At 37.2% G+C, this 144,179-nt stretch overlaps 2 pseudogenes; one reads left to right on the plus strand and one right to left on the minus strand.

Annotated features, from left to right (window-relative positions):
- The first annotated feature begins 18,276 nt into the window (after nucleotides 1–18,276).
- On the plus strand, nucleotides 18,277–107,234 carry LOC131825014 (peroxynitrite isomerase THAP4-like; annotated as a pseudogene).
- Nucleotides 107,235–109,702: 2,468 nt separating this feature from the next.
- Nucleotides 109,703–110,181, minus strand: LOC131819788 (large ribosomal subunit protein eL8-like; annotated as a pseudogene).
- Between the last annotated feature and the right edge of the window lie 33,998 nt (nucleotides 110,182–144,179).

Consider the following 144,179-nt stretch of genomic DNA (forward strand, 5'->3'; position numbering starts at 1 on the left):
CACGTGTGCGCTGCACAGCACTACCACCTAAGGCCTTCCTACTTCTACTCCTAAACTCCTGCTGGTTTTGGTTTGAATTGCTAATCCACTTTTAGTCCAGAAACCCAAAAGCACTCCACTACAGACCTTAAAAGAGTCATGTGCCCAGACCTTGACACCATGTTCTTTCTGCCTGCACCCTGCCTTGACCTCCTCTGTGCCCAGTACCTCCTCTAGGATCTGTGAATGATAAACTTCTCTATTTCATTTTTCTTTGTGGTCATTTGTTGACCTGTCTCATCATCTCACAGTCCCCCAGGCTCTACTTAAGAAACATTAAAAAAAAATCACAACAGATGGCTGGTGCTTGGGGCTATTGATAAATTAGAAAAAGACAAAGAAAAGCTGAAGACCTTTAATCACCAGTGAAGGCTTTGTGATAGCCAGAGGATGTCCTGGGTCATATATAAAGAGATTCTGAGGTTTTGCAGCTGGAAGACAGAAAAAAGCTGAAGATAAAGCCCCTGTTTTTGTTTTTTTATTTTTAAAGATTTTATTTATTTATTTGTCAGAGAGAGAGAGTAGCAGCAGGCAGAGAGAGAAGCAGGTTCCCTGCTGAGCAGGGAGACCAATATGGGACCCGATCCTAGAACCTTGGGGTCATGACTTGAGTTGAAGGCAGATGCTAACCAACCGAGCCACCCAGGCACCCAAGCCTCTGGCTTAATGATCGTGACGCTCTAAAGAAAACTGAATTTTCAGCCCTGGGAAGTTCAGAACACTAAGTTCAGGGCAGCAATGAAGGAGTGGGAGTCTAAGATTTGAGTTAAGGCACTCAAAAAATCTTGAATCCCCAGATTCTCCTAAATGTTTTAAGCAAGAATAAGTGGCCCACTCCTTGCTGAGAGTCTAGAGCTCCTTGTTTATATTAAGATGATGCAGAGGCCTCTTGGCTGGTGACAACAGTTGTTCTTCTCAAGATCTCCCTGGCTCGCCACCCTTTGAACATCAGCAGTTGCTAGGGTGAAGTCCAAGCTGGACCTAGCCAGGGAAGTAACTGCAACTGCTAAGGTGAGAATAGGACTATACCTCAGACAAACTACAGGACCTACCCAATATATTTTAACAAGAGTTGAGAGAGTGTGTCTTGGACTATAACATCCTGAGAGTTCTAGATGAGAGGAGATGGAGTACAGAGTTGGATAAGGGAGCCTTTAGTGATATGGGACCGTTATTCCTGATAAAAATAACACTCTGACAAGAGCCTCGGGAGTCAGTGCTAACAGGCTGTTTAGATTACAAGTAGAAAGAAGGGTCCCCAGAAAAATGAGGACATAGCTTTCTCAACATAAGAAAAGTCATTTTGCCTCCCCCTCCACCCTGCCATCTTGTGACGAATGTTATAACAAAGAGCTGCTATCAGGCCAGGAGATACCTAATCATATTCAAAACTGAAGATTGACACGGTGGATATTCAGGAGTTATCTCTGCAGGATCTAAACGCCTTTGAGAATTCTGATACTGTACCAACAGGTGCCAGAGAATCGATGATGCTGACCCTGCCAGCCCTCCTGACTTTGACTGGGACTCAGCTGCCTTAAAATGACCTTTGCCCGATTGATTCTGTGCTATATTCCCCACTGCACCAGCTCCCTTATGAATATGCATGAACCCCTAGCTTAAAACTTCCCGATTTTGTCCTTCAGGGAGACGCTTTGGGAAAGATCCCTGGTGTTCTCCTTTACTTGTTGCAAGTAAAGTTCATCCTTTTCCTATTCTTTGGCTTGGTTGTGTCTTTTGGCTCAGGACCCACCAAGAGGGGAGCACAGTTTTAGATAACGAGAAGACTCTTAAAAACTTGGAAAAAGTGAAGTACTACATCAGGTGAAACAGAAATGCCAGAAACATTGCAGAGAGAGGGAGACAAGACAAAAAGAAAGAGAAATGAACATGTTAAGGAGAATGTACTATACAAGGCTGGAAAAACAACACATGTGCCTGGGAAACCTATTGGCAACTACATTCTATAGTAGGGTCCAAAGTATACTCTGTTTATTAAAGCAATAAAGAATGCACTTAGAGGAGGGACCAAAGTAATACTGAGAAGCCCACTGGCAGTGTCCTCTTTTGACCATGGCTGATGGTAAAACTGGGCTCCTTGATAGCAAAGGAGATTTTATGATCCTAAAATAACTATAGGTCAAGGGCTCAAGCTTCAGAAGAAAGATAGAAACAATTATAATGAATGGGAGTGTTATGATATTTATATCATATGGTTATTATCACCAGACCATATCCCTCATGTAATAGTCACTAAACAACCAAGTAGACAGAGTAATATAGTCAGTTGACATTAACCACTTTTTTGTTAGGGCATACCTTAGAACAAGCACAATGGATAAAAAACTGGAATTACCATTATGAAGGGATAGATAATATACATAGTACCCAAAATATGGACTCTCTCTCACTCAGGCTGATTTAACTATTGCTGCTGTCAAGTGTCCAACCTGTCAACAGTGGAAATCAACAAAAGATGAGTTTTCAGTATGATGAGTTCCATCTTTCTAGGAAACCAACTAGCTTTGGTAACGGGTTAATTATATCTGATCTTTTCCACCCTGAAGGGGTAGTAATTCATCTTAAAGGGAATTGACTTGTTTTACCTTTCCTGCTGATAGGACCTCATGCACCATTATCTAAAGACTTATATACTATTTCAACCATAAGGATTCTGCATACAGTTGCCTCAAATGAAGAGACTAACTTTATAGCAAAGGAGGTAGAGCAGTAGGCCTGTGCCCATAAGATCTCTTGGTTCTGATGAGATTTCATAGCTGGATTCCTCCATAGGAATTGTCCTCAATCAAAAGGTGCTGCTCCCCCAAATGTTCCTCCTCATCCTGCCCCCAACAGGGGCAGTCTGTTTTGTAGTTCAGGATGTCTCTGAAGAGCCTTCATAGGTCCAGAGCCCCTATGCCATTAGCCAAAGTGAGTTAAAGTTTAGCTTCTCTGTCTGATTCTATTTCTCTCACTCCCATGAGCCCTCCCCATTCAACCTTTTGCACACAAATTTAAGAGTTGTTTCCTGGGGAAACTGACCTGCATGGCCCTCATTTAGCATTTATTTTTGTGTGGTGTATTATAAGGATCTATTATTTTATTCTTTACAGAAAGTTGAGTGTTCTAAAGGTATTTAATATAAAAATCATCAAAAGATGGAAAGCCCCCCTGATAGGTAACACCAGTACTATTATACATCAAGTGGTATAGACACACCTTTCCCTTGCCTTTTCTATAGAATAAAAATAGATTGATCTATTTGTTTACTCCCATATTAATGTCACATAATTATAATTCTTATATAATTATAATAAATATTATTATCTGTTAGGGGAGATCTCTTGCCTTTGCACATTTACTTTAGATTTATCTTGAATGGAACAACTGGGTGGCTCAGTTGGTTAAGTGTCAGCTTTCAGTTCAGGTCATGGGCCCAGGAACCTGGGACTGAGTCCCTCATTGGTCTCCTTGCTCAGTGGGGAGCCTGCTTCTCCCTCTCCTTCTGTCACTCTCTTCTCTCTCTCTCTCTCTCTTTCTCAAATAATCAAATAAATTCTTTAAAAAAAAGATTTATCTTGGATATCCTTAAGCAATTATTATGCCACATACAATTTAAAATCCTGGTTTCAAGTTAATGAAAACATTGTTTGGATTCAAGTTATGAATGAATGGAATTTATAAATTAATAATGGTAAAAATTGACAGCTTTTAATATCGAATTTTCTCATCTGTTAACACATTCTAAATATATAAATGTATAGTTTCCTTTTATGTCCTCTCTTTAGTTCTTCATATCCTTTCTGATATTCCTACTGACTTCAGTGTTACGATTTGCTAATAGTGCCATTTCTTTTTCTTTCTTTCTGGATTTTTGTCCTCTCTTGAGAATTCTGTCCAAGACATTTACCCTGGCTGTTTACCTTCTGAAGGTATGCATAGTGGACTTACCTGACAATTCTGTATTTCTAGATATCTCCTTTCTTGTTCTAGTGAAGAACAGTCAAATTCTGGGGGAGAGTCAGGTTCATGGCAGGCTGGCAGATTGGTGGGATATAAAAAGCACTATGAGTTAGACTCACAGAGCATGAAATGCCACATCACTCAGCATTTTTAAGCAGCTGTACTGAATGTAAAAAGATTACATTACCTTACATCCATCTTGGTTCTTGAATATTTTGCTGTATTGATTTGATAGTGGCCCTTCTTTGATTTTGCAAAAAGAAATTACTGAGCAAAGAAAACTTAACATAAAACCAGAGAGGTGTCACCTGCAGTGAAATAAAGGATTTCTTTAGTGATCCTAGGTTCCATGTAATTTTAGAGAAGCTGAAATTGTTCAGAATTGATGTGTGTGGAGAAAGCCACTCCCTGCCACTCTTTTTGATTTGGTATTAAAATCCTTCAAAGGAGTAAAAATTAGCATGTAAAACAGCTGAGCCAGGATTTAGCAGTGGATATTGAAAGATGTGAAAGATTTTTTTTTCCTAAACCATTGTAGAATTAACACATATGGTGTTTAGATTCAAACTTAAAGTATCATATATCAAACTAAATTGCGAGTCAGATTTGTGCTGACTCAGAAAATATTTTATTGCTGTCTTCCTTGAGATGAGGAGGAAATCTGAAGCCCTGAAATACATACGTGGGTATATAAATCTTGTTTTAAAAGTTATTTGGAATTTTACTTCTGGTTATCCTGGAGTATAAGGGTCTGTACTTATCTTACTATCATAAATGACTAAGAAATGGGGCACTATAAGTGAAACTCTTTTCAAACATGAAACAAATGCCAGTTCAAGTCTTTGATCTCAGGAAAGGGGGAGGGGGAGATTAACCTTATCACTTTATTCTCCCAGATTTTTTCTTGGAAGAAATTATTAGCCAGTAACACAAAGAGTATATCAATAGTCTTGCTGAGTTGAAGAGACAAAATAGGAATTCAAAGACTTTGAGGCAGCTACATTTTTAAGGGATGTGTGCTATAGAGGATCACTATGCAGAAAAAAATCTCAAGAAATATACACAGACATCCTATTAAATCTTTGGACTGATAACATTTTGAACATGCATAGGCCATGAAACCAAGTGAAAAAATCCTAAGAAAGGAATAATTACTGAGGAAATGTGAGTTATTCTATTTTCAGAGTTTATGTATGATTGAAAATTAAGTTTCTACTATGTGTAATAGAGAAACTTGACTGGATATATAGGGAATTCAGTAAAGACTCCAGATGGTCATGCCTTAGTCATGGGCTAAACCAGTTCTAGAGAAAGATTACTCTGGTGCCATTCTAAAATGTGATTAATAACAAGCCTCAAAAGAGCAAAAGTATATTTAAATAACTTAATTGCCTGCTAGAACAAAGCCCAACACTTTTTAAGGAAATATAATTTTATCAAGCATTCAAAAATGTAAAAAAATAGTGTCTACCATACAAATAAAAATTTCTGGATATGCAAAGACCTAAGGAAATATGATCAATAAAAAAATTTTTCAATAGAAATGGTATTTAAGTGACAGATGATGAAATTAGCAAAGACTTCCAAGAAGCCATTATAAATATATTATACTCTATGCACTTGAGAATTTAAAGGAAAAAACAACATGATGAGAGGAGATATGAAATATATATAGAAGATTTAACTATAACTCCTATGATAAAAAATGCTCTATCTAAAATGAAAATATTTAGACGGCTTAATAACACATTTAGAGCCTATAGCAGCAAAGACAACATACTTGAAGATATAACAATATAATGTATCAAAAGTGAATGCAGGCAATAAAGATGTAAAAATTTAAAAATACAGCTTCAATGAGCCATAGGAAAATATCAAGAAGTCTAAAGGGCTGGAAAAACGTATTTGAAAACATAATTGTTCAAACCTTTCCAAATTTGATGGAAACTATAACACAATTCAAAGAATTTCAATGAGCCTCAAATAGGATAAGCAAAGAATAATCACAAAAATGTGCACTGCAATCACATTGTTGAAAATGAATAATAAAGAGAACATCTTAAAACCAGCCAGAGAAAAAAAGAGAAAAGTTTAAAAGCTACAGAATACAGGTTATGGGTCTGTTCAGGCTTTCTATTTCTTCCTGGCTCAGTTGTGGTAGTTTATATGTTTCTAGGAATGCATCCATTTCTTCCAGATTGTCAAATTTATTGCCGTAGAGTTGCTCATAGTATGTTCTTATAATAGTTTGTATTTCTTTGGTGTTAGTTGTGATCTCTCCTCTTTCATTCATGATTTTATTTATTTGGGTCCTTTCTCTTTTCTTTTTGATAAGTCGGGCCAGGGGTTTATCAATTTTATTAATTCTTTCAAAGAACCAGCTCCTAGTTTCGTTGATTTGTTGTATTGTTTTTTTGGTTTCTATTTCATTGATTTCTGCTCTGATCTTTATGATTTCTCTTTTCCTGCTGGGCTTAGGGTTTCTTTCTTGTTCTTTCTCCAGCTCCTTTAGGTGTAGGGTTAGGTTGTGTACCTGAGACCTTTCTTGTTTCTTGAGAAAGGCTTGTACCACTATATATTTTCCTCTCAGGACTGCCTTTGTTGTGTCCCACAGATTTTGAACCGTTGTATTTTCATTATCATTTGTTTCCATGATTTTTTTCAATTCTTCTTTAATTTCCCGGTTGACCCATTCATTCTTTAGAAGGATACTGTTTAGTCTCCATGTATTTGGGTTCTTTCCAAACTTCCTTTTGTGGTTGAGTTCTAGCTTTAGAGCATTGTGGTCTGAAAATAAGCAGGGAATGATCCCAATCTTTGATACTGGTTGAGACCTGATTTATGGCCCAGGATGTGATCTATTCTAGAGAATGTTCCAAGTGCACTAGAGAAGAATGTGTATTCTGTTGCTTTGGGATGGAATGTTCTGAATATATCTGGGATGTCCATCTGGTCCAGTGTGTCGTTTATGGCCTTTATTTCCTTGCTGATCTTTTGCTTGGATGACCTGTCCATTTCAGTGAGGGGAGTGTTAAAGTCCCCTACTATTATTGTATTATTGTTGATGTGTTTCTTTGATTTTGTTATTAATTGGTTTATATAGTTGGCTGCTCCCACATTGGGGGCATAGATATTTAAAATTGTTAAATCTTCTTGTTGGACAGACCCTTTGAGTATGATATAGTGTCCTTCCTCATCTCTTATTATAGTCTTTGGCTTAAAATCTAATTGATCTGATATAAGGATTGCCACTCCTGCTTTCTTCTGATGTCCATTAGCATGGTAAATTCTTTTCCACCCCCTCACTTTAAATCTGGAGGTGTCTTTGGGCTTAAAATGTGTTTCTTGGAGGCAACATATAAATGGGTTTATTAAAAATCTCCAAACAAACAAAAGCCCGGGCCAGACGGCTTCCCGGGGGAATTCTACCAAACATTTAAAGAAGAACTAATTCCTATTCTCCTGAAACTGTTCCAAAACATAGAAATGGAAGGAAAACTTCCAAACTCATTTTATGAGGCCAGCATCACCTTGATCCCAAAACCAGACAAGGATCCCACCAAAAAAGAGAGCTATAGACCGATATCCTTGATGAACACAGATGCGAAAATACTCAACAAAATACTAGCCAATAGGATTCAACAGTACATTAAAAGGATTATTCACCACGACCAAGTGGGATTTATTCCAGGGCTGCAAGGTTGGTTCAACATCCGCAAATCAGTCAATGTGATACAACACATCAATAAAAGAAAGAACAAGAACCATATGATACTCTCAATAGATGCTGAAAAAGCATTTGACAAAGTACAACATCCCTTCCTGATCAAAACTCTTCAAAGTGTAGGGATAGAGGGCACATACCTCAATATCATCAAAGCCATCTATGAAAAACCCACCGCAAATATCATTCTCAATGGAGAAAAACTGAAAGCTTTTCCGCTAAGGTCAGGAACACGGCAGGGATGTCCATTATCACCACTGCTATTCAACATCGTACTAGAGGTCCTAGCCTCAGCAATCAGACAACAAAAGGAAATTAAAGGCATCCAAATCGGCAAAGAAGAAGTCAAATTATCACTCTTCGCAGATGATATGATACTATATGTGGAAAACCCAAAAGACTCCACTCCAAAACTGCTAGAACTTATACAGGAATTCAGTAAAGTGTCAGGATATAAAATCAATGCACAGAAATCAGTTGCATTTCTCTACACCAACAGCAAGACAGAAGAAAGAGATATTAAGAGTCAATCCCATTTACAATTGCATCCAAAACCATAAGATACCTAGGAATAAACCTAACCAAAGAGACACAGAATCTATACTCAGAAAACTATAAAGTACTCATGAAAGAAATTGAGGAAGACACAAAGAAATGGAAAAATGTTCCATGTTCCTGGATTGGAAGAATAAATATTGTGAAAATATCTATGCTACCTAAAGCAATCTACACATTTAATGCAATTCCTATCAAAGTACCATCCATCTTTTTCAAAGAAATGGAATAAATAATGCTAAAATTTATATGGAACCAGAAAAGACCTCGAATAGCCAAAGGGATATTGAAAAAGAAAGCCAACGTTGGTGGCATCACAATTCCGGACTTCAGGCTCTATTACAAAGCTGTCATCATCAAGACAGCATGGTACTGGCACAAAAACAGACACATAGATCAATGGAACAGAATAGAGAGCCCAGAAATAGACCCTCAAATCTATGGTCAACTAATCTTCGACAAAGCAGGAAAGAATGTCCAATGGAAAAAAGACAGCCTTTTCAATAAATGGTGCTGGGAAAATTGGACAGCCACATGCAGAAAAATGAAATTGGACCATTCCCTTACACCACACACAAAAATAGACTCAAAATGGATGAAGGACCTCAATGTACGAAAGGAATCCATCAAAATCCTTGAGGAGAACACGGGCAGCAACCTCTTCGACCTCTGCCGCAGCAACATCTTCCTAGGAACAACGCAAAAGGCAAGGGAAGCAAGGGAAAAAATGAACTACTGGGATTTCATCAAGATCAAAAGCTTTTGCACAGCAAAGGAAACAGTTAACAAAATCAAAAGACAACTGACAGAATGGGAGAAGATATTTGCAAACGACATATCAGATAAAGGACTAGTGTCCAGAATCTATAAAGAACTTAGCAAACTCAACACCCAAAGAACAAATAATCCAATCAAGAAATGGGCAGAGGACATGAACAGACATTTCTGCAAAGAAGACATCCAGATGGCGAACAGACACATGAAAAAGTGCTCCATATCACTCGGCATCAGGGAAATACAAATCAAAACCACAATGAGATATCACCTCACACCAGTCAGAATGGCTAAAATCAACAAGTCAGGAAATGACAGATGCTGGCGAGGATGCGGAGAAAGGGGAACCCTCCTACACTGTTGGTGGGAATGCAAGCTGGTGCAGCCACTCTGGAAAACAGCATGGAGGTTCCTCAAAATGTTGAAAATAGAACTGCCCTATGACCCAGCAATTGCACTATTGGGTATTTACCCTAAAGATACCAATGTAGTGATCCAAAGGGGCACATGCACCCGAATGTTTATAGCAGCAATGTCCACAATAGCCAAACTATGGAAAGAACCTAGATGTCCATCAACAGATGAATGGATCAAGAAGATGTGGTATATATACACAATGGAATACTATGCAGCCATCAAAAGAAATGAAATCTTGCCATTTGCGACAACATGGATGGAACTAGAGCGTATCATGCTTAGCGAAATAAGTCAAGCAGAGAAAGACAACTATCATATGATCTCCCTGATATGAGGAAGTGGTGATACAACATGGAGGCTTAAGTGGGTAGAAGAAGAATCAATGAAACAAGATGGGATTGGGAGGGAGACAAACCATAAGTGACTCTTAATCTCACAAAACAAACTGAGGGTTGCCGGGGGGAGGGGGTTTAGGAGAAGGGGGTGGGATTATGGACATTGGGGAGGGTATGTGATTTGGTGAGTGCTGTGAAGTGTGTAAACCTGGTGATTCACAGACCTGTACCCCTGGGGATAAAAATATATGTTTATAAAAAATAAAAAAGCAATAAATAAATAAATAAATAAATAAATAAAAGCTACAGAATACAAAGAACTGCAGACTTCTCACAAAAAATTTTATGTCAGAAGACAATGAAATTAACCCTTTAAAATAATAAAAGAAATAAAAAGACCTATCTAGACATTAAAAGAGAAAAAAATTTATGTCAGAAGACAATGAAATTAACCCTTTAAAATAGTAAAAGAAATAAAAAGACCAATCTAGATATTGAAAGAGAAAAAAATAAAGAGTTAGAATGAATAAGTAGTAACTGTAATAAAGTGGTATTGTAAGGGCCTATTTAGCCAGCGTGGCCCCACCTCGGCTGAACAGCCATTTTGTTGTTTATGCAGTAAAACTTAAAATGACCGTGCCCCACCCCCAGGGGAACTTACTTAAAAGCAAGTCCAGGAAACCAGTCCCAGGTAATAAAGCCCAAATACAGGTCAGGTCAGGTGGAGATAACAGCCCGAATGCGGGGATAAGTCGGGTCAGGTGGAGACGTCCGTCCAATCAGTAAAGCTCGAATACTGTCTCCCTAGCTAACAAGGAGTGTGGGCCCCACCTTTTGGGTGCCAATTCTCACCAAGGTGATAGGCTAGTTAAAATAACTACTATGGGGTGAATTGTAATTCAGTTGGCCACCTAGCATGACTGTGCAGCTTTCTCTGTGTGTTAAATCTCATTGGCCACCTGTGTGTGGCCAGGTCCAACCATATGGCCTTTGCTCTATAAAAGTTCGTCTGTAAACCAGGGAGGGGTCACCTCTTTGCAAGAGACGGCCCTGGCCAGTCAGTTTGATTCTCAGTGCTAGGTGCAAAATAAAGCTTTGCTTGACCTTCGCTTTGTATCAGTCTTCCTCCTTTGACCATGGACCCAACAGTATAATAAAAAATATGCAACTAATTTTAAAAATTAAAAAAATAAAAGAGTAAAGAAGACACAAAGAAGACATGAAACAAATAGAGGAGAAAGATGCTTCATTTTAAGGAACTGACTCACGTGATTATGGGGGCTGATAAGTCCAAAGGGTGCAGAGCAGGCTGGCAGCTAAAGACTCAGAGTTGCTAATGTAGCTTGAGTCCAAAGGCAGTTTGGGGGCAGAATTCCCTCTTCTTCAGGAGACTTCAGGTTTTTTCTCCTACCCCTTCAATTGATTGGGTGAGGCCTATTCACATTATAGAGAGATTTCTGCTTTACTCAAAATGTACAGATTTAAATGCTATTCTCATTTAAAAAATACCTTCACAGAGACATCTAGATTCATGTACAGTACATATACTAGACTGATTTCTAGACCAGATATCTGGCCATCATGGCCTAACCAAGTTGACATATCAAATTAGTTATCCCAGATAGATTTATACTCAAAAAAATGATAATCACATTAAAATGTAAATTGGCTAAATACCTCAAGTAAAAGGAAGACTGTCAGATTGGATAATAAACACAACCCAGATAAATGGTATCTATAAGACATACTTTAAATATAAAGACATTGACTAAAAATAAAAAGGTGAGAAAAGGTATGCCCTACGAATACTATTTATAAGAAAGTAGAAGTGACAATATTAATATCAGATATAGCCAACTTTAGAACAGTAAATATAAATATTACCAGGGATAAAAGACATTTTATAATGACACTTTACCAAGAAGACAGAATAATCTTAAGTTCACTTGTACCTAAAACAAAAGCATCTATATACACGAGGAAAAAATTTGAAGGGAGAAGTAGATAAATAAACAACTGTAATTAGAAATGTCAATACTTTTCTATCAGTAATTGACAGAGCAAGTGGAAAGAAACTCAGATATAGAAAACTCAAATAATCAGCCTACACTGAAGGATCGAGAAAGCCTTTAGGTAATCTTGACCTATTGAACCATGGTGCTATGGTGCTTATGCCTTAATCCTATATTTTGTGATTATCAAAATATGTTAATGTTAATATGTATTTGTGATTAACAAATATGTTAATGTTAATATGTAATATGAGATTATCAATTATGTATGGTGTTAGCAGTACGTGATTACAGAGCAGAGTTGTTAAATAAGAGCTTAGAATTTAAACCAGCAGAATGGAGAGAAATGGTTAAAAAGACAAAAAGAAAAAAATGCAAAGAAGTGCATTGTAGTTAATGGCTTCCACCATTCAGCAGGGGGCATCTTATTTCAGTGGTCTTGGGCAGAAGTAGTTTCCCTCTGGTAGTAATCCCTTGTTCTGAAAATTTAGAGCTATCAGTTTACTAGGTCTTAAAATCTGTAAACTCTTTACTCCTGGAGATTCTCTGAGAATTTCACCTTATGGCTTCGAATAGTGTCATCTTCATCATTTTTAGAGTTGGAGAAAAGATCATGTTTTTGCCCAGAGGAATTTATGCAAGGATCAATCCCTTGCTACGTCATCTCCAGCAAGCGTGTTCTCCCATGCTGTTTTCAAAATACCCAATCTTTTGCTCAAAAATTATGTAGAAAATAATTAGATGGTTTCTTGGGAGGGCAGTTGGTATGTATGGATGATAGGACGAAATAGCACTGGCTAATTTATCATAACATATCATATCATAGCTATGTGAACAGAGGAGAGTGAGACTCTTTGCTGAGTTACAGCATGCAATTAGTTTGTTCTCAATGACTTTTTGGAGAATAAGGATGTTATAAAAACTGAGAACATTAACAAAACTTTTAGACCTTTAGTTTAGTGTTTTTTTTTTTTTTTTTTTTTTTTAGTATTAGGATTATGGTTGGCTTTTACTGAGAAGAGTAATTTACTGGAAGACAAATCTTTTTATAGACAATACTTCATGAGTCTTGAATATGAGTATGAGTTTTTTATGTCTGAATAGTACGCAATCATTGAAACATGCTTTACCACAGTTTACTTAGAGTTAAACTAGGAAGGCTGAATTCTTAATTTTTCAAATTATTTTTGATCCTAAATTTCATAAATAAAAAAGTCTCACAATAGTGTTGAGATAAGTAAAATTTGGAGAGATGGGGCAAACCTAATTATTCTTTTGTGTTGTTTTTATAAAATGAAGATAATGAATGGTTTGTGCTACTAATAGTCATTTAGGAAAATCAAAGACATTTTGTGCTAAAAAAAAAAAAGAAGAAACTGTGCTTTTTGTTTTAATTTGAATTTGGGGTCTGAATTAGATAGTAGCAAAATCCATAAGGATTTTTAGAGGAGTCAAGGTTTGACCATAAGTAACAAGGATTTGAAAGCAAGAAATAACTCTAGGAAATATATTTAAAAAATAAATTACAGTAATTAGTAGGAAATTTTATAAAAATGATGCAAGGATATGTTGAAAACACAGAGGATAGCAGAATATTTTAGTAATAAAAGAACCTCTGCTATCTGGGCACAAAAACCTGCAGTTTTGACAGAAAGAAAACCCAAATTCTGGTTTGGGTCTCTTTGTATTTCCTCTGTGTAACAATTGCAGTAAAAGATCCTTTTGCCTCATGAATAAGCCCATCATATTTATTTACCTTTGTCAAACATTTCAATACATTTTGTTCATTTAAAAATTATTATTTGTAGGTGTTACATTGCCAGGAAAATCATGTTCATTTCCCTTCAGACCTTAAGCCATCGAAATCATCCAAAAAATGTTTTCCAACCACAATGGAATGAAATTAGAAACAGTAACAGAAGGAAATTTGGAAAATTTGCAAGTGTATGGAATTTGAACAACACATTCCTAAATAATCAATGGGTCAAAGAAGAAGTCATAATGGCAATTAAAAACTACTTCGTGATGAATGAAAACACGTACCAAAATTTATTAGATGCAGTTAAAACATTACTTAGAGCACATCTGTAGCTGCAGATGCCTATATTAAAAAAGAATTAAGTTCTCAAGTCAGTAACTTAACTCTCCACCTCAAGAATCTAGAAAAAGAAGAGACCGCTAACCCTAAATGTTCATCTACTGAGTAATGGATAAATGAAAGGTAGTGTAGAGTCATATAAGGAATATTATTTAGCAATAAAAAGGAATAAAGTATTAATACATGAGATAACATGGTTAAATCTTTAAAGCCTTGTATTAAGTGAAAGAGGCTAGTTACAAAGAGTCATGTATTATACATACCCACTTGCATGAAATGTTGAGAACTAGATACCTTTATAGAGGCAAAAAGAGATCAGTGGTTGCTGCCCTGAAAGGAAGAGAACATGTGGAGGGACTACCAATGGATAGGGGATTTCTTCTGGGGATGATGAAAGACTACTGTGATCATGGCACAATTCTGAGAATCAACACCACTGAATTGTATACTTAGAAATGGTGAATAGAGCAGTAGTGAATTAAATCTCAACACACTTGTTAAAAACAAAACAAAACAAAAAACCCAAACCAGAATCCGCCCCTAGAGGTTCTGATTCAGGTTTGTGGTGGACTCAGATGAATCATGCTCTGTGGGAAGTGTGTGAGCTAATAGCTTGGCTATTGTGCCTTCAGAGGACTGCTGTCAAAATGAAAACATGGTATCTGGGAAAGTTAAGTTAATGAACACCTGCTATTCCATAGATATGAGTTAAATTATGAAGTTACCATCTGTCCTGTGGACTCTGAGCCATTGAAGTCCAACTGTGAGAATCTGAGTGGCAGGAAAGTAAAATACGGTTAAGATAAGTAGTTTAATGATGGGGAGGTGTGTAAAGGGGTCCTAGGAGAGACAGTTTGTAAGGGAGAGGAATTCTGGGATGACAGAGGTACCCGAGCCCACTCCTCTTGGACTAACCTGGTACCATGTGCATCTCAATTTAAGAATTAGGGAAAATGATAGCTAACATGTATTAATTACTTACTTTATAGAGGTCAATGTTGTAAATGCTTTTTTGTGGGTTTACTTTGTTTAACTCCTTCCAAAGACCTGTGAGATTGATATGATTTTTATTTCCATACTACAAAAGAAGAAACTGAGGCATAGAGTAGAGTGATTATTAGGTCTCAAATTACATAACTAACACTTGAAAAAGCCGGGATTCAGACTTGAAAGTTTGGCTCTAGAGCCTTATGACCACCCCCTGTCCCCAGGTTAGTATGTTGATGTCACCTGGCCGTCACCAGCCAAGGCAGAGGGCAGAAGGAGAGGGTGCCAGTTACTTTACCCATGGCTTCTTGAGGCCATGACCAGGCTGCAGTTACTTTAGAGAGGTTGGGTGACGCAATGTGGTGGTTCAAACAAGCACTAAAATGGATTTGGACCATCTTGAGTTTGAGCTCTAACTTTGCTACTAGTGTCTGGAAGATTAGGGGCATTTGATCTCTGTAGGCCAGAACATCTTAATATAAAAGAAAAAAAATTGTATTGTCTCTGCCTTGTGGTGAGATTCCAACTCAGACAATGGATCTCAAAAATCTCACTCAGTGAACCTCAATGATTCATCTTAACATAAGGTGGGGGAATGCCAACAATAACAGATTAAACCACAGGAGAGTCCCAGCTTCTAGATTATTCCTGGAGGCTCATGGGTTGATAAGCAATCAGGGAAGGAAACATCTGTCTTTTCAGACCAATTCCTAATGTTGAGAGTTTGTTACTGCAGTTTGAGGATCGCCGTCTCTCCTACTGGTGTCTGAGGAGTAGCTACTCCCCATTTCAAATAATTGACATTTAAGAAAATTCTATCTAAAAAATGAGTATTCGATATCTGTGAGAAAAGTTGGTTTGGCGAATACTCAGCTGGGGACCATGTCATCTCCAGCCCAGGCTGATGGCTCAGCAAACCCTTGAGAAGGCAAGCTGTAGCAACAGCTGTTGCTTAGATGAACAGACCGAAACATCTATACGTCTTGACAGCTCACTTCAAATTGTAATACCACTCTTTATTCAGGTGGGGGTCCATCTTTTATGTTTGTCCTCCACAGTTCGAGAGGGAAAAGGAGAAACGGTTTGATTTTGATTTCAACTTGTACTGAATGGAGGGTGGTGGAGGACTTTTACTGAATGCACTGTTAGGATGGCAGGCAGATGTCTCCTTAACAGGGGTACTGGAATTTAGAGCATTTTGGAAAGCGTTTTTAATGACTTTCCAGTAGCTGTGGGATTTCATAGCTCCTGAATGTGCTCATTTAACATTTGTTTGGTTAAGGGACCCTTCTTTTGAAATGGTAGCAAAGAAAGCTCTGAGGACCATGTTGAAGGAGAGCTGTTTTGAAATGTAGTGATAAGCTCATAAACTAAAGGTCATATCTGTGACCAGTTGATCATTAATTTGTTTTTTTGCCTCTGAGAAGACCAGAGCCTGCGTATTTGCAGCAGACCTTAACACCGATGATTTGAACAATGAAAAATGCCTGTGCTTTTACTCCAGCTTTCAGAGGTCCTGACGTATCAAGGGAAAAATGCTGAGCTCAAGGCCTAGAACTTGGGGTCTTACCATCTGTCTACTCTAATGGCCCTTCAACCGGCTCTATCTCTGTCTTTTTCACTGTTAGAATAGAAACCTTGAGATAGATTTCTGGGGCAAGTTGAGGACATTCTTTTTTCCAGGGATTTTTTTTTTTTTTTTAATTTAGGTTTTATATTTTCTGCCTTGGCTGGATTCTTTAATCATCAGTCTGATGTAGTTTAAAATAATTTAAAGTCGTTTTTAAAGGAGCACCTTATCATTAACTCAAACAATGTAATTAAGAGTTTGGTTCTAATCACACCATATTCTTATGTTTGTGAATAATGAGGGTGCTGATGGTGTTACCGCTTCCTGGTAATCTAGTGTATTCGGGATTACCTCTTTAAATTAAGATGATGCTTGGCCCTGTCCTTGGAATCTTGTATTTCACATGTGATCTGCTACTCTAGCAGCTCTCGGGAAGAGAACCTTCTCATCCTCTCAGCTCTGCTGCCTCTCTTCTGCCCACGCCTTACCGGTTTCTCCCAAGGGAGAGCTAATCAACAATTAAACCAGGCAGAGCTGGGAACACGGACTGGAGCCTATGTAATTGGCTGGGGTGTGTGGGTCACTGTGGTTCGGTGGTTAGTACTTGCGTGTGACCCTCTCTTCCTCTGCTCTTCAAGGGAGACCCACCCAGGCTGCTCTCTCCCTTTCTCTCTGTTCCAAATACAGAATCCAAGAGGATTCCTGTTCTTGGGTTCCTGGCTCTTCATTCCATATTAGCCTGGGCCTTGTTGGCATACTTAAAAAGGCTGACTTTTAGAAGAATGTAAGAGCCCTACTTAGGCTCATATCTGAGTCACGTACTCCAACTCAGCTTTCACCAAAAAGCCATATTGTGACAGTCTGTAATATTGGCTCACTTGCAAATAAATATTTGCTTCCCCAGATGACTAGTCTTCCAATCCCCAGAGTTCCCTGGGACAGAGGCATGAGTAATAACAGCTCAGGATTCAGAGTCCTGACTCTCTGAACTAATATTTTTGGAATAAAATCAAACATTTTTGTAACTGATAACACTGAGTGTTCCACACCTCGCTTGTCTGACTTTTGCTTTTTCCTACACTACAATGGGAAGCATACTGACCTGGCTGTCCTTCATTCTATTCTCTTCCCAGCTTTGCCCTTTATTCCTTCTGTGTGCTGGGCCCTTGATTTCTTCAAGTGTAGAATGAAGGGGTTGAGCTGCATCCTTTTAAGTTCACCTCTAATCTGTTCTGTGCTACTGCAAATGTCCCTTTTGTGGGTTCAGAGCCCACTTAGGACATTTATTTTTATTTTCATTCTTTGTTCTGAGTTATCTTTTGAGTCTCTGTCTCCCTTGTTCAGTCTCTCTTTTTCTGACACACACACACTCGAATATCAGTGAATTAAATACATTTTCTGTGAATGGAGAACACATTTTACATGACATAAAATGCTTTTCGGGAAATGGAAGAAAACACCCTGAGCAATGCAGGGTTTTTTTAAAAAAGCAGCTTCAGGCCAGATCTCCTGGTGTCAGAGGAAACAGATCAAGCAGCCTCTAATTGGCCTCATTTATAGCCTTTTCACATAACCCGGGGTATCCTATTTTTTTTTTTTTTAAAGAATGAGCCCCGCTGCACTCTGAAAAGAGCTTAATGTTTCTGTGAATAACATAATTAAAATGGAGATTCACATCAATGACTTAATCTGGGCCATTGATCTATGAAGAAGTTCTGCAAGGATTTAGTCAGAAGGCCTGTGGAGAGGAAAAATAAAAATATGGCTTGGTACTGGAGCTGGAGGTTGCACAGTCCTGGAAGATGGCTGCTGCTGCCAAGCTGGATGAAACACTTCTGCTTGAAAACACCGTGGTCACGTGGGCGGAACCCCTCTGGGGTTAAATACACACACACACACACACACACACCCTTATTATATATATATTATAATATATATATAATATATATATTTATATATATATATAAAGGTATATATAATATATGTGAGGATATATTATCTTCATATCCTGGGGGAAATATGCTTTGTTCTGGCAAACGCTGATTTGCTCTCACACCACAATCTCTGTTGATACCTGGTGTTTAGCGTGGTTTGCTCCACCACCTCTTGTGGAGGAGAGGGAAAGGATGGTGAGAAGTGGTAACAGAGCAAACCAAACTGTCACCAACTTTTATCATCATCCCAGAGGAGGTTCTATTTCATGCATGAAGTGCTTGGTGTGTATATTATTTATGGAGTCACCCAATGAAAACCACAAACTCTCAAAAACAAAAATAATCCCTTCTAGTCACCCATGGAGTATATCTTCCAGTTCTAATTATTATCTGGAGAATTGAAGGGAGTTTCAGCCCACATCTATAGAATGTTACTTTTCCACTCATTTTTTTCTGTATGTTTGGGAGACCATTCTCCACGGGTCTCTCATGTTTCCGTGTCTTACGACAGAGGTACTACCTGCCCTCTTATTGAGAACTACCTTCTAGTGTTTGTCTAGAAAACAGCCTTTTCTTTGGAAAAAACAGTATTTTTTCCAAAGCAATGAACAGGTATGCTTACTACAGAAGAAAATGAAAAAAATCTCTGTAGAGCAAACAACAAGTATACATATTGTCGATTACAGAAGGTTAAGTCTCCTTTTCTTTAATGCAAACCACTCTGTGTGAAGCCATGTATTTGGGCCCATTCCTGCCCCTTCTGTGAGACTTGGTACGAAGGGGGAAATCTAATTATGCTGATGCTCCTGCCTCCTGCTATGCCGTGAGTAGTTGAGTCCTTTGCCTGTGGCCCACAGATCTTGTTTGTTTCTTTTCTTTTCTTTTCTTTTTAAAGATTATTTATTTATTTATTTATTTGAGAGAGAGACAGTGAGAGAGAGCATGAGAGAGGAGAAGGTTAGAGGGAGCAGACTCCCCATGGAGCAGGGAGCACGATGCAGAACTCGATCCCAGGACTCTGGGATCATGACCTGAGCCGAAGGTAGTCGCCCAACCAACTGAGCCACCCAAGTGCCCCAGATCTTGTTTCTTTTGTGAGCATCGATGACCTGTTGATACGTTATGGCAGCCTAACCTGTTTGCTTTTTTTAAAAATGATAAAAAATATAACTGCTTGAAGCAGAAGTTTTAAAGGTTTAGATTGCCTTTTGTTGTGATTATTGCACTTAAAATGGGCTCTGTGCTGATGTGAAAGGTCGGTTTATTAAAAGTGGAAGCAGGTAGAACTACACAAATACAAAAAACATTGAAGTCCCAGGAAGACTCTGAGTGGCAATGTAAATAAATTAAAGAAATTCTTCAGAGAGAACTCCCTATCTAAAACTCAGTTTTATCTAATATATGGTAGGCATATTATTGATGTCTGTTAAACTGAATTAAATAAAAGCCATTTTGCTTAACTCAGTGCACGCACGATATCCATGGCCAGCATCTAGTTAAACATTTACAAAATTTGTCAACTTGATTGATGGAAAAAACTAGTTTCTAGATATGGAGAGACAGTAGAGGAAAAAATAAACAGTATTGTAGAAAGACTGTGAAAGGCTAGGAAAATACAATTCTGAGGAAGGTCTTCCAGCACAAATGTGATTTAACCATAGAATAATCGATTTTCCCAAAGAACATGAAACTTCTCTGAACCATTCTTATCACTTAACCACAAGAGGAAGGGGGTGATGCTGCAAATAAACTGTCCATGGACGTGTGGTTATACCTGCATGTCCTTCATATTTGCAGAACTACACTCAACCATGTTATCTTGGTCTGTGGTTGTGACTGATAAGTTTGTGGTCAGACTGCTGGGCTTGCCAGACCTTTAGTTTATGGCTGCAGGTCTTCTTTGTAGAGACTCGTTTTTATTTGTAAATGTGCACCTTTGCTAGGAGTCTGAGTGCCTATACCCAGAAAAGGTTCCTTCCAGCTCCATTCCCAGCACCCGGTTGATGCACCCCAAATTGGTCTCACTCTTCGTGCTCCTATTAAGGCCATCTATATAGCTTAGAACTTACAGCAAGGGTTTGACCTGATTTCAGCTGCCATTTACTATTATTATTATTATTCTGAGAGGGAGGGTGGGGAAGGGCAGAGGGAGAAGGAGAGAGAATCTTAAGCAGGCTCCATGCCCAGCATGGAGCCCAATGTCGGGGTTGATTCTGTGACCATGACCTGAGCTGGAATCAAGAGTCGGACTCTTAACAAACTGAGCCACACACGTGCCCCTATTATTATTTTTTATTGTCCTTTATGCTAATGGTTTATTATTTTCTTCATTAGCTTTTATGTTTATTTACTTTCCATATTCCAGTTCTCTGCTGTATTTTTAAAACTTCATCTTTTATAAAAATATAATTTTTTACATCCACATGTGTATGAACACATATATAACATGTTGTGTTATTCAGGCCCTCAATAAAAATGCCTGTGTACTCATTAAACAGATTGAGAAATAAGACTCTGGAAGCCTCCTTTATTCTTCCTTCCAATAAGTACCCCTCCCTCCTCTCAAAGGCAGTCAATATGTTGATTTCTAGCATCAGAGAAGAGTTGGTCTTTTTTGAACATGATGTAAATGAATCAGACAGTTTGTATTCTTTTATGACTGGTCTCTGAATTAGAAGTATATCTGTGAGATATATCTATATTATTGCTTAACCAATGCATAACCATTGTGCTAGTACACACAACATATACCCCCCACACCATGCTTTATACAGTCTACTGTTGATAGATTGTTGGGTTATTTCCAACATTTGTCTCTTGTATAAAAGGTAACTTTTATACATCTTTTGGAGCACATGTATATACCACTCTGTTAGACATATAACCAGGAGTGGAACTGGTAGGTATGGTCCATATATGTGATATTAATTTTATGTGTCAATCTGACTGGCCATGGGCTGCCTAGATTACATGTTATTTCTGGGTGTGTCTGTAAGTGTGTGGTTGAGATTAGCATTTGAATCTGTCCCCAGTGTGTACATGGGCATCATCTAATCCACTGAGGGCCTGAATAGAACAAAAAGGGATGGTGGGAGGAAATTGCCTGGCTTTTCTACCTACCAGTTTGAGTTGGGTCATCTCATTTAATCTTCTTTGGCCTTCAGATTTGGGGGATTTTTTTTTTAAGATTTATTTATTTATTTTTAAAGAAGGGACGTGGGAAGGGAGAGTAAGGGGAGGGGCAGAGAGAGAGAATCTTTCAGGCAGATTTATTGCTGAGCATGGAGCCCAAGTCAGGACTCTATCTCACAACCACAAGATCATGACTCGAGCTGAAACCAAGAGTCAGATGCTCGACTGACTGAGTCACCCAGGTGCCCCCAAAATGGGATTTAAACCATCAGTCCCCTTGGTACTCAGGACTATGTATAAACTTGGACAGAATTATACCCCTGGCTTTCCTGGGTCTCCAATTTGCTGTAAGGTGGATTTTGGGATGTCTCAGCTTCTGTAATCACATGAGCCAATTCCTCATAATAAATCTCTCTTTCTCTTTCACTTGCACATGGAGGCGTGTGCACATACATGTCTCTTTGTTTGGTTAAATTGTTAACCTCTGTTATTTCCATAATATTTAATTAAATAATGGAAAATTATAGAGATAATTTAGGGTCTAGAAGAGTTTAACTTTCTCCAGCAAGAATTTATTTCTCCTTCTGGAAGGCAAATGGATTTAATTTAATGGATTTAACATTTGAGCTGATTTGAAGCTCCTTGTGAGGTCTGCCTTGTTTTTACTTCATTACTACTCCAAGAGCATAGATTTTCTGGAGTCCTAGCTAAAAATCTTGATTGTTTAGCATAGTCCTTCTTTCTGGGACTGCCAGAGTTCATAACAATGAATAAAACAATAAATAAATAAAATAAAAAGACTTTACAATTATTTTTTAATTTTTAATATTATGAGACATATTTATATTAAAACAAATTGTTTTTTATCTGAAATTCAAAGCTAGCTTACATGTTGTATTTTATCCAGCAAATTTACTTCTCCTTTAGTGGATCTGCTCTTTAATTTCCCTTTAGCCAACCCATGAGGGCTTTGAAGGTTCTGTTCAGTTTTTCTTCCACCAATTTCTATTTAGCTCCTGAATTATGTGTTGGAAATAACAAATACCTCGAGGAGAAATGTGCTGAATATCCAGCATACCCCTGATTGTCACTTTTTTCTTGCTCTTGATCTCTTAAGTCCTCACACAATTGTAACTGTCTGATGTTTTCTAGAAAATGTATAAATATTTTATTTTAGATACCAGTAATTAGAACAGAATTTCCAGTTCTTTGTCCAATTCAAAATTTAAATCTACTTATTAAAATTACTATTTCTGGGATGCCTGGGTGGCTCAGTCAGTAAGCTTCTGACTTTGGTTCAGGTCATGATCTTGGAGTCCTGGGATTGAGCCCCATGATGGGCTCAACACTCAGTCCAGAGTCTGCTTCTCCCTTTCCCTATGTCCCTCTTCCTTCCCTCCCCTCTCCCTGCTCTTCCTCTTTTTCTCATATAAATAAATAAAATCATTTTTAAAATGTTACTATTTCTGATTTATGAGTATCATTAATAATAACAATAATAATATTAGAAGATAACATTTTAAACACAAAATGTTTCTGTCAATAATTTAAGTATTTTACATGGATTGACTAATTCTCACAAACCTGTTTGAGATAGATATTATCGTTATGTCCATTTTTTAGAAACCTTTTTTTAAAAGCCTGCAACTGATATCTATTAGGGACTGAGGAGCACCACCACAGAGAACTGAGAAAACAATTAGTGCTCACTGTTGGAGCTTGGCACGGTGCCTCATATTAGCTACTTACCCCATAAATAAGAATTAATGGTCACTGGACAGTTTGCCATTCAGGTGGCACAACTCACATTAGCTAATTGCATTTACTTGGCCTTGGGAACACCCACCTCATTTAGGATGCTGGTCTTTCAACATTATTATGCTTTTGTGGTGTGTTTCCTCAGACAATTTTGGAACCGTGTTTTTAAAGCCCTGTTTTAGCAACAGCAATTCAGTATTCCAAACACATCAATGGCTGAAGAAAGTTAGAGTGACACACGCTACTTGGTTATCTTTCTTTCTCTCCATTGTGAACTTAAGAAAACTATTTAGAAATCTTCAGAGCTTTAGGGCAGCACAAAGTTTTGAAAAATGCCCATCTGACTCCTACCTGATTGTTCCAGAATTTTTTTTTAATTTATTTTTTTAAAGATTTTATTTATTTATTTGAGAGAGAGAGAGAGATCACAAGTATGCAGAGAGGCAGGCAGGCGGGGGATGGGGATGGGGGGAGATGCAGGCTCCCTGCTGAGCAGAAAGTCCCATGCGGAGCTTGATCCCAGGACCCTGAGATCATGACCTGAGCCTAAGTCAGAGGCTTTAACCCACTGAGCCACCCAGGTGCCCCATGTTCCAGAAATTTTGTAACAGTAAAATATGGTTCCAGTCCATGGGCATGGTTGATTGATCCAGAAGTAGAAACCTAGCACAGATTGAGTCAAGTTGAGCTCTTCTCTAGTATTTTGGGAAAACTAGTTGAGTAAGAAGCTGAGCTTTAATATAGAAAGAAGCCAGTTCTTGGTCCCATCTCAGGGACTTGGACTTTACTCCTCAAATTGGGATTTTCTTGCTTGGAAACATTGCATCTTTATTTATCTATACCAAGGGAATTTTAGCAGACGTCCATTATGAAGTCTTTCCATGGATTTTAAGCCTCTTGAGGGCCTCAGCCATGTGCTCTTTGCCACTTGTAACCTCTGCAATGGTGATCATAATTGCACTCATGAATCTCCATGGTGTACTTATAGGAGCAATGGGTTTAAATACAGAAATTCTTCCATCTCAGTGCACTAGGTCACAGGTTCTTTGGTTAACTTCAGAGGGTGTCATGTAATCTCTTTAGACTAAAAAAAAAAAAAAAAAAAAAAAGAGAGAGAGAGGAGAGAACTTTTTTTTTTTTTTTTTTTTTTTTTGTATTTATTAAAAATGTAGAAGAGAGAGGGATATCTGGGTGGTTCAGTTAAGTGTCTGTCTTCACCTCAGGTCATGATCAAAGCAGCCTGGGATTGAGTCCTGCATCAGGGGGAGGTCTGCTTCTCCCTCTGCCTATTGTTCCCCCTAATTGTGTTCTATCACTCTGACAAATAAATAAGTACATTTTTAAAAATAAAATAAAATAAAATGTAGAAGAGAGATGACACTAGAAAACAATACAAGTTCACAACTGCAAAAAGTCAACAAATCTCACCAAAACAAAGACAGAGAGAAACATGGGTGAGTGAGAGTTTTCCTAAGAACCATAAATTGAGTGTGCATAGAAACCTAAATTTTCCAAGAGAAATAGTCTCGATCTGATGACGTTTTTCTTCTCCAAGAAAGCCCAGTGGCTGAAAGGGAAATAAAGACAGTAGGACAAGAGGAAGAACAACAGAGAGGAAAAGGACAAAGGGAGGGAACATATTGAGAATCTCTGAATCTCAACAAAAATATCATGTAGATAACTTAAGAAATCCTCAAAGCAGAGGTGATCTGAATTAACAGATGATTCAAGCAGAGCGATTTCAACAGGGAATGGTGATATCATCAAAGTGGGGGAGACAAATAAAACTCGGTAAAAACACAGCAACTCTGCTCTTCATCAGCAAGACATCTTGGGTATATAGATCAAAAAATCCTGAGGGCAAAGCTGGGAACATTGCTTATGGATCAATAGGACTACATCATTTAACCAATGACATTTATATGTGACACTTTGATGGCCACGAGCACAAATTTTGAGCTAGAGAGACCTGAATTTAAAACCCAACTTTTTGTAAGTTTTCTCATCTTTAAAATGTAAAGAGCAAAATTTACCTATTTTTCCTTCTCTGTCTCTGTCTTTGTCTTGTGGTCATGAATGAAAGTAACCAAAGCCATGAACCTGTCCTTGCAAACAACATCCTGTGAAGCAAGGGCTAGATCTTTGATGTTATACCTCATGGGGTCCCATTCTCTCTGCTCTTCATGGAGATATCAAACCCAATGTCCCCTGGTCTTCTAATAGTAATATTATGAGATTCTTACCATACAAAACTTTTCACATGTGAAGTGCATATATTCTGAGGCATTCAAAAACTAGGTATAAAGATGACAGAATCTAATAAAATGAAACAGTGCAGATAAATCTGTGCCTAATGCTCCTTATTTTTTCCATGCCTTTCAGTTTCTAAGTCCACACAGTGTTTTGAAGTGAACTGCATCCAAACAGTACAATTTCAGGTCACAGAGGCTAAGACAACTCTCTAAATAGAAGAGTGCCGCCTCAAAAAAACATAAAAAATTTAAAAAAAAAAAAAAAACGCATGTGAGAGAGAAGATATTTGGCAGGAAGGAAAAACTCTCTCTGAAAAACAGCCTGAAACAAAAAATCAGAAACAAGGCCAAAAGAATGTAAATGTATTTCTTCAGGCTGACTTTGTAGGCACAATATTTATTTTACTTTCTCTCTCAGGAAATAAGAAAATTGGCCAACGAAGAGATCTGTTTTTATGCTCGGCATTGAAAATGGACAAACTGCCATCTTCCTGGAGGAATTCTAGTATGATTGTTATTTACAAATGTTTTGCTTAGAGAATAAGGCACAGAGTGGAGTTCTGTCCATTGAATACCTTTGTTTGTTTTTGCTTGGTTAGCTGATTTTCCACAATTACTTCTTCCACACCCACCTACAAATTACAGTAGAAATGTTGATGTTGCATTTCTGCCTGCGGAGTCTTCCTGTCATCAGATAGGAGCGCTGGAAATCCAGAATATTAACTCAAAAGGTTACACTTCTATAGCCCCTTCATTTCTCAAATTCATTTTTGGCATGAGACAGCAACGCTTTCTCCTTGCTTCAGTGTGAGACTGAGGAAATTACTGTTTGGCTCAGCTCTGTTGTCCAAGGTCATTTCCCAGGCTACGGTATCCAGTTTAGACTATTCCATAAGTGGCGCCTGAGTGGCTCAATGGGTTAAACCTCTGCCTTTAGCTCAGATCTCAGGGTCCTGGGATTGAGCCGTGGCTCTCGGCTCAGTGAGGAGCCTGCTTCCCTCCCCTTCTCTGCCTGCTTCTCTGCCTGCTTGTGATCTCTGTCAAATAAATAAACACAATCTCAAAAAAAAAAAGGCTATTCCATAAGCAACATAAATGTTAACTAAATAATAACCTATACAATGGCATGTATTAAGACAGACGGAAGAGAAGAAACTATCTCCAAAGAAATAGCTACAAAGCTGGTTATTGTAGTTTCTTCTGACTCATCCTGAAAATACTGAAATGTGGTTTGAAGTTAATGTCCCAATAAATAGAGGGGTCTTTTGATTGGCATGATTAGTTGTCTTGTATTACAGTATGGGACAGCACAAGGATAAACATAGCTGGGTGAAATTCTACACAGTCTATAGCAGAAATAATGTTAAAGTTATCAATTTACTGGCAAGACCAGGACGACATGTGCTCACACCTTTTCTTCATGTGCTTTTAGTCCTTTGTTTCTTTTTTCTATCATCTGTGCATGGTGACATGCTCCGCAATCAGAGGCCTACGATCAAATCAATTTGGAAAACTGCATATGCCAGTTTCCTCTTGGATATTTGGAATGTAGAGCTGAAAGTCAAAGGATTTGAGAAGTTCTGTGTAAAGAAGGTATTTAACTCAGCTTGTTTCTCAGGTTTTTGACCACAAAACACTTTTGATTGCTTTTTGTCACATGCAATTTACATGAAGAGTAGAGTGGGTTTTTTTTTTTTTTTTTTTTTAATTAAAGTAGCGATCAGAAGCTATGGATTTTAAACTGTTTTTTTCTTCTACTTTATTGGTTATGGTTTTCTTTTCTTTTCTTTTTTTTTCCTGTTGGCGAAAGGAGAGCTCCAATAGCAGTATGAAACATTGAGTAAGCCAGTGTTTCTTCTCTGCCAAGTTCTTGCAGGCCTCAGGGCTTGTGTTGATAGCTCTCCTCTCCTCTGGGTGCACCCTGGAGACACCCGCCGAGGCACAGGTGAGACACTCTATTGTCCTGTCTCCTCTGTGCTCGAATCCAGGGGTCAAAATTTGGCTTTGGAGGTCTGAATGTAAATATTACATGTTTTTCATTTATTGAATCATCTATATTTATCACAGAAAATTTTTCCAAAATTTTTTCTGGTAATTATCTTTGATCCATCTCTAAACTACTGCCTCCTGCTTTTTTCCAAGTCATAATTTTTCTTAAAGATTTTATTTTTTAAAAATTTTTGAAAATATTTTATTTATTTATTTTTAGAGAGAGGGCATAAGTAGGGAGAGGGGCAGACAGAGGGAGAAGGAGAAGCGGGCTTCCCGCTGAGCAGGGAACCCAACATGGGGCTGATCCCAGGATCCTGGGATCATGACCTGAGCTGAAGGCAACTGTTTTAACCAACAGAGACACCCAGGCACCTCCCAAGTCATAATTTTTAAAAACTTCTTTTTATAAGTATTTGTAAATTAAGGTAGTGACCACTGCAATTACAAGCAAACCACCAAATTTCATCCACTGATTCAATACAAGTTTTCTTCTCTGCTCATGAAGTTCAAAGTAGGCCCTTCCACATTGTAGCTCCATGATCTTCTCTATTTGGCCTCCAAAATCTTTGCAGAGGGGAAAGAGAAAGGAGTGCCACATTTGGAGGTTTTATAGGCCAGGTCTGAAAGAGGCACAAGTCACTTCAACTCTCATTCCATGGGCTACAATCCAGTCACACAGCACAACAACCGTAAGAAATATGAAAGATAGTCAAGCTATCTGCTTGTGCAAAGGGGTGAAAGGGCTTGCTTCACAGCAATCTCAACACTAGCACTGATCATCTCTAACCCCCAGGATGTAGGGGAAGATTGCACTTCAATTATTTTGGGAGGAATTTTAAATTGTTAGCTGAATTAACATGAAAGGTGAACTAGTCTTTCACCAGTGCTCTTACATGTTTCCATGACCATAGCTCTTTCTAACCCAAAGAATTTACCAAGGAAACTAATGTGACAAACAACACAAAGGTTATTTTGTGAGCTTGATCCCAGTTAGATATGAAGATGATTAACGGAGAAAAGCCAAATATCCGTGAAGCATACACAATTCTCTAAAGGAGTCATCTGTATGTAAGCAATGAGTACACTGCACTTGGTTACTTTTTCCTTCCTTCTTTTTTTTTTTTTTAAGATTTTATTTATTTTTTTGGCAGAGAGAGAGAGGTAGCAAGAGAGGGAACACAAGCAGGGGGAGTGAGAGAGAAGCAGGCCTCCCATTGAGCAGAGAGCCCAATGTGATGTGATGCATGCGTTGATCCCAGGACACTGGGATCCTGACCTGAGCCAAAGGCAGCGGCTTAACGACTGAGCCACCCAGGTGCCCCCATACTTGTGTTTCATTAAAATTTTAATGGACAGTTTAGACTTTTAAAGCTTGGTCTAATCATTTTTATTACAAAATCTATATATCTAACTTCTAAATCAGGTTCCTGACAGCAATAAATTCCAAACCTTGTCAAATGTTACATTCCATTTGCTATACGTGCCATATTGCATTCTTAGGAGGCAATTTCGTAACGAACGCCAAAGATTTAAAATACTTATTAAAAGGAAAAGTTTTCAAAGTCACCTTTTTGAGTATCTAAAACTTTTTCTAGATTCAGAGAAATAAAAGAAAAGCAATGTTATAAATGTCTTCACATAATAAAACATATGCAGGATAATATGTTTTCTTTCTTGCTGTAATTGATGGTACCAAGAATGGTAATTAATGAGGAAAGTTGGGGTTTGGTTTTTAAGAACCTTTACTCAAGGTTCAGATCGGCCTTTTTTTAATTTTTATTTTTTTCTTTCCAAGTTTTTATTTAAATTCCAGTTAGTTAACATACAGTGTAATATTAGTTTCAGTTGAAGAATTTAGTGATTCATCACTTACATACAACACTGGAGCTCGTCACAAGCGCCCTCCTTAATCCCCATCACATATTTCACACATCCCTCCCTCCCCGGCCTGGCCCACTTCCCCTCTGGTAACCATCAGTTTGTTCCATATAGCTAAGAGTCTGTTTCTTGGTTTGTCTCTTTCTTTCCCACTCCGACCCATGTTTGTTTTGTTTCTTAAGTTATACATATGATTGAAATCATGGTATTTGTCTTTCTCTGACTTATTTTACTTAGCATAATACTCTCTAGGTCTATCCATGTTGTTGCAAATAACAAGATTTTATTCTTTTGATGGCTGAGTCATATTCCATTGTGTATATATACCACATCTTCTTTATCCATTCATCAGTCGATGGACATTTGGGCTCTTTCCTTAATTTGGCTACTATAGATAGTGTTGCTATAAACATTGGGGTAGGATGTGCTTTTTGAATCAGTATTTTTGTATCCTTTGGGTAAATAACTCATCGTGAAATTGCTGGATCCTAGGACAGTTCTATTTTTAACTTCCTGAAGAACCTCCATACTGTTTTACAGAGTGGCTGCACCAGTTTGCATTCTCACCAATATTGTAAGAGGGTTTCTTTTCTGCACATTCTTGCCAGCACCTGTTGTTTCAGGTTGATTTTAATAACTGCTGATATAATTGCTTTCAATAGGAGTTTATGGTTCAATTATGCAAGTTGTTTTTAAAAAAATAATGATGCTTACAGAATTTTTGATTGACATTTTCCGTGGTTATTCCTTCTAACTTCTTTTCTTCCTTCCAAATTTCTACCAGTTCCTTCCAAAGTCCATCCAAATTTCCTTTTCCCAACCTCTTGATTAAAATGTAATGATTTTTCCTCTAGTAAATATCTTCGTACTCTAGGTTTAAACATAACGTTTAAACACATGCACACACACACACACACACACACACACACACACTCAAAACAATTAGAAGAAACACAGAGTATATGTGATTCCTTACAGTATATTGAGTAAACTGGATTTTACTCATTTCATTTTTATTCTTAGTTTGTTTGTACATTGGCCATACAAAGGCCAAAAACGTTTATTTCCAGACCCCTTGATTTTTGGACTCATTATAAATATGTCTTGCCCATTTGGGGGGATGGTGTTAGAAATGTTACAGCCATTCCAAGGCCACATTTTGAGGTTGACCCTTATCCTGCTTTCAGTAGCCACTCTGGGGCTTATGCTGAAGGGAGACCTGTATTAAAAATATACTATTAATTGACCAGTGCTATTACTAAGAAACTTACCCAGAGACATGACATTTTACTCTTTATTATCATTATTATTATTTTCATCAGAATTAATTTCTCTGTGTGGTCCATGTAGAAAAAAAATTAAATTCCCTTGGGAAGTCTAACTCATCAAAGAAGTGGAGAATGAAGCAGCTAAGACTCATTGTATTCTTCACTTAACCCTCAAAGAAAAAGTATGTTTGTTCTATGTGTCTTATGTTAATGTCATTTGCTTCTTTTTTGCTAGGTAGAGTGTTAAAGACAAGACCAAAAATTTGGTATTTTTTTGAAACAAGATGGGATTAGGAGGGAGACAAACCATAAGAGACTTTTTTTTTTTTTTTTAAGAAGTTATTTATTTATTCAACAGACAGGGATCACAAGTAGGCAGAGAGGCAGGCAGAGAGAGAGGCTGGCAGAAGCAGGCTCCCTGCTGAACAGAGAGCCTAATGCGGGGCTCAATCCCAGGACCCTGGGATCACGACCTGAGCTGAAGGCAGAGGCTTTAACCCACTGAGCCATCCAGAGGCCCCCGCACAAGAGACTCTTAATCTCACAAAACACTGAGGGTTGCTAGGGGGAAAGAGGGTATCTAGAGGGTAGTGGGGTTATGGACATTGGGGAGGGTATGTGCTATGGTGAGTGCTGTGAAGTGTCTAAGCCTGATAATTCACAGACCTGTACCCCTGGGGCAAATAATACACTATATCTTAATTAAAAAAACTTAAAAATAAAATAAAATAATTTTGGTAATTTTTAGTAATGAATTCTGAATGCAGGTGTAATGCTCATGATCCTTCATGTAATGGTAGTTCTCTAAACAGACACATTTTAATTAGGAATTCAATTTTCAGATCATATTTGACTTATCAGAATATAGATATTTTTAATTACCTTGTCTTTTAAAATCCAAAATGAAATGGAATTTACCAGTGCAGGAACATCTCTTCACAGATAATTGGCTGAAAATTGAGAAATTACTTGTGGTTACAAGTGGGAGATTTTAGGCATTGTGAAGCTTAAAAACAAAAAAGGTTATAAAGATATAGTGTCAAAACATAGCAGGAAAATGGAAGCATTTTGTGACTGTAATATATCTTACAAAATGTGGAATTCTCTTTGTTATGAGCAAAACATTAAATATTCATAGTACAATGCTCATTTATCAACTGTAATCAGCAGTCTATAAGTTTTATGAAATGATCAGAACATGTTAATTACCTAATTAAATACAAATTTGAGTAAAATGAAGTATAGCATGTTTAATTTAGACCAATTTACATGTAATTAATTTAAGTTTAAAATCTTTCACCAAATACAGCACTCATGAATCCACTCATCCATTTATTACACAAAGGCTTTTTTTTTTTTTTTTTGCATAAAATCAATGTTTTAAAGTTTTCTTTGATCAGTCTATGAGCACCCATCATGTACTGGGCACTGTGCCAGTGGCGACTGTCACAAGCAGTTCAACAAAGGAAGGAAGGAACTAGCCTGTTCTTGACCTTTAGATTTCTGTCTAAATGTTCCCTCACAGGCTTCCCCTGACTGCCCGCATAAATTAGAATTCCCAGTAATTGCTATTTCAGTGCTTGAATAATTTCTTTGTAGGGTTTATCACCACTTGTTAATTTGTCTACTTATATTTCTGATCTCTGTTCTCTACAATGTAAGCTTTATGAAGGTAGGCTGTTTACATGTCTTGTTCATAGTAGTATCTTCAGTGCCTAAAACATATTAGATGCCTAACAAACAAGCTGAAGGAAAGAGCCGTGTATTGGTTAAGGTAGCATGACTTGGTGGCTTATGGTCAATAAGTGCTTTTTTCTTAGTGGCATAAAGTACAGTTAAAGTAAACAATCAGTCAGTATAAGAATAAATGATGTAGACCCATCCAGCTCTAAGAGTACATATTCATAAATGCTATGGAGATATATTTTATATAATTTTAAAAGATTTTATTATTTATCTGAGAGGGAGTACAAGCAGAGGGAAGAGCAGAGGGGGAAGGAGAAGAACAAGCAGACTCTGCACCCATCAGGGAGCTGGACATGGGGCTGAATCCCAGGACCCTGAGATCATGACCTGAGGTTAAGGCACCCAGAGATCTTTTTTTAATACGTGCTATTTTTGTCCCTCCTCCTATTATATGTAATCTTTTAGGAGATGCTTGGTTTATGAGGGTGGAAGCCTCATTAATATGATCAATGCCTTTCTAAAAGAAACCTCAGAGGGACCCCCCAACCCCTTTTGCCATAGGAAGACATAGCAGAAGGACAACCACTGATGACCCAGGAGGAGAGCCCTCACCAGATCCCCAATCTGCCAGCACTGAGATCATGGACTTCGCAGCAAACAGACTATGAGAAAAAAATTTACGGTGTTTATAAACCACCTAGTCCATGATATCTTTGTTATGGTAGCTGCAATGGACTAAAACATAGAGGTACACATTAACACATGCTCTGGAGGTACAGACTAACATATATCACAGACATACACAGTCACAGTGTCAGCGGTTTGTGTTAACGCATTTTATAGAGGACACGTTCTCACATGTTATGGAGGTACATGCTAAGAGCTAAGGAAGCACCATCATGGATCCATTAACATAACTCTGGAGAAAACAGATGACATTTTATTTGGATCTTAAATGACAAATTAGAATTTTTCAGGTGAAAAGCATTCAATATAGAGCACAAAACTGAAAATAATCGGAAGGGCTAAACGTGTGATCTCTGTATAAGGCAATCTTCTTTCTGTGTCTATTTGGCAAAAATCTACAAATCTGGATATGGTGAGAAGATTCATGGGAGAGTGGCAGAGGTGGTCCTGGTCAGGTTTTGGTCCCCAGGGTTGGCATGGGAAGCACACTGAATGCCTGGGGGAGCAGCAAGCGAGAGAAGGAACATGGTGGTCACGGCACGGAGAAGGTAGTAGTAGTAATAATTATGAAGGCTAGACACAAGAGTACTCTACTGGAAGCCCTGTGTCTTTAAGGGCAAATAATGAAACTACACAAAGTGAGCAGACAGCGCTCTGCAGAGGGTATAATCATGTCTCTGAGAGGACAACCCACCTATGCCCTTTTGGGCTACGCTGCCTATGAGTGAGTAAAATGAAGGGAATAAATGAGTGTATATCTTTCTCATAGAAACTGCATATGCAGTTTTTCATAGTGAGTACACCTTCCCCAGTATCCTGAGAATGCCTTTAAGTAAGGGATGTTTGACTTTCTGTGGTGGTTTGTCTTACCTTGATTGAGTTGAGACACTTGTCTCAGACCTTATATTAGGAAAGTTCTTGTATTAGGAAAGATTTGTTATGACGCTTACATGTCTGTTAAACACAATCCCAGGGACTGAGGGACTGTTAGAAAAACCATTAGCCAAACTGTAAATATTTTTAACACATGTTTTTCATTCATTTTTTAATTTATTTAATTAGTTTCTCAAATTTGAGACAGATCTCAATAGTTTTTCTGTTAGCGCTTTAACAGTTTTTGTTTGTTTGTTTGTTTTAAAGCATAGGAAGTGGTCCTTAAAGAGGATTCAGTATAATGCCTCTGAGACTCTTATGGACACATAGAATTGGTAATGACAGTTTTTTTTTGTTTGTTTGTTTGTTTGTTTTTTTAGCTAGAATATATTTGTGAGCATGTGCAGAATCTGTGTGGAAGGTATTTTGGTGTCTCTCAGAGCAATAAGGCACAGAGTTCCTCTAGCACAAGAAGCTTCCAGAAAGGAGGGTATACCATGACTAGCTTGGAAGTTGATGACTTGGTCTGGTAAGTTTTGGATTTCAGTTGAGCATTGTAAGCTTTAGGCATTCTTGCTTTCAACTAATCTCTCTCCATTTAGTTTTGTCTTTGTTATTGGTCTGAAAACTGAACAGCTTACTTGACCATGCTCTTTGGTTTCTTTTCACATTTGTGATTTTATTTTATTTATTTTTAAAAAGATTTTATTTATTTATTATATATATATATAGAGAGAGAGAGAGAGTGAGCGCGAGCGCGCGCACGCACAAGCAGGGAGAGCAGCAGGCAGAGGGAGAAGGAGAAGCAGGCTCACACCTGAGCAAGAAGCCCCATATGGGACTTGATCCCAGGACCCTGGGATCATGACCTGAGCTGAAGGCAGATGCTCGATCAACTGATCCACCTCAGCACCCAGCTTTGTGATTTTAGATTTGCCTACGAGTATGCTCCTTTTGGCCACCTCAGGTAAATATCCCACCTGAACTTTACTACACCTGAGAGAAGTTCTTTTTACCTCTTTCTCACATTTGTCACCTGGTGAGCAAACCCTGGGAAAATGCTTCCTCTTTGTAATGTGTAGACATTGCCAGTGTGTTGAATACTAGGAGTTTTCAATTGCTCTAGGAATTTCAGGTTTTCTAATCATGGAAATAATACAAGATGAGTTTATTAAATGGCATTAAATGTAATTATTTTTAAAAAGGAAAAGTACAAATATACTTATAACCTTAAACTCTGTTAAAAAATTTTGATGAAAATGGAGAATCACCAATGGTTTTTCAGGATACACTGAAGTTTATGTCCTTTGAAGTTCTTCAAAAACTCAATATAAATCAACATACCATTTTCACATTCTTTCCCAATCGAATCATAGTTGTGAGTAAATGGTCTTTCACATATGAAATGAGATTGTAAAACTGTGCCCTCTGCTTGCTCATTCTGGGAGATTTCATGTTGCACGAAGAAAGTTATTCAAGATCTATGTCCAAGTTGCTGGACTGAGATGAACTAGGCATGAAATCTGATCTGAGGACCATGAGGGATTTACCAATGTCTTTGTGTGACCTCAGTCTCTTGGAGAAGCTTTTGTAAGTTCCTGTAGGTCAAGAGCTGGAGGCAGGAGAAATCATAGCTGCATGGTCACAGATAACCACAAACCCTTCCTTCCTCTGCATGTCAGCAGTCTCCTTGGCAACACATATTCTCCCATGCCTTTGAAAATTATTTTCAAGTAGGAATGGTTTGGGTTGTTTCAGCAATGAAGATGACTAAAGCTAAGGACAAGAAATCAATGTTTTTCTCCTTAGTAGGGAAAGAGCTCTCCCATGAATGTAAGTTAGTCATAAGTTAAGCATTTCACTCATGCTTAATGCATTCTATAGCTTCATAGGGGCTCTCCTACTAAAGTCTCATAAGCTAGACTTGAAAATACTGTGGAAATCCAAGTGACTTCTGCCAGGAGAAGGACAAATCAAGGTTCATTTTAAGAACCAGTTCTAGGGAAAATAAATCAGAAAGGAAGAAATCAGGATGCCACTCTGGATGGCTGCTGCTGGGAGCCCCCATTTTCTGCTTTGTTTCCGTTCAGTGGAAGAAACCACAATCTTGGAGTTACCACTTAGAAAATGGAACAGCATGGTATCACTATTATTTCCTTTTAAAAAAAGAGAAAGATTTGTTTATTTGTTTTAGAGAGAAAGAGAGCATGAATGGGAGGGGGAGGGAGAGATAATCTCAAGTAGACTTCCCACTGAGTGTGGAACCTGATGTGGCTAAAATTGTGCTTATGAAATAAAAATGCTGCTCTGTAGGGTGTTGCTGGGAGTAAAACAATCCTGTTTTCCCTAATTTTTCTCCTTCATGGGCTCCTTCCTTCCCCTATTCAGTTTTCCAATTCAAGTTGTATGGAAGGAGGCTATTTAGAATATTTTTATCCTGAAAACTAGATAGTTTTTAAGTTTTTCATGCAAAACCTTAAGTATTTGTATCAAATAAAAAGGTCTCCAATGTAAAAAAAAAAAATTCCTACTGAGCATCTCTGGGAATATACATGAACATATATGTACCATGAATGTGTTGTAATTTTAAATACAAAAATTCTCCTTTCATTACAGTGTTCTGGATCTTTGGGAATTTGGGGTTCCCAGCATGAATTGAAACCCATTTTTTTTTTTGGATTTTGACTAGAATTTTATTGTCTTTATATATCAACTTGGGGATAACTTCTATCTTTATAACATAGAGTCTTCTATTCCATAAATGTGGTGTTGCTCTTTATTTGCTTAGATTTCCTTAACACCTTTTCACTGAAATTATACAGTTTTCTTCTCAAGAATTGAACCCCATTTATATCCTGACCCATACTAATCCTTTCTAAAAATTTAAAAAACAATGGGCAGTTTGCATGAACTAAAAGAGCTCGATGACCAGATGAAAAGCTCAGTATTAATGCTTAAAAGGCTTTCATTTGTGTAGAACGGGGTGACTGCCCCATAACGCAGGGCATGGAAATAGCCCTCCATAGGAGATGGAGCAGTTAGGACTCATTCATGAGATACAGTAGTCCTTCATTACCTGAGGTTTTGTTTTCTATGGTTTTGGTTATCAGGGTCAACTGCCGTCTGGAAGCAGATGATCCTACATCCCAATGCCCATAGTCATGAACCTCACCTCATCTCATCACAAAGCATTTTATCATTGCATATTGTCACCAGAAGAATAAGTATAGTAGAGTAAGATATTTTCATAGAGAGAGCACATTCACTTAACTTTTATTACAGTATATTGTTATAATTGTTCTATTTTATTATTAGTTATTATTGTTAATCTCTTACTATGCCTAATTTATCAATTTATCAATTTATCATATGTAACTCTGGATAGGAAAAAATAGTATATATAGGGTTCAGTACTCTGCAGTTTCAGACATCCGCTGGGGTCTTGTAACATATCCTGCATTCGTAAGGGGAAATACTTTATTTGCCTGTCGTGCCCGAGGATTGAGACTTCATGATCCTTTCTGAGTGAGTCCTCGATACATCACTCAGCCTCCTTAGCCAGAGTGGGCTGACTTAAGCTGGACAAGCTGGAGCCTATCTTTCAGTAACTTAGAAATAAGACAAATTGGATCTAGCAAGTGTCCACACCTGATTAAGTTGGCCATGATTGTGTATATACAAGGATAGTAGAGAATGTTGGTCTGCACAGAGAAAGAAGGTTGGAAGGCATTTAGTGGAACAGATATCACTGACAATGTGTCTCTAGAAAGAGAGAATCCCTGGGCATCTCGCTATTTGATTGCCTTTGGTTTTATTTTAAAATTTTATTTATTTACTTGACAGAGATCACAAGTAGGCAGAGAGGCAGGCAGAGGGAGAAGAGGAAGCAGGCTCCCCATGGAGCAGAGAGCCCGATGTGGGGCCAATCCCAGGACCCTGGGATCATGACCTGAGCTGAAGGCAGAGGCTTTAACCCACTGAGCCACCCAGGAACCCCTGGTTTAATTTTAAAAGAACAATACTCGTTAGCTTATACCTGGTTTCATTTTGGGAAGTATTACTGAGCATGAGCCAATGTCAACCGTAAGAAGAACCTAAGTTTGCACTAATAGAAGATTTTGGTCTGCCCTGTAAGGCTTCTAATGGCAAGAAAATAATCAGAGCCTAGGCTCAACTATTATCTCTACTTAGCAGCTATAACATATTGAAATATATGGTGGAAAATGGCCAAGAATACTCATTGGTTTATGGATTTCATAATACAGTAGTTATATCATAACTTTTTCCAGGTGGGACATAAGAAGGAACTTTCTGTAGTGGCCTATGGCAAAGTGGTTCCTCCCCAATATCTTCTTTCTAATCACCATAGTACTATTTTTTCTCTCTCTTTTTAAAAATATTTTATTTATTTATTTGACACAGAGAGAGAGAGAGATAACAAGTAGGCAGAGAGGCAGGCAGAGAGAAAGGGGGAAGCAGGCTCCCTGCTGAGCAGAAAGCCTGATGTGGGGCTCGATTTCAGGACCCTGAGATCATGACCTGAGCTGAAGGCAGAGGCTTTAACCCACTGAGCCACCCAGGCGCCCCAGTACTATTCTCTTTTAACCCAAACATTAAATGTATCTGCTATAAGAATGAGGTCATGCCATAGAATCCAGCTCTAGTTACAGAACACTTGCGCTGAATTTTGTTTTTACCACTTCACTGATACTGCTCACACCAAAGCGGCAGATAAACTTTCCTGCTGCCAGATCCAACGGCCCCATTCCAGTTCTCATTATACTAATCCATTCACCAGCATTCATCAGGATGGATCACTGACTACCTCAAAAGCTACCTTTTTGTGTTTCTTCCCTGTCTCCACCTTCCTTGTTTTCCACCAACCTGACTATTCTTTTTCAATTTCCTATGTTAATCATCCTCTGTTCAACCTCTAATTTTGCCATGTCTCAGATCTGCCAATATCCTTGTTCCTTTCTTGCACATCTAAACTCTCATAGAGGCCAGTCACCTCAAATATTTCTTGTATGCCAATGGCTCCAAATTTTATCTATCTCTGATATTTCTCATGAATTTCTTAGGCATGTATACAACTGCCTACTCAAAATATCTGTACATATTTGTTTCCAAGATACTTCAAACATAAAATGTCCAAATAGAATTCTTTATTCTTCATATTTCCAAATAAATCCCAGTCTCAGTAAATAGCAATAGGTTCATGCCCCAACCTTAGGAATAATTTTTTTTTTCCTTTTTCCACATCAATATATATACCAGTCTTCTCACTCTGCCTTAAAATAATCCCAAATCCCTTCCTTCTTCTCTATCTCTCCAATATTAGTATCTTAAAGACTCAGTCATTGCTTATCTGAACAACTATATTAACCTCCCTTCCTTTCACTGTTCCTGCATCCTCATCTAACCACCACCGGAGCAACCAAAGTGATCTTTCAACATCTATGTAAGGCCAGAATACTCCAGCTTATAATTCTCCAGTGATGTCCCATCAAATTTAGAAGAGGGTGAGTGGGCTCAATCTGATATTTAAGACCCTGCCTAATGAAGAACTTCATCTTGTACCCTTCTTTCTCCCATAATTCTCCCCTTCTTTTACTATGCTTCTGTTTCATTGACCTTATTTCTGTTTCCTAGACATTGGAAATAATTCTCATTTAAGAACTTGTGTACCAACTAGTTCTTTCTTCTTGTGTCTTCTTCTAACTTAAGATCTTAGCTTAAACATCACCATTTTAGAGTTTTCCCTTGACCGAGCATATAAAGCCATACATAAAACTCTACATACTCAGTCTTATTTTCTTATGGTGTTAGTGAATTAGTAATATTACTGAAAATTTTGTTTATTTTTTTTTATCACCTCTTTATTCTCTCTTTAGAATGTGAACTCAAGCTATCAGGTTAGAAGTTGCAATTCACAATGTGCACATTGTTAATGTTTTCAGGTTAAAAGATTTTATTATTGCTTTATTATATTATTATATTATATATTATTATTATATATTATATTATTATTTATTATATTATTGCTTTTATTATAATGGCAACAAAATGTTTTTTTCCTAACAAATCAGTATGTTATAATAATTTTTAGGCAGAAGGAAGTAGTGTCTTATTCTAATGTTATATATGTATACATTCTAATATCATTATATATACATATTTGATAGACATTGTTGATATAATATCTCAAATAATCTGTGCTTCCAAGCAAAGAAATTGCATTTTAAGTTAGCATAGTAATCACCATATCTTAAAAATTTTTGGAAGCTCCCATTATTCTTAGCACAGTGACCAAATTTGATATTGAATATTGTAGTTCCTATTTACTCTTTTATTTGGTGCTGTGTTACGTTGCTGAGTTTTAAAATTCAATATATAAGTACTTGCTTAATACAATCCACTATTTAATAACTAAGGTATTTTTTTGAAGTGTTGTCTGTAGATATATTAGAGATCACCCTTGCAACAGTTTGGTGAGTATAGCATAGCATTATTTGTTACTATGATTATTTCACTATGTAAAATATAACTTTCTAATTTAAATAACCTTTAGATGCATATTATTTTATTTTATTTTATTTTATTTTTTTAAAGATTTTATTTATTTATTTGACAGAGAGATCACAAGCAGGCAGAGAGGCAGGCAGAGAGAATGGAGGAAGCAGGCTCCCTGCTGAGCAGAGAGCCGGATGCGGGGCTCGTTCCCAGGACCCTGAGATCATGACCCGAGCCGAAGGCAGCGGCTTAACTACTGAGCCACCCAGGCACCCCTAGATGCATATTATTTTAATGTGCTATAAAATTTAAGATAAAATACTACATTGTTAAATCTTATTTCACTACAGATGTCAAGATTAAAGAAAAGTAGAGCTGTTAGAATAGAACTATAAGAATATTATTCTGTATCATTAAACAGAATTTTGGAGAAATGTGATGGAATGCCAAAAAAAAAAAAAAAAGAGGAAAAATAATTCAGAGCTATTACTTTCAGCAAACTATAGCTCAGATATGCCACTGATAGAGTAAAACACAAATTTACCCTGTACCTCCATATCAACCATATCTAATGAATTTCAAGAAAAACTGATAGGAAAAGAAATGGATGACTAGGGCGCCTGGGTGGCTCAGTGGGTTAAGCCGCTGCCTTCAGCTCGGGTCACGATCTCAGGGTCCTGGGATCGAGTCCCACATCAGGCTCTCTGCTCAGCGGGGAGCCTGCTTCCCTCTCTCTCTCTCTCTGCCTGCCTCTCCATCTACTTGTGATTTCTTTCTGTGAAATAAATAAATAAAATCTTAAAAAAAAAAAAAAGAAATGGATGACCTATTTATACCAAATGTACTTTCTCCTGTCCCAGATATATAACAATGTAACTAGAATATTCAACTAGAAGACATTCTTGTTTAAAGTTATCCATTACAAGTTGGAAATAATAACAGGGTAAATCTCAAAAGATATTGCATGTAGAAAGTTTTCAGTAACTTATTTTACATAAATTATTCTAAATGTTGAAAAAAAGTCAACATTTTTAATTCTCAAAGGTTTTGTATTTGCTCTTTAATAAAGACCCTTTGGGGATAGGAAAAAATGACCTGAAAAATGAGAATGGGTGAAAGGATTGGCAATAATTATTACATATTTTCTGTAGACATAAATAGAATGTAACATGTAATAATGATATCAAGTATTCAAAATGAAATTCTGATTTAACTACTATAACTCTGGATCCCACAGAGTAGAATCTATGAAAATGAGACACAATATTGACATGCTGCTATTGAATGCCTGACTTTGATTCATTTTTGTGAAAGTGTCTAACATTCAGTGAGTCATCTATAAAATTTTGATTATATCAATAAGGATATTCTTAAAATGACATGTGGTGGACTAGATTATTGTCCAAAAATATTTTCTCTTTCTCCCCCTTCCTTCCTTTGTGGAGTATATTTCCCAGTCCCTTGAATTTAAATGAGACCATGAACTTCCTCCAATCAATGAAATGTTCATGGGCTCTACATGACTGAAGATCTGAAAAGCACAAAAAGTAATAATCTTTTTAATTTTTAAAAATACAGGAAAAAGTTCAGGAACCGGGAATATGATGATGCTGTTAACATACTGTAAAAAACTAATTGAATGAAAATTTATTATAAAAACTGTTATGACACTTTACATTTCTTGGTAGGTGCATTCTTTAAGTGTTTTTTTGTAAATACAACAGACACAAAATATCTTGTTTCCAGCTTTACTGAGATATAATTGACAAATAAGACTGTATATTATGCAACTTGATACTTTGATATACTTATTTGTCAAAGCAGGTTCATCAATTATAACAAATGTTCTACTCTGGTAGGGAATGTTGATAATGGGGGAAGCTATGCATTTTGGGAACAATTATATGTAAATATATATATATATATATATATATAGTATATATACTACATACTATATATATAAAGTCTTAAGTAAGATCATACAGTATTTACCTTTCTGTGTCTGGCATATTTCACTTAGCATAATGTTCTCCAACTCCACATCTTTCTAAAAGGAAGAATTTCATTTTTTTAAAGTCTGAATATTCCATTGTGTATATACAGAGCACATTTTCTTTATTCATTTCATCTGTTAATGAATATGTAAGTAGTTTCCATATTTTGGTTATTGTGAATACTGCTGCAATGAACATGGGAGTGCAGATATCTCTTCAAGATACTGATTTCATTTTCTTTGGATCTATACCCAGAAACAAGATTGCCAGATCATCAAGTAGTTCTATTTTTAATTTTTTTCAGAACTCCATAATGTCTTCCATGATGACTGAACCTATTTACATTCCCACCAACAGTATACAATAATTCCCTTTTCTCCATATCTTTCTCAATACGTGTTATATTTTGTCTTTTTGATACTAGCCATTCTAACAGTAGTGAAGTTATATCTCACCATGGTTTTGACTTAATTTTCCTAATGATCAGTGATGTTGAGCACATTTCACATACCTATTGGATATTTATATCTCTTCTTTAAAGAAATGTCTATTTAGATCCTTAACCCATTTTTTAATAGGGTTATTTGTGTGTTTTTTGCTATTGAGTTATAAAAATACTTTATATACTTTGGATATTAAGCTCTTGTTAGTTATGTGGTTTGCAAGTATTTTCTCCCATCTTGTGGGTTATCTTTTTACTCTGTTGGGATTTCTTTTGCAGCTCAGAAGCTTTTTAGTTTTATATAGTCCCACTTGTCTATTTTTGTTTCTGTTGCTTTTGTTGACTGCTTTTTGTATTATATAAAAAAAAAATCACTCAGACCAATGCCAAGAAGTTTTATAAATTTTCTTTTAGTAGTTTTCAATTCTAGACCTTGTGTTTTAGTTTTTAATTCATTTTGAGTTGACTTTTGTATATGGTATAGGACAAAGGTCCAACGTAATTCTTAAATGTATGGACAATTAGTTTTCCCAAACCCATTTATTAAAGAGACTACCCTTTCTCCACTGTGTTTTCTTGTCACCTTGTTAAAGATTAGTTGACTGTGGGTGTGTGGATTTATTTCTGGGTTCTCTATTCTCTATTCTGTTCTAGCTGGTATACATGCCCATTTTTATGCCAGCATCTTACTGTTTTGATTACTGTAGATTTGTAATGTATTTTCAAATCAGGAAGTATGATTCCTTCAGCTTTTTTCTTCTTACTGCAGATTGTTTTGGCTACTCAGGGTCTTTTGTAGTTCCAAATGAATTTCAAGATTGTTTTTTTTCTCTTCCTATAAAGAATGGTTTTGAGGTTTCGATAGGGATTGTATTGAATTTGCAGATCACTTTGAGTAACACAGACATTTTAACAATACTAATTCTTCCAACCCATGAATACAAGATGTCTTTCTATTTGAGCTGTGCTTTTTCAAAAATCTCCTTTATTAGTATTTTACAATTTTTAGTATAATATGTATTATTTAGTTTCCACTTGTTTTTGAATTTTTCTGTTTCTTTTTATTGATGTCAAGTTTCATTCCATTCTGGTTGGATTAGTTTTAATCATCTTAAATTTTTTTATACATGTTCTGTGATCTAAAATGTGATCTACCTTGGAGAATGTTCCATGTGCATTTGAGAAGAATGTGAAAAGTTCTTGAAAAGTTGTGAAAAGTTGAAAAGAAGGTGAAAAGTTCTATTTGTGTCTGTTAGGTCCATTTGGTCTATAATGTTAGTTGTTTCTTTACTGATTTTCTGTCTGTATGTTCTACACATTTTTAAAAGTAGCCTATTGACATCTCCTACTATTATTGTATTGCTGTCAATCTCTCCCTTCAGATATGTCAATATTTGCCTTATGTATTCAGGTGGTTTGAGGCTGAGTGTATATATATTTATAATTATTGTATCTTTCTATTGAGTTGACCTTTTGTCATTATATAGTTACCTTCTTTGTCTTTAGAGACAGCTTTCGACTGAAAGTCTTTTGTGTTGAATCTAAGTATAGTCACCCCGACTGGGGCCCTCAGTGATGAAGGTTGCTGGAATTCTCCTCTTCTCCTAATCCACCATGGGATGTAGGAGATCCTGCAGTTCAGGAGATCATGTTTAACATTAAGCTATGCCAGCTTGTGATATAAAATGACTCATGTAAAATGCTTTCTATGCTTTTCCACATGGCCATCCTCAGTTTTTGTACTCTTCTTAATTATATTCCAGAGCTCTCCCACAGCTATTTTCACCCATGAGTAGTTATAAAATCACTATTTGTGTAAGGGCACAAGGGCTGTGACCTCCTAGTCTACCATCTTGCTGAGTCATTCTATAAAATTTTAGCAAAAAATAGCCTTGACTTTATTAATATTCTTTTTTGTTACCTTTTGGAACATTGGCATTTGTTGAAAGGCATTCACCTAACAATGTGAAACCACCAGAGAATATATGATACAAATAATCAAAATGATATCACCAAGGTCTAATAAGTTATTTAGTAGGATACTTAGTTCTATTTTTAAAGAAGTTGTTGATAGTAAGATATCAATTCTAAAATGTAAAAAAAATATCCTTTAGAAAATGTCCACTTGTAAATTTCTTGGCTTAATACAAATTTTACATGACATTTTCAGTAAAATTAATATTATAAGCAAATTTATGCTAAAAAATTTAAATATATAAACTGTCCTTGGAAACATGGAGAAGAATAAGAAATTATTTCAAGGAACACCTGGGTGGTTCAGTAGGTTAAGCCTCTGCCTTCGGCTCAGGTCATGATCCCAGGGTCCTGGGATCGAGTCCCACATTGGGCTCCTTGCTCGGCAGGGATCCTGCCTCTCTCTCTGCCTCTACCTGCCTCTCAGCCTGCTTGTGTGCTTTCTCTCTCTCTTTCTGACAAATAAATAAATAAAATCTTGAAAAAAAAAGAAACTATTTCAAGTAATATTATTCATTAAAAATATATTATTGATTCTAAAACAAATTAACACCAAGTATTTAGCTAGCTTTCAAAGAGAAAATGCAGAAAAAAATATAAGAAGAAGAAAATTCACTTCAACTGTATATCCCAATATTAGTTTAACATTAATCCAAAACTGAATTTTAAAATCAATTTATTTTTCTATATTGGATAAAATTTTTTTTTTTAAGATTTTATTTATTTGTAGAGAGAGAGAGGGAGCGAGAGCAAGCACAGGCAGACAGAATGGCAGACAGAGACAGAGGGAGAAGCATGCTCCCTGCCTAGCAAGGAGCCCGATGTGGGACTCGATCCTAGGACGCTGGGATCATGACCTGAGCCGAAGGCAGCTGCTTAACCAACTGAGCCACCCAGGCGTCGCTGGATAAAATTTTTTAAGTTGCATTTATGATCTAAAGTTGCATTTATTGTGGTCTTCTCCTTGTTTAGATGATATAAATACATAATAGAATTATAGTGAATATAAGGTAGTGCAATAATATAAAAATTAGCAAAAATTTCCAAACACAGTAAAGAATATATTATTTATGTACATCATTTTATGTACATCAAGTAACTAAAAAAAAATTAACACTGTCTTAAATTTTAGTAAGGAGACTCCTGGTGGCTCATTCGGTTAAGCTGCTGCCTTTGGCTCAGATCATGATCCCAGGGTCCTGGGATCAAGTCCCACCTCGGGCTCCTTGTCCAGCAGGGAGCCTGCTTCTCTCTCTGCCTTTTCCTGCCACTCTGCCTACTTGTGTTCTCTCTCTGACAAATAAATAAATAAAATCTTAAATTTTAGTAAGGATATCATTCAAGTATTTTACATATTTACTGATATAGTTCGCTAGAACTACTGAATATTTCTGAAACTGTCATTTATACCTAAATTTGCAGAATTGTTCCTCATAGCTTCTCAAAATTATTATTGAAGAGGTACAGAAGGACTTCAATGTCATTAGAAGGACTATTATATTTAACATTCATTTGTATAGAAAATTCAATAATGGAGCAATCAAGCTTTGAAGCTATCATGAAGATTTTTCTATCTACAAAAGCAGATGTATAATTCTTTTATGGTGATGATTATTATATCTAGATGCTTTGACTTTTTAATCACTGTGATTAAATTTTTTATGTTCAAAAATGTATTTTTATTTCCAGAATTATTTTCCATTTGTAACTCTTATATAACAATTATATAAATAAAATAATATAAACAATTATATAAATAATTATATAATAATTATGTATGTAATTATTATATAAATAATATCCTGACCTCAAATATATTTTATTTGAGGAACAATAGCTTTTTTTTAAAAAAATCACTTAAAGATGTCACAGATAAAGGACTCCTCAAACTCAACAATCACAAAACAGATAAGCACATCAAAAAAATGGGCAGAAGACATGAACAGACACTTCTTCAGAGAAGACATAAATGGCTAACAGACACATGAAAAAATGTTCATCATCATTAGCCATCAGGGAGATTCAAATCAAAACCACATTGAGATACCACCTTACACCAGCTAGATTGACCAAAGTTAACAAGACGATAAACAACAAGTGTTGGAGAGGATGTGGAGAAAGGGGAACTTTCTTATACTATTGGTGGGAATGCAAGTTGGTGCAGCCACTTTGGAGAACAGTGTGGACATTCCTCAAGAAATTAAAAATAGAGCTACCCCATGACCCTGCAATTGCACTACTAGGTATTTACTTCAAAGATACAGATGTAGCGTTGGTGGTATAGTGGTGAGCATAGCTGCCTTCCAAAGATACAGATGTAGTGAAAGGAGGGTCCATCTGTACCCCAATGTTTATAGCAGCAATGGCCACAATCGCCAAACTGTGGAAAGAGCTGAGATGCTCTTCAATGGATGACTGGATAAAGAAGATATGGTCCATATATACAATGGAGTATTACGCCTCCATCAGAAAGGATTAATACCCAACTTTTGTATCAATATGAATGGGACTGGAGGAGATTATGCTGAGTGAAATAAGTCAAGCAGAGGGAGTCAATTATCATATGGTTTCACTTGTGGAGCATAAGGAATAACATGGAGGACATGAGGATTAGGAAAGGAAGGGTGAATTGGGAGCAATCAGAGGGGGAGATGAACCATGAGAGGCCGTGGACTCTGAGAAACAAACTGAGGGTTATGGAGGGGAAGAGGGGTTTAGGTGAGCCTGGTGGATGACATGTATTCCATGGAACACTGGGTATGATGCATAAACAATGAATCTTGGAACAATGAGAAAATAAAATCAAATTTAAAAATAAATTAAAATATGTATGCACACAGCACAATATACATTAAAAAACATACAAAGAATAATATATTTAATAAACACATTTGAATAGTTGTTCAAGTTGGTAGGGTAGGTACTTAAGCAAAAAGATGAAGTGATTATATAAAGAAGTAAAACAGAGTGGTCTGGTGTGACCATGAAATGACATGGTACCTGGAACCAAGGGAATGTCATTAACTCAGTCCCAAACAACTACATTTCAAACAAAAGCAGACACACAACTTTAAGTGCACATGTACTGTGGACAAACTATATGCTAATTCATTTTTAAAATCTAGATTAAATAAATGCATTTCCAGAAAAATATGTTAGTATTAAGACTCAGGAATAAATATAAAATTGGAATAGTCAATAAAACTGAAAGAAATTAAGGGGCAGGAGTCAAGATGGCAGAGGAGTAGCAGACTGAGATGACATCAGGTAGCAGGAGATCAGCTAGATAGCTTATCAAACCATTCTGAACACCTACAAATCCAACAGGAGATTGAGGAGAAGAAGAGCAGAAATTCTAGAAACAGAAAATTGACCAGTTTCTGAAAGGTAGGACCCATAGAGAAGTGAATCCAAAGTGATGGACAGATAGACCATTGGGGAAGGGGCAGGGTCTGGCAAGTGGTAAAGCAAATGAGCACAAAATTGGAACTTTTAGAAGTCTGCTCCACTGAGGGGCATTTCTCCAGAGGCTAAGCGAGGGTGGAGTCCTAGTGGGGACAGTGTGGTCTTAAGTTCTGCATTGTCACAGAAGGATTGGGGGTGACTGAGTATCACAGAGCTCACAGGTATTAGAGCAGGGAAGCTGGCTATAGAGATGTAGCAGAAGAGTGAGCTACCAACCCGGGGTTACCTTAAACTGTGATCTGTGGCATAGTCAGACCACTTCTCTTTGAGCAGGGACCCCACAAGTGGTGATCTGGGGAGATACCCCTGGAAGAGCAGCATGGATCTGCTGGGTTTGGATACTCCAGGCAGGGCTGTGTGCCAGAGACAGGGATGCTCAGTCACAGGCCAGGTGAGATCAGAGCATGACTAAAAGCCAGGGAGATGGAAGTAATTGAGCGCCTTTCTCTGAGGGTACATGGAGGAGTGGGGCCCCTAGCTCTCAGGTCCTCTGGGCTGGAGATTGGGAGGCCTCCCTTTTCATTCCCTTCTTCCAGAATTCTATGGAAAGCATTCAGGGAACAAAAGCTCCAGGGAGAAGATTACTTAGCCTGGCCCCTGGCAAGGGTGGATCAATTCCACCTTGGGCAACAATACTTAAGAATCACTACAACAGGCCCCGCCCCCCAGAAGATCAGCAGGAAGGTCCAGCCAAGACCAAGCTCACTGATCAAGGAGAACAGTAGAATTCCAGAGGAGAAGAAAGCAAAGCATGGAATTCATGGCTTTCTTCCCATGATTCTTTAGTCTTGCAAAGTTAATTAATTTTCTTAAATTTTATTTTTTTATTCTGATTTTTTAAAACTTTTACTCATTCCTCTTTTAATGTTTTTTAAACTAGTTTATTTTTTGAACCTTCACTATTTTTAAAAAGAATTTATTTATTTTTATTTGACAGAGAGAGAGATCACAAGTAGTCAGAGAGGCAGGCAGAGAGAGAGGGAGAATCAGGCTCCCCACTGAGCAGAGAGCCCAATGCAGGGCTTGATCCAGGACCCTGAGATCATGACCTGAGCTGAAAGCAGAGGCTTAATGCACTGAGCCACCCAGGTGCCCCTGAACCTTCATTATTATAGTCATATTTTATCCTTCATTGTATCTAACTTAATTTTTTGTATACATAATAGGGTTTATTATTCTAAAAAATTTTGGTATACAACTTCTTCTAATAGATCAAAATATATCCTAGATCTAGCACAGGGTTTGTTCTAGTATCCAGCCTGAGCAAATTCTCTCCACTTTCTTTTCCTTTCTTTTCCCAACCAACTTAACAACTTCTTTTTCAGATTTTTTTTTAAATTTTCACATTTACAGTCATATTCTGTCCCTTCATCATGTTTACCTTTATTGTATGTGTGTGTGTGTGTGTGTGTGTGTGTGTGTGTGTGTGTGTATTCTTTTCTTTCTTTAAAATTTTGGGAGTTTCTTCTAAGAGACCAAATACTCCTAAAATTAAGTGGGTGCCTCTGTTCTATTCACCAGTCTAATACATATTTTTTCTTTTCTTTTCTTTTTTAATATTTTGAACTTCTTTTTTCCCCTTTCATCTCCTCACAATTTGGGGTCTCTTCTGATTTGGTTAGCACACAGTTTTCTGGGTTCTTTGTCACCCTTTTAGTATTTTATTCTCTCATTCATATATTCTTATCTGGATAAAATGACAAGGCAGAAAACTCACCACAAAAAAAGAACAAGAGGTAGTATCAAAGGTCAGGGACATAATCAATAAGGATGTTGGTAATATGTCAGATCTAGAATTCAAAATGACGATTCTCAAGGTGCTAGCTGGGCTCAAAAAAGGCATGGAAGATATTAGAGAAAACTGTCTGGAGAAATAAAAGCCCTTTCTGGAGAAACAAAAGAACTAAAATCTAACCAACCTGAAATCAAAAAAGGTATTAATGAGGTGCAATAAAAAATGGAAGCTCTTACTGCCAGGATAAATGAGGCAGAAGAGAGAATTAGTGATATAGAAGACCAAATGATGGAGAATAAAGAAATTGATCAAAAGAGAGACAAACAACTACTGGACCATGAGGGGAGAATTTGAGAGATAAGTGATACCATAAGATGAAACAACGTTAGAATAATTGGCATTCCAGAAAAGAGGAAAGAGAGAGGGGAGCAAAAGGTATATTGGAGAGAATTATTGTAGAGAATTTCCCTAATATGGCAAAGGGAACAAGCATCAAAATCCAGGAGGCACAGAGAACCCCCCTCAAAATCAATAACAATAGGCCCACTCTCTGTCACCTAATAGTAAAATTTATAAGTCTTAGTAATAAAGAGAAAATCCTGAAAGCAGTTGAGTAAAGAAGCCTGTAATATAAAATGGTAAAAATATTAAATTGGTAGCAGACTTAGCCACAGAGACCTGGCAGGCCAGAAAGAACTGGCATGATATATTCAAAGCACTAAATGAGAAAAACATGCAGCCAAGAATACTATATCCAGCTAGGCTATCATTGAAAATAGAAGGAGAGATAAAAAAAAGTTTCCAGGACAAACAAACACAGGTTTCCAGGTGTTTGCAAACAACAAACCAGTCCTACAGGAAATATTGAAAGGGGTCCTCTAAGCAAAGAGAGAGCCTAAAAGCAGTAGGCTAGAAAGGAACAGAGACAACATACAGTAAAAATCACCTTACAGGCAGTACAATAACACTAAATTCATATATTCAATAGTTACCCTGAATGTAAATGGGTTAAATGTCCCAATCAAAACACACAGGGTATCAGAATGGATAAAAAAACAAACCCATCAATATGCTGTTTAGCAAAACTCATTTTAGACACAGAGACACCTCCAGATTTAAAGGGGGGTGGTGGTGGTGGAAAACAATGTACCATGCTAATGGACATCAAAAGAACGCTGGGATGGCAATCCTTATAAAAGATAAATTAGATTGTAAGCCAAAGACTATAATAAGAGATGAGGAGGGACACTATAGCATACTAAAAGGAAGGACACTATAGCATACTCAAAGGGTCTGTCCAACAAGAAGATATAACAATTTTAAATATCTGTGCCCCTAACATGAGAGCAGCCAACTATATAAACCAATGAATAACAAAATTAAGAAAACACATAAACAATAATACAGTAATAGTAGGGAACTTTAACATGCCCCTCACTGAAATGGACAGATCATCCAAGAAAAGATCAACAAGAAAATAATGGCCTTAAATAATACACTGGACCAGATGGACATCACAGATATATTCAGAACATTCCATCCCAAAGTAACAGAATACACATTCTTCTCTAGTGTACATGGAACATTCTCCAGAATAGATCACATCCTGAGTCACAAATTAGGTCTCCACTGGTACCAAAAGATTGGGATCATTCCCTGCATATTTTCAGACCACAATGCTCTGAAACTAGAACTCAACCACAAGAGGAAATTTGGAAAAAACCCAAATACATGGAGGCTAAAGAGCATTCTACTAAAGAATGAATGGGTCAACCAGGAAATTAAAGAAGAATTGAAAAAATTCATGGAAACAAATGATAGTGAAAACACAATGGTTCAAAACCTGTGGGACACAGCAAAGACAGTCCTGAGAGGAAAATATATAGCCATATGAGCCTTTCCCAAGAAACAAGAAAGGTCTCAAATACCCAACCTAACCCTACACCTAAAGGAGTTGGAGAAAGAACAAGAAAGAAACCCTAAACCCAGCAGGAGAAGAGAAATCATAAAGATCAGAGCAGAAATCAATGAAATAGAAACAAAAAGAACAGTAGAATAAATCAACTATACTAGGAGCTGGTTCTTTGAAAGAATTAATAAGATTGATAAACCCTGGTCAGACTTATCCAAAAGAAAAAAGGAAGGAACCAAATTAATAAAATCATGAACGAAACAGGAGAGATCACATACAACACCAAAGAAATACAAACAATTATAAGAACATATTATGAGCAACTATACACCCGAAAATTTGGGAGAATTACAATTTGGAAGAAATGGATACTTTCCTAGGGACATAAAGTACCACAACTGAACCAGGTAGAAACAGAAAACCTGAGCAGACTCATAACCAGTAAAGAGATTGAAGCAGTCATCAAAAATCTCCCAACAAATTAGAGACCAGGGCCAGATAGCTTCCCAGGGGAATTCTACAAAGCATTTAAAGAATTAATTCCTATTCCTAAAACTGTTCCAAAAAATAGAAATGGAAGGATAACTTCCAAACTCATTTTATGAGACCAGCATTACCCTGATTCCAGAACCAGACAAAGACCCCATCAAAAAAGAATAATTATAGACCAATATCCTTGATGAACACAGATGTGAAAATTCTCACCAAAATACTAGCCAATAGGATTCAACAGTACATTAAAAGGATTATTCATGACAACCAGGTGGGATTTATTCCAGGGCCGCAAGGTTGGTTCAACATCTGCAAATCAATGTGATACAATATATTAATAAAAGAATGAATAAGAACCATATGATACTCTCAATAGATGCTGAAAAAGCATTTGACAAAGTACAGCATCCTTTCTTGATCAAGACTCTTCAAAGTGTAGGGATAGAGGGTACATACCTCAATATCATCAAAGTCATCTATGAAAAACCCACAACGAATATCATTCTCAATGGAGAAAAACTGAAAGCTTTTCCACTAAGGTCAGAAACATGGCAGGGATGCCCATTATCACCACTGGTATTCAACATAGTACTAGAAGTCCTAGTCTCAGCAGTCAGGCAACAAAAAGAAATTAAATTGGCAAAGAAGTCAAACTCTCACTCTTTGCAGATGATATGATACTTTATGTGGAAAACCCAAAAGACTCCATTCCAAAACTGCTAGAACTTGTACAGGAATTCAGTAAAGTGTCAGGATATAAAATCAATGCACAGAAATCAGTTGCATTTCTATACACCAGCATCAAGACAGAAGAAAGAGAAATTAAGGAGTCTGTGCCATTTATGACTGCACCCAAAACCATAAGATACTGAGGAATAGACCTAACCAAAGAGACAAAGAATCTGTGCTCAGAAAACTATAAAGTATTCATGAAAGAAACTGAAAACGACTCAAAGAAATGGAAAAATGTTCCATGCTCATGGATTGGAAGAACAAATGCTGTGAAAATGTCTATGCTACCTAAAACAATGTTCATATTTAATACAATCATTATCAAAATCCCATCCATTTATTTCAAAGAAATGAAACAAATAATTCTAAAATTTATACGGAACCAGAAAAGACCTCAAATAGCCAGAGGAACGTTGGAAAAGTAAGTCAGAGTTGGTGGCATCACAATTCCAAACTTCAAGCTCTATTACAAAACTGTCATCCTCAAGACAGTATGGTACTGGCACAAACAGACACATAGATCAATGGAACAAAATAGAAAGCCCAGAAATAGACCCTCAACTCTATGGTCAACTAGTCTTCGTCAAAGCTGGAAAGAATGTCTAATGGAAAAAAGACAGTCTCTTCAACAAATGGTTTTGGGAAAATTGGACAGCCACATGCAGAAAATTGGACAGCCACACCACACAAAAAAATAGACTCAAAATGGATGAAGGATCTCAATGTGAGAAAGGAATCCATCAAAATCCTTGAGAAGAACACAGGCAGAAACCTCTTTGACCTCAACTGCAGCAACTTCTTTCTAGAAACATCACCAAAGGTAAGGGAAGCAAGGGCAAAACTGAATTATTGGACTTCATCAAGATCAAAACCTTTTGCACAGTAAAGGAAATAGTCAACAAAACCAAAATACAACTGACAGAATGGGAGAAGATATTTGGAAATGACATATCAGATAAATGGCTAGTATCCAAAATCTATAAGGAACTTATCAAACTCAACACCCAAAGAGCAAATAATCCAATCAAGAAATAGGCAGAGGACATGAACAGGCATTTCTGCAAAGAAGACATCCAGATGGCCAGCAGACACATGAAAAAGTGCTCCATATCACTTGGCATCAAGGCAATACAAATAAAAATGCAAATCAAAAGCACAATGAGATACCACCTCACACACTACTCAGAAATGGCTACAATTAACAAGTCAGGAAATGACAGATGCTGGCGAGTATGCAGAGAAGGGGAACCCTCCTACACAGTTGGTGGGAATGAAAGCTGGTGCAACCACTCTGGAAAACAGCATGGAGGTTTCTCAAAAAGTTGAAAATAGAGCTACCTTAGGACTCAGCAATTGCACTACTGGGTATTTACCCTAAAGATACAAATGTAGTGATCTGAAGGGGCATGTGCACCTGAATGTTTAAATCACCAATGTCCACAATAGCCAAACTATGGAAAGAACCTAGATGTCCATCAACAGATGAATGGATAAAGAAGATGTGATATGTATACACATACATACATACATACATACAATGGAATACTATGCAGCCATCAAAAGAAATGAAATCTTGCCATTTTTGATGACATGGATGGAACTAGAGGGTATTATGTTGATTGAAATAAGAGAAAGACAATTATCATATGAGCTCCTTAATATGAGTACATTGATAGGCAACATGGGGAGTTTGGGGGTAGGGAAGGAAAAAAATGGAGCAAGGTAGGATCAGGAGGGAGACAAACAATAAGAGACTCTTAATCTCACAAAAGAAACTGAGGGTTTCCGGGGGTAGGGGGTGGGGGGTAGGGGGAGGGTAGTTGGGTTATGGACATTTGGGAAGGTATGTGCTATGGTGAGTGTTGTGAAGCATGTAAACCTGGCAATTCACAGACCTGTACCCCTGGGGCTAATAATACATTATATGTTAATAAAAAATTAAAAAATAAAATAAAATAAAAAACTGAAAGAAATTAAAAATATTCACCAAACACCATCTTATCCCTATTCTCTAGGCACTTTTTTGAGAAGAGTTCATCAGCTGTCAAGAAGTAGTTTTCTTTCAAATACAAGTATATCCAGAAAAAGGAGAAAAGAAAAACTTTTCTGCTCATTTTATAAGGCTTATATACCTGAATTCCTAAAACAGGTAAAAGCAAAATTGAAAATAAGGAAAATGTTAAATTTTAAATGTATAATTTTATTTTGTCTTGCTCCAGCACAATCCACAACATTTTGATTTGGGGATAATTAAAACTTTCTCACTAGACTAATGTTTCACTCACTTCATAAAATATTTTTCATGTGCTTAAAAAGAAGGAACATTTTTTGTTGTAGACATCTAACAGGGCCCAATGATGCCAAGTAGTTCAAGTTTACTGATTATAGTTCTGTTTGTTTTTTGGTCTGTGTGGTCCTCAGTTTTAGAGTGGGATGGACTGAAATCTCCAGGTACCATTGTTTTGTTTATTTTTTCCTCACTTCTGAGGTTGTTGTTTTATGCATGTTGGAAGTATATCATTAGGTGCATGTATGTTTATGATTATTATATCTTCCACCTCTGTTACTCCTTTACAAAATATAATATTCTTGTATTAAATTAACATAAGCTGCAGTTACAGATAAGCCACAAAACAGCACTAATGTGACACAATAAAAAATACTTTCTTCCTTACACAAAGAACAATAAACTCCAGGGGATGTGGTGTGTTCTACATGGTCATTCATGGACCAGGGCTGATAGAGGCAATGCTACCTCCAATACATAGCTCCCAAACTGGCTTGACCACCTATATTGCCAAAATATGGGGAACAGTAGGATCACATGTTTTATGAGAAAGTGTCATACTTTGGGTCATTTTTCCTTGGCCCAGATAAAACCACAGAGCCACACCCTGCCTCAAAGAATGTTGGGGAAGATGGCCTTTCTATGTGTTTGTTCATAATTAAATGTTAATCTAGCTGATCTAAAAGTCTTAGGTTCAAAGTTGATCTCTTTAAATACTTAAAATATATTATTCCATTACCTAATTAAAGTTAGTGTTAAGAAGTATCACATAGGGGGCACCTGGGTGGCTCAATGGGTTAAAGCCTCTGTCTTCAGCTCAGGTCATGATCTCAGGGTCCTGGGATCGAGCCCCACAGGGGGCTCTCTGCTTAGCAGGGAGCCTGCTTTCCTCTCTCTCTCTGCCTGCCTCTCTGCCTACTTGTGATCTCTCTGTGTCAAATAATAATAAAAAAAAATCTTAAAAAAAAATAAGGAAGTATCATATAGATCTTGTTCTTACTTCTTTGTAGGAAGCTTTTAGAAATATCTGATGTCCTTATATATCATTAAAATTCCTGTTTCTATTTTATCTTTTCATAATATTTCTATTTTCCATGTGTCAGTTGTTCTGCTTCTCTCCTCCATATCTCTTAGCTTTTCCTTTATACTTCATTTCCCTTTTGCCTTTCATGCTATCCTCAAGGATATTTCTTCAATATAATCTATAGGTACACTAATTACTTTCTCAACTATTTATATCCTACTACTTACTTATCTTAACCTATTGTAACTGTTTTCTTTCTAATATTTCTGCTTCCTGTTTGTGACTCCATCCTACTAAATATTACTAATACTCATTTTAACATTTTTGAGGGCATTTATCATTATTGTCTAAAATTATTTTTCTATTTTAATAACTACTTCATGTGATATTCATTGTTGGTTTTGCTTTCTTTGTAGAAAGGATTGTTCTTCTAAGATCCTAGTCATGTCGGCTTGTATGTGTTCTCTTAGAATGTCTTCCTGCTCTGACTTGTAATATGTAGCAGGGAAAAAACAAAGGTCTGGAGGAGTCTGTCTTTGACTTTTAGGAAAGGGCAAGAGGGGAGGCCAGCACACACAGTTCAAGGTAATACAGAGCCATTAGGTAGACCATTTAATCTCAAAAATTCATCTTTAAAATCCCCTTAGATGGAGACAACTTTAGAAGGGGTCATTTCTTTGGAATGATGTGAGCCCTGGTCTTTGGAGTGAGAGAAGGCAAATAATGTAGGGTCATCCAGTCTGCTCAGATCAGTTTATGCCAGCTCCTGGTCCCAGTGGAATTTTGTACTATCCTTGAATCCTCTTCCATATTCATCCATCTCCACAAAACCAGGAGGCCTAGGCTTTCTGTGGCTATGGGGCAGGTAATAATTGTCCAAAGCAATGTAAAGAGAAGAAAAATATATCTCCTCTTGTGTATTCTTTCAAAGTTGTGACAGGATGTTCTGAGTCAGATGCTAATGCTGCCTCTGAGACTATCCCTGTCCTTTCTGTTCAAGATGCTATCAGTCTGTCTGAAGCTGGCAGCTGGCACAGGTTTTGTATAATTTTTTCAGATCCTTGGTTCTTGTTCTCTGTGGATTCTCCAGGGCTGGTTCAAGGGAGGGAGTAAGAAGAAATCTTCATCATCACTAGCCATCAGAGAGATTCAAATTAAAACCACACTGAGATACCACCTTACACCAGTTAGAATGGCCAAAATTAGCAAGACAGGAAACAATATGTGTTGGAGAGGATGTGGAGAAAGGGGAACCCTCTTACACTGTTGGTGGAGCCAAGTTGGTGCAAGTTGGAGTCCAAGTCGGTGGTGCAAGTTGGTGCAGCCACTTTGGAAAACAGTGTGGAGATTCCTCAAGAAATTAAAAATAGAGCTTCCCTATGACCCTGCAATTTCACTCCTGGGTATTTACCCCAAAGATAGAGATGTCATGAAAAGAAGGGCCATCTGTACCCCAATGTTTATAGCAGCAATGGCCATGGTCGCCAAACTGTGGAAAGAACCAAGATGCCCTTCAACAGACGAATGGATAAGGAAGATGTGGTCCATATACACTATGGAATATTATGCCTCCATCAGAAAGGATGAATACCCAACTTTTGTAGCAACATGGATGTGACTGGAAGAGATTATGCTAAGTGAAATAAGTCAAGCAGAGAGAGTCAATTATCATATGGTTTCACTTATTTGTGGAGCATAACAAATAGCATGGAGAACAAGAGGAGATGGAGAGGAGAAGGGAGTTGAGCGAAATTGGAAGGGGAGGTGAACCATGAGAGACTATGGACTCTGAGAAAGAATCTGAGGGTTTTGAAGGGGTGGGGGGTGGGAGGTTGGGGGAACCGGGTGTGGTATTAGAGAGGGCATAGATTGCATGGAGCACTGGGTGTGGTGTTTTTGTCTTCATTTCAACACATTCCAGACATATGCCAATACCACATTAGTACCCTTTCAGGTATTGGTTCTCTGTATGTGAATAGGGCAGAAGACCAGCCTAGGGGCACACATCACTGTGTGTGTGTGTGTGTGTGTGTGTGTGTGTGTGTGTGTGTAAATAAAAGGTCATGTATAATTTTAAAATAGTCTTCCAATTCAGGATGTTATATCCTCTCTATTTTACAAAGGAATCTGATAATTACTAGTGTTGAAAATACTTCCCCAACCCAAGGCTTGAGTTAAATTTAATATAGCCCAGTGAGTTATGCAGAATATGTATGCAATTCAGGAAAAATTCAGAGGTAATGAAAAAAAAAAGTTCTTTGAGGGCTAAAGATAAAAGAATTAGGAATTTAATAAGAAGATTGAAGGATGATAATGGTCACGTGATTCTGTGAAGTTGCTCTTCAAGCCCAGCCTGTTTTAGTCACTGTGAGTGTGTATGGGGTGGGGAGTGAGGAAAGATGAAAAAAGAGCTTCTTTTTCTCAAAAGACATGCCATCTAATTTAGAGCAGATTTGCATTTATAAAATAATGAGAAAAAGCGAACAGTGTATAATTATCAGCTAAAAAAATGGTATCAACCTCAAGGGCAAGAGAAATCAGAGATGGGAGAAAATTAAATTATTCTGAGTAGTTAGGGAAGCAATAAAGGAAGACCCCAGAATGGATTTAGATATGAATTTGACAGATGGGGAGTGAGGGGGGCACATGTTTCAGTTAGGGGTGTGTGTGCAGGTGTGTATTCATTTGTGTTTCATGTTGGAGATGTAAAGAGTAAAGGACTTAAATAATGAATGTTATTATAGACATTAAGCAGAACTATTTGGCATTTATTTCCTAGACAGCAAAGGGCTGTTGAAATTTTGTGTGTAAGGGACCAATGTGAGAATAGCAGTATTTTTGTCAGGTTGCAGAATGCAGGATATATTGGAAGATGGTAGAGAATAGAAAGGCCATTTTTGACCATCCAGATGTGAGGGAATACGAGTGCGGACAAGGGCAATCGCAGTGCCATAGAAAAGAAAGAACATTATAAAATTCAAATATACTGACATCAGCAATAAGATGATTTGTGATTACATGTGAAAAAAAATAAGGGGCAGCAATCTTTTTGCCAAAAGGATACAAATATTAGGGGGAGAAAATAGTTTTTGATGAAAAATGAACACATTATGAAACAGAAGAATGGCTTTTAAAATGTGCATTATGAATTATTATAGTTCCTTAGAAGACTTTCAGGGCTTCCAAAAGTCAGAAAACATAATTTAAAAATGAACTATTGACAAATTTTAATTTAAAAGAACACACTCCCTCATATAATAGATAAATGTTAACTCACTGGCGGACACTGAGGGCGTGAATAGGAGCATCTGTGTTACCTCTTTCATAAAGCAGCATGTTTCATCTCTGTACTCAAATTAAGAATTCTCACAAAAGTACTGAAGAAAGGTTGTTGTTTTTCAATTTCTTTTTCTGAATTTAGGCCAACCTACAGAAATACCCCTCAATCATCATCCATAACTTTTTATCTACATACATATGTATGTAGCAAAATGACTCCATTGCCACATTTAAGGATTTCACAATAAGTATTTGCTATTGTATTAACTTTGATCTGATAAAATATTGGGTTTCCACTTAAGACATATTCTAGAAAGGGATCTGTTTTAGAAAAAGTTGAAAGCTACCAGGTCAGAAGATGCTAAGTCTGAAATTTTAGTGGAACACTGTTCAAAGTAACCTTTTAGAAAACTGGAAATGTGGGATTAAAAATCCTATTACTCATTCTGAGACTGGTGTGTAGATTTGAAACTAACTCACATAGTTGAAACTGAGAGTGAGTGAGTTCTCTAAGGGCAACAGGTGTTCAGGTGTTTTATTTTTTATTTTTAAAAAGATTTTATTTTATTTATTTGTCAGAGAGAGAGAGCACATGCACAAATAGGAAGAGAAGCAGGCAGAGGAGAGGGAGAAGCAGGCTCTCCAATGAGCAGGGAGCCCGATGTGGGGCTCAATCCCAGGACCCTGGGATCATGACCTACGCCAAAGTCAGATGCTTAACCAACTGAACCATCCAGGTGCCCCACAACAGGTGTTTTAGGCATCTTCCAAGGATATGGAGTGGGAAGGAGCCGGATCCCAGATTGGAAATGAAGGGAAATTGGAGGGTTGGAGATGTATCATTTCTCAAGCATATTAGATTATTGGATATTATCTGAGAAGCCAATGAAAAGAGTCTCAATCTCAAGTGAAGGTTCTAACAAAAATATCTAGACAATAAAAATCAAATTTCACAAGGAGCTGGTGAAGAAGAAATCTCAAATGCATTGCATTGAAAAGTGGAGGCGTTCCCAGAGGAAAACAAATGCATTCCATTGCTTCTGTGAAGAAAACTGACCCAAAAGAAAGCATGGCTAGCTAATATAACATCTCTTCTAACTGAGAGAGGCAAGGAGGGAGAGACAGAGAGAGGGGAGCAAGGATAAATGGAAAAAAATAAGAAAGCGGTATTCTACTATACAACACAAGTCAAAAACAACAGAAAACTGGGAAAGAAAACTGGTAAATATGACTGGATATCAGTAAAAAGGAAAAAAAATGAAAGAAAAGTCACAAAAGAAATTTATCACAACTGGAGTTCTTTCTGTAGAGCATGATGGAAATGAAAAGTTGAACTTGGGGATGTTCAGGTCTCCCAACAAGGCATGTAGAAAAGGAAGAGGAATTTCAATGAAATGAGGCTGTTTCCATTTTTTGTTCTGTAGAAATGACTTTTATTTCTTCCCAGATCTTAGGAACACTTATGCTCCATTAAGAATCCCAGGCAGCTCTTGTCAGAGTTTATATTTTCTTCACTCACAATTTTTCTTTCTGATTGGAGGAAGAGTTTTGTCTTCTACTTTAATAAACTGTTTAGAAAACTTGCTATTGAATTCTGGCCTTTTTCCTGTAAAAGGCTAAGAAGTGATTGCATTGAGCTTTGGACAAAGTAAACACTTCTCTTTCTGTTTATTTAATTTTAGAGCTTGTTGCTTCTTTCCTATTACATGCTTGCATGATGTATGTTCATATATAGATTCTATTCAAACCAATATACGTTTTTATGTACAGAAAAGGGAAAAGACTGAAATTGTATAGAGCATGTCCCTGTGTGTTTATATGGTTTCAAGTATAAAATCTGGGGGCTCTGCTGATGATAAGAATAGGTTCTTTCGTTCAGTTAAAGTTTAATGCGACACTTCCTAAGGATAACATATATCACAATAGCATGAATGCATGTATATTGCTTCCATTTTAGCCTTGTCTACACCAAGCTTTGACTTTGAGACTTTCCAATCTAAAAAATAGATGTAAAATACTCTAGTGCCATAATCGCACCAAATTCCCTCAACTTACCCCTAGGAAATGTACACAAAGATAATCTCATCTTGGAGTTGGAAAAACTGAGTCAGAATGATGACTAGTTTTTTCAATGATCTAATAGAAATCTAAAAGTACACACCAAAATACCACATAAAGTTCCCGCTTTCTTGAACCCACTTGCCGCTTTAGTGTACCACCAGCTGCTAGCACCATTTTGATTTTAGGCCAAAGGGATTCATTTAATGCTATGATCTGGGATAAACACACTTGAAGCTAATCTGGTGTTCATTTTGTGTGCTAATTGTGGTAACATTTCTGGATGGAACCTCCCCAAATCTTCAGACACCCGCTTTGCACCATTTTGTTTCTCTCAAAGACTGAGTGGAGTTCTTGCCTTGAGTCCCAGTTCAGTGTCTGGCTATCCAACTTCCCGCTGTCAGAGGTCTTGCCAGCAGGCTCCATGGTAGTCCCCGTAGTTCTGCTTGTCTCATCTAGGGAGGGATGTTACTGTGGCCGTGCATGCTGTGGGCCCCAGGGATTCCCGGCTTCGTCCAAAGCCTTCTGTTTATGACCCCAATCCACTATCCTAGTGGTTTTAAAGCTTTCAACCCGGTATCCAGCCCTGACTTCCACTCAGTTGTGCTATGGGTTTCTGCATTACCCTGGGCATATCCCCATCTTGCACCACCTTTCAGTTCACCCAGTATCCCCTGATGCTGATGGAAATTATAACCAAAAGAAAACAGTATTAATTTTTTTTATTTTGCATTCAATTCTACAGGTTTGGAATTCAGGATAATTAGAATAAATGCTGGTTATTAGAAGCTATTAAAGTTTAACTTTAATATCATACTAATGAAGGAAAGAAATATGCTAAAAAATATTAAGGCATGAGGTAGAATATTAAATTTCATGAGAGAATGAACTTTCCAAACACATTTAAGATCTTTTCACCTTTCCATAGAAAATACTAATATATTATTTGGGAATCTCGTGTTCTCAACAAAGCATTCCCTTTAAGAAATTTTTTCCAAGTAAGTTTTATTTCATTTATTGATCAATACTATGGTATTTATTTTAAAATTGTGAACAGATATATTTTTATTGTTTTTTAAACACCCTGCTGTTCCTTTTCACTTAGATAAAATTAGCAAGACTTGTTGAATTAGTTCAAAAACATCGATCATGCTAACATTTATACATTTGTGAGTTTATAGAAGAACATGCAATAGAAAACACATAGGAATTAAAGCCTCAATTTGGTATAACTGTCAAAAAATAGTTTTTTTCTGTACTCCATTGAAAACCTATGGTACCTGAGCAGTGTTAAAAACATATTTGACCCAATTGCATCAGGTTTAGAATATGGCTAACTTAAAATTCAGCTTTCTGGGCCCTATGTCCCTATTTTTGAAACTGTGCATTAAGAAGGGACATAGGGACAAAAAGGAGCCCAGGAAACTGGAAAGTGTGTGAATGAAGTAACATGTGAGGCTCATGGAGATCTCACAGTGACCCCTGCATTTCATAGATGAGGACTAGTGAAGAACTAGTGAAGAGCCCAGAACTAGACAGAGGAGGAAACATGACAGGGAAAGAACTAGACTACCTTGAACAAAGACCTCATGCCAGGCGCCTTACAGACAGGACTGTTGACTGGGTTGGCTAGACTCAATGTTGGACAATGAGGAAGTAGCTTTATTATTGTTCTTCTACTGCCCTGAAAACTGGCTCTGCTGGGTTTTCTTATCTCTGAAAGTTAATCTTGCAAATACGCTTGAGATTTGGGGTTACTCAGATCTCATTTTCAAGTGTTAAAAATCTGATGCCTCTTGAAGTGTCAATCTGTCCTCAGATTAAAATCTCCACTCCCTGTGCTTAGGGAGGTGAGGTGGAAGGGGGAAAGGTCTGATTTTAAACTATTCTCCCAGGTCTTCACTCCCAGTTCTCACCATTAGGGGTCATGGCAAATTCACCAACTGCAGATTGCTGTCTTGGAAAAGATATTTGGGGATGCCTGGGTGGCTCAGTCAATTAAGTGTCTGCCTTCTGCTCGGGTCATGATTCCAGGTTCCTGGGACCGAGTCCTGCATTGGGCTCCTTGCTCAGCAGGGAGCCTGCTTCTCTCTCTCTCTGCCTGCTGCTCTGCCTGCTTGTGTTCTCTCTCTCTCTCTCTGTCAAATAAATAAATAAAATCTTAAAACAAAACAAAACAGTTAATCTCTTTAAAAAAAAAAAAGATATTTTGTGCCTAAATCTGTCTGTAAAATGTTTTGGATTACACGTCCTCCTTATCAGTTACCAATAGGAAAATGGGAATAAAATGTTTCACCTTTAATTGTTTTGGATCATATTCCATTTTTCTTTTAAAATAAGGTGCAGAACATCTTATTAACTAGCCCAAGGCCATAGAAAATGATTTTCCTGGGATTTGAAACCATGTATTTGGAATCTAGGGTCCAAGTTCTTCTCATTGTTTTATCAAGCTTCCCTATGAGCCTAAACATAGATAAATAAGTTTCATACCTTTAATTCACCTTTTACTCTCAACCAAGGTTAAAATAATAGATTATATGTTTAAGACAACTAATACCATTAAAGAATCAACAACCAAAAAGTGACTTACAAATCAATAAATAAAATGCTTACTTTGTTTATTAAAAAGAGACCAAAATATTGAACATTATAAATGAAATAGATTTATATGGTTTTCTATTTTTAAAATACAGATAATATTTTAAAAATGAAAACTGATTGGCTAGGAATCAGAATATAGATGGAAGGCTTTTAAAGATTTGAATGTTTGGACATGTGGAGGGCAATCCAACAGTTCTCAAACAAAAATAAAAGCCTACCATGATTCCAGGAGGAAATACTGGTTCGTGAGGTGTTCTTACCACTCATTGTTCAGGGCCATTAGTACAACCCTGAAGACATGCAGCACTGTAACTGTGAAGTATAGTTGGAGGTGGAGAGAAGGAGTGGGAGCAGAGGTGGCTGAGACGCCTGACTTGCTGATTTGCCTCCTTTCCATAAAACCCCCAGGTTTTATTTCCACCCTTTGCCTGATGTAAATGGAGACACTGCACTGCCAGTGAAAGAGTCTTGACAAGTACAAGTAAATCAGCATTCCTCAAAACTATTTCCTTTGGATTGTTTAAATTAGAGAAAAGATTTTTGGAAACTTGGGATAACAAATAAAAATATTGAGGAAAAACTGCCTGTTCTGAAGATAGCTATCCTTCTGGGTGTAAGGTTAAGCCAGATGTTTCCTATTCTTCCATCACCTTGCCACTGAAATCCCCTATCTCACCCCTTTTGGTCCAGTATCGAAAGCTGTTCTAGAGGCAAATAAGAAGAGGGTAAGAATGAAGGGTGTAGTGATTTACTGAATTATCATGACCTGTTTTACAATTTGGGAAGTGAGTAATGGTCCCAAACTATGGGTTCACTTACCTGGAGGATTTATATAAGGGGACTCAGAAGTGTTTGCTATAGCACTTAGCTAGCTAAGAAGAAAGCAACAACCATGTGACTATTTGTGATAACCTTGGGTAATAAATGGAAACAAACTGTGGGGTTTCCAGAGCAGTATCCATCCTCATAAAAGGTACCTGTAAAAAGACAGATACATTAGGAATGTACATGGTGTTTATATCAATAATAATGAGCAAATCGTTGTTCATTTACAGTAAGCAGATTTTTTTTTTTTTTTTTGTGAAGTGTCCCTAAGGAGAACAGACTAAAGATTATAGTTACAGAAGTGCCAACATTAGTTCTAGCTTTTGTTGCTAGGGTTGGATGACCTGGGAAGCATTTTGTGGATATAAAGTCAAGGTTCACATTTTACAAGGCTGAGTTTGGCATGCATTATGGGGCAGAAATTTAAACACCAGAGGAGCCTATATAATGAAATCTACCTTCTGAAATACTAAAAGGAGCAACTATTATATTTTTTGTAGACAGAATCAGGTGGAGGGAGACAGATCTGGCAATGAATTAACTTCAGAATGGTAGCTGTATTAGTTGGGGTTCACAAAAGAAATAGAACCAACAGAATATAAAAGGAGATTTATTTTTTATTTTATTTTTAAATTTTTTTATTTTTTATAAACATATATTTTTATCCCCAGGGGTATAGGTCAGTGAATCGCCAAGTTTACACACTTCACAGCACTCACCATAGCACTTACCCTCCCCCATGTCCATAACCCAACGCCCTCTCCTGACCCCCAGAAACCCTCAGGTTGTTTTGTGAGATCAAGAATCACTTATGGTTTGTCTCCCTCCCATCTTGTTTCATTCATTCTTCTCCTACATCCCTAACCCCCCATGTTGCATCTCCACTTCCTCATATCAGGGAGATCATATGATAGTTGTGTTTCTCTGATTGACTTATTTTGCTAAGCATGATACTCTCTAGTTCCATCCAGGTCATCCCAAATGGCAAGATTTCATTTCTTTTGATGACTGCATAGCATTCCATTGTGTACATATACTGCATCTTCTTTATCCATTCATCTGTTGATGGACATCTAGATTCGTTTCATAGTTTAGCTATTGTAGACATTGCTGCTATAAACATTCGGGTGCACGTGCCCTTTCAGATCACTACTTTTGTATCTTTAGGGTAAATGCCCAGTAGTGCAATTGCTGGGTCATAGGGTAGTTCTATCTTCAACATTTTGAGGAACCTCCATGCTGTTTTCCAGAGTGGTTGCACCAGCTTGTATTCCCACCAACTGTGTAGGAGGGTTCCCCTTTCTCCACATCCTCGCCAGCATCTGTCATTTCCTGACTTGTTAATTTTAGCCATTCTGACTGGTGTGAGGTGATATCACATTGTGGTTTTGCTTTGTATTTCTCTGATGCCAAGTGACGTGGAGCACTTTTTCATGTGTCTGCTGGCCATCTGGATGTCTTCTTTGCAGAAATGTCTGTTCATGTCTTCTGCCCATTTATTGGTTGGATTATTTGTTCTTTGGGTATTGAGTTTGCTTAGTTTTTTATATATTTTGGACACTAGCCCTTTATCTGTCATTTGCAAATATGTTCTCCCATTCTGTCAGTTGTCTTTTGATTTTGTTAACTGTTTCCTTTGCTGTGCAAAAGCTTTTGATCTTGATGAAATCCCAATAGTTCATTTTTGCCCTTGCTTCCCTTGCCTTTGGTGATGTTCCTAGGAAGATATTGCTGTGACTGAGATCCTTGAGGTCCTCAAGGATTTTGATGGATTCCTTTCTCACATTGAGATCCTTCATCCATTTTGAGTCTATTTTTGTGTGTAGTGTAAGGAAATGGTCCAATTTCATTTTTCTGCATGTGGCTGTCCAATTTTCCCAACACCATTTATTGAAGAGGCTGTCTTTTTTCCATTGGACATTCTTTCCTGCTTTGTCAAAGATTAGTTGACCATAGAGTTGAGGGTCTATTTCCAGGCTCTCTATTTCTGTTCCATTGATCTGTGTGCCTGGTTTCATGCCAGTACCATGCTCTCTTGATGATGACAGCTTTGTAATAGAGCTTGAAGTCTGGAATTGTGATGCCACCAACTTGGGCTTTCTTTTTCAATATTCCTTTGGCTATTCAAGGTCTTTTCTGTTTCCACATAAATGTTAGGATTATTTGTTCCATTTCTTTGAAAAAAATTGGATGGTATTTTGGTAGGAATTGCATTATATGTGTAGATTGCTTTAGGTACCATAAACATTTTCACAATATTTGTTCTTTTAATCCAGGAGCATGGAACATTTTTCCATTTCTTTGTGTCTTCCTCAATTTCTTTCATGAGTACTTTATAGTTTTCTGAATATGGATTCTTAACCTCTTTGGTTAGGTTTATTCCTAGGTATCTTATAGTTTTGGGTACAATTGTAAATGGGATTGACTCCTTAATTTCTCTTTCTTCTGTCTTGCTGTTGGTGTAGAGAAATGCAACTGATTTCTGTGCATTGATTTTATATCCTGACACTTTACTGAATTCCTGTATAAGTTCTAGCAGTTGTGGAGTGGAGTCTTTTGGGTTTTCCACATATAGTATCATATCATCTGCGAAGAGTGATAATTTGACTTCTTTTTTGCCGATTTGGATGCCTTTATTTTCCTTTTGTTGTCTGATTGCTGAGGCTAGGACCTCTAGTACTATGTTGAATAGCAGTGGTGATAATGGACATCCCTGCCGTGTTCCTGACCTTAGCAGAAAAGCTTTCAGTTTATCTCCTTTGAGAATGATATTTGCGGTGGGTTTTTCATAGATGGCTTTGATGATATTGAGGTTTGTGCCCTCTATCCCTACACTTTGAAGTTTTGGTCAGGAAGGGATGCTGTACTTTGTCAAATGCTTTTTCAGCATCTGTTGAGAGTATCATATGTTTCTTGTTCTTTCTTTTATTAATGTGTTGTATCACGTTGATTGATTTGCGGATGTTGAACCAACCTTGCAGCCCTGGAATAAATCCCACCTGGTTGTCATGAATAATCCTTTTAATGACTGTTGAATCCTATTGGCTAGTATTTTGGTGAGACTTTTCGCATCTGTGTTCATCAAGGATATTGGTCTGTACTTCTCTTTTTTGATGGGATCGTTGTCTGGTTTGGGGATCAAGGTGATGCTGGCCTCATAAAATGAGTTTGGAGGTTTTCCTTCCATTTCTATTTTTTGGAACAGTTTCAGGAGAATAGGAATTAGTTCTTCTTTAAATGTTTGGTAGAATACCCCTGGGAAGCTGTCTGGCCCTGGGCTTTTGTTTGTTTGGAGATTTTTGATGACTGTTTCACTCTCCTTACTGGTTATGGGTCTGTTCAGGTTTTCTATTTCTTCCTGGTTCAGTTGTGGTAGTTTATATGTCTCTAGGAATGCATCCATTTCTTCTAGATTGTCAAATTTGTTGGCGTAGAGTTGCTCATAATGTGTTCTTGTAATTGTCTGTATTTTTTTGGTGTCAGTTGTGATCTCTCCTCTTTTGTTCATGATTTTATTTATTTGGGTCCTTTCTCTTTTCTTTTTGATAAGTCTGGCCAGGGGTTTATCAATCTTATTAATCTTTCAAAGAACCAGCTCCTAGTTTTGTTGATTTGTTCTATTGTTTTTTTGGTTTCTATTTCATTGATTTCTGCTCTGATCTTTATGATTTCTCTTCTCCTGCTAGGTTTAGGCTTTCTTCCTTGTTCTTTCTCCAGCTCCTTTAGGTGTAGTGTTAGGTTGTGTACTTGAGACCTTTCTTGTTTCTTGAGAAAGGCTTGTACCACTATATATTTTCCTCTCAGGACTGCCTTTGTTGTGTCCCACAGATTTTGAACCATTGTGTTTTCATTATCATTTGTTTCCATGAATTTTTTCAATTCTTTTTAAATTTCCTGGTTGACCCATTTGTTCTTTAAAAGGATGCTGTTTAGTCTCCATGTATTTGGGTTCTTTCCAAATTTCCTCTTGTGATTGAGTTTTAGCTTCAGAGCATTGTGATCTGAAAATATGCAGGGAATGATCCCAATCTTTTGATACCAGTTGACACCTGATTTAGAACCTAGGATGTGTTCCATGTGCATTGGAGAAGAATGTGTATTCTGTTGCTTTGGGATGAAATGGTCTGAATATATCTGTGATGTCCATCTGGTCCATTGTGTCATTTAAGGCCATTATTTTCTTGTTGACCTTTTGCTTGGATGATTTGTCCATTTCAGTGAGGGGAGTGTTAAAGTCCCCTACTATTATTGTATTATTGTTGATGTGTTTCTTTGATTTTGTTATTAATTGGTTTATGTAGTTGGCTGCTCCCACGTTAGGGGCATAGATATTTAAAATTGTTAGATCTTCTTGTTGGACAGATCCTTTGATATGATATAGTGTCCTTCCAATTCTCTTATTATAGTCTTTGGCTTAAAGTCTAATTGATCTGATATAAGGATTGCCACTCCTGCTTTCTTCTGATGTCCATTAGCATGGTAAATTCTTTTCCACCCCCTCACTTTAAATCTGGAGGTGTCTTCAAGTCTAAAATGAGTTTCTTGTAGGCAACATATAGATGGGTTTTGTTTTCTTATCCATCCTGATATGTGTCTTTTGATTGGGGCATTTAGCCCCTTAACATTCAGGGTAACTCTTGAGAGGTATGAATTTTGTGCCATTGTATTGCCTGTAAGGTAACTATTACTGTTTATTGTCTCTGTTCCTTTCTGATCTACTACTTTTAGGCTCTCTTTTTGCTTAGAGGACTCCTTTCAATATTTCCTGTAGAGCTGGTTTGGTGTTTGCAAATTCTTTCAGTTTTTGTTTGTCCTGGATGCTTTTTATCTCTCCTTCTATTTTCAATGATAGGATATAGTATTCTTGGCTGCATGTTTTTCTCATTTAGTGCTCTGAATATATCATGCCAGCTCTTTCTGGCCTGCCAGGTCTCTGTGGATAAGTCTGCTGCTAATCTAATATTTTTACCAATGTATGTTACAGACTTCTCATCCCGGGCTGCTTTCAGGATTTTCTCTTTGTCACCAAGACTTGTAAGTTTTATTATTAGGTGATGGGGTGTGGACCTATTCTTGTTGATTTTGAGCGGGATTCTATGCACCTCCTGGATTTTGATGCTTGATCCCTTTGCCATATTAGGGAAATTCTCTACAATAATTCTTTCCAATATACCTTCTGCTCCCCTCTCTCTTTCTTCTTCTTCTGGAATCCCAATTATTCTGATGCTGTTTCATCTTATGGTGTCACTTATTTCTCGAATTCTTCCCTCATGGTCCAGTAGCTGTTTGTCCCTCTTTTGCTCAGCTTCTTTATTCTCTGTTATTTGGTCTTCTATATCTCTAATTCTTTCTTTTGCCTCATTTATCCTAACAGTGAGAGCCTCCATTTTTTATTGCACCTCATTAATAGCTTTTTTGATTTCAACTTAGTTAGATTTTACTTCTTTTGTTTCTCCAAAAAGGGCTTTTATATCTCCCAAGAGGGTTTCTCTAATATCTTCCATGCCTTTTTCGAGCCTGGCTAGCACCTTGAGAATCGTCATTCTGAACTCTAGATCTGACATATTACCAATGTCTGTATTGATTAGGTCCCTAGCCTTTGGTACTGCCTCTTGTTCTTTTTTTGTGGTGAATTTTTTTGCCTTGTCATTTTGTCATTTTGTCCAAGTAAGAGTATATGAAGGAGCAAGTAAAATACTAAAAGGGTGGCAAAGACCCCAGGAAAATACACTTTAACCAAATCAGAAGAGATCCCAAATCGTGGTGGTGAGAAAGGGGATAAAAAGAGATTTAGAAAACAACAAAAAAAGAATCAATTAAAAAAAGAAAATGAATAAAGAAAAAAATATATATATATTAGATAAACTAGTTAAAAAACATTAAAAAAAGGTAAAAGTTTAAAAAAAATAGCAGCAGAAGAAAAAAATTGAAAAAAAAAATTAAATTAACTGCAAGACTAAAGAATCATGGGGAGAAAGCCATGAGTTCCATGCTTTGCTTTCTCCTTCTCTGGAATTCCGCTGCTTTCCTTGGTATTGAACCTGCACTCCTTGGTAGGTGAACTTGGTCATGGCTGGATTTCTTTGTGATCTTCTGTGGGAGGGGCATGTTGTAGTGATTCTCAAATGTCTTTGCCCCAGGCGGAATTGCACCACCCTTACCAGGGGCCAGGCTGAGTAATCAGCTTGGGTTCGCTTTCAGGAGCTTTTGTTCCCTGAATGCTTTCCATAGAGTTCTGGAGGACAGGAATGAAAATGGCGGCCTCCCAGTCTCCGGCCCGGAGGACCTGAGAGCTCGGGACCCCACTCCTCAGTGTGCCCTCAGAGAATAGCACCCAATTACTTCCATCTTCCTGGCCTCCGGCCACGCTCTGAGCTCACCGAGCCTGCGACTGGTTCAAGGTAACCCTGAGCTGAGAGCTCACTCCTCAGCTCTGTCTCTGTAGCCAGCTTCCCCGTTCTAATACCTGCAAGCTCTGCAACACTCAGACACCTCCGATCCTTCTGTGACCCTGTGGGACCTGAGGCCACGCTGACTCCAGGTGGCCGTCACTCTGGTTTAGATGTCTCTCAGTGGAACAGACTTTTAAAAGTCCTGATTTTGTGCTCCATTGCTCTGCCACTTGCCGGGAGCTAGCCCCTCCCCCTGCAGTCCATTTTCCCTTTGCTTTGGATTCACATCTCTGCAAGTCCTTCCTTTTAGAAAATGGTTGATTTTCTGTTTCTAGAGTTGCTGTTCTTCTCCTCTTTGATCTCCCATTGGATTTGTAGGTGTTTGCAATCTTTAGATAAGCTCTCTAGCTGATCTCCTGGTACCTGATGTAGTCTCAGCCTGCTACTTCTCCGCCATATTGACTCCTCTCCCCTAAAAGGAGATTTATTATGGAAAACTGGGTATTAAGTTCTTGAGGCTGAGAAATCCCACAGTCTGCAAACTAGAGACCTAGGAAAGCCAATGGCATAATTCAGTCTAAGTCTGAAGGTCTGAGACCCCGTGGAGTTAATGATGTAAATCTCAATCTGAGGGCAAGAAAAGATGAAATGTGATGTTCCAGCTCAGGCAATGAGGTAGAAAAAAAGCAGCAAAAGCCTCCTTCCTCCACATCTTTGTTCTATTTAGGCCCTTAGCAGGTTGGATGATGCCTATCCACACTGGGGAAGGCAAACAACTTTCATGATCCCACCAATTCAAATGGTAATCTCACCCGGAAACACCATCACAGACACCCAGAAATAATATTTTACCAGATACCTGGACATTCCCCAATCCAACCAAGTTGACACATAAAAGTAACTATCACAGTAGCTAAGAAAAAAATTAGCAAGAGAGTTTGTTTTTTCTTAAGTGGCAGAAGAGAGAAGACCTTAGGGCATAAGTAATAACATAATGGAAATAATGGAGAGTATCTTGAAAACCTTTATTCACTTAATAAAACAGACTATTTTTCAATCTGTTCTACTTGATGTTTTGTTATCTGTCCCGAATCTTGATATATGACACATGAAGACTGAGATAGGGCCCATATTACATGACTGGCATGCTCAAAATTATTTATAATTAGTTATGTAAAATTAGTTATGTGAAGAATAATAATAAGAGATTAAATTATTTTAAGCCTATAGAATTCACAAAAATTAGAAAGCTTGATAATGTTAAGTGTTGGTGGGATGTTAGGATAAACAACTACTATGTATGTATTGTAGGAACTATGTGGAAATATTTGGTCAAATTATTAAATGTGATTATCTGTTTTTTGAGTGTTGAATTTGAGGAGTTCTTTATACATCTTGGATATCAGCCCTTTGTCTGTGGTGTCATTTGTGAATATCTTCTCCCATTCCTTGGGTTGCTTTTTTGCTTTCTTGACTGTTTCCTTTGCTATGCAGAAGCTTTTGATTTTGATGAAGTCCCAAAAGTTCATTTTCGCTTTTGTTTCCTTTGCCTTTGAATACATGTCTTGAAAGAAGCTGCTGTGGCCGATGTCAAAGAGGTTACTGCCTATGTTTTCCTCTAGGAGTTTGCTAGATTCCTGCCTCACACTGAGGTCTTCTATCCATTTTGAGTTTATCTTTGTGTACAGTGTAAGAGAATGGTAAGGTTTCATTCTTCTATACATAGCTGTCCAATTTTCCCAGAACCATTTATTGAAAAGACTGTCTTTTTTCCATTGTATATTTTTTCCTGCTTTGTTGAAGATTATTTGACCACAGAGTTGTGGGTCCATATCTGGGCTCTCTACTCCATTCCACTGGTCTATGTGTCTGTTTTTGTGCCACTACCATGCTGTCTTGGTGATCAGAGCTTTGTAGTAAAGCTTGAAATGAGGCAACGTGATGCCCCCAGTTTTGTTACTGTTTTTCAACATTTCCTTAGTAATTTAGGGTATTTTCTAGTTCCATACAAATTTTAGGATTGTTTATTCCAGCACTTTGAAAAATGCCAGTGGAATTTTAATTGGGATGGCATTTTTTATTTTGGATGAAAGGGACAGTGGAGTTTCAGAATAAAAGGTAAAAATTTACAGAGTTATCTAATAGCAATACCAGCAAAATGTGTGTCCTTGGCACTGGAGAGATCAGGAAAATAAAACCAAACAGTAAGTATTATCACCATCATTACTACTACTACTACTACTACCACCACCATTAGGACCATAGCTCTCTGGCAAGTAAAGCCCTTAATTCACTCTAAGGTTAAGTAAACAATAACTAAACATAGTCATAACTCAGTGCTTTGACCATTTGTATAAAATATATTTGGGGGTGTTCAAGGGGGCTTTCAGGGTTTACTTCTTTTTGTATCCTACTTTTATAGTTTTGCAAGGATCATGTCATTACCAGGCAGGACATATATTTAAAAGATATCCTCAGCAGTACCCTTAAAATAAGGCTATCTAGTTTATTTTCAAATTGTTTACAGTTTCCCTCTGCCCCATGGGATAATATAATGAAACATTTTTGCTTAACTCAACTTGAAATCCTTTGGTTCAAGAAGTACCTTTTGAGTGCTGAAGTTTCCCCATGTACTCCTCATCTTAATCTTTGAGTATTATTTTTCTCTGTATCATTGGTTTGTCTCTGACAGTCAAAAATAACCTCCATGAGACTCCTCAGTGTGTGTCTTTCCTAAGTGCTTATAAACACAATTGCTCAGGTAAATGGTGCTTGCTAATATGGTAGAGAGCTGCTGTGTTTAGTTTTATTTGTCCAGAGTCAGAAGGCTCCCAATAGATGACAACTGGTTTTTGGGCAAGCAGCAGAGACATGAGGTTACTCAAGCACCACAAAAATTCTCATATCATCTGCTGAATTTGAAACTGTGCCTTCTTCAAGATGAGCACCTGCTTCTTTCGGGGTTTCTCAGTCCAGAAAAAAATCTATTAGCCTTGAGGTCACATGGCCAGGAAGAAAAATAAATTTCAACTTACATATACATTTTGTTGTTACTGTGGTCAACAACACTTAGAATCATAATAATGTGTTATCTTGAGATAAAATTGTATAAAATTTAAAGGAATGGAAACACAAGGTCAAGGATTAAAAAGAATGATATAAAATTTCTGACTGTTAAAACAACCTTAATGGATTATTTAAAAGTATAAATATCACACTGCCATGTTCTTTAGATTCCCCTGGATACATTGAGAAAAATAAAACAATAAAGTTATTTTAAAATATTGGTATTTCTAGTGTGCCAGAGATGACATCTCTTATAAATATTTACATTCATAATAAAAATTTTGAGGTCAACTTTCAAATGGGTCAGGTAACACTTGCAAAACTCTTGGAGTGCTTAAGATGAAAAACTCTGAAAGTCTCAAAATCTAGAACCCTGATTCTCAATGCTGGCAATGCATTAGAATATTACAATCACCTGGGGATCAGGAACATTTATAAAACACTGATGATTGGATGTACTAATGGTTTCAGGGAAGGGACAGGGCAGACAGCGAGAACTGAGGACCACAGATGTAGAAATAACCCTAGAGTCATTAAGGACTCTGCCAGGCTAGTCCAGAAGTATATTGCTGCCTACATCCAAGACATTTAGGAAATACTATCAATCAAAATTGTTATAAGACAGAATGTTGATTACCTAAATGTGTGTCTTGGAAATGAGTTTTAAATTGTTTTTATTTTTTTATTTTATTTGACTGAGGGAGAGAGTGTGTGTGTGTGTGCATGAGTGGAGAGGGGTGGAAGAAGGACAGAGAGAATCCCAGACCCCCATTTGTGGGCTCAGTTCCACAACTCACAGATCATGACCTGACCGGATACCAAGCATTGGAATCCCAAGCAATTGAACCATTTAGGTGTCCCTGGAAATGAATTTTGAAAGGAAATATACTGTAATATTAGTAGTGATAAAATTGTCTTTTTGTTCTGGGATTGTAGATAGTTTTTTCTGTTTCTTAATACTTTTCTATTTTCTATAATAAAATATATGATTTTTCCTAACTAAAAAAAAGAATATGCTCCAAATTCTGAGCATTCCCCTTAAAAATAAGTTTGCTGCATTTAGATCCAGCCCAAAAGCCCAGACACAGTAATAAGCCATGTTATCAAAACTGCTTCTTGTGATGCTGTGTCTCTCATTCCATATGATCCTAAATTAAGCAAGCATACTAAATGAATAAAAATAAGGGTTTTTAGACAGCCTTTTTTTGGGTTTCATTGTGATCATGACTTGATTTACTAGTTAAGGAAAAATAATAATATAAGAAAAGGAAAAGAGCATAATATGCAACACTTGTGAATAGAAGCCCATGCATTTATCAAGTTGTTGCTCTTTACTATAATTATTTCAAAAGAAAATTTTCTACCTGGTTTTTTAATCCCCATCAATAAAATTATTTCTGGCAATAAAGTATTTTCCTTTCACCTAACCCCAAAAGGATTCACCTAATCTATTTCTTTAAAGGATAAGTTTGCTAGGGTCACAGCTCATGAAGGCATTATCTCCATGGAGACCCACATGCAGAACTTACAAGGCTAAAGTGGTTTTCTTTGGACGCGATCTATTATCCATGTGGCACTCTAAAGATACATTGGATTTTGTTTACTCAAGTAGAATAGAAATCAGTTTCTTGGAAAATCAAGCTCTCTGAAATAATTTAAAATGACTATTTGGTGTTCTGACCTTAAATTATTCTGGTGAAATTTTTGATTTTTGATGAAAATAAATAAAAGGTATGATATATATGCATAACATGCTCACACATACATGCCACACATGCACAAGGTGATGTGGCTAGAGGCTAATGGTACTGTCATAGGGATTTTGTGGATAGTCGCTTCTTTTGGTCTCAGTTTAAGGGTTCCACAGCTTCCTTTGTGAGGGTTAGTACTCTGAAATTATAGTCTATGTCCTTTATGCACTTTACTTTCTACTTCCCCAAATCCCAGATCTTTATGACCCTGTGTTTTTCTTAGTATACTTTATTCTCTCAAGCTAGAGGAAGAGGGTGAATGGGGTGAACATGGGCCTTGGAGTCATAGAGACATGAGTTAAAACTATTTATGTAAAATGCATTAATTAACTGGCCCCAGGAAAGTTATTTATGATGCTTGAGCTTCCATTTCTTTATCCTTAATGTAAGGGCCTGCTTAGCCAGAGTGAGCCATTTTGCTGTTTATTCAGTAAACTTAGATTGACCCTGCCCTCCCAGAGGAACTTATTTAGAAACAAGTCTGGGAAACCAGAAAAATATGACTGACCAGCCCCTGATAACAGAGCCCATATACTAGGACGTGTCAGGTCAGGGGGAGGTAACAGAGCTCAGAATACAAGGATGAGGCAAGCCAGGTGGAGACACCCAATCAGGAAAGCACCTCCCTAACCACCCAAGAATGTGGGCCCTGCCTTTTGGGTGCCAGTTCTGACCAGAGTGATAGGCTAGTTCAAATAACTACTAGGGTGAATTATAATTCAATTGGCCACCTGTGTGTGGCCAGGCTCAACCACATGGCCTTTACTCTATTAAAGTTAGTCTGTGAGGCTGGGAAGAGTCTCCTCTTTGCAAGAGGCGGTCAGTTGGCCAGTCAATTTGATTATCAATGCTTGGTGCGAAATAAAGCTTTGCTTGACCTTCGCTTCATATTAGTCTTGCTCCTTTGACCATGGACCTAACAGAAAGGTCAGGAGACATCCCGGCCCTTTGGCACAGGTGCTCCCAAGTTCCCCTGCCTGCTTTGTAACTCCAAAGATGGGAACCTTCAGAAATTGGATGGGATTTTTGCCAGAGAACTGGGTTAAAAATAGAGACACCGCTAGATTGGCCAATTCGTCCACCATATTTCATTAAGCATTTTCTCTCATTTTGCAAATCCACTTCCCTTAAGCTTGTTGTCTTACCTATTAAAATTCTTTTGTCTTCTTGAATGCATATTTGCTGTCAGAGTCCCAGAACTCAAAAGCATAGTTATCAAAAACCCAGAGGCATTTTAGACAAACAAGAAGCAGGATCCATTTAATGTTCCTTGCATTCTGCTACACACTGACTTTAATAAAAATTAAGAATATTTCAACCATAGCATGACAAAGTTCACACAGAGTAACATTACGTGTTCACATGAGCCTTATTACTTAGCTACAGCTTAAACTTTCCTTAATTTCACTCCAAATAATCTACCCAGGGGTGATGCAAATGTCAGTGGGAAAACATGAATCATTTAAATACCTACTAAAGAACCTGGCTAGAGATACTGTGAAAACCTTTGAGGTTCTTCAGTGAAAAGGAGCAATATTAATCATAAAGTATGCCATCATTAAGATGACTAACCAGCAGGAAAACTTACCAATGTTAATATTGCTATGACAGATCTCCAAGTTTTTTTCTGTACTGCAACATATAATATGTTCCCATGGATACCTTTGTCTTGCCTGAAAAAAAGCAGTGCTGATAAAGATTATGCTTTTCATATTGTCCTGATTATCTAAATGCCAAATGCTAAATTTTAGATATTTAAGTGGTCTAAACTTTAGGAGTTGAAAGCAGCCTAAAAATTCAATTAAATCCTAATCATTTAATTTACTAATTACTGGAATAAAATGGTTTCTTTAGAAATGAAGTCACTAGTTGGGGAAAATGAATGCTAACACTTTTATTTTGATTTAGTCATATTTTTACATGGAAATAGATTTGTGGTTTTAAAAAGTATGAAAGCGGGGAAGCGGAGCTTGAGTCTGGCACCTTAGACCACTCAAGATGGGATTGGGAGGGAGACAAACTATAAGTGACTCTTAATCTCACAAAACAAACTGAGGGTTGCTGGGGGGAGGGGGTTTGGGAGAAGAGGGTGGGATTATGGACATTGGGGAGGGTATGTGCTTTGGTGAGTGCTGTGAAGTGTGTAAACCTGGTGATTCACAGACTTGTACCCCTGGGGATAAAAATATATGTTTATAAAAAATAAAAAATTAAAAAAATTAAATAAAATAAAATGAAGAGCAAGAGAAAAAAAAAGTATGAAAGCGGAGTAAAGGAAAAGCTCATTTCGTTTTCTAAAACACATGACTTTATTTCTGTTTCATTTACAAAATATTTCATAATAAGCATGAACATAAACATGATACCTCCAATCACAGTCTTAACTGTAGCTTGCTCAAGGGCAAATGGATCACTTGTTTTCTTGCCTTTTTTGTTTATTGCAACTTCCTCCCATTGTTCATGATATTGAAAGGCAAGAAAGGAGGGAGACTTGTAGTGACTTTTTTTTTAAGCACTTCTGGCTCAGGTTGAGTGTGAGGAGACATTGAGAGTATAATAAAGATACGTATGAAAAGACAGTAGATGAAGCAAGCTGATGACAGGGGTCTGGATCATACTCACCAGTTGGTAGTCTATGGGAGACAGGAGTTGCCTCAGGAGTGAAGTTTTCAGAAAGCAGAAGAATATAATCCAGGCCCATATGGGGGCCGGGGGGAGAAACAATAAAATGCAACTGTTATGGGCCGACCTTTGTCTCTCTCCTCCTCCAAAATTCACATGTTGAAATTTTAACTCTTACTACCTCAGATTGTGAATGTATATGCAAGTAGGGTCTATAAAGAGGTAATGAAGGTTAAATGAGGGTACTGGGGTGTGATCTAATTTAATGACTGGTGTCCTTTTAAGGGAGAGATTAGTGCACAGATAGACACAGAAGAAGGACCAGGTGAAAAAATGGAGAGGACAGACATCGATAAGCCATGGAGAAAGGCCTAAAAGAAACCAACCCTGCCAACATCCTCCTGATCTTCAATTTTGGTCTTTGGAACTTGTGATGAAATATGTTTCTGTTGTATAAGCCACCCAGTCTGTATTACTCTGTTATGGCAGTCCTTGCAAAACCATATAGCAGCTAGTTAGGTTAGCAAATTGTTGCATAGTCCGTGAAAGGTCTTCCCTCCATAACTCTCTTCGTAAACCTGACTTTATGATTTTAGTGAAGTTACTAAATTCATGAAGCATTTAGATCTCGTGAAGCAGAGAAACAAAGATAAAAACAGCATGAAAACTTAAGTTGCAAGCAATACTACTCAGAGTTAGGATAATTGCAGAAAATTCTCCCAGGGGGCATTTCAGCCTTTGGGGAACTACCCGGAGGCCATATTTTTCAATCAGAAAGTACAATGGGAAACCGCTGAACTCTTTGTGAAGTTACAAGCTTGAGATTGATGTGTAACTTGTGTTCCATTAAAAAATGACTCCTTAAGAAATTGGAGTTCTCTGGGACCAACTTGCCTGAAAAACTGTGCTCTTCACAAGGAAAGCTTATTATTCTGAACTGAGGTATCACTGTTGGAGCAGTGAGAAAACAGGAAACAGGTGCCAAACCTGCCAGTTCAAGGAAGTGGACCTTTAGTGTCAGAGGACGCTGAATTGTCATGGCCTAGTGTTCTCAATCATATTTTTTAGTGGCGCTTTTGGCCATGGTATTTGAAAGTAAGGGGTAAGATTTTTATTAATCTGTTCATTGTCTTGAAACCACATTCTCTTGGCTGCCACCAAAATTACAAGATGGGACATGAGAAGAAGCAGCCCTCCACACCACACCTTTAGTATGCCTCCAAACTAAAGCTAACAGAACGAATATTAAGCTATGAAATATCCATCCTTGAGCCTTAAGCCAGCTGTGCCTTAATGACACTGAAGTGCAATTGTCTTGTACTAGGTTTGTGTTCTGAGTGATCATAGGTATCACAGCCTTCACACTAAAATAAGTTCAACCAGGCAAGAGCTTTGGATGAACCATGCTGTTTCTGCTGGGGTGTTTAGGTATAACAGATGAATGGTACATCAGAGAAATCTGTCTGCTCTGCCTTACTTTCCTCAATGTGATACTATATACACTATAAAGCCTTACACAGGGCTCCCTGATGAACCCAACAAATTGATAGATGGCAGCTCCATTTAGAATGTCAGAGTGACTATGTTTGCATGTGGGAAATTTGTACAATTCTTCTATTAAACTGAACTCAGATAAGTCAAGGTCACCAGTCCTTCAGGATTTGAGAATGGTTGAGTAGAAATAGAACAATCATAGCCATTAGATGTTCAGGATATAGGAAACAATGATTCAGTTTTTACCTTGAGCTTCTGTTAGCTTTAGTTTGTAGGCATTTATTTTTATAGATAGATCTGAAAGTTTATTGATCCTCTACTACTAACTTTAGGGTACTGTCTATATAATCAGGTGCCTGTAAACATTCCATATTACTCTAAGTAAATAAATGTATGTGAACTTTGAAAGGGAGCAAAGCAGAATGGAAAAAACAATTTAGGCTTTGGAATTGGAAACACCACTGTATCTCAACTTTGGCACTTACTTGTGGGTTGAATTTGAAAATGTACTTAATCTTATTTTCCTCATTTGTAAGATGAGAATAACAGTCATCCAGTTCTTTGGGTTGTGATGAGTAGCAATCAGTGATGGAATGTTTGAAGGCACTCAGTATCGTTGTGAGCACATACTAAATATAAAATAATTGATCAATGTTATCATGGACTCTTGGCTTGATCCATTTGAGTATACCAGTAGGTCTAATTTGGGAGTTTTCTTCTCTTCTTTTTTGCTTTGGTACAGCCAATGTTTTCAATTTTTCTCAAATTATAATGACCTTATGTTGTAGATTAAATAAACATTAAAGTCTTCTCTTAGTCTATGTCATAGCATAGAAACATTGGTATCCCTATTCAAAACTGTTTATTCAGTGCCAGTGAAGCCAGTTTTGTCACATCTGGTCTCTGCAAGGCGGGAAGTGATGGAAAAGCTGTCCATGTCACCAGGGATAAGTAGCAGACATTTTGTTTTTGTCTATCTGCTGTGTTTCCAGACAGATAACACTTTGGTAGTCCTTACATTTCCATCTTTAAATAAGGAATCTGGTTCAAAAAGCAAAACAAAGAAACTTTAAATGACTTGAAGACAATGACAAAAGTCAACAAAAGCAGGGTATCTGGGTGGCTCAGTGGATTAAGCATTGGCCTTTGGCTCAGGCCATGATCTCAGGGTCCTGGAATCGAGCCCCATATTGGGTTCTCTGCTCAGTGGGGAGTGTGTTTCTTTCTCCCTCTGCCTGCCACTCCCTCTCCTTGTGCACACTCGCTCTCTCTCTCAAATAAATAAATTAAGAAAAATTTCTTTAAAAATGTCAACAAAAGCAAGGCACTGTTTTATAAGAGAAACTTAAGTATCAAAAGGAAACAATGAAGCTCCGAGTTTGAGAGATTCCTGGAAAGAGTGGTTTGAGTTGAAAATGAAATAGGTGAATAACATGACATTTTGAATATTAGTCATTTGTTTACATGTTCTACATAATTCATAGTTATGAATAAGAAATATCTTAATTGTAGTCTTAAGATGAGAATAAGGTTACTCTTACAATGGAAGAACATAATATTTATTGAGCACCTTTGAGTTGAGAGCATAATGTTAGCTCTGTTCCTTTACTCATTCATTTCATTCATTTTTTAATCTCATGTACTCGTCACTGTTGGAATATGGCTTGCTTTATCTTTCTTTCAGAAACTGAAACTCTGAGAAATAATTAACTTACTCAAAGTCACACACTGTGTTGCAGATCTGGAATCGAAACTCATCTGTATGACCATAAACCCAGCTCTGCACATCATAGCATGTGAACTCATTACAAACAAATAAAAGTGATAGACCTCAGAGAAAAGCTATAAAGAAAATTTTCTTCTCCTTAGTAAATCGATTTGTTTTCCAGTAGTAGGCAGATCTCCCTCTGTTTTTACTTACTGGATATGTTAGAGCTAGATCTGTGAGATGAGTATCAGTGGCTTAGTTATCACAAGCTTGGTGAGAAAAATAAATTTGCTGTGATAAACATGGTTTAAAAAATGGAGCTAGGGATCAGGAGGGAGACAAACCATAAGAAACTCTTGATCTCACAAAACAAACTGAAGGTTTGGGGGGAGAAGGGAGTATGGAGAAGGTCGTTGGGTTATTGATATTGGGGAGGATATGTGATATGGTGCATGCTCTGATGTGTATAAGCCTGATGATTTACAAACCAGTACCTCTGAGGTAAAACAAACAAACAAACAAACAAACAAACAAAAAAACTGCATCTGTCATCCTTCTATGCATCTATCTATTTATCTATCTATCCATCCATCCATCCTCTATCTCCTCTCCTTCTCCTCGTTCCACATTGCACCCCTCTTTTCCTGCTCTCTAATAGCCCCTAAATGCCCTTCTCTCTCCCTTTATCCTTTGGATTTCCCTCATTTCTTCAACTCTCCTTTTAATTTTTCCTTTATTATTCATATATTTTTTTGTTTTTTATTCATACATCTTCTTCCTTGATATAGATTGATTTGAGAGTTTTCCGCTCTTATTTGTAATACTATGAGGTAATAACGCAAATATTATGCAACCTGATGTTAATTAGATCCTTCCGTGGATTTTTGTTCCATAAAAATCTTTTGACATTTTTAGTAAAGAAACACAATTCTTATGTCAAGATTTCCAAAGATAAGAAACTCCTCTCAGCACAAGGCATTTTCATGAAGAATAAGGAATTTCATGATTTGGTAAGCAGCAGGAGAGAAAGGGAATTTGGAAAGAACTATCTAATTCTTTAATGGTTTTATACAGCTTACATATGAGACCTGCTGGGTTTACAAATTGGTTCATGGGTTCAGTGTATAACCTCAGGAATCCTTCTAGAATAAAGAGAATTGGGTGCTAGACCTCTGTACCATCCAGGATTAGTGGGTGAGACCCAAATACTCCATAGATTGATTTCAATTAAAGGTTAAATACATTTTTTTCTTAATTTAACTGTTACATGAGATGTTGATATATGAAATTATTATTGTTAATAGTATTAATACTTGAAAAATTTCCTAATATCTCCAAGCTTCAGTCACTTTCATCTCTAAAATTCTACAGTATAGGGTTGTTGGATGACTAAATTAGATATTATAAGTGGATGGCTTACTTAGTTGCTTAATGCAGTTTTATTTATTTATTTATATACACACAGGTGCATATGTTATAAAACCTTTTCTAAAGTCCCAAAGATGTTCCACTCATTCATGATCAAACTCTACTTGAACGAAACATCATCAGTTTCAACTAACAGTCAGTGAGAAAAACTTACTAAGATATATCATGATAAAAATGTAATTTGTACTGGTGCTTAGGGAAGATAAAACTTTAGATTAACCATTATACTTGCCTAGAGAGTCAAGATGATTAAAGAGTGTTTACATGCCAATTACTATGCATTTAATCTAAAGTTATACTTATTTGCTATTGTATCATCATAAAGCTGAATTTCTAAGTCTGTTTACTAAAGAAATATAAAGTAAATATTGTTAATCCTGATGATGATGATTATAATAAAACCAAATTCAAAGCTCTGGTGCCCATACTACGTCTTCATATAATAAACATTCCATGCTCTTAGTTTCAAATATTCAGCTTCTCAGATATCTCCATAAGTATCTAAGGTTCACATTTATTTCAAACAACTTGTATACTTATATCCTTCCTTCCAGACATTTTCACCCATGTTATCTAGTCACCCATCATATTCTCTATCCCAAACATTGCTCCTGACTAAATTCTTATCTTCGTTCGTGGCATCCCACAATGCTGTGAATCTGCTCATCCACTCAGAAACATGGTGTCCTCCTGGGTTTCTCCCTGGCCTTTCCTCCCACTCTGTATCCTTCCCATATCATTGAGTCAGTAAGATCTACCTAATCTACCCACAAATGTAAAGAACTACTTCTTGTCTACTTTTTCCATTATAGGCACAATTATAGTTATTTTAGCTCTATATCATGTTTAATTCTTTTCAATAGCTCTTCTATTTACAGATGGGGAAGCAGTGTTCACAAAACCTCCAAAGACTGCTCATGCCACAAAGCCGCATTGCCCTTTGTAAAAATTTCCTGCTATCTCTTGCCATTCTCCTTTTTTGTCCTTTCCTATTTCCCTTGGTCTATTCAGAACTTTGATTTTCCCATGTAACCTTCTACAATAGTAGATGTGAGACCATATTATTCATTTTTGTATTCTCTCATACAAAACAGATATTTGTTAAATTAATGACTTTATGTCATTAATTCAACAAATAATTTAATGATTTTTATTATTTAATTTAATTTAATAATATTTATTGTGCCAAGTACAGACAACACCTATAAAACTTATATTTGTGCATCAAATAAATTTTTATTTTTCTCTCATTTGGTACTTTTAAATGTAAAAACAATTTAACTTATGTGAAGTTCTAGAAATAATCATTTTTTTAAATTTTTTTATTCTTTATAAACATATAATTTTATCCCCAGGGGTACAGGTCTGTGAATCGCCAGGTTTACACACTTCACAGCACTCACCAAAGCACATACCCTCGCCAATGTCCATAACCCCACCCCCCTTATCCCAACCCCCCCCCCAGCAACCCTCAGTTTTTTTTTGTGAGATTAAGAGTCACTTATGGTTTGTCTCCCTCCCAATCCCATCTTGTTTCATTGATCTTCTCCTACCCATTTAAGCCCCCAAATAATCATTATTTTGAACAATTTTTTAAAAGATTGAATTTTCTTATTTGACAGAGAAAGAGAGAGTAAGAGGGAGCACAAGCAGGGAGATCATCACAGGGAGAAGGAGAAGCAGACTCCCAGCTAAGCAAGGAGTCCAACATGTGGGGACTCTATCCCAGGACGCTGGGGTCATGATCTGAGCTGCAGGAACATGCTTCACCAACTGAGCCACCCAGGAGTCCCTAACAATTTTTGTTTTTAAAGCAATAGAGAGAGAGCTGAGGCCAAGGAATAGCAGATTGAAATGACATTAGCTCCCAGAAGTTCAGCTAGATAGTCATCAAACCATTCCAAACACCTACAAACTCAATAGGAGCTAGAAGAGAAGAAGAGCAGCTATTCTAGGAACAGAAAATAGACCACTTTCTGGAAGGTAGGATGTGTGGAGAAATGAATCTGAAACCACAGGAAGATAGACGACAGGGGGAAGGGCTGGGTCCTGGCAAGTAGTGAAGCAATGGAGCACAAAATAGAAACTTTTCGAAGTCTGCTCCACTGAGGGACATCACACCAGAGGCTAAGCAGGGGTGGAGCCCTTGTTGGGACAGTGTGGTCTCAGGCCCCACAGGGTCACAGAAAGATAGTGAGTGTCTGACTGTGGCAGAGCTCCCAGGTATTGGAGCAGGGAAGCTGACTATAGAGACAGAGCCAAGGAGTGGACTTTCAGATCAGGGTTACCTTAAACCATGATCCAAGGCATAGTCACACCACTGCTCTTTGAGCAGGAACCCCACAAGTGACAGATCTTGAGACCGACCTCCTCCTTCCTCCTCCAGGAGTGGCACAGAAATGTGTGGCAGGAATCTGCTGGGTTTGGAGACTCCAAACAGAGCCATGCACAAGAGACAGAAATGCTAGTTCACAGGCCAGGAGATCACAGACCATACCCAGAGACCAGGGACACCAGAGTCATTGACTGCTTTTCTCTGAGGGTGCACTGAGGAGTGGGGCCCTGAGCTCTCTGCTCCTCCAGGCAGGAGACTGGGAGGCTGCCATCTTCATTCCCATCCTCCAAAGCTGTATGGAAAGCATTCAGGGAACAAAAGTTACTGAGAACAAATCTGAGCAGATTACTTAGCCTGGCCCCTGGCAATGGTGGCGCAATTCAGCCTCAAGCAAAGACATTTGAGAATCACTTAAACAGGCCCCTCTCCCAGAAGATCAGCAAAAATATCCAGCTAAGACCAAGCTCACCGATCAAGGATAACAGCAGAACTACAGAGTTAGGGGAAAGCAACTCATAGATTTCATGGCTTTTTCCCCATGATCTTCTAGTCTTGAAAAATTAAATTTTTTGTAATTTTATTTTTTTCTTATTCTATTTTTTTAACTTTTCCTCTTTACTCTTTTAAAGTTTTCTAACTAGTTTATCTTAACAATACCTTTCTTAAAAAAAAATCCTTTTAAATCTTCATTGTTATAGCCATATTTAATCCCTTCGTTGTATTTAGCTTAATTTTTAAAATACATATAGGTTTTTATTCTTTAATTTTGGGATACAATTTCTTTTGATAGATCAAAATATACCCCAAATCTAGCACATGGCTTTGTTCTAGTCTCCAGCCTGAGCGCATTCTCTCCTCCATTTTTTTTTCTTTTTCCAACCTAATTACCTTCTCAATTCCTTTTTTAGATATTTTTAAATTTTCATCGTTACAGTCATATTCCATCCCTTTATTGTGTTTACCCTTATTTTTGTATATTTATAAGTTTTTCTTTCTTTAAAATTTTGGGAGGTACTTTCTTCTAAGAGACCAGAATATATCCAAAATTAAGTGGGTTGCTCTGTTCCATTCACCAGTATAATACACACACACACACACACACACACACACACACATATTGGGGGTAAAAGAAATTTAAAAATTTTTAAATTTCTTTTAAATTTTCTTTAAAATTTCTTTTTACTCCCACTCTTTTCCTTCCAGTTTGGGGTCTCTTCTGATTTGGTTAGTGTACATTTTTCTGGGGTCTTTGTCACCCTTTTAGTATTTTATTCTCTCATTCATATATTCTTATCTGGATAAAATGAAAAGTTGGAAAAACTCACCACAGGAAAAAAAGAACAAAAGGCAGTAACAACAGCTAGGGACCTAATCAATATGGACATTGGTAATATGTCAGAACTAGAGTTCAGAATGACGATTCTCAAAGTGCTTCCTAGGCTAAAAAAAGGCATGGAAGAGATTAGAGAAACTCTTTCTGGAGTAATGGAATCTCTTTATGGAGAAATAAGAGGACTAAAATCTAAACAAGTAGAAATAAAAAAAGCTATAAATGAGGTGCAATAAAATATGGAGGCTCTTACTGGCAGGGTAAATGAGGCAGAAGAGAGAATTAGTGATATAGAAGAGCAAACAATGGAGAATAAAGAAGCTGAGCAAAACAGAGACAAGCAATTACTGGACCATGAGCAGAGAATTCAAGAGATGACCTATAGCATAAGATGAAACAATATTAGAATAATTAGGATTCCAGAAAAAGAAGAAAGAGATAGAGAGGCAGAAGGTATAGTGGAACAAATTATAGTAGAGAATTTCCCTAATATGGCAAAAGGAACAAGCATCAAAATCAAGGAGACACAGAGAACCCCCCTCAAAATCAATAAAAAGTTACCCCATCATCTAATAGTAAAAGTTACAAGTCTTAGTGACAAAGAGAAAATCCTGAAACCAGGTGGGGACAAGAAGTCTATAACATACAATGGTAGAAATATTAAATTGGTATCAGACTTATCCACAGAGACCTGGCAGTCCAGAAAGAACTGGTATGATATATTCAGAGCACTAAATGAGAAAAACATGCAGCCAAGAATACTATATCCAGCTAGGCTATCATTAAAAATAGAAGGAGAGATAAAAAGTTTCCAGCACAAGCAAAAATTAAAAGAATTTGCAAACACCAAACCAGCTCTACAGGAAATATTGAAAGGGGTCCTCTAAGCAAAGAGAGAGCCTAAAAGTAGTAGACCAGAAAGGAACAGAGACAATAAACAGTAACAGTCACCTTACAGACAATACAATAACAATAATTCATATATTTCAATAGTTACCCTGAATGTAAATGGACTAAACGCCCCAATCAAAAGACAAAGTGTATCAGAATGGATAAAAAAAAACAAAACCCATCAATATGCTGTCTACAAGAAAATTCCTTTTAGACCCAAAGACACCTCCAGATTTAAAGTGAGGGGATGGAAAACAATGTACAATGCTAATGGACGTCAAAAGAAACCTGGGCAAGGGGGAGAAAGAAAGCTGTAATCGCAATCCTTATACAAGATAAATTAGATTTTAAGCCAAACACTATAATAAGAGATGAGGAAGGGCACTATAGCATACTCAAAGGGTCTGTCCAACAAAAGATATAACAATTTTAAATATCTATGCCCCTAACATGGGAACAGCCAACTATATAAACTAATGAGTAACAAAATTTTAAAAAACACACTGACAATAATACAATAATAGTAGGGGACTTTAACATACCCCTCACTGAAATGGACAGATTATTGAAGCAAAAGATCAACAAGAAAATAAAGGCCTTAAATGACACACTGGACCAGATGGACATCACAGATATATTCGGAACATACCATCCCAAAGCAATAGAATGCACATTCTTCTCTAGTGCACATGGAACATTCTCCAGAATAGATCACATCCTGGGTCATAGATCAGGTCTCAACCAGTACCAAAATATTGGGATCATTCCCTTCATATTTTCAAACCACAATGCTCTGAAGCTAGAACTCAATCACAAGAGGAAAGTTGGAAAGAGCCCAAGTACATAGAGGCTAAAGAGCATCCTTCTAAAGAATGAATGGGTTAACCAGGAAATTAAAGAAGAATTGAAAAAATTCATGGAAAAAAATGATAATAAAAACATAACATTTCAAAATCTGTGAGACACAGCAAAGACAGTCCTGGGAGGAAAATATATAGCAGTACAAGCCTTTCTCAAGAAACAAGAAAGGTCTCAAATACACAACCTAACCCTACACCTAAAGGAGCTAGAGAAAGAACAACAAAGAAAGCCTAAACCCACTAGGAGAAAAGAAATAATAAAGATCAGAGCAGAAAACAATGTAATAGAAACAAAAAGAATAGAACAAATCAACAAAACTAGGAGCTGGTTCTTTGAAAGAATTAATAAGGTTGATAAACCCCTGGCCAGACTTATCAAATAGAAAAGAGAAAGGACTCAAATTAATAAAATCATGAATGAAAGAGGAGAGATCACAACCAACACCAAAGAAATACAAACAGTTATAAGAACATATGAGTAACTATATGCCAGCAAATTTGACAATCTGGAAGAAATAGATGCATTCCTGGAGACACATAAACTACCACAACTGAACCAGGTAGAAATAGAAAACCTGAGCAGACCCATAACCAGTAAGGGGATTGAAGCAGTCATCAAAAATCTTCCAACAAACAAGAGCCCAGGGCTAGACAGCTTCCCAGGGAAATGTTACCAAGCATTTAAAGAAGTATTATTTCCTATGTGCCTGTAATAACTTCCAAATTCATTTTATGAGGCCAGCATTACTTTGATTCCAAAACCAGACAAAGACCCCATCAAAAAGAATAATTATAGACCAATATCCTTGATGAACACAGATGCAAAATTTCTCACCAAAACACTAGCCAACAGGATCCAATAGTACATTAAAGGGATTGTTCACCACGACCAAGTGGGATTTATTTCTGGGCTGCAAGGTTGGTTTAACATCTGCAAATCAATCATTGTGATTGACAATGCATTAACAAAAGAAATAGCAAGAACCACATGATACTCTCAATAGAGGCTGAAAAAGCATTTGAAAAAGTACAGCATCCTTTTTTGATCAAAACTCTTCAAAGTGTAGGATAGAGAATACATACCTCAATATCATCAAAGCCATCTATGAGAAACCCATAGAGAATATCATTCTCAATGGGGAAAAACTGAGAGCTTTTCCCCTAATGTCAGGAACACGGCAGCAATGTCCACTATCACCACTGCTATTCAACATAGTATTAGAAATCCTAGCCTCAACAATTAGACAGCAAAAAGAAATAAAAGGCATTCGAGTTGGTGAAGAAAAAGTCAAACTCTCACTCTTTGCAGATGATATAATACTTTATGTGGAAAACCCAACAGAGTCCACTCCAAAACTGCTAGAACTCATAGAAGACTTCAGAAAAGTGTCAGGATATAAAATCAATGCACAGAAATCAGTTGGATTTCTATACACCAGCAGCAAAACAGAAGAAAGAGAAATTAAGGAGTCCATCCCAGTTACAATTGCACCCCAAACCATAAGATACCTAGGAATAGACCTAATCAAAGAGGCAAAGAGTATGTGCTCAGAAAACTATAAAGTATACATGAAAGAAATTGAGGAATACACAAAGAAATGGAGAAATGTTCCATGCTCATGGATTGAGAGAACAAATATTGTGAAAATGTCTATGCTACCTAAAGAAATCTTCATGTTTAGTGCAATCCTTATCAAAAGCCCATCAATTTTTTCAAAGAAATGGAACAAATTATCCTAAAATTTATATGGAACCAGATAAGACCCCAAATAATCAGAGGAATGTTCAAAAAGAAAGCCAAAGTTGGTGGCATCACAATTTCAGACTTCAAGCTCTATTACAAAACTCTCATCCTCAAGAAAGTATGGTACTGGCACGCGCACACACACACACACACACACACACACACACAAAGACACATAGATCAATGGAACAGAATAGAGAACCAAAAATAGTCCCTGAACTATACAGTCAACTAATCTTTGCCAAAGCAGGAAGGAATGTCCAATGGAAAAATGTCTCTTCAACCAATGGTGTTGGGAAAATTGAACAGCCACGTGCAGAAGAATTAAACTGGACCATTTCCTTACACCACACACAAAAATAGACTCAAAATGGATGAAAGACCTCAATGTGAGACAGGAATCCATTAAATTCCTTGAGGAGAATACAAGCAGCAACCTCTTCCACCTCAGCCACAGCAACATCTTCCTAGGAACATTGCCAAAAGTAAGGGAAGCAAGGGCAAAAATGAACTATTGGGACTTCATCAAGATCAAAACCTTTTGCACATTAAAGAAACAATCAACAAAACCAAAAGACAACTGACAGAATGGGAGAAGATATTCACAAATGACATATCAGATAAAGAGCTAGTATCCAAAATCTATAAGGAACTAAGCAAACTCAACACCCAAAGAACAAATAATCCAATCAAGAAATGGCCAGAGGGCATGAACAAACATTTATGCAAAGAAGACATCCAGATGGCCAACAGACACATGAAAAAGTGCTCCATGTCACTAAGCATCAGGGAAATACAAATCAAAACCACAATGAGATACACACACTAGTCAGAAATGGCTGAAATTAACCAGTCAGGAAACGACAGATGTTGGTGAGGATGCAGAGAAAGGGGAACCCTCCTACACCTCTGGTGGGAATGCAAGCGTGTGCAACCACTCTGGAAGACAGCATGGAAGTGCCTCAGAAAGTTGAAAATAGAGTTACCCTACAACCCAGCAATTGCGCTACTGGGTATATACCTTAAAGATACAAATGTAGTGATCTGATGGGTCATGTGCACCCAAATGTTTAAAGCAGCAATGTCCACAAAGCCAAACTATGGAACGAACCCAGATGTCCACCAGTGGGTAAATGGATAAAGAAGAAGTGGTGTATATATACAATGGAATACTTTGCAGCCACCAAAAGAAATGAAATCTTGCCATTTGCAACAACGTGGATAGAACTAGAACATATTATGCTGAGCGAAATGAGTCAATCAGAGAAAGACAATTATCATATGATCTCCTTGATATGAGGAATTTGAGAGGCAGTGTGGGGGTTTTGGTGGTAGGGAAGGAAAAAATGAAACCAGATGGGACTGGGAGCGAGACAAACCCTCCCAATAATTTTGTGAGACTCCTAATCTCACAAACAAACTAAGGGTTGCTGGGGGGAGGGGGCTATGGAGATGGTGGCTGGATTATGGACTTTGGGGAGGATATGTGATATGGTGAGTGCTGTGAAATGTGTAAGCCTGATTATTCACAGATCTGTACCCCTGGGGCAAATAATACATTACATATGTTAATAAAAATAATAAAAAATAAAATAAGCAATAGAAAAATAAATTTTAAAGAAACTAAAATAAGTAATCAGATGTGTGTTCTGAGTGAAAAAGTTGATTAAAAATTATAGATATTTCTGCAAAGAAACACACCAGCACTTATCCTTGTCCTCTCACCTCTAAGCATAGGGGATAGGTGAAATCAGTGAAGGGGATTAAAGAGCACACTCATTGGGTGCCTGGGTAGCTCAGTGGGTTAAGCTGCTGCCTTCCACTCAGGTCATGATCTCAGGGTCCTGGGATCGAGTCCCACGTCTGGCTCTCTGCTCAGCAGGGGGCCTGCTTCCCTTCCTCTCTATCTGCCTGCTTCTCTGCCTACTTGTGATCTCTGTCTGTCAAATAAATAAATAAAATTTAAAAAAAAAAGCACACTCATCTTGCCTCGATTTTATTACTGTCATATTGGTCCTTTCTGAAGCCTCTCCATTCAAGGTATTTATTATAAAAGATACCTCAGAAACACTATTCATTCATATATTTGTATGCTTTAGTTCAACATTGATGATTATTTCTTAAGAATTATACTTCATATTGGAGATTCTGAATCCAAGAGCTCACAGTGTACTTTTAATGCTTTCAATTTTAAACTGTAAAAAAGCAAAAAACAAACAAAAAATGAACCAAAGCAACCCAGCTCATCATTATCTATGTTGATTGCAGCACCATTCTTAGGCTTTTTCAGCAAAGACTTACATTTTAATCCATTTGACAGCACATTAAGTACTGTGCCATCTTCAATGAGGATTGGGAACTCTGGATGTTTTAATATGCAAAGTGGAAATTCCAAAGAGCAAGATTTTTATTTACTTTCTATGCTTGCTAATTTTTTAGAAGTAATTTTAGTGCAGATGCATTTTTCCCCTTTTTTTCTTATCTCTGCTATACCTCAGATAAGAAAAGTTCAGATGCATTTTCAGTAGAGATTTGTTAAGTTAAAACAAACAAAATCTTAGAAATTAGAAGAAAATACCATATATTGTGTTATCAAAAAAGTCTTGTGATTACAAGTAATAATGATTTGTTAATAATTAAACTTTGCAAGGAGACAGCAAGACAAAGCCACACAAATTATCATCCAAAGAAGTTTACTAATCATGTTAACTTTTGTTTCCTTGTGCACTGTTGGTGGGAATGAAAACTGATGCAGCCACTGTGGAAAACAGTATGGAGTTTCCTCAAAAAGTTAAAAATAGAGCTACCCTATAATCCAGTAATCACAGTGCTTAGTATTTTATTTACCCCTACAATACAAAAATACTAATTCAGGGATATACATGCACTCCTATTTTTACTGCAGCTTTATTTACAATATCTGAATTATGGAAGCAAAGCAAGATCCCATTAATAAATAAATGGATAAAGAGAAGGTGGTATATATGTATGCAATGGAATATTATTTAGCCATAAAAAAGAAAGAAATTTCTCCTTTTGCAATAACATGGATGGAGCTAGAGTATATAATGATAAGCAACATAAGGCAACCAGAGAAAGGCAATATCATAAGATTTCACTCTTATGTGGAATTTAAAAAACAAATCATATGAGCAAGGGGAAAAAAAGAGAGAGACAAATAAAGAAACAGACTCTTAACTATAGAGAAAAAACTGATGGCTACCAGAGGAAAGAGGCTATGGGGATAGGTGAAATGAGTGAAGGCGATTAAAGAGCACACTCATCTTGATGAGGACCAGATGATGTATAGAATTGTTGAATTGTATATTGTACACCTGAAATTAATATCACAGTGCATATTAACAATACTGGAATTAAAATTAAAAAAAATTAAAAAAGAAAAGTATTAAAAGTAATTAAAAAATACTTAGGCTTACTAATCCTTGAAATTTAAATTGATTTTAGCCATACTGTCCAGCATCTCCTCTTTCATCTCAGTTTTTAAATTTTGTATTTTGCTAATATCATTTATTTTTGCATGTAATTTTTTCACTGCTGACCGTAGCTAAAGAACACATTCACAATTTTAAGAATCATCTGAAATTTCATCTCATCTATGAAACTTCCCCTAACTCCCCTATGTAGGTAGAGTAGATCATTTCTTCCTCAATTCTCTTGCACCACTCAGTTCATTCTTTATTCTAGAAACTATTACTTGTGATATGAGTATTGGCTTAGGTACATGTCTCCCCCTCTTGAAACATAAACTATGTTAATACAGATTATTTATCTTTGTGAGTCCAGAATCTGAAACAGTGTCAGAGGCATGATAGATGACACAAACCAAAAATAATTATTACATTCAGATATTCACAGACCTGTAACCCTGAAACAAATAATATATTTTATGTTAATAAAAAAGACAAATAATATTAACACAAGTATAATCTTTTAATACATAAAAAAACAAATATTCTGCAATACTTTCTGCTCTCCCCACCAAATACACATAAAGATACTAAATGTTGTTTTTACTTTATTTTTTCTAAGACCTGAACTCTTTAGTTTACCCAGGAGAAGCCATCTAATTTCCAACAGAGACATAAGGTGGCATTGACATTGAAATCACTATGTATATTAAGCCATCACACTAGATATATTAGATTGATGTCTACAGTGCCAGGTTTGATATGCTCTACAGTGCCAGGTTTGATATGCTCAGGCTATATTGTTAAGTTGACTTCATAAACACTTCCCAAGGAAAGCTGTACCAATCTGGAGTACAGATTCTCCTGGCTCACACTGTCCACAAAACTGCAATAGTTGGAGTAGACTTTATTTCTCTGGATGGAGCAGAGGGTAGCCATGGCATAGTCCCGGTTTCCTGATTTAATTTTTGCCATGTAAACTGGGAGACAAATAGGGTGGAGGACTTCAGAATCCAGTGTAGTGGACAACAACATATGCCATGGGAGCTAAATGATCCCTAAATCCTAAATTGAATATTTAATTAAGAAGTCATTACTGTGGGGACACCTGGTGGTTCAGTCAGTTGAGTGTCCAACTCTTGGTTTTGGGTTAGGTCATCATCTCTGAGGTTTTGGGATGGAGCCCTGGCTTAGCGGGGAGTCTGCTTGAAAGATTCTTTGCCTCTGCCCCTCCCACTAATGTTCATTCTCTTTCTCTCAAAATAAATAAATAAGTCTTTAAAAAAAGGAAGTCATTACTATCCCTTACTATATGCCAAGATCTATAAAAAAAAATGCTGAATGATAGTGAATGTATCTTCTTTTTCTTTATTTTCTTTATTGTTTTACTCTTTTTTAGTAGTTTCTTCCACATTCCTTCTGGCTCTTGCCTCCAGAGGTCTTTTCTCTTCTTTAAGAGAAAAGGTCTTTTCTCTTGAGCTGGCTGTAATAAAATAATTGTCATTTTGATTTATTTTCATTATTTATTCAATGAAAATTAAGACCTGATCAAATTGATATCCTGGAGAGTTGCTGCTTCCCTTATGATTTTGAAAATAAATACACCACTTGAGCATATTAGGCTCTTGTGTTTAAATATTTAACAATTATTTCATTCACAAGTCAACTTCTCTTCTCAGCTAGACTGCTTTCCGGTGTTCTCCAAACCCATTCCTTCCAAACCTTATCACCAAACTTGTTATTGAGCCCAATTCTCTACCTCTCATACAGTGGGCAATGTGTGAATACATACTTGTGTAAATATCTTCAAAATTGGTTCTTGTTGGCTGAATACAGGTAAAGATAGTAGTAGATTCTAGGTTGGTTTATAATTGTTCTGACTGAAATTTTCATGGAGGCATGGAGGGATTCTCCTTAAACCAGACCAAAGCACCTTTGACATCAAGGTTAAATCTTGAAAGGTAACCAAAGACTTGATAATATAAGAGTGTCAGTCTCTTCAGAAGAATCCCACAGAAGAAAAGGGAGAAATTGTGCATTTAGAGACTTCATGAGTGGAAGAAACCCAGGAAATCAGAGGTGTTTAGGACTTTAAGAATGGCTGACCAATAAAATACCTCTCAGAAAGGTGACCCATGGGAATGAACTCTGCTATATCTAGGGTGAATTAATGATAGGACTTGGGATGTGTGAGACTGAAGTTAGGCTGTATAGGGAGTTGCTATCTGACTAGGTGTGTCTCCGTCTCACATTGTACATATGAGTTATGGTTCATGGCCAGTTAAATTGAGAGTTTTTAAAACCATGCTGACTCCAGACTATTGTGCTAGCTCTCTATTTTGCTGAATTTAAATTTTAGAATTTGTGCTCTGAAACCCTATGTGGCTTGGATTTGGTCTTACTCTAATAGCTAGTCAATTTCTCCTTTCTCTTCATTTTCAGTCTTCTTATGGTTTATGGTAGATTTGTATAAAAATAGCTACCATAATTTATTATCCTATGAATACTCTTTGCCAGTGTCTTTCCACACTGACTCTGAGCTTGTCTATGTGACCTGTTGAATAAAGGTGTATTAGCTAACTTGAAAGAGATTACGTTGGAAGTACTTGCACACTGGAGCTCACCCTCTTCCTGAAACTCTTGAAACTCTTATGTGTGGAAAACTATGCTCCAGTTAAATGTCAGTGTGAAAGGCCATCTTTGGTAATACACCCCCCAGCCACCATGCCAGCTGAATGCAATGCTTAGAGAACTCAGTAGAGATCAGCTTATTTTCAGGGTGTCACAGAATGCCAAATCAAAGAACCACTAGAATGACCTACAAACTACAAATAGTGAACTAAAGAAATGGTTGCTGTTTCGAGAGACTATGTTTGGAGCGATTTTTTTTTTTTTCCAGCAAACGTTAACTGATAAAGAAAATGATATCTAGACTTGGGATGTTTCCATAACAACAACAACAACAATAAACATGTGACAGTGGCTTTGGAGACCATTCTGTGCCAGAAGCCATAAGACATTTTGTGAAGTCTGGAAGATTGGCAAGCAAACTGCTAGTGGAGAATGGAAAGATTGTGACATGTATGAGATGATCTTATGAAACAACTCACAAAACTATTTCCTGGTGTAATCTGGAAGATAAAAACTGTGGACATTGGCAAGATAATTTTCAGGAGGACTTTAACATTTCTATTGGATTCTTTTAGTTGTCTGTGATAATTCATAGGAAAAGAAAGATGAGCTAAAGAAAGAACTGATTAGCTTGCAGGAAGAATTTATGTAAAACATGAAGGACCCAGGATGCACTAGATTAACTATTTCTCATTTGCAGTCTCTCCAGCCAGTAAGAGTCCCAGTGTAAATTAAAACCTAAAGGTGTTTTGAAAATTCAGAACACTTGCAATAAAACGTGACTTCTGTATCAAGATCAAATCAAGGATATGACTGTAAAATCTTTGTTAGGACTCTAAAAAACACTTATGGTGATATCTAGTGGACTTTCTCAGTTAGACCAAAGCACTTCAAAGGTTCTAAATAACATTGCCTTATCAGCAGCCCAAAGTAAAGAAAGGCCTGTATTGAAAATAACTGTGGAAATTACTTTTGTTAAAAGATGTATAAAAAGCACACACATTTTTTTTTAAGATTTTATTTATTTATTCAACAGAGGATCACAAGGAGGCAGAGAGGCAGGCAGAGAGAGAGGGAGAAGCAGGTTCCCTGCTGAGCAGAGAGCTTGATGTGGGGCTTGATCCCAGGACCCTGAGATCATGACCTGAGCTGAAGGCAGAGGCTTAACCCACTGCACCACACAGGTAACCCAGCACACACATTTTTGAAGGAAGTTGTATCCATTTAAGATTTCTTAGACAGAAACTGAGTCACTTCAAATAAAAAAGAATACTCTGGACTTTCAAATTTCTATTGGAAGCAGTCTTAGAAAACTACTCAACTGTCAACCAGGGACATTTACTTTTTACAGAGAAGAATATCTCAGAGGGAGGAACCAAGAGCCAAGAGCTAAGAGTCATGGAAAAGAGACTGCTTACAAAACGGCAGGTTAAATTTCTATTGTACTCCCAGTGCCTCTTGATAGTGTCCTCTCACACTGCCTTGGGGCTTGTCATGTGACTTCCATTAGTGGATGTAGCATTAGCAAACTTGATCTAAACAAGTACTCTTAAGAGTAATGGGCCCCTTCCTTGTCCTAATTTTGGATCTCTGCTTCCTCTGTGTAAGGAAGTGTAGCCAGCCTATTTAATGAGTGAAATTTGGCATACTCACCCTTGTCACTCTACATGTCCCCACCAATCACTGCACCTTGGAGTGAGGTTCTATTGAAATACTGTGTCATGGTCAGCTATCTTTCTAATACATGGGACACTTCTGAGGAGGTAAGTTAGAACCACCCAGGCAATCTATAGAATCATGAGCTAATAAAAGGTTATCATTTGAAACACTAAATTTTGGGATAGTTTTTACACAGAATAAGCTCATTGATGAACACCTTGTCTAAGTCACTTATCATATTATATTTCTCGTTTTAATCAAGGTATAGTTGACATAAAACATTACATTAGTTTCAGATATACAATGCTGTGATTAAACAAGTTTTATGTTAGGCTATGATTATCACAAGTGTAGCTACTCTCTGTCACCACAGAACACTATTACAATAACACTGACTATATTTGCTATACCTTGTATTCCTGTGACTGATTTATTCCATATCATATTATATTTTAATTAACTGCTTAGAGGTCTAGAACCCCTATTGTACTATCATGACCATGCTTTAGTAAAGCACATCACACACCTTTTTATCCCTAGCAACTGGTATAGTGTCTGGGAGATAATCAGGATGGGAAATGTGATTGCCCTTGAAAAATATAAAACTGATTATGTCACTTCCCTAATTAAAATTCTAAGCTCTTTGTGCATGCATACAAAATATTCAATAAATACTTTTTAAAAACACACGTTAAGCTTTTAAAATGCCTTTTTGTTGACAAAATTAATGATTCATCTCTAACTTCCCCAGCTCTAAGATGACTGTTGAATTCATGAAAAATTTATTAACAGCTAATATATATCTGGCATACTATGTGCTAACATTCTAATAAGGGAAACAGGATTTTAAACAAATGCAAATACAAATAAAAAATAAGTATTACTAGCATAATAATGAGCATATATATTGAATACACAGACCAACCCAAAGGAGCACATCTCACCCGAAAGGAAGCACAATGCTTCAGCTGTGTTCAGTTTTGCATTATGAGGCTGTACTGGTTGGGAAGAAATAGTGAGAGGAGAAGCAGTCTTGGCAGAAGAAGCAACATGGGTAGATCCCAAGTGGCAGGAAACTGCAAGGAACAGAGGGGTATAAAACATTTTCTTTGGTTGCATTGTAGGGGTAAGAAGGTCAAGTGCAATTCTTGGTTAGAGAGGTGAGGCAAGGACAGATTATGAGAAACTGCTCCTGACACCAAGGGGCATGGGAACATGCCAGTGGGCTTACTTGGAGAGGAAGAAGCAGAGGCATGCCATGATAAAATGTCTGTGTTAGACTAAACAGTTTCAAAGTAGTAAAATATGGTGGAGGTCATATTGTTTTCCATCCATCCAGATGTAAATGCTAGAATAAATGGAAGGAGTATTATGGGTTTTGTTGCCTTTTCCAAATAAAAAAATAAAGACTAAAGATTTTTAAGCATGCACATCAATTCAGCAGTGTTTATAGTGGAATGAATCTAAGTTCTCCCGGGAGAAGGGAAGTTTTGTTGATGAATTATCCTTGTCAAATGCTTAATGCCATGGTGTGCACCCAATGACTTAATTCAAATTTGTTGATTCTCACAAAGTAAACATTCAGTAAATTTATATTTGAAATTCAATATGTTTTTCTGCTTACTCTCCAGGCATAGAGAGTGTTTAAATTGTACAGATTTTTAGTTCTGATAATTCTATAGAATTATCTATAGAAAATTCTTCCTCAATTTCAAACTGCATTTAAAGTGAACACATCATCTGTGACTCTCTAAAAGGTTATTCCCAGAGTTCATACCAGAATTTATTGTGCTTTGTTTGTACTATTGTCATTTTGTTTAAACATGGTCTTCACTTTCTACCACTTTGTATTTCTTTTTCAACTGAAAAATTCAATCTTAAATATGTTGACTGAAATCGGTAGTTTAATGAAACTAAGAGGTTGGGTCAGATAGAAGGTCTATTGCCACAGCTAGATAAAGAGAGCACTTGCCTTCTCAAGTGTAACTAATGACCACTCTCAACACAGAGAGAAGTGATTTCAAAAAGAGCACTGCAAATCTTATCTTTATGAATAGGAATGCCTAGCCATTGATAATGCTTTGCAATAGACAGCCCTGCTAAACAAGTCTTCAGATGCCACTATTTCTTAACAGGGAGAGTTTTTTTTTTTTTTTCCCCCTCCTCCCATCTAATAAAGCTAAGTTCACATGTGCTGAATAGTGCTATCTGAAGTGTTGTTACACAGAGCTGAATAACACCGTATAAAGCTGACATCCCTCAGGTAAGATATCATCATCATAGGTATAGTCTTATGATTATTAATTGCCCAGGAATCTAGCTCCAATATTTAGGAATCAAAGAAAGGAACAAGTAGAGAAATTTTCAGTGGACAAGGAAGAGAATATGTATATGGCCAGAGATGGGGCTTGTTGGTAGATGGGTGAAGGCCGGGGAGATAAAAACGAAAATCTCTAAGGGCAGAAGTGTTGAGGTTGAATCCTAGAGGTAGGCCAAAGGAAATATAATTCTTCTGGCTTAACTAGGCGTTGAGGCAAAATAAACAGGAGACGTTTTTATGTCTTATGCTAACTATCATACCTACTATACTGAGAAGGATGCCAGAATATAACGGTGAAGAAATACGTTGAAGACTTGTACAGCTTCTGGAAAGTTCAGCTTTCAGACTCCCACACTCCTTTCACTGGATCAGTTACATCTCTTTTGAGTTACTGGACCATAGCTTAATTTAGATACAGTCCCTGTCTCAAGTCAGAAATTCTTTGGATCAAATTTTATTAATCTGAGGTCTGTGAGTAATGGACAGTTTTCGAATATCTGGGAAGCAGAGTGGCGATTTTTCCTTTCAGGTCACTTCCCACTTTGATGAAAGCTGCTTTTCTGGGGACAAAGTAATATGCATATCTTTAATAGAACAAGGCAAAATAAAAAGCAGGAAGAAGCAAATTTGAAAATATAATAGCTTAACATAAATTATGTCGTTCAGGTATGGTTTTTATTTAAAAGAATTAAAGAGCATCATGGGACGGACTGGTCCAATAATGTAGGGCACAATTATCATCACCTTTGGAATACTTCATCAACAGCAGTTCTGAGTTGGGAAAAAAAAATACAACTTTGCTTTCCATTATAATCATGATTATCTGTTTTTGTTTACATTAGCCTGGATTTTATATAAGAAAATACTAATAAAGAGGGAGTATTTGGGGGCTATTTATCATCTAGTTTTTAATTCAATTTACACATATGATAGAAGACAAAAGTTACCCATTCATTTTGTATGGCAAGGTATTTGCCAGTTAGCACATGAAGTACAGGTGAGGGTATCTTTAATTAGTTTATCCTGAAAATACATCAGATGGCGTAAAATATTTCTATCAGAAGAGGCTCAATTTTCAAGTCCTTGAGCATAACAAAACTTTGAATTTACCTCTAAAAATCCCTGTTGGTAGCACATGTCACAAGACTATTTATTCTCTTCCTAAAGAAGGAAGCCTACTCTCAAAATGAAGTCCTGGTTACAACCAAAGTGCTTGTGGGTTGGGGCAGAAGAAGAAAATGAAAGTTTCTGCCAGATCACAACATACAGTTAAAAAATGCTGTTGTTTTTTATATGCAGATGAGTCAGGTCAAGGAAGAAATGGTGCTTATGACATTTCAGATCTGTAACTGAACCAACTTGAACTCCAGGTGTTCCTCTGTATAGCAAGCTGCTTCTTCTTCTTCTTCTTCTTCTTCTTCTTCTTCAAGATTTTATGTATTTATTTGATAGAGAGAGAGCAGCAGAGGGAGAGAAAGAGAAGGAAAGGGAGAGGGAGAAGCAGGCTCACTGCTGAGCAGGGAGCCTGATGTGGGGCTCATCCTGGGATCATGACCTGAACCAAACCCAGACACTTAACTGACTGAGCCACCCAGGTGCTCTATGGCAAGCTTCTTGTTTCAATTCCCATTTTTAGTAAATACTTGTTGAATAAATAAATAAACTGCAGAGGCCACAGATATTAGTAATATTTTTTATGTTCTATAAAGACTATATGTTTTATGTTCTATAAAGGGTGAGATTTCCTTCCTAAACATTTTCTTTTAAAGATTTTATTTACTTATTTGACAGACAGAGATCACAAGTAGGCAGAGAAGCAGGCAGAGAGAGGAGGATGCAGGCTCCCTGCTGAGCAGAGAGCCCGATGTGGGGCTTGATCCAGGATCCTGAGATCATGACCTGAGCCGAAGGCAGAGGCCACTGAGTCACCCAGGTGCCCCTCCTTCATAAACATTTATGGAAATCACCAATAGAACTAAATGTGCCTGATGCTTTCTTGGTGGGAAGATTTGTGATAAGAATAAACTAATTATCTTTAGTGGTTGTAAAGTTATTCAGATTTTCTTATTTATTTTGTGTCGATTTTGGTTAATTATAATTTTCTAGGAATTTGTACATTTTATATAAATTATCAAAATTGGTAGCTTAAAGTTGTTCATGATATTTTCTAAAATGCCTTTTCATATATAGAGAGAATTTGAGTGATGACTGTACTGTCTTTTCTGATATTGGTAATTCATGTTTCTTCTTTCTTTTTTTTCTTAATCCATCCAGTTAAAAGTTGACTAAATTGACTGATCTTTTAAGAGAATCAATTCTCTTAATTTGTTTATTTTTTTTCTATTTGACTAATTTCTATATTTTATTATTTCCTTCCATTTACATTGGTCATTAATATACCTTTGTCCTTTTTCCTAATAATTTAAAGCTGCAGATTTCTCTCTGAGCACTACTTTATCAAGAGGAAAATTTTTTGATATGTTGTATTTTCATTTTCATTTGCTTAAAAAATTTTAAATGTCTCTTATGATTTTTTTTACCCATGAATTATGTAGAGCTTAATTTACAAATATTTGAAGTTTTCTAGAGATTTTATTCTTATTGATTCTAATTTTATTCCACTATGACCAATGAACATATTGTGCAGGATTTTCATCCTCTTTTAGTCTATGGAGACTTTTCTTTAGCCCAACATGTGGTTTATCTTTTTTTTTTAATTTTTATAATAAACATATAATGTATTATTAGCCCCAGGGGTATAGGTCTGTGGATTGCCATGTTTACACACTTCACAGAGTCTCTTATGGTTTGTCTCCCTCCCGAGCCCATCTTGTTTCATTTATTCTTTTCCTATCCCCAAGCCCCCCACGTTGTGTCTCCACTTCCTCATATCAGGGAGATCATATGATAGTTGTCTTTCTCTGATTGACTCATTTCGCTAAGCATAATACCCTCTAGTTCTATCCAACATGTGGTCTGTCTTAATGAAATACCATAAGCACTTGTAAAGAATAAGCATTCTGTTGTTACTTGGTATAGAGTTCAATAAATATCAACAACATCGACACTGTTCAGATCTTCTATGCCTTTACTGATTTCTTTTTGGCATAGTTCCTTCACCAATTTTTGAGAAGGCTACTAAAATCTATAATCATTAATATAGTTTTATTTATTTTTCTCTTTAATTTCCATCAATTTTAACTTCATGAACTTTTCATTTCTGTTGTTAGGTATGAACCCATTTGAAATTATATCTTTCTTATTAAGGAACTCTTACCATTATGAATTATTTCTCTTTATCTATGATAATTATCTTTGTCTTGATATTTTTCACTTTATCTGACTTTAATAAACTCACTCTGATCCCCTTAATCTTATTGTTTGTATGGTATAATTTTTCCCATCCATTTTTCAATATATCTATTTTATTTCATAGACTAACTATGTGCTGAAGAAAAAAAAATGTTTTAACAGAAACTTTTTTCCTTCTTCATTTTTAAAGGCTATTTTCATGAAGGTATAGAGCTCTGGGTTGATAACTTCACTTTCATCACTTTAAAGATGTTCATCTGTTCTCTATTGTTTTCATGAGAATTCTTCAACCATTTGAATAATAATTGTTCCTCCATATTTAACATGTGATTTTTCTCTTATAGATTACAAGATGTTCTCTTTATCATGGCTTTTCAAAAGTTTGTCATGTAACTAGGAATGTTATTCTTTGTATTGACATTTACTGAAAATTTTCAAATATGAAGATTCTTATCATTCACCAAATTTGGGGAATTTTGAGCTATTATTTCTACAATGGTATCTTTTGCTTTGTTCTTTCACCACTCCCCTATGGAGACACCAATTGTACCTATGTTACACATGCTGATATTGTCCTACCAATTACTGAGCATCTCCTTATTTTTAAAATGTTTTTCTCTATCAGATTGCATAATTTCTATTGATAGATTTTCAGGTTTACATAGTCTTTCCTCTGTCATCTCCATTCTGCTATTAGATTCATTATTTGAATAATTTTATTTTTGGCATTATATTTTTCAGTTCTATCAATTTTATTAGTTTCTTTAGGTTTCCTATATTTCTGTTTGGATTTCTAATCTTTAGTTCTTTGGAGCCATAATTTATTTTATATCCTTGGGCACAGTTTTAATATCTGCCTTTAATGCCCTGTCTCCTCATAGTAACATTTGGATGGCCTGGGATCAGTGTCTGTTGATTTTTTTTTTTCCCTTGAGGATGCATTGTGTTTTCCTACTTCTTGATAGGTTAATTAACTTGAACCTGTAAATTTTATATGAGAAGATTTTGGATTCTGTTATATCTCTCCAAATCAGTGTAGTTTTTTGTTGTTTGGTTAAGCAATTCATTTGGTCTGTTTCAAATAACAAACTCACTCCTAGGCAGCAGCATACATCTTTGTGCACTTCTTCTAGCCTTGATTATAGTGATTGGACACTGACACATACATGGTGTAGGTGTCAGCGAAGGACTTAGGCAGAGTTTCAATATAGACTTTGAGCCTGTCTTCTTTTGGGGGATTTGCCCTTATTTTCCAGTGATTCTGGCTACCCCAAGTCTTGTCTTCTGGTTCTTCAACCAAGAAATATAGTAGATTTCTTATTAATTTTTTTTTAAGAGAGAAAAGAAGAGCACATGAGTGGTGGGGGAGAGGCAAAGGGAGAGGGAGAGAGAATATTAAGCGGACTCCACATACAGCATGGAACCAGATAGGGGCTAGATCTCATGACCCTGAGATCATGACCTGAGCTGAAATCTAGAGTAGAATGCTAAATTGACTTAGCCATCCAGCAACCCCACTCTGCCTGTCTTCTTTTGGGGATTTGCCTCTCATTATCTAGTGATTGTGGTTGCCCAAATCTTGTCTTCTGGCTCTTCAGCCAAGAAATATAGTGGATTTTCTTCCTTGTTGTTGTTGGTTTTTTTTTTTTTTTAAATTATTTATTTATTTTAGAGACAGAAAGAGCTAGAGAGAGAGAGAGTACAAGAGAGGTAGGGAGCAGAGTGGGAGGAAGGCTCCTCACTCAGCAGGAAGCCCAATGCAGAGCTCAATCCCAGGACTCCTAGAGCATAACCTGAGCTGAAGGTGGACACTTAACCAACTAGAATCATCCAGGTACCCCAGGATTTTCTATTACATTTTTAACTGTGCTTCCTGGCACAGATTGTGAGGGTCCTTCAGAGTAGAAGCCCTAAAACAAAAATGGAAAATGCACCCAATGTTCCTTCTTTCCTCCTAGTTGTAATTCCCCTCTAAAATTTGCTGCGGCCTTCTCCTTCCTTCCCCTCTCCTTTTTGCTCGTGTTCTTTGCTTTCCAAAGAACTTCCATAGTTGTTTTGATAAGTATTCCAGCATGTTTAGTTGTTGTCTGAGGAGGATCAGTCTAGCAAGAGCTAACTTGGCCATTATTAGAGGTGGAATGCATAGAATTGATATCCCAGAAAAAAATTACATTTTCTTTAGAAAGAAGAGAGGTCTGTCCCCAGAACAAATGTTTTGGAAAGCACTTAACAATTACCTAATTATCTTGTTTTTTAAGATTTTATTTTTAAGTAATCTCAACACCCAGTGTAGGACTTAATTTCACAATGCTGATATCAAGAGTCAAGGTTCTACTGACTGAGTAGAACCCGAGCTGCGGAGAGTGAGCTTCCCCTACCTGAGCAGCCTGCTGCCCTTCAGCCGCGAGCCTCCCACGATGAACCCCGTGGTGGCGCCGCTGTCCTGGATGCTGGGTACCTGGCTGTCAGACCCGCCGGGAGCCGGGACCTTCCGACGCTGCAGCCTTTCCAGTACCTGGAGGAGGTGTACATCTCCCACGTGGGCCAGCCTGTGCTGAACTTCTCGTTCAACACCTTCCACCCGTACACGTGCAAATCCATGCACAGGGAGTGTGGCTTCATCTGCCTCAAGCCCGACAACCAACAAGGTGGCCTTCCTCAGCGCCCAGAACACAGGCATCGTGGAGGTGGAAAACGGTTAGGTGAACAGGCAGGAGCTGTGCATCACGTCCCACTGCATTGCCAGGATCTCCTTCGCCAAGCAGCTCCACGTGGAGCAGATTACCCAAAAATTCAGGCTGAATTCTGAAGGCAAACTTCAACAGACGGTCTCCATGGCAACCACTACCCAGCCCATGACTCAGCATCTTCACATCACCTACAAGAAGGTCACCCCGTGACCTTTCGGCTTCTCCATAGTCGCTCACAGCCTGTGCGGATGTGGCCGCTGGCCTCGTGGGCCCCAGAGTGCTGCAACGGGTTCCTGTAACAGCGTAGAAAAAAACAAATAAAAGGCCTTTATTTAAAAAAAAAAAAAAAAAGTTTCTACTTTTTTACTCTAAAAAGGCCAAGGTTCTACTGACTGAGTCAATCAGGTGCTCCCTAACTTCTTGATAAATGTTTTTTTTTGTCAGATACTGTGGTAAACCTCTCAATTCCAGGTTCCTATAGTCACCATCATGCATAGGACTGAAAGCTGATGGTATCTTAGCCAAGCTGTAACTTCCAATAAACAGATTTGGGGTGAAAAACCATAAATATTTTGCTATATTATATAAAATGCTTCTATGGGTGCAATTAATGTAAAATAAAAACTACTCCAGACAGAAAGCTGAAGACACTTGAATATACCAGGGAAAATTACCATGTCAAAGATCAGATGACTAGTACTTAACAAATACCTACAAATTTCTTACATTTCTCAGTACCCCTTTCGACTATGTTAGGTTTATTTAACTAATTCTGGAAAATGAAATGGAAGTGCAATGATACAAATCTCTTCTGAGCCAAGGCATTTATGAGTTGGTGAGCTGCCTCTACCTCTATCTCCCACACCCTGGGATCCGGGAGACTGCATACTCTATGTGACATTGGATTTATATTGAAGAGGGTTGCCTGGCCTGTCATGGATTTTGCAGGAGCAAGAATTAAGACTTTAGTTTATTTTGCCACTGAGATTTTGGTGTTTTTCTACTGTGTCAGCTATTTTTAATTTTTGAATATACCATTCTACAGTTTAAATTCCTATTTAAATTATAATTAGCAACCTTTTCATTAAAGTTGCCCTTGGAGAATTTACTGAAAGTTTACTTTTTATTTTAACTGCATTTTTTTTTATTTATATGAGCTTTCTTTTTTTCTCTCTCAAGAGTAGTCAATTTTTGCATTGAAAAAATGAGGACAAGAGAAAATATTTTTACATTTTGGACTCTTAGAATAAAATGCATTTCCAATAGAATACAAATTTCATTCTCCTATTATATCATTGATCTGTCTAACTTGTTCATAGCAAGGAAGTTTCTAAAAGTCTTTATGCATTAATTTAAGGTATTCGATTATTAAAGTGCTGATGGCTTCTAAAGCTATGTTATAAAAGTCTGTATATCTATTTCAATGTTTTCGAACACAAAGTCATTCAGAGTAAAAGCAGAACAGAAACAGTCTTACTTTCAAAATGTTCCTATGCTAATGCAAAATCTGGTACCAAAGGCATAACTTTATGGAAAATTTTGATCAAAATGTACATTTTACCAAGGTGTTACATTGTAATCTACACATATAATTTAGGCCAAATCTTTCTCTTGTTGCATTCCTTATTCAGCTCCATCTGTCTCTTTTCTCTCAAACTACCAGGTCTTATCAACGGAGGAGTCCCATCACTGCTGCTGTTGCCATGAGTCTATAGATATTTGACCTCAGAGTCTTCCTTTCCCATGGGCTCTTGATGTTCTATGGTGTACAGCCAGGCTCGAGTACTGAAAAATTACGTGATGGATCTAGAACCTCTTAACATCTTAACCTTAAAGGAATTACTGGTAATTAGTAAATCATACACATCAGAGAAATGTCTAAAGAGCACTTCTAAGGTGACAAGCCCAATATCAAAACCCTCAACCTATCCTTTGGTTATGTCTTCTAGGTACCATCCATCCAATTTTACACCCAGGCAGCCTTGACATTCTCTCTTACCCCACACAGTTAGTCACTTCACAAGTCTTATCAATTTTATCTCAAAATATCTCTCAGGTGTGTGCCGTTCTTTCCATCTGTACTTGCAGCCTTCCTTTTCAAACTACTGGTATAACTCTCCTGAGCAACTGTGACATGGGACAATCTGGTCCCAACAGTCTCCTCTGCCTCACTCAAATTCCCACTTCAGAATTTTTTACCCAAGGTTTTAAAGGGCAATCATGTCATCTCCCTGTTCACAATCCTCTTAAAATTTTCCTTTGCTGTTATGAAGAACAAAACCCATGATATAGCATACAAGGCTATTAGTCTGCCCTCCATGACCACTCTGGTGTTATTCCACACTTACCTCCCCTCCTGCTCTCTGTGCTCAGTCTTGATGATCTTCTGGGTCTCAGTGCCATTCCTTTGGCCTTGGACATTCTTCATCAGGTTAAAATTCACTTGTCTTTCAGGTTCTGGCTCAAATGAAACTTCCTAATAGGTCACAATGTTACATCTTTTCTTATCCTTTCATAATTTTTCTTCATAGTTTAAATGAAGATTACATTTATGCATTTACTTCTGTGACTTCTTATGGTAACCTCCATAACCAAAGGGGCTGTGGCTAGTCAAGCTCTTCATTTCATCCCTAAAACTTAGTACTTTCCTTGTACTTAGTTGGAGCCCCAAGGATATATACTTCATGAGTGTATGAATATACAATTAAATGAACAAATAGAATTTGTAATTCCAAAAAAAATTTTTTTTTTAGTGGCTGAAAGACAACTTTATTACTTTTATGTACAGAAAATCAAGCCGTGTCCACTCAGCCCAGTTTGGTGGCCAGTTCTTTAGCCTTTGCCTTTTCCAGCTTGGCGATGTGAGCCACCAACTTCGGACGTTGCCTCCCCAGTGGCGGAGGATCTCGTCGTATCTGTCATTGTAATTGGTCCTGATGGCTTCTACCAGCTTTGCCAGAGCCCCTTTGTCTTCTGAGTTGACCTGCGTGAAGGTGACCGTGGTGCAGGTCTTCCTGTGGACCAGATGCCCCAGCCTGGCCTTCCCCTTGATGATGCAGTAGGGAACCCCCATCTTGTGACACAGAGTGGGCAGGAACACCACCAGCTCAATGGGGTCCACGTCGTGCACAATCACGACCAGCTGGGCCTTCTTGTTTTCCAACAGTGTGGTGACTGTGTTCACCCTGGCTCGCAGCACGGGGGGGCCTCTTGGTGAGGACATCCCCTTTGCCGGCATCTTTCTTCTTGTTAGATTATCTGGTTAGATCTACTTAATAGAAAATGAAATGCGAGAATAACAGAGTGCTGTAGTATTATCTAAGCCTAGGAATCAATGGTAAGAAATAGTAATTAGAGAAGCTTTAATTGCAGATCTCCCCAGTGTAAGTGGGAATTCCAGAATGAACCATTTTCTTACTGAAGTCCCATTTAAACATTCAAACTCATTTTTTTCGTATTATAACTGCCTCTGTTTTCCAAATATTATTTGTTTGTTTTTGTTTTGTTTCTAGTTTACTTGTATGTAGAATTTGTAGTATTAAAGAAAAGTTAGCGTCATTGATTATGATGTCCGGTAGTTACATTTTCAAGAAATAGCTTAGGACTAGAAAAGTATGCACTTCACAGTACATTTCATACAAAATAATCTACCATATTTCCTATATTCATTCTATTCCCAAATACCACCTTTGTGGTAATGTTATGAGAACCATTATTTTCCAAGTCAAAACTAACTCGTGCTTCACGTGTTTGACAAACTCATTCGAACGTTTTTCCTTTTGAATTTTTACTTAAAAATATGCTTTGTATTTTGAAAAGAAACCAAAGACCCATCAAACTTTCACCAAATAGAATTTCTACAATTGTTGCTGCAGAGGAATAATTAGTGTGTTTTACTTATTGCTGTTCTTAAAGCCTTCATTCTCCTTCTGGTTACATTCGCCAGATTTAGGTTCCTGCTGTTTGGGTCTATATATGAAATGCTGCTCTTAACGCAAAAGATTTTTGGGTGTTGGGTAACTGAAGTGCCTGAAAGTCAACAGGCTTGGGAACTTATATCTCAGAAGACTTATGATGTCCCTTTGGCTACCAACTTGGAAGTGCCAAAGAGTATCTTTCTTGAGCTGAAAGCACTTTTCCATTAGGAATAGGAAGTACTGAATTGATAGTACAGATGAATGGTTTCCAATCCCATCCTGTGACCTGTAGGGCACAAGCCCCACATTTTAGTGACTTAATGAAGATGAAATGAGTGTCTTTTTAATACATGTATTTTAATACTTTTCTCATACTGAGTGATTTGGTAATTCCTATGAAAACTTAACAAGCAAATACTCTTTATTTTCATTTCTAAGAATGTATCTACAATCAAGGATATTAATTACAGCCTTGTCAACAGAAGGAAATAAAATAGACTAACCTAAGCGAGAAGGAAAAAAGAAAAGGCAACTGGTTTAGTTCTTTACCTCTACTCAGAATGGGAGGGAGACTCTGGGGGCTGTGTCTCCTCTTAGAGCTCAACGTTCTCTCAGATCAACTGTTCCAAGGTTTCTACTGGGGAAGAGGTTATTAGCAAGCCCTTTTGGTTCTCACATTAAGCTAAGTCCTCCTGTTCTTCATTAGTTTAAAACTGGTCTTGTGTTCTCCATCTGGTAATTTTTGTCCCAACTCAATTGGTTCAGAAGTCTGGTGATTAGTTGTCATGCTATTTATTAGATTGTGTCAAAACCCAAAAGTGTTGATAATCGGTGATCCCCAAGATATAAAATTAAGTGAAAAAATAAGGGGTAGAGAAGTAGGTATCATTTGTACTGAACAGGAAGATTTGCATATATTCTTTTATATTCATTTGATATCTCTGAAAGTTTATACTGTTGATGCTTCTGAGGGGAAATTTCAGGCAAAGGAAAAGGAATAGAGAATGCCTTATTTTTCACTATATACCCTATAATTATTTGTCATTGTAAAACTCTGTGCATGTAGAACTTTTTCAGAAAAATAAGTTAAAATATAAAATTTATAAAAACATAATATATGCATTTCAATCTGCTCTTTGGAAGTAATGTGATTAATAAGACTCCGAGATAGTACTTACTGAGAAACCTGCTATGCCAGGCTCTCTGTTAAGCATCATGATGACTCTCTCATTTCAACTCTATCAACCCTATTATGTAGATACAGATTTTACAATTGTAGATGAGGAACTTGGGCCCAAAAAGGTGATTCACACAAGATGACACAGTATTTATCAGAGCAAACATGTAAACTTAGCTTTTGTAATTCCAAGGTGCATGCTCACTTCATTATATCACACGGGAGTTCAGTCTTAAAACTCATTTCGTTTATTCACCAGGAAAAACTGAATTGAATTAATAAATGGTGGCAAGCCTAAGCACTACTGCCCTGCCATTGGGTGCCTGAGATTTGTATAATGCATGTTGAATTTGTTATATTAAGGCTTAGAAAATCCTTGGGTAACTTACAATAGATTTAGTAATGATCATTTTATCTAGTCCATTTTATCTAAAGTCCTCCTGCCCTGCCCCCCCGCTTTTTTTTCTGAATCAGGCAACTAGCTCCCAGAAGAAGCACTAGCAAAATGGAGCACAAGATAGGTAAATAGTTTATCATTCTTAAATCATCTTGTTTGTGGTATCACAAGGACATATGTGGCTTTGTTTGGGGGGCTTACCACAGAATTGGCAATGTGAGGCCACCACTAAATCACATGTTGTATTTATTTCACGTTTTAATTTAGAATACACTGTGTTTCTCTTGGTATATTACTGAACTCTAGCCCACGCTATGTTACAGAATTTCCTTTGAGATTAGACAATTCTTTATCACTTCTAGCTGATGACCTTGGGCAACTTAATCTTTCTATGCCTCAGTTTTCTCATCTTTTAAATGGGGATAATAAGAATACTATCTCATAGACTTGTGATGAATATTATATGAAATAATAATAAAATAACAATGCCTATAAAATAATAGGCATGTAATGCTGAGGTTGCATAATGTTTAATAAGTCTTACCTATGTATCATTATGATTTTATCCTAAAAATCAGTTTTTGTTTTTGTTTTGTTTTTTAATTTATTTTTTATTTTCAGCATAACAGTATTCATTATTTTTGCACCACACCCAGTGCTCCATGCAATCCGTGCCCTCTATAATACCCACCACCTGGTACCCCAACCTCCCACCCCCCGCCCCTTCAAAACCCTCAGATTGTTTTACAGAGTCCATAGTCTCTCATGGTTCACCTCCCCTTCCAATTTCCCTCAACTCCCTTCTTTTCTCTATCTCCTCATGTTCTCCATGCTATTTATTATGCTCCACAAATAAGTGAAACCATATGATAATTGACTCTTTCTGTTTGACTTATTTCACTCAGCTAAAAATCAGTTTTATATTTGCTTAAGACTTTAAAATTGTGATAGTCCTGCTTTCATAGGAAGGATAATGTGAAAAATCTTAAGTGGGTAATTATGTCAAATGGATCAAATACTGAATAAATTACCATCCATTTATAGCTCCTTTAATGGGACTTTAATGTATTGTGAACTCAAACCAATTTGGAATGTTTCATTTATTTTTTCCTTTGTTTCTCAGTTTGGTTAAATCAAGAAAGAGTTTGGGACGCCTGGGTGGCTCTGTCAGTTAAGCTGCTGTATTTGGCTCAGGTCATGATCCCCGTCCTGGGAATGAGTCCAGTATCTGGCTCCTTCCTCAACAGGGGGCCTGCTTCTCTCTCTGCCTCTGCCTGCCACTCCGCTGCTTGTATGCTTGCATTCTCTCTCTCTCTCTCTGACAAATAAATAAATAAATGTAATCTTTAAAAAAAAGAGAGAGAGAGAGAGCTTAAAACATTTTAGTCTTGGTCAAAGTTTGGATGATAATATAAGTCATGTAGTTGTGAAAAAATTGGACATATTTTACAATAAAACTTTCCATTTGAGTTTATTGTATTATTGTAAGCATATTCATAGATTTGGATTCACAATGAGCTGAATTGCTCTCCAGACAAATGTTATGGATTTCTTTCTCTCTCTCTCTTTTTTTTAAAGATTTTATTTTTATTTGACGGACAGACATCACAAGTAGGCAGAGAAGCAGGCAGAGAGAGAGGAGGACGCAGGTTCCCTGATGAGCAGAAAGCCTGGGCTCAATCCCAGGACCTGGGATTATGACCTGAGCCAAAGGCAGATGTTTTAACCCACTGCGCCACCCAGGTGCCCCTGGATTTATTTTTCTAATTCTGTCATATACACTGCTTACCCTTCTGAAGGGGAGGGGGCAGCTAAGTTTTATTAAGGTCATCAATTTCCCTCTAAAATGGTCTGGTAGAAATATTTAAATATTAGGTTTTTGAAGTCTTTAATTTTTCACTAAATAAATATTATTATATTCATAAATCTCACATGTTACTTTATTATATTATATATTATATTCATGCATTACTTATTTTGAGATCATATCTTAGCTACAATTCTCACTGAATTTAATGTTGTATTAGGAATTTAATTTTTAATCAATGTCTGCAATTTTTGTCTTCTTTTTTATTCAGACTTATTCTTTACTATAATATAAGAGATATAATTTTTGTTAATTACTGGCATATAATTGCATACAATAAAGTGCCAAATTTTAACTATAATGGTGAATGAATTTTCAGTAAATGATAAACATGGGTATGTGAAATGTATACACCTGTGTGATCATTTCCCAGTTAAAATACAGAAAACAGCAAGCTTTCAGAATGCATGTTTTCCTCTTACCTCTTCTCAGACAATCTCTCCTTGGAAAGTTAAATATTATTCTGACTACTGTACCCATAGATTAGATTTGTCTATTTGAAAACTTTAGGTTAAATAAATCATATGGTATATACTGTCTTGCGCATGGCTTCTTTTGTTCAACTTTATGTCTGTTAGGTTCATTTAAGTTGTTGTGTGATACCTATTTATTCTTTTTCATTGCTGGGTAGTAGTCTGAGAGTGTGTGTGTGTGTGTGTGTGTTTATTTACATTCTCCAGAATGTTTATTTATATTTCTCCAACTCACTGTGGATGGGTTTTTCCAGTTTTTAGTTATAAACAAAATTGTTATGAATATATTTCTATATTTTTTGACACAACTACTTATTATTGTTGAACATATATGTAGGAGTATAATTGTTGAGTTGTAGTATATGTTTGTGTTCAGCTTGGTACATGCTATATATGGGATGTGTGTGTCCCCCCAAACTTAATATATTGAAATCCTACCCCTCAAAATGACAGTGTTAAGAGGTGGGGCCTTTGGAAGGCAATCAGGATTAGATGAGTGGTGAGTCATGAATGGTGGGTGCATATACTAATTTATATTCCCATCAGTAGTTTATCAATTTTGTAGATTTTTTTAAAACATTAGCTTTTGATTTTATTTTTTACTTTTCCCTAGCTTTTACATTTTCTATTTCATTCACTTCTGGTCTGATATTTATTTATTTCCTTTCTGCAACTTTGGGTTAGATTTATTCTTTTCTTGGGTTCTTAGAATGGAACCAGGATTATGGATTTTAGATCTTTCTTCCTTTCTCATGTAAACATTCAAAGCTATAGTTTTCCATCTAATCACTGCTATAGCTTCATACAATACATTTTTATTTTTATTTTCAGTTGTTATATTTTATTTTCTCTTTCTTTTTGATTTCTTCTTTAGCCTAGAAGCTATTTAGTCTATGTGTTCCCGAAGCGAGCACAGCCTAGAAGTTGTTTAGAAGGGTTGTTTAATTTCTACATATTTTATGTATTTCCAATTTTCTTTCTGTTGCCAACTTCTAATTTGATTCAGTTGTGGTCAGAGAACCTACGTTGTATGATTTCAGTCTTTCAAATGTATTTAAGCTTATTTTATGTCTTCACATATTGTCTATAATAGAGAATGTTCTATATGCACAAAACAAATGTATTCTGTTTTCTGTAGGGTAGAATGTTCCATATATATTCCATATATAAGAATTTGGTCAAGTAGGTTGATAATGCTGTTCAAGGGTTCTATATTCTTACTGATTTTCTGTCTAGTTGTTATGCCATTTCTTGACAACAGAATATTAAATTTCCAGTTGTAAAGTTGAATTATACATTTCCCCTTTTAATTTGTCATTTCTCACATCATATATTTTAGGGATCTGTTTTCATATAATCATGTACTTATAATGGCTATTTCTCCTGACACATTGCCCTTTTTATTATTATGAAATAGCTTTCTTTCATCCTGTCATATTTCTTGTTTTGAAGTCTTGTTTTATATTAATGAAGTCACTCCATTACTCTTATGGCTAATGTTTCATGGTAAATATTTTTCTACCTTTTCTTTTCAACTTATTAGTCTTTGATTCTAAAATGTACTCTCCTAGTCAACATTCTGTTCTCAGAAAGTAGCATAACAGCCATTGATTGTTAGTTATTCTTCACTCTTGAGATTTCAACAAATGAGTGATCATTTCTTTGGAATTTTTTAAATAAAGTGCTACTGAAAGGGATGGAATAAGACGGGGTAGAAAACATAAATAAGTTCCCAAAACTTTGGGGAGTTGTATTTCATAAAGTTTGGAGAAAACTAAGTATATTAAAAGCAAAAAGTCAAAATACTTAGTATAAAGTTAGTTAAATATTAGTAATTCAAATGAATAATTAAAGAAGAACAGACCAATAAATTGTACTCATTCATGATGCAGAATTTTTTGTATGTTTTATTTAAAGCTATATCGCCTTTACCCAGAACTGTGTTTGGTCCAGGGAAGACTCTTAATAAATGCATTTTGGATGAATGAAGGCAGTCCTTAAAGAAACCTTTTAAAAGAAGAAACTATAGAAATATAACCAAGAATAAATATTAGCGAATTGTTAGAGGGATGCTCAAACATTACTAGTAAGGTAATTCTTATAAAAGTGTGAAAGCTACAGAAAGATTTCTGATCTCCAAAGGAAATAAAACCCACAGTTTTGGGGACCAGCAGGTATTGACTACAAAGATTAAACAGATATACTAGAATTATAGTTAAGATACATGCATTCTAATCCTTGTTCTTTTTTTGTTCTTTCTTTTCACTTGGACAGATCAACTCAATTGTTGAAATATGGGAAGTGAACAGACATGTTTATAGTTTCTTCTGTTTTTTTTTTAAATTTATTTTTTATTTTCAGCATAACAGTATTCATTATTTTTGCACCACATCCAGTGCTCCATACAATCTGTGCCCTCTATAATACCCACCACCTGGTACCCCAACCTCCCACCCTCCCGCCCCTTCAAAACTCTCAGATTGTTTTTCAGAGTCCATATTCTCTCATGGTTCACCCCCTTCCAATTTCCCCCAACTCCCTTCTCCTCTCTATCTCCCCATGTCTTCCATGCTATGTTATGCTCCACAAATAAGTGAAACCATATGATAATTGACTTTCTCTGCTTGACTTATTTCACTCAGCATAATCTCTTCCAGTCCCGTTTCCTCTGTTTTTAACATTGAAATATTTCTTAAATGGCATATTACTTTTACCTTTTCTGCTGAAAGAAATTTTTTTGATGGAAAATAGATAGAATAAATGTTTCCATGGAACTGTATCATTTACAAAAATCACTTAGGATGCAGCCTACAAATGCAAATATCTGGGCTCTATTGTCTGCTCTGTATGCCAGTTCAGTAAGTCTCACATGGTACCCAGAAATCTATAATTTTACCAATCATTCTAGATTATTCTGATGCAGGTGCCCTGAGGATTACTCTTTTAAAAAGTATAGTTTTGGTTAAGAGAGAAGTTCAGCCAAGAGTTGGTGAAGAGGCTATCTGAGAGCATCTAGGTGCTTCAAACTAAGATGCCTTGCAACTGGTGGATGTAGAAAAATAAATTAGTAGAACATTTCCTATTATGGAAAATTTTATTAAAAATTTAAAATTTACGTATTTAAATTACTATGAATAGATACTTTATATTATTATTATTATTATTATTGGAAATCCTAGAAAATATAAAAAGATTATTAAAAGTTGGTAAGCTTACATTAGGGCAAAATCATATTCACATAATAAGAGCTATTATATGAAAGAATACATTTCAGTAACCCCCTGGGCAGAGTTAGCACTATTTAATCAAATATACAAAGAGAAAGATTTTATCTTTGAAAATATCTTCTTGAACATCAAAATTGTTTAAATAGCTAAAAATTCAGGAATTGATTTAGCTTAAAGGAAGGTTTCTGGTTTCTGGTTATACTCCAGAGATCTCTGTTCTCAATTCTGTTCTCTGTAGCACTATTTATTAGTCATAAGTTATAGGCATTATTATAACATTTGGAAATACTATCTAGAGTATTTTCATCTGATATTTCCATTTTCTATTGATGCTACACACTGCCCCCACCCAGTCAGCTAGGTAATCCCATATTCATTGCTATAGGGAAGGAATGCAGAACAGAGAAAAAGTATTCTTTATTGGTTCCTGAGTTTAAAGTTTAGGATTTACAGAAAAAGAGAAGTATTCTAATAAGATAATACATTTGTATAAATACACAGAAGGAAAGAACATGCATTCTGGCATCCAAGGTAAAGGTTCTTCTGGTTGGAGAAGGAGAAGTGGATGAGGAATAGTGATATGAGTTTTGGTGATGCTAGCTTCTTCATAAATGGTGCTGGGCCCCTGAGTTCATGCCCCTCAGGATGAGTGGAGGGGGATGTGGCAGGGGGGAAACTGTGTGCCCTCTCCTGGAAAATGTAGTTGTCAGTAGAGGAGCTCTGGCTGCCTGTTGTGTCTAGGCAGATAGAAATTCCATGGAATCCCAGCTCAGAGTCCACGAGCTCCATATTAGCAACAGAACAGCAGTCTGAACTGTGTGCTCAAAGAGTCCCTTGTGTCACAGAAAGACAAGAAGTTCTGAAGAGGACTTTTGGAAGGGAACAAAGTATAGTACAACAGGACTTATATGTAATAGAGCTAAGTTGCCATGAGCCTGAAGATGACTCGACAGATGTCCACATGGTCAGATGGCAACCAGAACAGATGCATTCCTCCTGCCAACTTCCCACCACCTGCCTCCAATCTCATTGGCATCCTTCAAACCTTCTTGGAACGTAAAGGTGATTTTAAGTAATGTCAGCTGGGGGTCTTAAATCTACAAAGATTAAATTTCTCCACTTGGAGGAAAGGGCCAACTTAAGTTGGGTGATTAAAAACAAAGAAGAGGCTCACATTTGCTCTGTAGACATATATGAAATTTAAAGAAATAATGAAACCATGTGAGATAGGAAATGTGTGGGTGTTTGGCCCATAATCCAAAAAGTAATAAATAGTTGGAACTATGGGCCAAAGCCATCAACATAATATGTTATGGGGAGAATGTGAACATAATATAAATATTCCAGCAGAGCCTGAGAGCTTAGCCACAGAGAGGGTAAATAGCTAAGAGCTTCAATGAACCTTACAATGCATTAATAAAGTCATAATGGCTAAAGAAAAGGATGGTTCTAATCCACTGCATTGGAAAGATAATCTTGGAGGGTGTGTGTTTGGAGGGTGTGGGGGTGTGATGGCAGTTATTTGTTTTTGTTTTGTTTTTAATTAATTTTTATTTTTTATAAACATATATTTTTATCCCCAGGGGTACAGGTCTGTGAATCACCAGGTTTACACACTTCACAGCACTCACCAAAGCACATACCCTCCCCAATGTCCATAATCCCACCTCCTTCTCCCAAACCCCCTCCCCCCAGCAACCCTCAGTTTGTTTTGTGAGATTAAGAGTCACTTATGGTTTGTCTCCCTCCCAATCCCATCTTGTTTCATTTATTCTTCTCCTACCCACTTAAGCCCCCATGTTGCCTCACCACTTCCTCATATCAGGGAGATCATATGATAGTTGACTTTCTCTGCTTGACTTATTTCACTAAGCATGATACGCTCTAGTTCCATCCATGTTGTCGCAAATGGCAAGATTTCATTTCTTTTGATGGCTCCATAATATTCCATTGTGTATATATACCACATCTTCTTGATCCATTCATCTGTTGATGGACATCTAGGTTCTTTCCATAGTTTGGCTATTGTGGACATTGCTGCTATAAACATTCGGGTGCACGTGCCCCTTTGGATCACTATGTTTGTATCTTTAGGGTAAATACCCAATAGTGCAATTGCTGGGTCATAGGGCAGTTCTATTTTCAACATTTTGAGGAACCTCCATGCTGTTTTCCAGAGTGGCTGCACCAGCTTGCATTCCCACCAACAGTGGAGGAGGGTTCTCCTTTCTCTGCATCCTCGCCAGCATCTGTCATTTCCTGACTTGTTGATTTTAGCCATTCTGACTGGTGTGAGGTGATATCTCATTGTGGTTTTGATTTGTATTTCCCTGATGCCGAGTGATATGGAACACTTTTTCATGTGTCTGTTGGCCATTTGGATGTCTTCTTTGCAGAAATGTCTGTTCATGTCCTCTGCCCATTTCTTGATTGGATTATTTGTTCTTTGGGTGTTGAGTTTGCTAAGTTCTTTATAGATTCTGGACACTAGTCCTTTATCTGATATGTCATTTGCAAATATCTTCTCCCATTCTGTCAGTTGTCTTTTGATTTTGTTAACTGTTTCCTTTGCTGTGCAAAAGCTTTTGATCTTGATGAAATCCCAATAGTTCGTTTTTTCCCTTGCTTCCCTTGCCTTTTGCGTTGTTCCTAGGAAGATGTTGCTGCAGCTGAGGTCGAAGAGGTTGCTGCCTGTGTTCTCCTCAAGGATTTTGATGGATTCCTTTCTCACATTGAGGTCCTTCATCCATTTTGAGTCTATTTTTGTGTGTGGTGTAAGGAAATGGTCCAATTTCATTTTTCTGCATGTGGCTGACCAATTTTCCCAGCACCATTTATTGAAGAGGCTGTCTTTTTTCCATTGGACATTCTTTCCTGCTTTGTCGAAGATTAGTTGACCATAGAGTTGAGGGTCTATTTCTGGGCTCTCTATTCTGTTCCATTGATCTATGTGTCTGTTTTTGAGCCAGTACCATGCTGTCTTGATGATGACAGCTTTGTAATAGAGCTTGAAGTCCGGAATTGTGATGCCACCAACGTTGGCTTTCTTTTTCAATATCCCTTTGGCTATTCGAGGTCTTTTCTGGTTCCATATAAATTTTAGCATTATTTGTTCCATTTCTTTGAAAAAGATGGATGGTACTTTGATAGGAATTGCATTAAATGTGTAGATTGCTTTAGGTAGCATAGACATTTTCACAATATTTATTCTTCCAATCCAGGAGCATGGGACATTTTTCCATTTCTTTGTGTCTTCCTCAATTTCTTTCATGAGTACTTTATAGTTTTCTGAGTATAGATTCTGTGTCTCTTTGGTTAGGTTTATTCCTAGGTATCTTATGGTTTTGGATGCAATTGTAAATGGGATTGACTCCTTAATTTCTCTTTCTTCTGTCTTGCTGCTGGTGTAGAGAAATGCAACTGATTTCTGTGCATTGATTTTATATCCTGACACTTTACTGAATTCCTGTATAAGTTCTAGCAGTTTTGGAGAGGAGTCTTTTGGGTTTTCCACATATAGTATCATATCATCTGCGAAGAGTGATAATTTGACTTCTTTTTTGCCGATTTGGATGCCTTTAATTTCCTTTTGTTGTTTGATAGCTGAGGCTAGGACCTCTAGTACTATGTTGAAAGAAGGTGATAATGGACATCCCTGCCGTGTTCCTGACCTTAGCAGAAAAGCTTTCAGTTTTTCTCCATTGAGAATGATATTTGTGGTGGGTTTTTCATAGATGGCTTTGATGATATTGAGGTATGTGCCCTCTATCCCTACACTTTGAAGAGTTTTGATCAGGAAGGGATGCTGTACTTTGTCAAATGCTTTTTCAGCATCTATTGAGAGTATCATATGGTTCTTGTTCTTTCTTTTATTGATGTGTTGTATCACATTGACTGATTTGCGGATGTTGAACCAACCTTGCAGCCCTGGAATAAATCCCACTTGGTCGTGGTGAATAATCTTTTTAATGTACTGTTGAATCCTATTGGCTAGTATTTTGTTGAGTATTTTCGCATCTGTGTTCATCAAGGATATTGGTCTATAGCTCTCTTTTTTGGTGGGATCCTTGTCTGGTTTTGGGATCAAGGTGATGCTGGCCTCATAAAATGAGTTTGGAAGTTTTCCTTCCATTTCTACTTTTTGGAACAGTTTCAGGAGAATAGAAATTAGTTCTTCTTTGAATGTTTGGTAGAATTCCCCCGGGAAGCCGTCAGGCCCTGGACTTTTGTTTGTTTGGAGATTTTTAATGACTGTTTCAATCTCCTTACTGGTTATGGGTCTGTTCAGGCTTTCTATTTCTTCCTGGTTCAGTTTTGGTAGTTTATATGTCTCTAGGAATGCATCCATTTCTTCCAGATTGTCAAATTTATTGGCGTAGAGTTGCTCATAGTATGTTCTTATAATAGTTTGTATTTCTTTGGTGTTAGTTGTGATCTCTCCTCTTTCATTCATGATTTTATTTATTTGGGTCCTTTCTCTTTTCTTTTTGATAAGTTGGGCCAGGGGTTTATCAATTTTATTAATTCTTTCAAAGAACCAGCTCCTAGTTTCGTCGATTTGTTCTTTTGTTTTTTTGGTTTCTATTTCATTGATTTCTGCTCTGATCTTTATGATTTCTCTTCTCCTGCTGGGCTTAGGGTTTCTTTCTTGTTGTTTCTCCAGCTCCTTTAGGTGTAGGGTTAGGTTGTGTACCTGAGACCTTTCTTGTTTCTTGAGAAAGGCTTGTACCGCTATATATTTTCCTGTCAGGACTGCCTTTGTTGTGTCCCACAGATTTTGAACCGTTGTATTTTCATTATCATTTGTTTCCATGATTTTTTTCAATTCTTCTTTAATTTCCCGGTTGACCCATTCATTCTTTAGAAGGATGCTGTTTAGTCTCCATGTATTTGGGTTCTTTCCAAACTTCCTTTTGTGGTTGAGTTCTAGCTTTAGAGCATTGTGGTCTGAAAATATGCAGGGAATGATCCCAATCTTTTGATACCGGTTGAGTCCTGATTTAGGACCGAGGATATGATCTATTCTGGAGAAAGTTCCATGTGCACTAGAGAAGAATGTGTATTCTGTTGCTTTGGGATGAAATATTCTGAATATATCTGTGATATCCATCTGGTCCAGTGTGTCGTTTAAGGCCTTTATTTCCTTGCTGATCTTTTGCTTGGATGATCTGTCCATTTCAGTGAGGGGAGTGTTAAAGTCCCCTACTATTATTGTATTATTGTTGATGTGTTTCTTTGATTTTGTTATTAATTGGTTTATATAGTTGGCTGCTCCCATGTTGGGGGCATAGATATTTAAAATTATTAAATCTTCTTGTCGGACAGACCCTTTGAGTATGATATAGTGTCCTTCCTCATCTCTTATTATAGCCTTTGGCTTAAAATCTAATTGATCTGATATAAGCATGGCCACTCCTGCTTTCTTCTGATGTCCATTAGCATGGTAAATTCTTTTCCACCCCCTCACTTTAAATCTGGAGGTGTCTTCGGGCTTAAAATGAGTTTCTTGGAGGCAACATATAGATGGGTTTTGTTTTTTTATCCATTCTGATACCATGTGTCTTTTGACAGGGGCATTTAGCCCATTAACATTCAGGGTAACTATCGAGAGATATGAATTTAGTGCCATTGTATTGCCTGTAAGGTGACTGTTACTGTATATGGTCTCTGTTCCTTTCTGATCTACCACTTGTAGGCTCTCTCTTTGCTTAGAGGACCCCTTTCAAGATTTCCTGTAGAGCTGGTTTGGTATTTGCAAATTCTTTCAGTTTTTGTTTGTCCTGGAAGCTTTTAATCTCTCCTTCTATTTTCCATGATAGCCTAGCTGGATATAGTATTCTTGGCTGCATGTTTTTCTCGTTTAGTGCTCTGAAAATATCATGCCAGCTCTTTCTGGCCTGCCAGGTCTCTGTGGATAAGTCAGCTGCCAATCTAATATTTTTACCATTGTATGTTACAGACTTCTTTTCCCAGGCTGCTTTCAGGATTTTCTCTTTGTCACTGAGACTTGTAAATTTTACTATTAGGTGACGGGGTGTGGGCCTATTCTTATTGATTTTGATGGGCGTTCTCTGAACCTCCTGAATTTTGATGCTCATTCCCTTTGCCATATTGGGGAAATTCTCCCCAAAAATTCTCTCCAGTATACCTTCTGCTCCCCTCTCTCTTTCTTCTTCTTCTGGAATCCCAATTATTCTAATGTTGTTTCGTCTTATGGTGTCACTTATCTCTCGAATTCTCCCCTCATGGTCCAGTAGCTGTTTGTCCCTCTTTTGCTCAGCTTCTTTATTCTCTGTCATTTGGTCTTCTATATCACTAATTCTTTCTTCTGCCTCATTTATCCTAGCAGTGAGAGCCTCCATTTTTGATTGCACCTCATTAATAGCTTTTTTGATTTCAACTTGGTTAGATTTTAGTTCTTTTATTTCTCCAGAAAGGGCTTTTATGTCTCTCGAGAGGGTTTCTCTAATATCTTCCATGCCTTTTTCGAGCCCGGCTAGAACCTTGAGAATTGTCATTCTGAACTCTAGATCTGACATATTACCAATGTCTGTATTGATTAGGTCCCTAGCCTTCGGTATTGCCTCTTGTTCTTTTTTTTGTGTTGAATTTTTCCGTCTTGTCATTTTGTCCAGATAAGAGTATATGAAGGGGCAAGTAAAATACTAAAAGGGTGGCAACAACCCCAGGAAAATGTGCTTTAACCAAATTAGAAGAGATCCAAAATCGTGAGAGGGGAAAAAAAAAAAAAGAAAAAAAAGAAAAGAAAAGAATTAAAAAAAAGAAAACACCTAAGAAAAACGTGAAAAAGAAAAAATATATATATTAGATAAACTAGTAAAAAATCATTAAAAAAGAAAAAGGTAACCGTTAAAAAAAACAAAATTTTACCCGAAGGTGAGAAAAAAAAAAAAATGAAAAAGAAAAAAATTAAATTAACTGCAAGACTAAAAAAAAATCACAGGGAAAAAGCCATGAGTTCCGTGCTTGGCTTTCTCCTCCTCTGGAATTCTGCTGCTCTCCTTGGTATTGAAACCGCACTCCTTGGTAGGTGAACTTGGTCTCGGCTGGATTTCTTGTTGATCTTCTGGGGGAGGGGCCTGTTGTAGTGATTCTCAAGTGTCTTTGCCCCAGGCGGAATTGCACCGCCCTTACCCGGGGCCGGGGTGAGTAATCCGCTCGGGTTTGCTTTCAGGAGCTTTTGTTCCCTGAGCGCTTTCCATAAAGTTCCGCAGGACGGGAATACAAATGGTGGCCTCCTGGTCTCCGGCCCGGAGGAGCCGAGAGCCCAGGGCCGCACTCCTCAGTGCGCCCTCAGAGAACAGCGCCCAGTTACTCCCGTCTGCCTGACCTCCGGGCGCGCTCCGAGCTCACCGAGCCTGCGACCGGTTCAAGGTAACACTGAGCTGCGAGCTTACTGTCGGCTCTGTCTCTGTAGCCGGCTTTCCCGTTCCAATACCCGCAAGCTCTGCGACACTCAGACACCCCCGATTCTTCTGTAACCCTGCGGGACCTGAGGCCATGCTGACCCCGCGTGGTCTTCACCCGGGTTTAGCCTCTGGAGCGATGTCCCTCAGCGGAACAGACTTAATTTTAAAAGTCCTGATTTTGTGCGCCGTTGCTCCGCCGCTTGCCGGGAGCCGGCCCCTCCCCCCGGGGTCTATCTTCCCGTCGCTTTGGATTCACTTCTCCGCCGGTCCTACCTTTCAGAAAGTGGTTGTTTTTCTGTTTCCAGAATTGCTGTTCTTCTTCTCTTCGATCTGCCGATGGATTTTCAGGTGTTTTCCATCTTTAGATAAGCTATCTAGCTGATCTCAGGCTAGCTGAAGTAGTCTCAGCCTTCTACTTCTCTGCCATCTTGACTCCTCCCCCCTGTTTTTGTTTTGTTTTGATGGTGGTTATTTCCATGTAATTTGCTCTAAACTGGGCTGAGTTCAGAGAAATGTAAAAAAAAGCAAAAAAAAAAAATTAATGAGGTCCTATATTCTATGAATAATATGACCATATACCATATATCCAATTAGCTCAGGACAGTTCCATTAACACCTGTTGTCTTAGTGATTTGCAGGTTTTATATAAAGCAGCAGTAAAGAATGGAGATTTGTTTTTATCTGTAGATAAGAACTGGTGCTCTCCCGGATGGTAGATGACTCACCAGGTCTCTGTCCTCCATCACTAAGGGTTATCACTTGGAAGAGGAGTTGAGCTTTTCTGTGGTGCCAGTGGATAGAATTAAGGCCACTTTTTTTTTTTTCTCCAAAAGATTTAATTCACTTATTTGACAGACAGAGATCACAAGTAGGCAGGGAGGCAGGCAGAGAGAGAGGGGGAAGCAGACTCCCCACCTGAGCAGGAAGCCTGATGCGGGGCTCAATCCCATGACCCTGGGATCATGACCTGAACTGAAGGCAGAGGCCTTAACCCACTGAGTCACCAGGTGCCCCAGAATTAAGGCCACTTATAAAAGATCCAAGAAGAGGTGTTTTAACTATGAAAACAACTTTTCATACATTGAAGCTCTCTGAGAATAAAGAAGGTGTCCCTTAATGGGAGTAAGTTTACAGTCACTAGCAGGAAAATTAAAGACCAAATGGTTTTCAGTCAGGATACTGCAGAGAGAATTCAAATATCCGATGGATGATGGGGTCAAATGAATTTCTGATCTTTTCTCAAACTGATACTTTTACAGTATTTAGGTTTTGAATCATGCAGGGAATCAGAAAAGGATTTGAAGACTAGAAAGAGAATGATTGTCAGAAATCATTATAGGTTACAAAGGCAGTTCCTACAGCAGGAATAGTTGAAAAAACTGAAGTATATTCATGTTCTCATTTATTATAAACCAAAATGTGTTATTATATTTCCTGTTCTGCTCCTTCTACCAAATAATGTAAAAATCTTGCCGAATACATTTTGCATAAAATAATCTAAAATGCAGAAATGCTCTTTTGGTTTATGGAATCCAATTGCTTTCCTTTGGCAGAAACCATAGCCAGTCTCTGGAACTACAGAGCTCCAGGAAAGAGGGCTCCTGGGTTCTGCCTTCCCGGGACGGAAGAATGAGTACACAGGACATCTAGCACTTTCTGGTGCCTTCATATTTGGATCTGTTGGCATGCTTTCAGGAACAAGTCACAGAAAATCTAGCTAAACCATAAAGATACTCTGTTCCACAGCAAGAAGCCCAGAATAGGCTTGGTGGATTCAGTGGCCCATGCTGGCTGGTATCCAGGTTGAATTCTGTGATTCTTTTTGGCTTTTCCCTTCATAGCTTCAACCTGGCTGAATCACGGGAACAATCACGTAAGCTGGAGGAAGCAGCTGCACAGATATTAGATATTGTTCTCACATTATAATGTCCAAAGGCAAAGAAGAGTGTCAATCCTGTCTTATGTTGCTTATTAAGAGGGAGCAAGCTTCCCCAGAAGACCCACAGTAGATTTATGCAGCAGCAGACAACTCATTGGACAGTACTGCCAAATGTGCTCAGTGCAAGAAAAACAAAACAAAACAAAACATTCCGGGTAGAGGAAATGGAATCACTGGGAGACGCCAGGTACATGGTGGGTAAATGGATATTCAGTGTTTGAGCTCATTCAGTGTTCTCTCAGTGGGGGAGAAAAGTGATGGGGACATAGATGGATTTCAGCTAGGTAGCTAACAAGGTCTGCTACAACCCTCTCATGCTGGGCTCAATGTCTGCTCCAACGTGGAAATAACTGCTGTATTAATTTCCTAGGGCTGCCCTAACAAAGTACCAGAGGAAGGCTTGCTAGAAAGGCTTAAAGCAGCAGAACTTTATTGTCTCACTGTTCTGGAAGCTGGCATCTGAAATCATGGTGTTGACAAGACCATGCTGTCTCTGAAACTTTCAGGGCAATCCTTTATGGCGTTTTCTTAACTTCTGGTGTTGGCTGGTAATCCTTGGTTTCCCCAGTTTTTAGATGCATCACTCCAGTCTCTGCCTACATTGTCACATGGATGTTTTTTCCCTCTATAAATACCGTCTTAAAAGAATACTGGTGGAGGGGTGCCTGTGGCAGGGGGGGGGGGCTCAGTTCCCTAAGCATCTACTTTCAGATCAGGTTGTGATCCCAGAGTCCTGGGATCCCAGACCCGCATCAGGTTCCCACTTAGTGGGGAGTCTGCCTCTCCCTGTCCCTGTGTGCCTCTGCGCTGCTCATGCTCTCTCTCTCAGGCTCTCTCTCTCAGATAAATAAATAAAATCTTATTAAAAACAAAAACAAGAACAAAAAAGAACACTAGTCCTACTAGATTAAGGCTCACCCTAATGATTTCATCTTAATTACATCTACAAAGATTCTATTTCCAAATATGTAGTGATGCTCTTTTAGGGATCCCAATGCTAGAAGTTTGCTTCTTCTAAGTCTTCCTATATAAAACCAAGTTTCCACCTAATGACACAGTATAATATATTGGAATGGGCACCCAAATAAGGTTTGAAGGCTCTAACACTATTTGGGTCATCTTTAAAAAGTCACTTATTTTCTCTGAACTTATTAGTGTCCTTACTATATAAGAACTTTCCAATTCTCTGACCCAAAGGCATTACTTACATGTTCTCCAAGGAAACCTCTTTGCAGGTGAATTGATCTGGTCATCATTGCCTGAAAATATTAAATACTAGAATTATTTAGTTTATCCCTTTCCAATGTTATATTCATGTTACACTCTGATTATAAAGTTTTTCCATAAGATATGCTTATAGAATATGTAAATTCTTCTCCAGTGTTGTTATGTTTCTCAGTATAATTTCAACCATTGGCCCCTGAATTGTTATGAAAAAATGTGGATTTTTTTTTTTTTTTTGTATTTCCAAATTCTCAGTTGTGAGACTTCATGATCTTTCCTCTATTAAGGCAGGTTCTACAAGGCCATGTGACATTCTCATATTTAATATATAATGTCTTGGTTAGAAATGTGCATTTTGAGATGTTTGTGATTTTATAAGAGAAACATAATTATTGGTGGAGATATTGAATTATGAGAGGAATAGGAACGTGTTGAGGTGAATGAAGTCAAGTCATTACAGGTGGAGTTCGTAAAGAAAGACACCCAGACTTCCAATTACAGGAGCAGGGTGGTTTAGAAGGAAAGGAGATTTCTTGAATTCCACTTGCCTCCTTAATAAAGGTGGAGGAATCCAATTGTTTGAGGAGATAAGCCCAGCATAGAACCAGCTGAGCTGATATATTTTTTAGGAGAAGGGGCATTATCCGTGAATGAGATCACTTATTCTCCTACATTCTTAGAGAGTCACAAGGATTTAAAGAGGTTCAGGATAAAATAGTGAGAGCTGGCTCTCATGCTGGGTCAGGACATACAGCCCTGCTTTAGCGACTATGGTAATGAATATTTATGTCTGCCTGATACCTTTTCTCTCCTTCTTCTAATTGAGCATGCCTCACTATCCTCAGGAGTACATCTACAACATAGGCTGGAACTATCATATTCCCTTACACTGGTGCACTGTATTGTTTCTTTTTAATGCAACATCATCCCCTTGAGCAGGAAAGAGGCTAATAAAGATGGTCAGTCTCTGAGGAGGGCACAGACCACATGTGTCTACTTTAGATTTGGCTAAGGAGGATTATGGACAAAGAACAAACTTAGAGAGGGTTGGGCTAGCTGCTACCAAAAAAAAAAAAAAAAAAAAAAAAAAGAAATGGATAAGGGTGCCTGGGGGGTTCAGCTGGTTAAATGTCTGCCTTCGGGCTCATTATCTCAGGGTTCTGGAATTGAGCCCTGCATGGGGCTCCCTGCTCAGTGAGGAGCCTGCTTCTCCCTCTCACTCTGCCTGCTGCCCCCCCCTTGTTACTCCCTCTCTCTGTCAAATAAATAAATACAATCTCAGAAACAACAACAACAACAAAACCACAAAAAAACAATGGATAAACACATCCAAAGGGTCAGATAATGCCTATTCAGGAACCAGTTATTGCTGGGGTGCCTGGGTGGCTCAGATGGTTAGGCCTCTACTTTTGGCTCGGGTCATGATCCCAGGGTCCAGGGATCGAGTCCCACGTTGGGTTCCTTGCTCAGCAGGGAGCCTGCTTCTCCTGCTCCCTCTGCTCCTCCCCCTGCATGTGCTCTCTCTCTCTCTTTGTGTCAAATAAATAAATAAAATCTTAAAAAAAAAAAAGAACCAGTGATTGCTGCTAGAATATACTTATTCCCAAAGTTCACTGCACTATGCAAAATCACACTATAGAAACTACAGAGCTATCAGGAATATGTGGCTAGGGCCACAACACTCCAAAACTGTCAGTGACATATAAGAATAAAAAGATAGGTGAAGGGAATGGAGGGTTAGAGAAACTGGGTGCTGGACATTAAGGAGAGCATGTGATATAATGAACACCAGGTATTATACAAGACCGACAAATCACTGAACTCTACTTCCGAAACTGACAATCCATAATGTGTTAATTAATTGATTTTAAATTTAAAAAAGAATAAAAAGACAGGACTGTAATCAAAATGGCAGCACAGTTTTATATATATTAAAAGGTTAAGGAATCCATAGATGATAAGATAAATTTTATCACTTGACCCTGAAAAAGACCCAAGTGTGCTTGTGTAAGTGGGCATTGGAAGGCCTGTAGCTTGTGAGTTATTGTGGAGTGGTGGAAGAGGGTTATGTCAAACTGGACAGGAAATTCTATCACCAGATGTGGATAGATGTGGCTCCTAACATGCAGTGAGTAGGGCCAGCTGGTTGACTCTCTGAGGTTTGTGTATATGGGTGGGTGTTTTTCTACCCCTCTTTCTTCAGCTAGCACAGTTTTCTGTGTTTATCTAGTTTTTCTTATGCACCAGGTTGTGCATAAGCAAACACGAAATGAGTGTGGTGTTCCAGTTGTTCCTAACACATCAGTCACATCAGAACACTCACATTTTTGGGCACCTGGGTGGCTCAGTGGGTTAAGCCTCTGCCTTTGGCTCAGGTCATGATTCCAGGGTCCTGAGATCGAGCCCTACATGGGGCTCTCTGCTCAGCAGGAAGCCTGCTTCCCCCTCTCTCTCTGCCTGCCTCTCTGCCTACTTGTGATCTCTCTCCGTATCAAATAAATAAATAAAATCTTTAAAAAAGAAACAACTCACATTTTTAAAACAAGCATCATAGCAGAAATGATTATATTCCTAGAATAAAGCACATTTTCTCTCTATCTAACTAAAGGTGTTTCATGGCAATATATTTGAATAAGACCTTTCCCATTTGGTGATCTAACAGTTTCTTAAAAACTGATTTTCACCTCAAGCTTGTGTGAAAAACCACAAAACTCATAAATTAGACACATATTCTGAGATCCAATGGTATATTGTTTGACATTGTTATAATATGCTTCTGGCTTCAGTAAAAGTAGAATTTGGAGCACTGGCTGAGTACTGTGCAGACCCAGCTTAAATCAAGATTTATAATGCTGATGCTATGTATTTAGAATGCATCTTTGTGCCAAATTACTTTGTTCTGAGGAAAAATAAATTAATCACAGGATAGAAAAGGGAGAAAAAAATCAATTGTTAGTTGGCATAGCCAAAGATCAGTTCGGCATTTCCTTTACAATGTCAATTTCCACACATTTCTAAATCAACCTGAAAAATGCTCTTCAGGGTGAATATTGCTTTTGTTTTCTTCATTCTGTCTCAGAAAAGTGGCAAACCAGAATAAAGTGTGTATTCGTCTGCTGGGGCTGTCACAACAAAATACCACACACCGGGTGACTTAAATAACAAAAATGTTTTCCTCACAGTTCTGGAGGCTGGAAGTTTGTGATCACAGTGTTGGGAGTATTGGTTTCTTCTGAGGCCTCTTTCCTTGGCTTCAAGATGGCCATTCTCCCCGTGTCTTCACATGGTCTTTTCCTCTGTGCATGTATGTGTCCAAATCTCTTCTTATAAACACACCATCATATTCGATTATGGCCCACTCATGACCTCATTTTACCTCAGCAACTTCTTTTTTTTTTAATTTTTTATTTATTGACAGAGAGAGATCACAAGTAGGCAGAGAGACAGGCAGAGAGAGAGAGAGAGAGGGAAGCAGGCTCCCCACTGAGCAGAGAGCCCAATGCTGGACTTGATTCCACGACCCTGAGATCATGACCTGAGCTGAAGGCAGAGGCTTAACCCACTGAGCCACACAGGTGTCCCCCTCAGTGACTTTTTTGAAGGACCTATTTACAGACACAGTTACATTCTGAGGTACTGAGGGTTTGAAATTCAACATATGAATTTGGGGAGGACACAATACAGCTATAACAATACATCGAAGTGAAAAACATTTTATAGGTTAAGTGTAAGGCTGGACTTGGATTTAGAAGGGCTTAGGTCCCAGTTCTTTGTTCACCAACTCTGTGATTTTGGGTAATAATCTAATATTTCTCAATCATAGTGACTGTGATGGGACAAAATATCTCTCCCAATATCCAGAAAACAGCTGTCAATGAGTTCTCTTTTCTCAGGTTCTCTTGTTCTCATCCCTCTTCTTCCCAACACTGTTCCCATCAGTCTGAAAAGAAACACACAGTCTATACAGAGTCTTACTGGGAATCTTAGAGTAAATTGAATAGAGAATTACAACTTGAGGAAAAAAGATTAAAAGTCTGTTTTGCACTTTCCCTAGAATCTCAAGAAGGAAAACACTTAGGACTTATGTCTTTTCAAAAGAGGGTATGCCCCGTGACAATTTACTTTACTCCTATCTTTACATCCAGCCTTAAATTCATGTTCCTTGTCCACCAATTCCTCCTTCTCTTGTCTCTCTGCTCTTATCTCAGGTTCCTTTGCACTACAAAGTTCCACTTTATCCACCAGAGTGGACCCCTGTCCCTCACTCTGCCACCCAGCCCTGGGACTCAAGTAGATTCAGGAGGACTTTACCATCACAGGATTTTAGCCATCCGTCCCTAAGATTTGCTAAAACAGAGGTGGAATGAGATAGTTGAGTGGGGGATGGTTGAAATCTTCCCTGCAAAAATGTGGGCCAGCATGATACTCTTAATGTCTATTTTTCCCATGAGAGACATCATTCATTTTTCCCCAGGGAAGCAGGGAAAAAACAACAACAAACCACAATAAACAAAAAACACACACAAAACCAAAAACAATCAAACAAACAAAACCAAACCCATAATGAGGAGATAAGCAATGCATCTCCCACTATTATGTAGAAAAAAATGTTTTCTTTCTGTGGATATTTTTCTGAGGATAGGAGGGAGGTGGCTGGAGGAAGATGACAAGGGGAGGAAGAGTATGTGACTTCCTGCTACTTACATTAAAGTTTTCTGTAGTTTTTAATGAAGACTAGAATTTTGCAATACTTCAAGGTCTGTAAACCCTGTTTGAGGATGCACTGAAGACTGTCAGGTGATTAGAGCTATCTTTTTCATGCCGTTCAGATCCCGTTTTTTTTCCCTAACAATTTAGTGGGGGTTACTGTTTTTAAAGAAACAGTGTATTTAAATATCAGGTAAAGAGGTAAATGGTTAAAAGTCTACTCAATATAAATGTTGAGTAAAAATTAATAGCAACCTAAATTTTCCCTATAATTACAGTCTCTGGATATTGACTTCCAATGAGAACATGTAAAATCTAATGACAAGCTGGGGCACCTGGGTGGCTCAGTGGTTAAGCCTCTGCCTTCAGCTCAGGTCCTGAGATTGAGCCCTGGGGCTTCCCATTCAGTGGGGAGTTGCTTCTCCCCCAGTTTGTGCTTTCTCTGGGTCAAATAAATAAATAAGATCTTAAAAAGAAAAAGATCTAAAAAGACCAAAAGCCTTGTTAAAGATACAGAGATATTTCATAATATTAACTTATCAGTTACCTGTAACGATTCTGATTCTAATTTGTACATACTTAATTCTTTGGCCAAGGTTCACCTTCATTTCCTTGATATATGGACCTTCCCAGTGTGGCTGTTTGCTTCGGCAAAGCCATCAAAGGAGAGTCTCCTCTCAAGACAGGTGTTACAATCTGATATAATGTAATCATGTACATGTAATCACAGATTCTTATATGTGACTGTATGCCTTGGTGGAGATTGTGGGGGTGGGGGCTACCTTAGAGTCTTTCCTCCACTTGTACATATATATTTCCATAGGGTGTCTCATTTATTCCTCACAATAGCGCTAAGTACCATAAATGCCTCTATTTTACAGAGAAGGACATTCTGGCCCTAGGAAGATAAAATAACTTGTCCATGTATGTGCTTTGGAATTTTCATTCAACTTGAAGCATCTAGAAATTGAGGTTATTTATTTGGAGGTCTTTATTGGGTTAAGGTTTACTATTTCATAATTAATAAAAAATTCATAATAAAATATATTGCAAAAGGTGAACATCTCTTTAACTATCTTAGAAAGAATATAGTCTAATAAATTATTGATTTACTTACTCTGTTATTCAAACAAGTAGTAAATCCCTTCCCAAGGTTAAAATTAATTTGAGCCTGAAATGATCTTTTCTTGGAGTATTTGTACTACATTCTTAAAAAATACAGATTTCTGATGTTTTATTCACATATTTGTATTGGTTATAAGATTGTGTATGTTACTGATATAATTCCACATATCAAAGACATATATAAGCCCAGAGACTGGGCTTAATTAAAATTTTCATTAACCTTCTTTCAGCATACTTTGAATTATTTTTATCACATTTCTAAAAGGAAAGTGAGAGAGGGAAAGAGAGAAATTACTGATCCTAAGCATTTAGTTTGTAATTAGCTGTAGGCTGGCTTTATAGTGGTACCACAGTACATGAAGGTCATTGCAATCATGAAGAGTGAATTCTTAAAATATTATCGTTTGAGTACTATGGAATATTAAATAAATGGCTGAAAGTGAGACCTTTGTAGAGTAAATAATATTTGTTGCAAAACGCTCAGCTTATGAAGGTACCATGCTCAGTAGTGGACAGTTTGTAGTATTTTGCCCAAACAGCTAAAGACAGAAAGTGATGACCACCATCTCTAATGTTGGCTTTCACTGACTGAGAGCATCCACTCATACTCAGAGCTTGGGGAACAAAGATATTGTTAGGTCCCTGTGAAGGACTATCTATTGAAATATCTTCAGGGAAATAGTTCATAAATAAATAGCATTGGAAAAAATCAGCATCAGGCCAAGCAGGGAGTAATAACTTAGGTATCATTGGAATTCAATCCTGGATTGGCAAAGCAATTTGCTCAGGTGCGCACAGCAAGTACAAAACAGAGCCAGGATTGACCCTCTGGCCAATGGACCCTGTAAAACCTCATTCAGGGCTTCTCAACCAGGTGCTCATAAGAGTCACCTGCACAGCTTTCAAAAATTATGAACACTTTGGCCACAAATGAGACTAATTAAATCATAAACCCAAAGCTTGGGACTCAGGCATTTACGTAGTTTTAAGAAGTACTTCTGAGGATTTCTAATGAGTAACGAGGGTTGGAAGGCATGGTTTTATGCTATTTTATGGCCTTACTCATATCACAAAATTTTAGTACTCCATCAAGTTCCTCAGCTATGTCTCCTTTGCTCCTGTTTTTATTGTTTGCTTTTTTTTTTTAATTTCATAGTTAAGAGGACATAAGTATTACATATTTTGGAAACCATATTCATTCAGAGTAAGCTACAGACACATGTCTCATGGAAACCTATCAAAGATAAACAGGTAACAAAATGTGCTATTTTTCCCTTTTTAAATAGCAATGTCATCTCAGTTTTGATTTATTCGATTTTACCTTCTTTATGCTACTTAAAGGAAAGATTTCATTTTTTGTAGGGTCTGAATTCATGCCAGTCAATGGATATTTTTCTAACCCCAGTGTTCGTGTTCTTTAATAAATGTTTTAAAGCGTCACATAACAGGAATTTAAACTGTCCAAATCGCTTTGGGATTAAGTCCAAGTTAATCATTTGTTCAAATGTCAGCACAAGCTGTAATTTGAGGGCAACTTTAGGTAGTTCATTTAACTCCTTTCTGAGTATTAGATGAAAGGGTTTTCCTGGCCTTTTGATAAGAATTTCACATTGAACTTATTCAAGAACATGGAAATAATGGATTTCTAACTGTCAACGGTGTTGAAGAAACTAAGAACCAAGTTTGCCTTAATTAATTAACTCTAGATACAAAGTAACTAAAATATCTATTACTAGGTACTCTGCTAAAACTTTTTTTTAATCTCATTTATTCCTCACAAATATTTTATTCTTATTTTTCAAAGACTACTGTTTCTTTTTTATGGCTGAGAAAACCTGGGCCCCCAAGCTGGCAAGTGACAAAGCTCAGATGTTTCTGGACGGGATATTTGGAACATCATAGGCTGCACTTAAAATATGTATTTTCAAATCCCTATATTTAAATCTGCTTTAGGCCATCTGGGTGGCTCAGTTGGTTAATATCAGACTCTTGATTTCTGCTCAGTCATGACTCTGGGTCCTGAGATTGAGCCCCTTATTGGGCTCTATACTCAGCAAGCAGTCTGTTTGGGATTCTGTCTCTCCCTCACCCTCTGCTCTCCCCTGACTCATGCATACTTGCTCCCTCTCTTTCTCTCTCTCAAACATAAATAAATAAATTTTAAAAAATAAATCTGTTCTAAATCTTTGGATCATGATGTATTTTATTAAGCACAGAGTATAAGAAGAATTTTTTTATGCAAAGCATAAAAAGAAGACTGTGGATTGAGAAAATACATTTTGGAAATTGAAACTATACTGGCTTATTCTATGAAAAAAGTTCTCCTTCAGCCTTAAAATCTCTGAGACATAGTCATATGGAAAAGGATTTGAGAACAATAGCACGAGTCTGGAAGAGTCTGAAAGATGTATTATATGGGAGGAAGTTCAAGAGAAGTGAGGCTATTAATGAGAACTTTCTGATATTCAGTCATTACCATGATTAAAATAATTACTTACAATAACATGAGAATCATCCCACAATGCTAACTCTAGCCATGACTGATTTTTGTTTATGTCTATTTTACTGCAAGGATGAGAAACTGCACAGAATAAAATTGAGTTATTCTGAAACTATCCTCTAATAGGTAGAAAATTTAAAAATCTTTAAAAATAGAATTGGATCTTAATCTTCTATATGAAAGGGAAGAGATATCTCATTCTATCCCAATTTTCCATAGTTAGCTTGGCAGTCTTCTGCAGCAGTTAACTGAACCATGGGGTAGTAATTTTAGGGTATCATTAAGGCAAATATGTTTAACCAAGTACCAATTGCAGATAAACAAAGTGTGGTTTTCACATTATATTCCAAGGAATATGAAGAAAGAAAAAGACATGATGCCAGGTTTTGTAAAATCTGCCCGAGTATTTGTTAATACACAAGGGAGATGCAATCAGTGCAAACTGCATTACTTAGGGTAACAAACTGAGGGTTGCTGGAGGGAAGGGGAGTTGGGGGGATGGGGTAACTGGATGCTGAGCATGAAGGAGGACACTTGATGTAATGAGCACTGGGTGTTGTATGCACTGATGAATCATTAAATTCTACCCCTGAAACCAGTAATACAATATATGTTAACTAAATTGAATATAAGTAAAGAATTTTTTAAAAGTTTTTAAAAGCTGAAAAGAAAAGAAGATTACTCTAGATGAACACAAGTTAAACCTCAATAAAGAAAATAATTTTGTCTGTATTAAAACCAACCTCAGCTCTGCCATCTAATCATGTCTTTTAATATCCAAATCTTACAACCTTTACTTCAGTCCGTTTTTCTCAGTATTGCTGAGAAAGTGAAGAGATCACTTTGCTTCATATGCAACTAGTGGATTTGAACATTGGTAAAGATGGTTAATTGCAATATCTAGATGATAGTGACTTGTCAGTGTTCATGCATAATTTTTTGTGGGCTGGTCTAAAGTGTAGTTGCTACTGAAAGTGAAAAGATAATAAACTACTAGTTACTTCTGGGTAACACTTCTGAGAAGTGATGTGTATTAGTTTTCTATCTGTTGCAAGAGATATAAATTGAACTCAAACCACTTTGAACCAACGAAGATCACTGAACTGGTCACGTACAAGAGATGTAGAGGGTGACGCCTCTCCCCCTCCATCTCTCAGTGCTACTTTCAGCTGGGTTGGCTTCATTCTCAGAGAGAGTCTTTCTATGCCCTGAAGATCCGCCAGGAGTTCAAGGAGTACAGTGTTCCTGAAGTGATCACACATCAAGGTTCCCTTAGGACAGTCTGAGTTTGGGTCTGTGGCATTGCTATATGAATAGTGTTCCCTTTCACTCTCAGAAGTGTCCTGCTTGGACAACAAAGTATGTGGTCACCTTAGAGCCAGCGCAACCACAAAGTTTGTGACATAAGTATGATGCAAAGTCAGTTTTGTCGCCCAGTATCCCTTTAAAATTTATTCAGTGACTGTACTCTCTCCTACCCGGGTTGGAGACTTAACTCCTACGAATTTTCTGCTCACTCTAAATGATATAGGCAGTTCTGTGGTCAAGTGTGGTCATGTGACAGCTTCAATTCTGTTATAAGAATGTTTCTATTCAAGGGTTTAGTTTCTCGCTTTAATCTTTCTGCAAATGTTCCACCTCTCTTCCCCTTCCACCAAGAGGTTGGCAACTGCCTTTGAAAAAGAGTGAGATCATCTGCTTTTCTCTTCATTAATATCTTTCCTCATATGTTAACTACTTTTTCAAATACTCTAAGATGAATGGAAGGGAATGGAAAGGGGCTGTGGGGTAAGGGTAGGTTAAAGAGGCTGGGGATCATCACATGCTTTTCATATGGAAGCTAGTTAAACCTAATATTTTGTCCTTGAGGTACTTCTAATTTATTTGATGGTTGCCCATCGAAGTTTCTTTTAACCTGGTAGATGTGTCTAAATTTTAGGTAGTTGCTAGCAAATTCTTTGACAGTCCCTGGAGGTCCAGAATTCATATCCCACATCGTGCTCCTGTGCTCTCTTCATCTTTCCAGGCAACCACGTTGGGCTGGACCCTAAATAATTCTCAAGTACCTCCACTCTCTTCTTTGTGATCCATTTTGGTTCATGGAGACATCCATGGGTCTTATGCCTTATTATACTCTTTAGAATTCCAGTTGATCCCAATGCAGCACCCTTGATCTCATTAGCACAGTCTGAGGTAGCTATCTCAGATGTGAATCCAGTGCTAGTCCTGTGCCTCCCAGTTGTGGGTATATATTCCAAACTCTTTGAGAGGTCCTATGGAAGCCTCATGGCTGAAGGTCCTATGGAAGCCTCAGGGGAAGGTCTCATAACTTTCTCCCTTTTGGGTGGAATTAAGGACTCTGAGGACAGCAACAAAATTCTCCAAGGAAATTGCAACATCCTACTTTTTAAAATATTGTTGAAAACTTCTACAGAATTTATCTGGTGAAGGGGTCAAAGTGTTACTGAAGTTATCCTTGTCCATTTTCTTTATATAACAATTTAGCTTTGGATTTTCACATTTCTTGAGTCTTAGTACCTTTGGAAATTCCACTTAAATGTTCTATTACTTTAATAATCCCAGATTCTCTTTCCTCTAATGTCAAAATAATCACCACAAAAAGATTTTGTGTGATCTTGCTTGGGACACATGCCCATGGAGAGAGGCTAATTTGATGGGTCAGTGTAGGTCATATGTCCATTTCTGTGATGGGGGGGGGGGTGGATCTATGTATGTAGCAGCTCTACTAGAAGAGGCAATATGCAGAAGTGGGGGCTTCAAAGAAGCAAAAAAAAAAATCACAGTAGTTATATATTTCTCTCTCTCTCTCTTTTAAAGATTTGTTTATTTAGTGAGAATAAGAGAGCTTGCAGACACAGAGGGAGAGGGAGGAGCAGACTAAACACTGAGAAGGGAATCTGATGCAGGGCTCGATCTCAGGACCCTGGGATCATGATCTGAGCCGAAGGTAGATACTTAACTGACTGGGCCACCCAGCCGCCCTTACATGTTTCTTTTAAGTGTTTTCAAATATAATTCCATTTTTTTCAGAGGCACTTTAAACTAATTGATACTTGTTTTATTGTCCAGCATGTGGGCTATCTGATGTATGCTACATGTATATTTTAAACAAATACCTATTTGAAATTTTAGGATAAATAGTTCTGAGTAATGCTACCATTGTGAGTTGGGTCCAAGTCATGTGCACCTGATGACTTGGCTTGCCTTCTCAATGGCCCAGTTGTTTGCAATACTGGTAGAAATGTCAGTAAAGATAAGTTGGTGGATACTGTTGTTTGAATCATCTATAAATTTATTGTTTTTTTCTCTACTTGTTCTCTGTACTGTGAGGGAGGTTGAAATAGACAATGATTAATTGTGCATTTTTCTTCCTCATTTTAGTTCTTTCAGTTTTTGCTTCACAACTTTTGAAGCCTATTTAAAGCATATTAGAAAATTATGCATTTGATAAATGGAATAATTCATCTTTATTTTAGAGGTTCCTCTTTGTCTATATGAATAGTCTGTATTCTTAAGTCTGCTTAGCTTTAGTTTTCATTAGCTCTGAAAAACTGCCAGATATAATTTTTTCAAATATGTATGTATGTGTATGTGTATATGTGTATTATATACATACACATATTTTTCTTCCCTTTGACTAGTTTTGCTCTTTAACCTCAAATTCACTGTTCTTCTCCAACCCCACCCTACAGGGTCTAATTTGCTGGTAATTGCACCTAGCAAAATTTTTATTTCAAACACTGTATTTTTCATATCTAGAAGTGTTCTTTTTCACATATTCCATTTTCCTCTTAATTATGAAGATTAAGATGTGTCCAGTACATCCTTGAGAATATTCAGAACACCTAAAAAAACTATTAAGTAGGTTCTTGTTTGCTAATTCTAACGTATTTGCCATTTCTGTGTCTGTTTCTATTATCTGATTTTTCTACTGGTTATGAGCCACATTTTCCTACCTCTTTGATTGTTTACTTATTTTTTACTGGATGCCTGATATTAACAATTTTTATGTTGTTGAGTGCCTGATTTTATTGTATTCCTTTTACTCCTGTTGGCATTTGTCCTAGTAGGTAGCTGAGTAACTTGTGGGACAAGCTTGTTTTTAAGTGTTTTGTTTTTGTTTTTGTTTTTCAGGGTGGCTTTTCTAGCTTTTCTAGTATCCTCTACCCTTGGGTTATTTTCCCACTTCTTAGCCATAACCATTTTTTGAATCTCAATTGATGGCCCTATATGTCAAGTGAGTCCTCTCAACTCTAGGTACTGAGAACTCAAATCATTCTCAGCCCCTGTATGAGCTCTGGGGAGTTTTTGTATTACAGTTTTCTAGTAATTCTTCTTTCCAAGGGTGTTGTTTTTCTCTAGTCTCATGAGGTCTCACCCTATGCATGCACAGATTACTGTTCAATCAAAGACCCAAAAGACAGATTATATAACTCTTTCACTTAAAGGTTCTCTTTTTTTGATATTCTGTCCTGTAAATTCTTGATCACATTACCTCCCCAAATTTCAATCACTGTCTTCTCAGGTCAGTGAGACTAATGGGCCATGTTTAGAATTTTATTTTATACCTTTCTACAGTCTTGAAGTTTTCTCTAGGAAGAAAACTGGTGGAACTATAGAGCACACCTCATGTGTTTATTTTCTACCAGGGCCAAGGTCCTGTCCTATCTTCTAATCTGTAAGTACAATTGTTTTCTGTTTTGTTCAATTTTCTACTTGTTTACAGCCTCAGGGTAATTTCAAACGCTGTTACTTCCACACAAAAGTGGAAATGCTGCTATCAGTAATTTTAAAAATAACATGTCCTCCATGATTTTTCTTTTATTTTTTATAAGCCCCACATATGCAATTAGGGAAGTGTTTTTTCTTTTAACACAAAAGGTGCTCACATCCACTTGTCATAAAAATTTGCTTGAATGCAGTTCATTACACAGATGATTTTCTATGTTTTTCCTCATCTTGAAACAATATAATTGCTCAGTGGAATAGATGGAATGATTTTATTTGGATTTTTTTTCATTGTTGTATTTGTCATACAGCTGGCAAATTAATTTTTCAGCAATTTGTGTGACTTATAAAGTTTGTGATTCTTTGCATTATTTTGTAAGAAACAATGAAAGCTTTATCCTAATGCCTAGGTTATTCTTAATATTCTAGGGAAAAAACAGTCTTCCTTTAAATCTGGGGACTCTAATACACATATTTTTTCTTTGCAAAATGAAGCTTTTTGTTTTCAGAGTTCCTATCTAAGAGTGGGAATGTAGTAACTGTCCATTTTTATATAAAATTAGAAAACCCCATATTAAATATTGACTTGAATATTAACATTTTGAAATATGTAATATAGATAGAAGCCTTTGTAGATGAATTACATTCTTGTGACATAACACCTACAAATTTGAACTAATAAAATTAGTTTATGGATAATTCAAATAAAATAAATACACTATGAGTGATGAGATTTACCAAAATGGTGAAAAACTCTTAGTAAGGTTAAGGACAGAAACAAATTACAGTATCCCCTCAATTTGTATGTCTCTGTATTGCTACAAAAGTCAGAATTTTTAAAACTATACAAAAAATAATTTGTACTTCTTATATGACAAAGAGGTAATTCCCAGGCTCAACTCAATTTTCCCATACACAATTACACTCAAGAATTATATGGCACACAGGATATTTATAGTGAGGATCTGTCTTGGTACTTCAAGATGCCTAGAATCCTTTAACCTTGCCTGCTAAATGGAAGTAGTACCCTCCCAATCCCCATCCTTGTGGTCTCCAAAAAAGTCCTCACAAATTTTTTAAGTGTATCCTCTAGAACGATGTCTCTAGCAGTGTGAAATACTATTCAAAAAGTTAAGGAGAAATAAATGTTGGCATGTATTTATAATACATCAACCATTCATTTGTTCCTTTAAGTATCTTCCCTGAAAGAGAATACAGAACATTCTCTTCACCAGGTCACTGAAGAAAATCATTGGTAAAAACAGCACAAACCTTCTTGAGAAACATGGTGGTGACTATTTGTAGAGCAGATATAAGCACAGAGAGGCTGCCATTAAAATGGGCTTCCTGATAGCCATAGGAGATGATGGGGTCCCCAGTGGAAAAAGCCAAACAATAGAATTAACTGTTAGAGGAAAGATGAGTGTGGATTCCATAATAGACATTTTCCCTAGAAGAGCAAGCAGAATGTTTTGATCCATCTAATAACTAATGGCTAATCAGCTCTGGGATCCCTAAGACTGAAAGATTTGTCATCCCTCTAGATTATTACCTAAAATAAATTGTATAACTTCTTATTCTCTGCCACATTGCTCTGCTTCCCACTCCCATCATAAAAAGAAAAGAAGGAGAAAAAGAAAACTAGAACTTCATGGAGTTACCATGAGGGAAAGCCATGGGCTCTAACTCAACTCTTGGGTCTGAGTCAGTTCACAGACCCCTAACTGTTCAGTGAGAAGAAAGTTAGTAATTCCTGGGGCTCAGAAGCTAGAAACCATTGCTCTCCATTAATCACAGTCAAGGTTAATTAGAATGATTTGGTTTAAGGAGTTTGGGTCATAATCTTTGACTCCAGAGTGTGCAAATCATCCCAATTTCTGAACGTCTGGTTGGTGTTGATCTACTCGCCGACTCTCATGGCCTCCACATTGCTTATCTCTTCTGTGAAATGAGAAACATCGTGAAGTATCAAGTAATGTCTGCGGAGCCCTCTTTCCTTGCCAAAAATGAAGAAAACGATGTCTTAGGAAATCACAGATATTAGTGCCACCATCAAACACCAAAGCAGTGATTCTGTGTTTCAGATTCTGTGTTTCAAAATTCAGAAGCAGTGATTCTTCTATTTCCCCCACTTTCTCCTTTATTTAGTCTCTACAGACATTGTATAATTTAGTGGCAATAATTGCCACTAAAGGTGGTTAAGGTGTATTCCATTAACTATTTGGTTAACTAGAGTAAACCAAAACAGCTCTTAGGACCTGGAATTCAGCTTTGGACATCACATATTTTACAATTTAACCACAGTACGTAGAGATTACCAGAACTTTGCTTCTTTCTAGCAGCTACAGCCATATCCCATCACTCTCCTACATCTCAGGACTGTCAGGTCCCTAACTTTGTACCAAAGTAAATCAATGGAAACTTTGATTATTGCAGCATACCCAAGGATTAAGTATGTGCTCACATCATGGGACCTGCTGAGAAGAAGCATCAAGCACCCTAAATTTTCCATCAAGAAT

This window comes from Mustela lutreola, chromosome 1 (assembly GCF_030435805.1).
Source record: "Mustela lutreola isolate mMusLut2 chromosome 1, mMusLut2.pri, whole genome shotgun sequence".
Taxonomy (NCBI): Eukaryota; Metazoa; Chordata; class Mammalia; order Carnivora; family Mustelidae; genus Mustela; species Mustela lutreola.